General features: G+C 42.7%; 3 long non-coding RNA genes across 4 annotated transcripts; 2 read left to right on the top strand and 1 right to left on the bottom strand.

Annotated features, from left to right (window-relative positions):
* Positions 1-24,029: 24,029 nt before the first annotated feature.
* LOC130679408 (uncharacterized) lies at positions 24,030-24,934 on the bottom strand. Its single transcript, XR_008992357.1, has 3 exons — positions 24,844-24,934; positions 24,630-24,720; positions 24,030-24,126 (listed from the first exon to the last, which is right to left on the bottom strand). It is a non-coding gene; the product is annotated as an uncharacterized LOC130679408 (long non-coding RNA).
* A 22,259-nt stretch (positions 24,935-47,193) lies between these two features.
* On the top strand, positions 47,194-104,389 carry LOC118915542 (uncharacterized). 2 transcript variants are annotated; one of them, XR_008999512.1, is made up of 4 exons: positions 47,194-47,222; positions 51,797-51,881; positions 102,786-102,927; positions 104,010-104,389. It is a non-coding gene; the product is annotated as an uncharacterized LOC118915542 (long non-coding RNA). The 2 variants fall into 2 exon arrangements; XR_005026108.2 differs by lacking the exons at positions 47,194-47,222; positions 51,797-51,881 and adding an exon at positions 88,444-88,646.
* Positions 104,390-109,311: 4,922 nt separating this feature from the next.
* On the top strand, positions 109,312-110,915 carry LOC118915553 (uncharacterized). The gene is made up of 3 exons (XR_008991922.1): positions 109,312-110,159; positions 110,409-110,510; positions 110,780-110,915. It is a non-coding gene; the product is annotated as an uncharacterized LOC118915553 (long non-coding RNA).
* The last annotated feature ends 33,264 nt before the right edge of the window (positions 110,916-144,179 follow it).

Below are 144,179 nucleotides of genomic sequence, written 5' to 3'. Positions count from 1 at the left end.
CATGGAGGTTAAGTACTACTGAAGTACAGATATGAGTAGGCTAACAACTACAATATAATATGAGAAATGTTATGAGGAAAGCATGGGTGTGATGGGAGTAAATAGGACATGTTTTGGATATGCATTTGAGAGTGATGGTCATTGGGGGCTAGTTAGTCAATGAAGGATGGGCAGAGCTAGTCAGACTTTCAAGGGGAATAGGGAAGGACATTTCAAGAGATGGAATAGCATGTGCAAAGGTCCGATGGTGAGAGATAAGCAGGAGCAGGGGCTGGAAAGGGGCCAGATGATATTGACCTTAGGATTTTGGACTTTGAAGGGTTTTAGGCAAGATAAGATTTGCATTTTAGAAATATCAAACTGACTGTGCATAGAGAATAGATGGCATAGGACAAGAAAAATTGGAGCCTAACCATTTATTTCTATTTATTTATTCTACAATACTATATTGCCATATATATGTAGACTTATTTAAAAAAAAAATAAAAGTCACTCTGAGTATACTAAATATATTTGATTTATTTAAAATAATTTTATGTTGTGAGGATTTTCTCATATTATTATTAAAGAAAATCTAATATGTATTTGAATGTACCACAGTTTTTTAAACCAATCTCCCACTGATGGATTAATCTTATTTTTTATTTTTCACTGTTATAAATATTACTAGGGTTGATATGAGAAGGGTCTCCAAGAATCTTGCACAGTAAGTTTTATTTTCTGGTGGTTTTGATGAGTTGAGGGGCACGTAGGGGCGGGAGTATGTGGGAGAGGCGGTAGACTGAGCCCCAACTACCCCAACTACCCAGTTGGTGACATCATCTCTGGTGTTTTCTGAGACATTCCTGATTTGGAACGTTCCACCTCATTGGGGCCATATGTCCTGAGTTTTTGTTTGGAAAATATTATCACCCCTCTGTGCCATGAACTTCACACTTCAGCAACATTGACTTGCTCTTCACGTCCCACACCTGCTGGGCTGTTCTTACTTCCCTGCCTTTGCTTATATTGACCCCTCTGCCTGGAAGGCCCCTTCCCCCACTGTGCTTTATCTGTCTACCTCCTTTTCACTTCTCACTCTTAGACTCATCCAAGACATCTCCTCCGGCAATTTTTCCTAATCTGGCTCTAGGCTGGGATCCTCTCTGTGGCTCTGCAGTGCCCTGTGCTTACTTTTTCACTGAACTTAGCATTGTCTGGCTCTCCCCCTTTCAGCCATGAACTCCTCAAGAGCAAATGATCATAGATTGAAAAAAAAAAAACACCTCTATTACTTATACAATGACTGGAATACTTTGGGCATCGAGCAACATTTAAGTGAAAGGATAGATGAGTCAATAGCCCCAGTGGGAATGGTGAGCAGTTGGGTGGCCCTTGAGCCAGGGTTCTGCTGGACAAAGCTAGTCCATTTGGGCAAGGAAATGGAAATTGACAAGAGGGTTGAAGTAGTGGACCCTGGGGGCTGTGCTGGACAGAAAGGAAGTAAAGACAGGAAGGGCTGGTAGAGTGAATGCAGAGAATCAAGGACAGGGGAGCTCTGTGGATTTGAAGGACAGGTGTGGTGAGAGTAATTCCAGGGCTGGACTGATAAGCAGGCGTAACTGATCCTCACGAGATTAAGCAACCGGACATGATCCTGCTGCTGGCAAGTAAGGAGGTCCCAGTGAAAATACAGGCCCCCTGGGTACCACCTCCATGCTCTTTCTCCTGCATCATGCTACCTGCAGGGTGGAGGGGCTTCCCAAGACAGAGACACAACCATAAGACTTGACCGGCACCTGTCTTCAGTGGCACCCAGGTGTTTGGGTGTCTGGTGTCTACGAATATGTGCAGTGGTATTTCTCGTTTTAGGCCATTCCTGCTTGAAATAATCACTGAGCATTTAAAGCCAGTTTTTCCAATGCTTTTAACTCAGGTCAAGATCAGGGGTAACAGGGCTTGGAATGGGCCAGATCAAAGTCATGAGCAAATGGCAGATTGGTGCAAACATTAAAATCCACTCCTGTGAAAGGCTCTCTTTCTCTTTTTAATCTCATCTAACTAGGCAGGTTGGCTTGACTCGTGAAACAGACCCCAAATCTATCTGCTTTTCTCTGTTGCCACTGCCCCCACTTTTGTCCACACCACTGTCTCCTCTTCCCTGCAGCTACCGTAGCCTCCTAACTGGCCTTCTTGCTTGCATTTGGCCCCTTCCAGCGCATTCTGTGCATACAGCCAAAGTGATTGCCCTAAAAGTAAAGTCAGATCACACCCTCTCCTATCTTATACCCTTAAATGGTTTCTTGTGGCACCAGCTCTGAGACCACACCCCTTCCTCTCACTCCTATTGGAACACTTTCTGCTCCCCCATCACATCTGTGTGTTTCTGGAACAGACTGAGTTCTTCTCGACCCCGTGGTCTCTGCACTGGCCATTCCGCTGGCCTGGAATGTGCTTTCCCGTCTTTGCATGTCTTGCTTCTCCCCATCATTCAGAGTCCCCATGACCACACAATCTGTAGCCGGTTCCCCTCCCAGCCCCAGTAGCTTTCATGCAAGCCCTCTTTATGTTCCTCCCAGCATTAACCAGGAGAAGGTTCATGATTTACGTGTTTGCTGCCTTTCCTCACAAGAGTGTCAAATCCATGGGAGGCAGCTGATGTCTGCTTTGTTTGATTCTGTATCCTCAGCACTGAGAGCAGGCACACAGTAGGTGCTAGGTAAAGATTTGCTGATTGAATAAAGATTGATCGACTAATTAAGTAGAGCATGTCTAAATGAAAACTTAGTCAATGAGAAGAGGTGGATCAGATATTTGTGTTACGTGCAACAATATATTTTTAATATATTTGCTCTTAGCGGAAACCTACTTTCTCTTGCCACAAAATCAGACTTAAAGGAAACTTCATTAAAAAGTTTTGAAGGCTTGATTCAGGATGGGAAGGACTCGTTGCATGCCTCCAGTCAGGTTTTCATCAGGAATATGAGAGGGGAATTGAAGTGACATTTGGTGGTGACCTACCAGGGGGCAGGGTCTTGCTGGGGTCATGAAAATAATAATCAGTGGCACTTCCTGAGGGCTTTTATGGTCGTCCCATCTCTGGTACTCATGTGACATCCCTGTTGTCAGTTTGTCCTCACAAATGACCATACAAAGTTGGTGCTGTCATAGACCTCATTGTACAGAAGAGGCGCCAAGGTCCCAAAATGAGAACTTGCTTGAGAAATCACAGCTGGTAATGACTGGAGCTGAGGTTTCCAGCCTATTCTCCTTGGTCTCCAAAGCTCATCACCATACACTCTTACATACGACCTGCACAGCAACCAGTAATTGTGTGCTCACAGGGTGAGGCCTGGTACTAAGGCTTTAGGTAAAGGAATGTTCATTAACTAGGATCAGAAGGTGAAGTCTCTGCTTCTCACCTTGGGCCATGCAGCCTACTGGATAGCTTTGGCCATCCTCTACCTTTAGTTTCCGGTTTGTTCTCCTGGGAGCAGATGTCAATACAACTCTTGGAATAACTCATCTGCTGCCAGCAAATTGAAGGCCTGGGAAGGTTTTTGCTGACTCCTGGGGTGTGATGTTTGCTGTTGTTTCCAGAGTTGCAATGACATGTGCTCTTTGCAAGGATACCTCTAATGTATTTTGCAAGCCCACTAATTGTCTGATGTTCACAGTCATGTGTGGGGGTTGTTTTGTGGGTGCTAGTCAGACAAAACTGGGTTGGAATCCTGACTCTGTCATTTATTAGCTGTGAGACAATGCATTTCAAAGCCTGCCTTTTCATATCTTTGTGTGCAGAAAACAGAAGTTGCCTACCTCAAAGCTTGTGATTGATTGTGACTGTGCATGCCACATGGTGCCTGTGACTAGCCCTCAGTTAAGTGTTGGCCATTAGTGATATTTTCTTTAGCATTATTGCATTGGGTCTGAGGACTGTCGGGCCAGATTGTGGACAGGATGACAGGTTGGTTTTTGTGGTCTGACTGCCTTAGGTGAATAAAACCAAGGATAAAAATCAACAGTATTACTCTCTCATGGGTGTAGAATTTAAATGAAAACATCCGCGAGTGATAATAATGGCTAATGTTTATTGAACACTCAGTAGGTTCTAGGCATTGTTCTAAGGATTTAATGGACATTAGCTCAGTAAGTCCACACAGCCAACACTCTGACAAAGGTGCTGTTATGATCTCCATTTTAAAGATGAGTGACTGGAGGTATGTGTCTGGGATGTCACAGGGATTGATTAAATATTTATTTGATGCTGAGATCTTTCAGGTCAAGAAATGTTTTATTATCTCCAGGGCCCAGCCAGCTACCCTGTACTCAGTTGGTGCTCGGTACATTTTTTGTTGTTGAATAAATGAGATAGATCAGAGGTTGGCACACTTTTTCCATGGAGAGCCGCACTGTAAATATGTTGGGCTTTGTGTTCCATATGGTCTCTGTTGCACCTTCTCAAATCTTCCACTGTAGTGCAAAAGCAGCCACAGACAGTATAGAAATGGAGCGTGACTGTGTTCTGATGCAACTATTTCCAAAAACAAGTGGCAGGACAGATTTGGCTGTGGGCCATTGTTTGCCCAGCCCTCATGTAGATGCTGATGCTGACAAACAGTGCCAATGCATATGTGTGCTAGGTACTGTGCTAAGTACTTTTATGCATTATCTCCTGAGATACCAATGAGAAAAGTGAGCTCATCAGGTTTAAACAACCTGTCCAGGTCTGTGAGACTACAGAGCCCAGGTGAAGGAGATCTGTTAAGGATTTTGAACATTATCCAGAAGAGCATATAAGTTAATATGCAATCCTTCCTCCTCAAAGTCTGGTCCCTGGACCAGCAGCATCAGCACCACGTGGGAGCTTGTTAGGCATGCAGATGGCTGGGGGTCCTCCTCAGACCTGAATCACTGTTTACATTTTCACCAGACTCTCAGTTGGTTCTCACGTGCATCAACATTTGAAAAGCAAAACAAAGAAAAAACCAAACACTGTTCAAAGGCTTGAAATTTTTAGCTTTTGTGAATAATTTGGTTAATAATAATATAGCTAAGCTTTTCATCACCTTGTGGATGAAAAGCGACTGTCAGCATGTTGCCACATCAAGAGGGGCAGAAAAACCTATGAAGAAAGGTAAGCTTAGGTGTCAAATAGAAGCTTTATCGTAACAACTTTTCCAGTTTACTTGCAAAATGTAGCCAATGATTTAGTGATGTTCAACATAATGGCCTAGAATTACACAGTGTGAATGGGGCAGTTTCACCAAAGAGTTAGAACCTGCTCGTTCACGCAGAGGTTAAAACCCAGGTTGAAATGTCTCAGAAGCTCCATGTTGGAGCCACGTAGCATATTGACGTCCCATTTAGGTTCCGTCTTGTGACATGGTAGCTTCTGCAAAAACCCCTCTTTGCTGTGGCTTAATCTGATTGACAATCGGAGCAGCGCACAAAGAGCAGTTGAGGAATTACTCTGCTAACAAGCTCCTTCCCTTCAGTCTCTGCAAGAATGTTGACTGACAGGGTCACAATTAAAAGGGGATTGATTGATTGAGCCGGAATGCTCTGACCCCTCCTAATCTCAGCATCTCTCTGCTTCATGCAATCACCGTTTTCAAACAGGAGTCGGCCTACACAAACGAAACCCTGTTATCACCAGGGAGCCGAAGTTGCTCTTAAGTTTACCAAAGGTAGCTCAACCCTGGAAGCCCATAAAGAAAAACCACATAAAAGAAGCCATTTGCTGCAACCAGGGCCTGGATAAGGATCTGGAATTCAGCAGGCGAGGATGATCTAAACAACAAGTAAGGAGTGGTAATGAAAACTGCTAACCTTGGTCGGGGGTGGGTGGATGGGTTATGAAGAGGAAGTGGGCCAGGAGCCCTATGTTGGTCTTTTATATAATGCCGCTGTAAATTTCTGTGAGAAATCACAGGGTCATCAAATATCTGGAATGTTGATGGGGCTTGCCAGTGGGAATCAAGAGAGGAAAAGTCTGTGCACTTGAATTCAACGCTCCCTTGGGATTATTTCATTTTTTTAGAGCCAGATCTCAGCTGTGCGTACGCAAATGATGATTTATAATTGTTGGAATTTGAGGGGCACCCCACACATAGCACCTGCCATTTACACGAGAGTTATGACCTGATCAAGAAGTAAAGCAAAAGACTTGGCAGCTGGAGACCTGAAACACAGAGGCATCTTTGTAAGTGATAAAGGGGAAAATGTGGACTTATACGCGTGGACTGGTAGATTTCTTACTACTGAGTCCCCAGCCTAGAAAGACGTATCTCCCTCAGTCAGCAACTCTGGTCTGGCCCTCATGAAAAGTACTGGATGCAGGGGCAGAGCGGAACATGCCCTTTGTGGACAGCTCATCCCCAAGAGGAAGAGTTCAGGGACTGGCTGGGCTATGCATCCCCGATTTCTCTTTCCAAACTTAACCAGAATAAAAATATCACTCTTTCTTCTCTGGGGGTGTCAGTGAATGAGGGAACAGAAAGAAACCAGGAGTAAAGTGGGGCGTATCCCACATGGCAGGTGTTGTCATGAGTGAGGAAGAAACTCATGTGAAGTAGAGGTAGAGGATTCCACCTCCACACGAATGGTTTTGAAATTGATGATAAAAATATAAATAATAATAATAATGACAAAGTTATAATTTACTGGGTATTCACCCTGCACAAGCTCTGGGCAGAGCACTCTATCTCATCTAACGTTCACAACACCCCACTGAGATAATTTTACTGTTACCTCTCTGCAACAGAGGAGAAAACAAGGACAGAGAGGTTGTTTAAGCTGTCAAAGGACACACAGCTAGGAAGTTGGAGAACTGCAGTGCAAACCCAGCTTTGCCTGGCTCCAGAGCCTGACATGTGAACAGGCTCTGCTCTATGGGTTGAATGAATAAAGTAAAAGAATTTGAGGATAACAGGGTGAGAAGTTTGGCCAGTGTGGGACAATCTGTACAGACTCGTAATTCAAGTTTTTCCCACAGCTCAGGGGCTACCCTGGGGACTTTCACTGGGATGTTCTGTCCTACGAGGCCAGGCCAAGAGGTGCTCCACAGGTAGGTTCTGGAGCTGCCCCTGCTGTCCCGAGAGCGCAGGGTCAGGGTCGCTGGGGGAGGAGCCATAGGTGTCTGCTTGGTCACTTGGCCACCACATCCCCCTGGTCTTTGATTTCCGGTGGGTCTGTTCCAATTCACCGTCCAGACAGCTAGTGGCCTAAACATTACTGGCCAGAGGAGCCCTTGGACCCAGTTCCAGCCCCTAAGGGAGTGGAATAAACCCATCTCTGCTGGAGCTGGCAATCTGAGCCCGGATTAGGGAAGAGTGGGCCGACCGAGGCTGACATTCGACTGCCCCTCTCCTGGTGGGAATCTCAGTCTCCTGGGCATCTGGTCACATTTCCAGACGGCCCTATCACCACCGGGTATTAAGCCAAAAATAGAGCCCCTGAGACCTCATTTTCCCCACACTTGTTCTTCACACCTTGTGGTTTATTTTTAATCCTTGGAACAGCCATTGTTATCTTTAGCCAGAGGGGACCCCCTTCCCTCCTCCAGGTGTCTGTGTCCTGCTCCTCAGCTTTGCTGCCTTGGTCTCGTCCCTCACTCGCGCTCCTCAGGCCCTGTGTTGGCTTCTGTTATCTTAATCTCTTTCTTTGGAAACTCCTGTCACTGCTAGTTTTCCCATTTTCTCCCTCTGCTTCAGCCTTTTTCCCAGGTCCCCCTCTGACTTCTCAGCTTTCTTTTCAAAGAGGTCGTACTTCTTTTGCTCCATATTTGGTCCAATATGACCTGACGGGGGCTACAACAGCATATTGGGGAAAAGTATGTACTAGTTCCCCACAGATTTTATTTTTTGAATGGGGCATTTTTAATCAGTTTATGTAGTTTCTCTAGAAGGTTAAGAATTTCCCCTTAAAAACCAACCTCTGCAAATGACAATTTTTTCAGTGCTTTCTTCCCCATTGTAGTCAGGTCTCCACACACTCCTGTGCATAGAGACTTTCTGGCGAGGGCTTCCTGGAGAATGCCTGTCGAGCATGCACCGCTTCTCCTCAAGCCTCATGGACATTGATTTCACAGGCAGTGGAGAACACATTATTTTGTTTTCTTTAGGACTGTGTCTCAGAGAAGGAATATCAGAGTGAGGTGCTTCTGATGGTACCACAGGTGGGGATGAGACTAAGATAGTGTCAGGCCAAGGGTCCATTGCACTTGAACCCTCCAGGATAGGTCTCTGTGGAAATAAATGTTTACAGAACAAAACAAGGCAAAGCAACTCTGAATAATTTGCTGAAACTTTGCCTCCAAACCTCAGTAGAACCAGGCTCTGCCACATGGAGATTTCATGTTCTTAGGTAAGCTGCCCTGAGGAGTCTGGAGCAGGTGTCATTTATATCCCACCCAGATCCCTGTTACCAGCTGGTGCACCCACTCTAGCTGCTCTGAGTGTTGCCTGCTAAGAGTTCATAGCCACTCCTTTCTCTAGAGATTAGCCTTTGCCTGCAGGAGTCTCTTCGTGTGGGAGAATGTTTACTCCCCACCTGCCTACTGTAGGCTGCATCCAGTGAGTAACCAACAGGGATACAAAAGGCTGACCCCTGTTTCAGAGGGGGATCTACTCTGAGGTATAATTCATGCTCCAGAGTTCTGTGTGGCATTGGACTTAAGCTAGACCCTCGCTGAGACCACAGCTTGGCTTAGTTCCTCCCCTCCCTATCCTGCTTTCTTCACTTCCTCAATAAATCATGTGTACCCAAATCCTTGTCTCAGGCTCTGCCTCCAGGGAACCAGATAAAAAACAGACTACTGCACCAAATTGGCAAAAGCATCTACCCTATCCATGTCCACACCTGAATCTGGGTTTCACTGGTTCAGGGTGAAGGACAATCAAGCTGTAGATGGGGACCCCCAGTGCTGGAGCAAAACTGCTCTCAACTAGTCTAGTCTCCCTGTTGCTGTGATGGTAGAGGGAGTCACTGGCTCATGTACCAAAGGAAGTGTACCAAATGTGTTGGAGAGTATCAAAGAGACAGGAGGATGACCTTTTCTGAGGGGCATTGGGCTCCAGGTTCCTAGGAAGCACCAGCTGTTGAGAGATGGTGGAGAGGGTGTCTTAGGTCCCTGCAACTGTAGAAGCAAGGGAAACACAAAGGGCACTCCACTCTTGGTTCCTGACCTTTGAGGCGGGCCTAGTGCAAACTGTTTCATATCTCATAAACATTTCTCCTCTTTGGGAGTGGAGCTGGGCTGAGTGAGAAGGGATTCAGTGATCGGTGTATTGGGGATAGGCAGACAAGAGGTAAAGGGAACCAGTGTTGTCCTCCCAAAGGCCTACATTTATTTCCTACACCTATCTCTCCACTTTGTCTTACTTCTTGGACTCCAAATCCTATTTACCCTTCCTCACTGTGAAGCTTTGGCCTACCTTCTGCTTCTCTCAGTTTCTTTCTTATTTTCCTGGTGACTAAATTTTTAGCATCCATTCAACAAATATTTACTAAGTGCCTACTAGGTGTCAGGTACTTTTCTAGACATTGCGGAGTCCCTAGAAATAGCTACCCTATGTCATTGCCTGGGGGTTAGACCCCCGGTAAACAGGCAAACTACTAAGTAGTTAAGTGCTATGAAGAAAATGCGAGTATCACATACTCATGCTAATGTGTGTTTGGTTTTGCTGTGAGTCTTGGCTGCCCTGTGAAGCTACAGGTGCTTTGAGGGCAGAGATCTCAGGCAACAATTTGCTTCCTCCAGGAAGCCTAACATAGTGTCTCACTCACCATAAGAAGTTGATATAAAGTTGTTAGGTTCTGGACAATGATGACACTAGGGCTTTTCAACACTGGACCAGCCTTAGGTTTCAATCTTTTGTGCTTAAGTTTCCCCCACTGCATGATGTGTGTTGGAGCACCTGTGTTGGGAGCTCATGCTGCCTGCTGGTGTGGGACCTGCAACGGGCCTTGACACTCGCAGCCTTAGTTCCCTTCTGGGCTAGACAGGGGAGGTGAGAATGCCCGGTTCAGAGAGAATGGGACAATCTTCATACATTTCTCCCTCAAGGTAGGGGGTTGGGTGATGGGTCAAGCCCTCCTTTAGGGCCACAGGTGTGACCCGCCTTGGGAGGATGCCGAAGGATGCGGAACCTGGGGTTCCTCAGTCTGACTGGCTTCAAGACAGTCCTGGCCTTTGGTTTTGGGCTTGAAGGCCATCCTGAGTATAAGCTTTTAGGGGCCGGCAGAGGCCTAGGGCCGGAGAAGCTCCCTCTCCCAGCCTTCCCTCTGCCCCACACCCAGAGTTCCTCTTTCCTGTCCTCAAACTGATGCCCTCTAACGCTCTCGTCTCTCCCCTGCTGCGGCCTGAAATCCGGGTTCATCCTGGTTTTCCCCTTTCTCTTGTCGGAAGCTGAGCTGCCCGTCTTTGGTGTTTTGTTTTCTCCGATCCCATCATTTCATTTCCTTCATCCTTGTCCTGCTTCCAGCCCCAGACCCTTCTTTAACATTTCTGTGTGGCTGGTGCAACTTCTTCACGGGATCTCTGGCGCCTGTTTCTCCTCATTACAGTCCTGTCTGTCACTCTTCCAGATCCTTCTTCCTAAAACAAAAATAGTTCATACCCTCATGCTGGCATTTGGAGCTGTCCCCTGCACCGCCCTCTCCTTTTCTACCTTCCATCTCAGTGTGGCAGCCATCTCACCCGCTCACTGCTGCCTGAACATACCTGCACCTTCCTGCCCCTGGGCCTTCTGTCCTGCTGCTCCTGCTGATAAGGGCACCACATTTGCTCTGTCCTTCAATGCCTGGCACAGACATAGTTCCTGATGCTGTGACTGGCTGGGCCCTCACTGTCACCTCTGCACCTTTGTACCCCTTATCTTGTACCTTTCCAAGACACTTAGATCCTGCAGCTGCTCTAGGGATTCATCACTTCAGTAATGCTTCTGAGGAAGTTTCATTTTCTCAGATTCTGATGCGGGAGGTCTTCTCAGGCAGAGCTCATGTTTGTTGAGGACATGCTTTGGTATGTTCTCTTCAGCGACTGATGCTGAGGGGGCGACACCTGAAATGACACAAAGGGATGACTGTGGTTGTACCACGGGGTTTGTGGAGGGGCAACCAGAATGTGGTGGAATCCTACGGGCACAGTGTTTCCTCTTCCTGGGATTCTCCAAAGCTTTAGTAATGATGAAATTCTAGAGGCAAGAGGCATTTCCAAGAGGCTAGCTCACAGTCCATGGTATCCCATGTGACACAGGTGTGGGCAGTCAAAGAGGTGTGAATTGCTCACCTGGCAGCAATCTGCAGGGGTCACGGAGAGGCTTCGGTCCCCACGGAAGGCGCGGAGTCTGGTTTCTGGCTAGTTCAAACACCTCCCCCTTTTTTATTAGCAAGGTGATTGGTGGGGCTTAGACGGCATCTGGGATAAGTTTCTTATTCTGTCTGATATGTTCTTGGGAACAGAGCCCTGAAATCCTTCTTTTGGTGTCTCTAATTCAAAGTTGGCACCACCACTGGTGATTTAAACTGAGATACTCAGAAGGAGGTGGCGACCTCTTTGCAGGGGAGTGGGTGCCACTCCAGTTTGTTTCTCTTACTTGATGTGACATAATGTGATTTTTCTTTCATTTTTACCTTTGACCATCTCATGGACCACAGAAGGCAGAGTTTGATAAGCTTGTAGACAGATAAAGAAGCTGGGGTTCAGAGAGGGTGAGTGACTTCCAAAAGATCACATAGCTAGAAACTGGCAGTGCTGGGACTTGAACTCAGAGCTCCTGCTTCCAAGTCCAGTGCTGGGTCCGTCTCCCATGCCACATACCTCCACGCTCTCCACTAACTCAAGTCAGATTGAACTGGGAGAGTTCTGGAAAGATGGGGTGCAGAGCTTTCTATATTCACTCCTGATAGAAAGTCATGTATTTTGAGAGTATGAGCTGGTGCCAGGACTCTCTCCTTTTTCTGAAATTATCTTCATGAGGTATTTTGGTCATGCAGATAGCTGAGGAGTCACCAGAGTGGCTTCCAAAGCAATTCCATGATCCCAAAGCTTGGAACCATCGGAGGCCATCAATCACCCGGACCGCTAAACCAGACATGCTAGTTGCTCTGAAATTGGAATGATTCTTACATGGGTGTCCACCACCCGGAAGGCAACCATTGTTCTTGGTGGGGAGGAATCTACCATTTGTTGCCTTCACTGCTATCAGGCATTGATTCCTGTATCACATCCCACGTGGGATATATGAGATTTCCTCCTTGAGGAAAATGAGGAAACGAGGCTCAGATTGAGCTACTTGCCCCAGTTAGTAATGGAGAGATGTGGAACACCAACCCATGGTGTTTCTTAATCTTAACACTGCGTCTTCGCCACTATGCCTCCAAGTAGACATTAGCTGATTAAATGGGGTTGAACAGCAAGCAACACAGGAGCCAGTGCGACTAAGTGCCCAGTGGCTGGTGCAGAGAGGAATGCTGCAGGCATCGAGAGAAGAGTGGTCTTTCACTGAGAAGCTGCTGCTGTGGGTCTGGCAGGTGGTCTAACTGCATCAAGCAAGCAGCTGCTGATGGGGTGGCCTTTCTGGGCACCCCCAGAAGGATGAGACCTCATGGGAAAACTGAGTTATGATGAACCATACCAGAAATGGCCACTCCATCACCAGCCCCTTCTGAGGTCATATTTCAAAGACTGGCTCAGGGCCACTGGCTGGGGCGCACGACTGTGAGATCATGGCTGAGCAATCTGACTCTAAAAAATATAAGGACCAACTTGGGAGTGTTATCGCATTTCTGCTGCCCAGGCATGAAGTCAGCCGGACTGCACGTGACAGGGAGCGTTCCTCTTGTAATTAGCCTGCGTGTTTTTCTTTCATGTTCTGCCTAAATTCAGTGTGCTGTGAGCGCTCCTGCTCCCTTGGAGCTAGCCTGCAGCAGTAGCGGAGGTGAGTCACAGCCATAAAATTTGGAAAGCTTGTGGGGGGTGTGAGGTGGAGGGTGGTAGAGAAATATAAATTATTGTTATCATCTTTCAGGCGCACTTGAGTTTATTATTGTACTTTCACCAGCTGCATTGTGCCTTTGCTAACACTCAGCCAGAAGGGATGGTTTCAGTAGGGAAGGTTCTCTGCTGGGGCAGAGCCCTGGAAACCCCTTGATCTTCTGAGGGAGGATGGGGCAGGTTAAATTCCCTGTACTGCTGCTCACCAGCTGGAACCTGTGTGGATTTGTTCCGAGACACTTGGGTGTGAGCGGCGTCACGTTTTCTTTATTTGTCTAAAGCACATAAATCTGACCTGGTGCTCCACCTGCCAGGGCTGGCAGGAACCCATTCTTTGTTGTGTCTTCTTTGACAGGGGGTTGGTGAGGGGTTCTTTATCTCTTCGTTAGGCACTTAAGGAAACCTTGGGAATTAGGTGATTCAGCGAGATACAGGGACAAGTTTCTAGCATTGGGGCCCACTACGGAGAAATCCTGGTTCATGGTCTACAAGCACTATTTTGAAAGGAGCCTCCCATCTCTCTCCACCCCAAGCACGGTCGGGGATCTCAGCAGAGGCTCCCAAGGCATGCAGCCTTGTATTTTCTCTAGTGCCCCCCACCCCCACCAGGCATCCCCCCATCCAGTGCTGCAGGTCTCCATCCTCACGGACTTTCAAACCACTGTCTCTTTCCCAGTCTCAGAGAAGACATGGATTGTAACTTCTCCTGCCTCCCCACCCTTACAACTGTTCCCCTGTCGGACCCTGTGGTTATCTCCTCTCTTCAAGTCTTTCTTTAAAACAAAACAAATGAACAAACCTGAAAAGCAGGAAACCAAACCAATTCAAGCAAGCAAACAAATTATAGGCATATCTTGGAGATATTTTGGGTTCGTTTCCAGACTACTGCAATAAAGTGAATATGACAAGAAAGCGAGTCAAATGAAATTTTTGGTTTCCCAGTGCCTATAAAAGTTATGTTTATACTATGCTGTGGTCTATTAAATGTGTAATAGCAGTATGTCCAAACAATATACATACCTTAATTAAAAAACACTTTATTGCTAAAACATGCTAACCACCATCTGAGCTCTCAGGAAGTTGTGATCTTTAGGCTGGTGGAGGGTCTTGCTTTGATGTTGATGGCTGCTGACTGATCAGGGTGGTGGCTGCTGAAGGATGGGATGGATGTGAAAATTTCTTAAAATAAGAGTGAAATTTGCCTCATCGATTGACTCTTCCTTCCGTGAAGAATTTCTCTGTAGCATCTAATGCTGTTTGATAGCATTTTACCTCAGTGGAACTTCTTTCAAAATTGGAATCAACCCTCAAACTGTTGCTGTGATCTTTGATGTTACTATTGTAATTGTTATCAACTAAATTCATGTGATATTCTAAATCCTTTGTTGTCATTTCAATGACCTTCATAGCATCTTCACCAGGACAGACTCTATCTCAGGAAACCACTATCTTTGCTGGTGCATAAGAAGCAACTACTCATCTCTCCCAGTTTTATCATGAGAATGAAGCAACTCAGTCACATTTTCAGATTCCACTTGTAATTCTAGCTCTGTTTCTATCACATCTGCAGTTAACTTCCTCCACTCAAGTCTTGAACCCCTCAAAGTCTTCCATGAGGATTGGAATCAACTTCTTCACAACTTCTATTAATGTTGATATTTTGAACTTTTCCATGAATCACAAATGTTCTTAATGGCATCAAGAATGATGAGTCCTTTCCAGAAGGTTTTCAATTTTCTTTGCCCAGATCCATTAGAGGCATTACGACCTGTGGCAACCTTATGAAAATGTACTTCTTAAGTAATAAGACTTGAAAGTTGAAATGACTCCTTGATCCATGGGTTGCAGAACGAATGTTGTGTTAGCAGGTATGAAAACATTAATACATTAGAATCTCATTAATCTCATCAGAGCTCTTGGATGATCAGGTGCTCTGTCAATGAGCAGGGCCATTTTGAAAAGGATTTTCTGAGCAGTAGAAAAATTACTGAAAGTATTCAGTAAACCATGTTGTAAACATGGCGTCCTGTATCCATGCTTTGCTGTCCTGTTTATGGAGCACAGGAAAAGTAGGTTTAGCCTATTTCTTAGGGGCCCTAGGATTTTCAGAATGGCAGGTGAATGTCAGCTTCAGCTTAAAGTCACCAGTTGCATTAGCCCCTAAGGAGAGGCAGCCTGTCCTTTGAAACTAAGAAGCTAAGCATTGACTTCTCTAGCTATGATAGTTCTAGATGGCATCTACTTCCAGTGTAAAGCTGTTTTTATCTACATTGAAAATCTGTTGTTTAGTGCAACCACCTGCATGAATTCTTAGGTAGATCTTCTGGATAACTTCCTGCAGCTTCTCACTTGCTGCTCCACCTGCACTTGTCTGTTGTGGAGACAGCTTCCTTCTTTAACCCTCATGAACCCACCTCTGCTAGCTTCAAACTTTCCTTCTGCAGCTTCCTCACTTCTCTCAGCCTTCCCAGAATTGATGAGATTTAGTGCCTTGCTCTGGTTAGGCTTTGGCTTAAGGGAATGCTGTGGCTGGTTTGATCTATCTAGACCAATAAAACTTACTGCTCCATATCAGCAATAAGGCTGTTGCACTGTCTTATCATTTTTGTATTCACTGGAGTAGCACTTTGAATTTCCTTCAAGAACTTTTCCTTTGCATTCACAACGTGGTTAACTATTTGGTGCAAGAAGCCTAGCTTTTGGCTTGTCTTGGCTTTTGACATGTCTTCCTCACTGAGCTTAATCATTTCTAGCTTTTGATTTAAAGTGAGACATGTGCAGATCTTCCGTGAACACTTAAGAGGCCACTGTAGGGTTGTTAATAGGCCTAATTTCAATACTGATGTATCTCAGGGAATCAAGGGGCCTAAGGAGAGGGAGAGAGATGAGGGAACAGCCAGTAAGAGGAGTGGTCAGAATACACACAACATGTATCAAATAATTAAGTTTGCCACCTTATGTGGGGAGGTTCATGGAGCTCCAAAACAATTACAATAGTAACATCAAAGATCACTGATCACAGATCACCATAACAAATGTAATAATAATGAAAAAGTTTAATATATTATGAGAATTACTGAGATGTGCCACAGAGAGACTAAATGAGCAAATGATGTTGGAAGACTGGAGCCAGTAGACTTCAGGGCAGGGTTGCCATAAGTCTTCAATTTGTAGAAAACGCAGTATCTACAAAGTGCAATAAAACGAGGTATTTTTGTATGTTAGATTTTCTCCTTGGTCATTTGTTTGGAAAAGGAGAAAAATGGTCTTTGCATTCTTTGAGTCTACCAAGAACAAGATAGAGCTAGTTCTCCATGACTTTATCATTACTCCAGCTCTGTGACTTTGGGCGAATTGCCTAAATTCTCTGAGGCTCAGTTTCTCTTTTAAAGGCGGGGCATATGGCTCTGTATAGCAGGATATTGTGAAGATTAAGTGACATGACATATATCAGGCACTCAGTGTAGAGCCTGGCCTGGAGTCAGCAGTCAAAGCATGGCTATTGGTGGGAGACCATGCATTTTGTGAGGATGCCCATGGCCTCCCCATTCTTGAGGACAGGGCTGTTGTTTGTTTATCTTAGTATCTTTAGCAACTGGACCAGTACCTGGCACCCAGTAGATATCCAAAAATGTTTGGTTAACTGAATGGTTGTAAAAGAGAAGGATTGAGGAGGGGCTGAAAGAACCAAGCTTCCTTTTCCAACCCTAAATAATTGGCCTTCGTGTTGTATGTCCACAGTATATACTCAGATATATCTTGGGCATGTGAAATGTGTGACACAATGATGGTGAGACATAACCACACAAGGAGAATTGCCTGTTTGGTTTTCTTGCTCTGGTTATGAAAATTTAACTGTAATAGATAAGGAGACTATACTCATCTTGGGCATATGCCATTTTTAAGCAGGAGTGAGTTTCTCCCAGCTATCTTTGGCTTCAGTGGGGTTTACAAGTATCCTGGGTCATTGAAAAAAGTGGGAAAGACCACACTTATCACCCACTTTCTGCCCTACTCATAAAGAAAAGGTTCTCAAAATTGAACAGATATCAGAATTTTCTGGAAGACTCACTGAAATACAGATCACTTGGCTCCCCCCGAACAGAGTTTCTGATTCGGGAGGCCTGATAATTAGCACTTCTAACAAGTTTCCAGGTGAAGCTGATCCTGGGCACCACGCTTTGAGAACCACTTTAGATTAATAGTTCTTTTCCAGGGGTGGGAAGAAGGTTAGCAAAAGCCTTAAAAAAAACAAAAAAACAAAAACCCCGGCTGTACTGGGTTGAATAGTGACTGCCCCCAAATTCACATCCATGCAGAGTCTGTGAATGTGACCTTATCTGGAAATAGGGTCCTTGCAGATGTAGTCAAGTTAAGACGAGGTCCTGCTGAATTCAAGTCCTTATAAGAAGTGGGAAACTTGGACACACAGACACGGGAGAGGATGCCACATGAAGATGGAGACAGAGGTTGGAGTGATGCGTGATGCACCTACCAGCTTAGGACCAATGACTGCCGGCAGCCACCAGATGCTAGGGGACACCCGTGGGACAGATCCTCCCTCAGGAGCCCCCGGAGGGAACCAATCCTTCTGATACCTTGATTTTGGACTTATAACTGTGAGAGAATAAATCTATGTTTTTTTTAAGATATCTCGGTTGTGATAATTCGTTACAGCAGCCCTAAGGAACAAATATACCCTCTAAAACTAAAAAAGAAGAAAAACCACCCAAATCCTCCCCAAACATTGATTTTAGCTTTCTCCCTTCATCGAGAAACTTCAGTGAGTTTTGGATCACCTGAAGGATCAGAGCTCCAGGTAAGACTGTGCAGGCTGTTCTCACCTGGACAAAGGGGTCCGGCTCACTCCCAGGCACACTGCCCAAGGGGCCACATCCATTCATACTTCATACAAGGCAGCTCTCCCAGGGAGAAGGTGGAGATCAAAATTCCTAGGTTCCAATCCCAAGAGTCTAATTTTATAGTTTGGATATGTGTCTTGAAAATCACTGTTTTAACAAACTTCCCGGGTAATTAACTGATGGCCAAAGACTGCATTTAATGAAATAATAGGTTGAAGGGGTGGTGTACGTAAAATTTTAAAGTAGACAAACCACACCCTCTACTTTCTAAACCAGGACTTCTTAATTTTTCTGTGCCATTGATCCTTTAGCAGTTGTTGAAACCTATAGAATAGAATATGGATCCTAAATGCATGAAATTAAATCTATAAGATTATTGAAGAAACCAATTAAATCGAAATACAGCAGTAAGAACATTAAAAACTCAATGTTTTTTATATAGTACTATTCTTTATTAACATATTTTAAGAATTGGCATGGGTCTAATAACTAATGTAATTTCAAAGTAGCAATGACTCTAAGTCATATTCTGAAAAGCTGTGACAACTGAAAAGTGATTTAAAAAAATCTGGGGTTTCTATTCACACACAGTCACAGGAACCGCTTATACTCTTGTGGTTTGTGGTCCACATTTATAATTATATACATTCCAGTTAGAATTAGTAGAAATAAAGATGGAAGGTTCCCCCAAGTTCATGGTCCCCTGAATTCTGTCCACAGATGCTTTGAAGGCCCATGGCTTTAAATTAAGCACCTCTGGGGTCTAGTTCCTCATCTTTTCCCCTCCTGGTTGTGCCCCTTGTCACCCTGCAAGCCCACAGCAAACTCAGATTCCCCTCCTCTCAGTCTGCATGAAAACCTGCCTTTAGAGGCTGTGCAGTATCACAGGGTTTAGAGACCGAAGGTCCACAAGTTCAAGGTCCTCCCTCCCAATTTATTAGCTGTATGACTTTAATCCTCTGGGCCTTGGAGCCTACATTTATAAAACTCACTTTGTAAAGCGATGATGAGGATTAGAGTTGATGTATATAAGTGCTTGTAACATAGTAGGTGCCTAATACAGATCAAACATCATTTGTTACAGCTCTAAGTAACCAATGGAAACATTTTTTTAGTGTTTCCCCAGTTAAGAGTCATTTAAGTTTTAACAAAGATTCACAGCCCTTCAGCCCTCTGTTGGGGAATGAAGATTGGATGGAAAGAATGAGAATTCCTCATATCACTCCACATTGCAGCTGGATGATATCATTCATTCAATAGTTTTTCAAGGAAATTGCTGACCCCTGCACCTATTGTGTGCATGGTCAGAGTCAGAGAGGCATTGGGAAAAGCCAGCTAGAATCTGGGTGGAGTTTCAGAGTTCAGGCCTCTGGGAGCTGGGAGAAGGGGCAAATCTCAGGCCCATGGGCCAGCAGGCTGAGTTGGGGAGTGTCTTCATCAGCTCAGCTATGGAAAATACCGTAGATGGGGTGGCTGAAACAATAACCCTTTGTTTCTCACAGTTCTGGAGGCTGGGACTTCCAAGGTCAAGCTCCTGGCAAGATTAGGTATCTGGTGAGGACCTGCTATTACGTCCTCATATGGCTGAGAGAGAGGTCATCTCTCTCATGTCTCTTCTTACGAGGGTGCTAATCCCACTCATGAAGCTACACCCCCACGACCTAATCAGCAACCAAAGGCCCCACCTCCTAAGAACACCACATTGGGGGTTAGGCTTCAACATACGAGGTTTGGGGCAGACGCAAACAGGCAGTCCCACCAGGAAGAGCAGGGAGTGAATTAAATATGCTGAAACCCACCAGCAAATATCTCCTTCTCTTTGCCTCTTTCTGCCACCGGTACTGGGGAGAAACCCAACTTCTTAATGACTTCCCTTTTTTGGTTCAGGATTTATTACAAACACGCTTCCTTTGCTTCTCCTGTAATCATGTCATTGAGTGGCCCAGAGATAAATGTCAAAAATGCAGTCCTTAAGGCACCCTGGTGGTGGGGAGAGTGGGGGAGCAGAGAGGGGTTGGCAGGCTCAGCAGAGGACCCAGCAGTCATTGAGCCCTGGGAGGGGCGGGGTGAGCCATCCACGCTTGGGCTTGGCAGAGTCTACAGCCAAGTGGTGGGCACAGGAGTGCTTCCGGGTCTCGGGAAAGCAGCTCCTCAGCTGTTGGGCTGCTTTTCCCTGGCTCCTTAGTCAAGCCTGGGCTTTTCCATTTTGCATTTGTTTTTCCTTGTGGGCTTTTTCTCTCATTACAAGTAAGTGCTGTGAATTCAAGCCTCAGGAAACCCTGGTATTTTAGGAATGGAGTGCTAGTGGTATCTGGGACCTGCGACTGGAATCCAGTGCCCTGGACTCCTAGAGGCGAGAGGCTTGAGGTTTTGGGAGGTGGGTGGTGGGGGGGACAAGGAGGGGGAACGATGCCAATAGGACAACTGTTCAGGAATGGGGCTGGGTTTCTTGCCTCCCAAGCTGGGCTGCCAAGCACTGCACAACTCCACAGGGCTCTGCTCGCACGGGTACCGTGTGAAGGGGCCCTCCGGGGTGGAGCCGCCCAGCAGCTGCCCCCTTCTTTACACCCCCTGTCTCTGTCAGCCTTCCTATTTTTAAGTGGTTGGACTAAGTACCAATTTCCTTAAGAGCTAGGATTGGATCCAAGGAATATACTCCGGGGGGGCTTCATCAAGAATCCTGCTGTGGAAACAGATGTCGGGGAGCCAGAGAGTCAGAACGTTCGCTGTAAGGCTGGAAGAGAGACTGTGCTCCAAACAGAGCAGGTGCCACCCCCCTTAGGATTGGGGGGGGGACTGGGGCCACCCTGCTCTGTGCCTTGAGGATGTCTTTATTTACGTTCCCCTTTTCCTCAGCCCCCCCACCCCACTCTGTGCATTGCTCCTCCCAGCAGCACCCCAGCGTTAGGGTTACCACGTGCCGGTGCCAGGTCGTGAAGACGAATAATGACGGGAATTTGGAGTAAGGCTTAGGTAGGTGAACCTCACCCTCTCTGGTCTGTGCCTCTTGGCTTCCCCATAGAGACTGGAACGCCCTTGGGACAAGCACTGGATGGAACAAAATATAGCTCTGGTCACATTCAGACATGTCCCCCACAGCCCCTCCCTCTTTACACCGCCCCCACCTGCCGCTATCACAGCGTCCTGGAGAGCCGGGCTGGGGTACACGAGTGAGCCCTGCAAGCCTAAGCAAGCGCCCTGCTGCCTGCCAGCCAGGCTGAGATAGATCTGTAAAAGGAGCTCACTTGCTTATCCATCAGGTGGCAGAAATGGCGAAGCTGGAACAGAGCTGGTGAGATAAATGTGGCTCAGCCCAGTGTGTAGGAAGGACAGGAGAACATGCCTGGCCTGGGTCCTGCCCGTGAACCTGCATGGTGGCCCTGCCCACAGGCAGTCATGGTCCAGGGAATGTCTTGTCTCCAGAATCACAAGCTGGGAGCCGACCTTGACTCCTTTCTCTCTTTCAGTCCCATACCCAATAATTTAGAAAGTCCTACCAGTTCTACCTTTAGACTATATTTCAGGTCCATTTGCTTCTCTCCACACCCTCTGCCACCCTGCTGGTCTAGGCCGTTATAACATCACTGCCAGTACCACAACTATATCTTTCTAGGTCTCCCCACATCCCCTCTGCCTCACCCATCACCGGTGGTCCACATTGCTGCTAGGGAAATAGCTATCTGGTTAAGTAATTGCCCTATCAAAAATCTTCAGTGCCATCCCTTTGCCCTTGGAAAATCCTTTTTAAATGTTTCTGACTATTCTAAGAATCCCTGTTTACTCTTCTGATCTCACTTTTCACCTTGTCTATTTCAGACATAATGAACTGTTTTCCTTTTTCCCAAATGGGCCATGCTCTTTCTTGCTCTTTCTCATGCTGGACCCTCTGTTGGGAGCTTTTATCCCACCCCCTTTCCAACTAACTTCTAGGCAATTTTCATGGTCTTCTCTTAGCTGCAGCTTTCTCCAGGAAGTCCTCCTTGCTTTCTCTTGGTTGGTGTTTCTACAGTTACCTATCCCTTTCTGATTAAGTATTGTCATTGCCTGCACTTGGAATTCTGTCTGGCTACTAGAACAACTTCTGCCGTCAACAGGCACCTGCTTGAATTCTGCTAGGCTGCTTAGCATGGGGTTTCCCATTCCACACCATGTGGATTCACATCATTTCTGTATAGGTTTGCCTAAAGCAAAAGAAAAGGGACCCTGGATATCATAATGGATGATGTCCACAATAGCAATACTTTGTCTTAATACAGGGACAATCCATGAACTATTGGTTGTTTTATTGGCTCTTAACCAAGCCAAGGGTGAAATGAGATGTCAACTCTTCAAGTAATGACTCTATGGGGTAATGGGTTTGGGAATGCTTTTTAGGTTATGTCTGAAAACTCTTGAATAAAACATAATTTCACCTCCTTTCCTCTTTGTGATGGTGGAAACTCTGCAAAAGCCTTGATAAGCCAGGCTTTTAGCAGGAGCTATATTATCACATGATTCACTGTGGAGCCTCCAGGGAGAGTCTGACGTGATGTGCTGTTGATTAGGAGAGGATTTCCACACTCTAGATAGCAAGATGCTTCTCTTCTACAACCAACAATTTTTGAGCATCTATGCTGTGCCAGGCTCTGCTGGGTGCTGAGGAACAAGGTGACTCAGACCCATCCCTGCCCTTGAAAAATATCCTAAGCCCCTAAGTTCTAAAGAATGGTATAAACAAAATGGTGGGCATTGGGCAAAGGGAGCACAGACAGAAACACATCAAATAAAGAGAAATAGGCAAGAATGGGAGAGGGGCATTTACACTTGTAGAATGAAAGCACATAATTGCCTTGGAAAGGGTCCCTCAGGTGGTGGGAATGTCAAAGGCCAATGTGGCACTGGGAAGTTTTAGGTTACCCCCGTAATGTCCATCAGCACCCCACGTTCTTTGTACAATCAGCTCCTCCTCAGTAGTGTCGTGTAAGGTGTTGTGTAAACACATCCTCAAGTCCCCCTGCCTCCTGGCATCAGGTGTCTCCCAGCTCCACGTGAGGCATTCTGCAGCAATCACTTCCTCCTTACAGTTCCTTGCTAATTCACAAGTTGCTCAGAGTTGGTCTTAGTGGGGAACTGAGGCACGCTGGGCTTGTCAGAGACCTGGACATGTCAGAGACCTGGAGACAGACAGATGTAGATGCCTGGGCTCATGTGGACACTCATACACTTTTATAAGCAGGTGCACACATATTCCTGCATACCTTTAATGCCATATCATTGTCCAGTTTCTTACATCATCAGATAGGAGCGTCTGCGAGCGCTGCAGGGACTGAGCAGGCTTGTGGGTAAGACCCTTCCTTCTCCTAGATGCTTGGCAGGGTTTTGCAAAGCTGCCCTAACTAGGCCCTGGCCAAGGATAATGGGACAATGAGGATTTTAACGTTATTTATGGCAGCTTGTTTCATATCGTAAGTGACTTTGGTATGCTGTTTCTGAGGGGAGAGCTTATGTGCTAAGTAGATAGGAAGATTTATGGATGTGGAGAGGTGGATGGGTGTTTGGGGTGAGCAGGGCAGAGGAGCTGGAGAGAGGGGACAGGTGCTGATCTTGAGGCCATTGGCCATGGTATTGGGACATCTCTGACTAAATCAATGGAGATGGAAATCCTAAATTCTCACTATTAACAAATTTGTCTCAGAAATAAGAAAATGATATGAATAATAATTGCTGCCATTTTTGACAGCGGGGCGTCATCAGCATCTCCTCCTCCCTTTCTGATTCTGAACCAAGACACAGGCTTGAGCAGCTGGGACCAAATTGTTGCCTTAATGATTGAAGCAAGTTTTTTGAGCGAGAGCCCAAGTAGGCTGTTGACACTTCAACCCCAGACTGGACTTCAGAGCAACCAACCGAGGGCGGATCGGAGTCCGCAAAGCAGCACACACTCCACTGGGAAGCGGAGGACGGGGAAGGGAGGCCGAACCCCCTCCTGGGCAGCCTAGAACCACCCAGTCAAGAGACAGACAACGGGCTCTTGTTCATCAGCCAGTAACTCACTGTTTCCCCGGAGAGTACGGGGAGGTGGGCCAACAGGCCAGGCGTGGTCAGGGGAACTCCCCTCATCACAGTAAACACCTAAAGTGGGGAACACTTGTCTCCCAGAACATGACCTCATGCTTTTGCATAGCCCCAGGCCGGTGTGGGCTGCGGCTCTCCCCTCAGGGCTGCCCTTCTGGGACAACCACGGCTCCTCTTGAGGCTCTCCTCGGGCTGCTGGTGGGCAGGATAACGTTTGCCCCTCAGAAGCTTCTGCAGTGAAGCAAATTGTATGTTAATTAAACCACTTCCATGGGCATTCTGTTCAAGGCTAACAAGTGATTCTATTTCCTACTTCCTATCCCGAATAATATCTAGCTCTGTTGTCTAATACAGCTCCAAAGGGGTTCTTGTCCCGTGGAGAAACCAGAGTGTTGATGGGGGCCAGTTAGGACGGAGCCTCTAAGCTAGGGGAGGCTTGGTGCTGTGAGTGGCTTGCTGAAGGGGCACCAGCTGCCTTCACGGAGGAGTGGCCGCCTTAGATGTGGGGCCCATGGACTCCTCCAGGCAGCAATCAGGATGCGAATGAGGGCAAAGCCTGCTGCACCCACTCCTCCTCCCTTAACCCTCAAACCCACTCTCTCTTCCTCACCCTTCCTCAATTAATAACCCTACCAGGACTTCCCAAGAAAAACAACCACATCAGACATCACCCCGCCTCTCTGACAGTCCACCCCATCCCTGCAGACCCGTATCTCCTGGGCAGCCACTCCCACCTGTCACCCGGGTGAATAAAAGACTTCCTGTCATTGCACTGTCAGAGACGGTTGTTATCAACACTTTCTGGCAAGGGGTCTTGACAATCACCTTGGGAAGGAAAACAGCACCGTGGGTTAGTGGAAAGAATGTGGCTTTTGGAGTCAGGCAGACCTGCACTCTACTCCCAGCTCTACCATTCAATACCTGTGTGACCCTGGGCAACTCACTTACCCTCTTTGATTTTCAGTTTCCTTATGTGCAAAATAAACAATGTAGAAATGATAGTAGTGATCTCACACAAGTGTTTCGAGGTAAGCGATCCAATGCATGAAACAGGCCTGCAAGACACATGGTAGATAGGTTATAATATTTTGGAAAGCTCCCATTGTAGGCTAATTGAGGAGTTTTATGGGCCTCTTCCTCTGATAAATAGCAGAACTTATTTGAAGACTCTGAAATTACAGAAATCACTCAGCATTTGCTGTGCCTAAGGAAGTTCTTCTTAAACAGACTTCATTAAACTTTCTAATTAGTCTTTATTTTGCTCCAAATCTGTGCCCATTTTCTTCTCAGTGGTAGCCTCTCATTAAGGTAATTTTGTAAATGTCCTCTCAGAGTACCCTCTCGGCCATTCTCTTTTCAGACTGGTCCTGGTTTGTAGTGGGTTGTTTGTATATTGAGGTTGCCTATACGTGGCCATGGAATTTATAGTGTGTACAGAAATCCATAGGACATAGGAGCCTGGCTGGCTCATGTCTTTGTGGCATTTGTTATGAATCTACCCTGTAGGTGGCTCAACACTTCTTTGTTCCAGATTTTGGAAACTGCATGGAGCCCAAGCTGGACCAGTTGGCCTAGAAATCCAACTCTAAGGCCAAGTGTGTGAAAGGGAATGTCTCAGTATGTCATGTGGATGTTTCCCTAAGGGTATCACTCAGGATTATTGGATGAAAGCAACCAATTTTAACAGAAAATGCATATATTGAAAAGATATTGAGCAGCTTCCAAAACTGATGGAAGACTGGAGAACCATGTTTAGGAAATGTGTGTAATCCAGGGAGGTTGGGCCACAGATGAAATCCCTTGTCAGCATTGTCTCACTCTCGTGTCACTGCTGTCACCACTGGACCCTGAGTCTTCCAGTACTTCATCCTGATGCTACCGGATAAAAACCCTCAATTGTCTTTGTGTGGATGGATTTTTCGCCAGTATTCAAGGGCCAGAGTCAGAATGTGCCATTGACTGGTCCTAGGTCATGGGCCTGGGTGAGAAGTTCCTGTCGGCTGATCTTAGGTCACATTCCTGGCTCCAGGTACCAGAGAGCAAAGAGAGTCCTCTTTGGCTTTCCTTGTATGATCACATAGTAGGGAATTTTTCTAAAAGTAGGAAGGTGTTTCAAAGATCAATGTCTAGTAGGCTAGAAAACTAGGCAATTTTAATTTATTATCACAACTTTTGGTCCAATAGGCAAAAGGTGTAACTGAAATGCCCTGATTACCCCCAAAAGTTAAGTACAGCAGAAAAAGTACCAACTTGGACTCAACTTCTCTGACCCTCAGTGTCTTCTTTTATGAAATGAGAATTAAAATGACTGTCTTAATATACTTCTCCCAAGGTTTTTGCGAAGATCAAATATAATGATATAAATACACAGCAAACTGTTAAATGCTATATCAAGGGAACAGATAGTAGGAATATTTTTCCCTTTTTGCACAGGAAAGAAGTGGAAGGAAACATAGAAGGGGGAGAAATGGAAGCCGATTCCTTGAATTCTTAGAATGATGATTATTCCATTAGAGCACATTGAGATATCAAAGCTGGAAGGCCTTAATGAAAACCACAACTGACCTTCCCAACAAGCTTGTGACCTAATACACTGAGTGGTTTTCAAATTGTAGATGAGGAAACTGAAGCTGAAAGAAGTTAATTTTCCCAGAGGCACCCAGCTAATATATTCAGGACTTGAGATTCAACCCAGTTGTATCACCTTGGATTCTTAATTGGAGACAACAGAACCCAACATTACTTAGTTTAAATAAGGACTTAATTGTGTAAAAGACATAGAGTGGCTCTGGAGAACCAAGCATGGTACAGCATCCTAAATCACACCACTGAATTAGTTCAGCCGCTTACGTTGCTAACATCACCATTAAGTTGCTCATGCTGGGACCTTTTCCTCTGCTGCTTCTGGGAGCTGAACGGAGGTGCCACTACAGATCTAAACAGATTTTTCCTGGTGTCATATTCCTTGCATCAAATAGTTTACAGAGGTTTCTGATAGTCTGAGCCCAGGTTCCCTGCCTGCAATTTAGCTGCAAGGGAGTTCAAGAAAAGGAGTATATGGCTTCTATAGTGAGAAGAAACTTCTTCCTCCCATCAAAATGGGGAATTTCCCAGATGTAGGGAAGCATTCCAAGGAGCTGGGGGTGTAGAACCTTTGCTTGATCTTTGCTGGAGTCCCAATGCCTAGAAAAGTTCTTAGCACATAGTCGATGTTATGGACTGAATGTTTGAATCCTCCCCCAAACTCATATGTTGAAGCTCTAATCCCCAATGTGATGGCCTCTGGAGGTTGGACCTTTGGGAGGTAATTAGGTTTAGATGAGGTCATGAGGGTGAAGCACCCATGATGGGATCCCTGCTTCTGTAAGAAGAGATGCCAGGGCTCTCTCTCTCCACTAAGTGAGAATATAGCAAGAAGGCAGACATCTGCAGACCAGGACGTGGGCTCTTACTAGGAATCAGATCACCTGGCAGCTTGATCTTGGACATTCCAGCCCTCAGAACTGTGAGAAATTAATATCTGTTGTTTAAGCCACCCAGTTTATGGTATTTTGTTATAACAGCCTGAGCAGATTAAGGTAATTGTTGTGTAATAGATAATTTGTCAGCTGATTGGCCAAACCATTCTGTCTGATTTTATATATATATATACACTAAACTTCATGCCCTGAGACACCAGAGACAGGATCTAGTACACACCATGCAATTGCACATTAATGAAATTATGTAAGTCTCTATCCTGTTTAAAACTATCTCCTGTATGCACATTATTCATTTATTCCATCAAATGTGCTATTGTGGTTTATGACTATGAGCTCTGAGAGGAAGGGACCATATCTATTGTTTACCATTGTATCACCCTTTTTCATACAGTCAATGATCAAATAAATGATTAGTGAGTGACTTTAACAGGCTAGGTTGTCAGGACTTGGGATGGAAGGATCTGGTAGATAGGGAGAGAGGTGGTGTCAAGGATGGCTTCCAGGTTTTTGGCTTGAGCACCTGGTTAGTGCCATTTACTTAGATAAGGAGTGTGGGAGGATGATCAGACTCTGGGAGGCTCAGGAATTTAGTTTTGGACTTGCTGACTTTGTGTGCCTGTGAGATGTGAAAGTGGGGATGCTGAGTGGGCTCTGGATATATGGGTCTGGAACTTAGCAGTGATGTCTGGAATGGAGATATAAATCTGGGAGTTGTCAGCATTTAGCTAGTAACTGACATTACAGGCATAGACATGAAAAGATATGTTATATACAACACAGAAAACTATATAAGAATCCACAGATATTTAAACAGAAAATTATATGCATCTGTAATCATGCATACGATGGAATTAAGTTATTAGCAATATTCAGGAATGAAGAATGCATAATATTCTGAGATGTTGATTACAGATCAATGTTCAGTGGATACCAAAATGGCAGAAACTATACACTGGAGGTTGGAATAGTTTAATTCTGAGTTGGTCTGTCTGCAAGGGGAATAGTAAAACCCAGGTCAGTGGTATGTCCATGTCTCAGTGTGTCTAACACAGAATGTTAGATATCTCAAATGGATATTAGCCATGGTGTAGGCTTTCCTTCATGACAAGCCTAAGAACATTCTGCAGGAGGAGTACAGAAGAGGGTCAGTGAGAATGTCAAGCTGAGAAAGGGCTTGGGGATCTGCAGAAGAGCTCTTTAGGGACTGAGTCTTAGAAACAGGAACTTTGACCAAGGAGAACACCTCATATCCTTCCTCCTCTCTGTGAAAGGTATTTTCAAGGGACAGGGTGATCAAGAGATTAACATGGACCCTTCCCAGGATCCTGGGCTTGGAATGAAGAGGGTACATATGTTTTGAGGTCCTTGTACTCTATGTACAGTGATTATGGACCACCCACTCATCACCGTGATTAAGAGCAAGAGTTATGCAAAGAAGACACACTTATGGCCAACAGGCACATGAAAAGATGCTCCACATCTCTAATCATGAGGGAAATGCCAATCAAAACCACAATGAGATATCACCTCACACCAGTCAGAATGGCCACCATCCAAAAGACAAGTAATAACAAGTGTTGGCGGGGATGTGGAGAAAAGGGAACCCCTCCCACACTGTTGGGAATGTCAATTGGTCCAGCCACTGTGAAAAGTAGTTGGAGGTTCTTCAAACTAAAAATGGAAATACCATATGACCCAGCAATTCTACTTCTGGGAATTTACTCAAAGAAAACAAAATCACTGACCTGAAAAGATACATAAACTCCTGTGTTTATCACTGCATTATTTACAACAGCCTAGATATGGAAGCAACCAAAGTGTCCATCAATAGATGTATAGATAAGGAAGATGTGCACATATATAAAATGGAATATTATCTAGCCATAAAAAGAAAGAAATCTTGCAACTTGCAACAATATGGATGGATCATATTATAGTAGCTGGTATTATAATAATAATAGAGGGTATTACGCTAAGTGAAATAAGCCAGGCAGAGAAAGACAAATACCATATGACTTTACTTATATGTGGAATCTAAACAAAGCAGAACAAATGAACAAAATAGAAACAGACTCATAGACACAGAGCAGAGACAGGTGGTTGCCATGGGGAAGGGGTTTGGATGGGTGGGTGAAATAGGTGAAGGGATAAAGAGACACAAAATCTTAGTTACAATTTAAGTTAGTCACATGGATGAAAGTATTGCATAAAGAATATAGTCAATAATACTGTATGTTTTTTGTATGTTCTCTGTTGAGAAATAATAACTGTATTTATTGGGGTGGGCATTTAAAAATATAAAGAAAATTTAAAAACAAAGAGCAAGAGTTGTGGATTCTGATAGTGTTCAAACCCCACTTCTGCCACTAACTGCTGGGCAGCCTTTGGTAAATTACTGATTTTCTCGGAATCTGAGTCTCCTCACCTTTCTGAAAGGACGATGATACTATAAGACACAGGGTGCTTTGCATGTAGGGAATTTTTAAACTGCTCTTATTGTTGACAAATTTGAATCCCCACTCTGCTGTCTTGTTGAGTAGCCTCTTGTGAGTGTTAGATAGGGAGGTGATAGGCTCAAATTTTGCCATTTGAAAAGATACCCTTGGTACCATATGAGAGGTCAGAGTAGACACTAGGGGACCAGATAAGTGGCTACTGCACTAGTCCAAGCCCAGGGTGATGGTGGTTTGAATCAGGGTAGTAGTGAGATCATGGATGGTGTGATGGATTTCCAGGTTGTTGTAAACATTAGTATTCAGTAGGAACATAATAAATGATAGTTAATGTGGTAATTATGATTAAGAGTATGACTTTCATTCCCAAGAACACTAGTTGCAGAAATATATTTGGAGATATGGCAAAAACATATAAATTTTAGTTATTTATTGTTTATGTATTTCATAAACTCCTATATAGTTCTTATTATGTACCTGGCATTATACTAAGTACCTTACATACATTAGCTTATTTAATATTCCTAACACTTTTATAACCACCTTTTCATAGAAGAGGAAACCGAGGCTTATCTAGTAAGTGGTAAAGTTGGGTTTCAACCCCTTGTAGTTTGGATAACTATGAAACTTGAAAAAAAATGATTCTTAGAATTAGTTTGAGACTAACTCAGTTTTTATGGCTCCAGCAGTAACTGGCTTAGCATCTCTTGCTTGGAGGATTGAAAAAACCCCTCCACATAATTCAGCAGTCTCTCCTCTCCACCCTAAGGCTATTTAAGATATATCCGCTTTGATAATGATTATAATGAACATTTGAACTAGTGGGCATTTGGGTTGAAAGTCTCCTGGAAACCTTTTTGTAGTTTCTGGGGTCTATGCTTTCACCTCCAATAAAAAATTAACAATGAAACAAAATATATAAATTATAAGACTTAAAATATTGCTTGACTGTTGAACTGCCAAGGGCCCAATTAGTCAAAGCAAACCTTACAATAATACCAAATCAGGGAGGAAGTCTGATAAGAAAACACCGCTTAAGATGATATTTAATTGGCAGTGAGAAAAGAACTTGAGAACAATAGCTTTCTGGTGCCAATTCCCTTCACATTTCTCACTAAGTCAATGTCTTTTTCCCATCCGGAAAGCTCTACCCTCCTCTTGACCCACCCATTTGTATAACTGCCTTTGGGACTTAGCTGAAACGTTGGCTCCTGCCAAATGCCTTTTCCACTTAGTGTCAATTTGCTGGGATTTAATATATTGAATCATTAATTCCTCACTCACTCCGTGAGGTCCTTCTGGCTGCTTCATACTCAACTAGCTGCTGAGAACACAGTGGTGAGCTGGGCACCATTCCTGGCCTCTCAGAGTTCAGAACTTTCTGTAGTGATGGAACTCTTCTATGCTTGTGTCCTCCAATGTATTAGGCACTGGCTATTGAGTACTTGAAAAGCAGCAAGTGTAACTGAAGAACTGAATTCTACAATGTTATTTAATTTTGATCAGTTTTAATATAAGTAGCCACAAGTGATAGACAAGTCCAAAAGTCTTAGCTGACAATAAAGAAATTTGCAGCCATGTCTTCAGGGGCTATAGGCATCTATGAGGCTGAGAGAGGGGACCAAGGTGGGACTGGTCTGCTCTCCTGGGCAAAGTCAAGGATGTTTATGGGAGTGGTTATGTTAGCCTCTGGGTCAGCTACCTGGGTTCAAGGTCAAGTGTTTTCCACCTGTCTTCTCCACGATTACAGGCAAGTTACTGAAATTCTGTTTCACAAAAGAGGAACCTGAGGCTGAACTAGGGCAGAGGTGGATAGAGTTGGAAAGGTGAGATCTGGCCAGTCTGCCCAGTAGTCCCTCCCTAGCTCACATGGCGAGGCTCACACGCCATTGCTGTCTGGGGCTATTCTTGCCAAGAGTCACATTCCAATTATGCTTCTTGCACAATCCATTCCTTTTGCTCACTTGCTCCAACATAAAATCACTTTACTTTTTCATCTGCTTACAAAACATATTGATCCTCATTATTAAAAAAGTGTGGAAATCATGGAAAATTATAAAGAAGAAATCACAAATTTCAACCCCCAGAATTTTAGGAATTGGGTGGATATGCAAATATTCCTATATAGAGACACAAAAACTAACATAAGTGAGAACATACTGTACCTTATGCTCTGTAATTGCTGCTTCTCTCAACAATTTGCTGTAAACATCTTAATGCATTAATGTAGAACTTCACAAACACATTAATGACTGCATAATATCCTATTATACCATTGTGAGGGATACTTAGATTTTTAAAATAATTTCTCCCCATTCTAAAAACATTCTGTGATGATCACACATCTTATTGTGCTTGTGTATTATCTCCACAGGATAAGTTCCAAAATCGGGCATTTTGTATCAAAAAGTACATTTAAAATTTTGATAAGCGATGGGAATTACATTGAAGCTGTATAACACTTTTAGTATGAACATTTTAAAAATATTAAATCTTCTAATTCATGAACACACGAAGTCTTTCCATTTATTTGTATCTTTCATTTCTTTCATCAATGTTTTGCAGTTTTCCATGTACAAGACTTTTACCTCTTTAGTCAAGTTTATTTCTACATATTTTACTCATCCTGATACTGCTGTTTGGGATAGTTCATTGTTAGTGTATAGAAACACAACTGGATTTTGTATGTTGATCTTGTATCCTGCAACTTTACTGTATTTGTTTAGAAGTTCTAACAGTTTTTTTTTTTAATAGAGTCTTTAGGGTTTTCTACATATAAAATCATATAACCTACAGAGATACTTCTTCCTTTCTGACTTAGATGTGTTTTATTTATTTTTCTTGCCTAACTGCTCTGGCTAGGACTCCCAATGCTATGTTGAATAGAGGTGGCGAGAGTAGGAAATCTTTGTCTTGTTTTCAATCTTAGAGGAAAGATTTCAGTTTTTCACCATTGAGTATGTGATCTTTTCATATATGACCTTTGTAACGACAGTGTCTGGATAAGTTCCACACTGGGTATTTTGGGTTCATATTACTCAAAGACAATGTTTACTAAAGTATACTCCTTTCCATAGTGATGACACACATCAAGGATACAAGTCCTGCAGTGTCTACTTCCAGCTTCTTTTATGAGTCAGAAACAAACTTCTCTCTTGTTTAATTCCCTGTAATTTCTGGCATCTTTTACCTACAACAAAAGGTAATCCTTACTAATATATAGCTGAAGCCAGCACATATGCCTTAGCTTATCATTCCCATAATTCCTTTGCCCCTCTGTTTTTCTTTTTTAATCTTGCTTATATATCTCACCCAGACCCTGGATAAATCCACACCTTTAGTTACTTTGTGCCAAAATTCAAGTGACTGTGTGTAATGCTGGGAAAAGGTGGCAAACAAGGCAGCGTGACATCACTGTGAATTCAGGAAACAGCCATAAATGGATTTCCACACGGTCTCAGCAATCCAAACGCATCAGGGTATCCTTCCATTTTTTTCAGGGACTGATGCAAGCCACCCCTCTCCTTACACTTCTGACACCCCCTCATGTGCCCATTCTCCCTCACTTTCAGCAGATGACATCAGGATCTACTTGACTGTGAAAGGAGAGGCCATCACCAGGGAAAGCCCTCTCTTCCCTCCTCTGCTTTCCTCCTGTTATTCTAGAGGAAGCAACTGGAACTCCCGTAAGTTGCTGGTGAGAGTGTAAGAAGTGACCTGCACTTTGGAAACCTGTATGTCTGTTTCCGATATAAAATTAAATATGCATTTACCAATTACCCAGAAAATTCACCAAGAGAATTTAAAATATATATTAATAAGACTTGCATAAGCATATTCCATGGCAGCTTTATAACTGCTGACATAGGGAAGTAGACCATATGTCTGCGCATCAATAGAATAATTAAACAAACTAATATATTCATACAATGGAATAACAAGGAATGAACTACTAACAGACACAACAGCACAGGTGAATTATAATGGGTGAAAGAAGTGAAACACGTCGTGTGACACCATTTATGAGTTCTCACATGAGCAACACTAATCTGTGATGACAGTGGCTGCCTGTGGATAGAGGGTTGAGATTAGCTGGGTAGGGGATGCAGGGAACTTTCCAGGTTGATAGGGACTATGGCTCATGTAAGTATATGCTTTTTGTCAAGGTTCATCCAACTGTACTCTTAAGATCTGCGTGTTTCACTGTATATACACTATAACTAAAAATCAATATATTTATATATACACAGAATAGAGATAATAGTATAACAAACCTGAAATACCTATTAGCCTGAAAAATTATTAAAACATGGCAAATTTTGTTTCATCTTTACTCCTACCCACCTCTTGGATTATTTTGAAGCAAATATTTCAATATATATCTCTAAGAGTCGAAGGTTTTTTTTCTGTTACTGTCTGGCTATCTTTTCTATCTGTCTTCCTCTTTCTATGAACAACTCCCCACGACCAGAACCACCATCATTTCTTGCCTCCTTACTGGACTCTTGCCTTTCCAATACATTCTTCCTACACTAGCCTAAGGAATCTTCAGAAATTTAGTGTAATATGATGCCCACTCCTGGTCCCTCCTTAAAATTTGTTAATGACTTCATAGTGATCTAAAGGTAAATATCAAAATATTTAAAGAGATACCTTAGTTTCTATTGCAACACAACAAATCACCACAAACTTAGGGACTTAAAATAACACCCATTTATTATCTCCCAGTTTCTATGGGTCATAAGTCTAGCATATGCTGGCTGGGTTCTCTGCCTAGGGTTCTCACAAAGCTGAAATCAAGATGTTGGTGGAGTCTGTGGTCTTACCTAGAGCTCAGGATCCTTTTCCAAACTCATTCAGGTTGTTGGCAGAATTCATTTGCTTATGGCTGTAGGAGAGAGGTCCCCGTTTTCTTGCTGGCTGGTGCTCAAGGCTTACTCTCAGCTCCTAGAGGTTGCCCTCAGGACCTGGCTATACAGTGCCCTCCATAGGCAACTCATCACATGGCCAGTTCCCTTCTTCTGGGCTAGCAGGGGAGTGTGTGCTGCTGATCCTTGTCTCCTTTAGGGCTCACATGGTTAGGTCAGGAATCCCCAGGATAATCTCCCTTTTGACTAACACAAAGACAACTGATTAGTAATCTTAATTACACCTGCACATCCCTTTTGCTATTTAACATGACATAATTGCAGGAGTAAAATTCCATCATATCCACATGTCCTGCCTACCTGGGGCATTGGAATCGTCCATAACATCTTAAAATTCTGCACACCACGTGGACCTGTGACAGCCGTCTGGACTGGCCCTGACTTTCTTTCTGGTCTCATCTTGGGCCACTCTCTGCCTGTCTTTCTCTGTTCTAGCTTCCTGGCCCCTGGCTGCTTTCATATTCCTGAAAGTCCCCTGTTCTCGCTGGTGTCAGGACCTTGCATATGTTTTCTCTCTGCCTCTTTCTTCCCTCACACATCACTCCATCTTTGTCAGTTAAACCCTATCCTTCCTTTGGGTCTTAGATCTGAAAGGACTTTCTTATAGGACTGCCTTGACTAAGGCATGTCTGCCTGAAATATGTTCTTACTATACCTCAGCCCTCCTCATAGAACTCATTGGTTTGTGTTAAATATTCATACATGTGATTATTTAATCAATGTCCCTCTCCTCAACTGTACTGCAAGCACTTTTTAAGGGGAGGGGCTGTATGTACATTTGTTCACTGTTTTATCCCTAGCATGTAACAGTTCCTCTGGCGCATAGTAGGCTCAAGAAATGTATGTTGAAATGTGAGTCTGCCTCAGTTTACTTGTCTGTGGCATGAGGGGCTGGTTTAGTTCACAGTCATTCTCTAATATCATGTGATTCTAAGATCCAGTCCAACCATCTCAATTTATAGTCAGGAAAGTGGCTCAAAATATGAAATGATTTTCATACATTTGGTGGAACAGAGGAGCTACTGCACCAAGCTTTTCTACACTATGGCTTTGGCATATACTCTGGCAGCCACTCAGCCATTCATTGCTTCCTTTTCTTTTCCAAACTCCAGGATGTCTGAGTATGATCTTCCATTTGCAGTTTAATTGGCCTCTCAGCTGTGATGACCATCCAAGTGTGGGCATGACCTTTGGGTGGCTTTTGTTGGCCAACTCAATGTGACCCACTCAGTGAAGAAAGACAATCCCTTCTCCTTGTTGGCCGCTAGTTGGGTGATGCTGTGGGAAGAAGGCTTGGTGTCCTGGAAGCCTCTGGGGAGGACGGCTTTGTCACTGTCTGCACTGGTGATATCTTGGCCTCCTTGCTGGACAGCTGTTATTGCTTCTTGGCCTACCATGGACACAGAGCAGCAGACCACCAGAGCAGAGGTCTGTTTCCTATTTGCCTGTTGCCACACAGTCCATCTGCAACAGCTGCCTAAGGAACGTCAGATACCTGGAAGGAGTCTGGAGACAGACAGTAACGTTTCTCCTCTGGATTATTCTCCTTGGCTCTGAATTACTGATAGAGCATGGAAAGAAACAAAAGTTCTGGATGAGGCATGGTGTCATGTAACATATAGGAGTAGCCAGAAGTTCTCAATGGAGGGAAACAACCTTTAAGAAATTTAGGAAGCAAGACGATGGGGTGTGCCTCTCTTGGGGCCATTGTGTGTTCCAAGAAAAGGATGCAAACAGACTTTTTCTATGCAAGAGGGTACTGTGAGTCTGATTTCCAATAGCACTGAAATCTTTAAGGCTAGAAGCAGCTGCAAACTGATATTTTAATGCTGTCACCAGTTATTTTCTCTGCAAGGATAGAAGCAGAATTGATCTTTGGAGTAGGGCTGGTCTTTTATTTTGTGAAAAACATAAAAAATTGGAGTACATAAAAGTCAAGTGAAAGTCCTACTCTAGGTTAGAGAAGTTTGAGACAGAAGCTCAACACAATAGCAGGACTATTCTGCATGACAATGTAGAATAACATAACACAACTTGCAACTCTGAAAGTAGTACATGTCTGAGGGGAGTTGGGGGCTTGGATTTCAGGACACTGGTGATGGCGGGAGGTGGGCCGATCCTCAGCAAAGCAGAGAGCAGAGGGCCCCTCCAGTCAGAGGCGGGGTGCTGGCAGGAGGGAGCAGCTGTGGACTTCGGGAGCAATGATATCTGGTATCCATTATAAACTGTCTTCTTCTCTCATCCCATGGACATTAGTGAAATTTCCTTAATTGTCAGCAACAAAACCCAACACTGCCTAACTGAAGAAAAACATATGGGCATAATGGTGGGAAACTCATAGGATTGTTATAAATAATCAAGAATCAGAAGAGCAGAAACAAGCACATCCTCTGAAACAGAAGTGTGTGTTCCTTCTCACTTGGAAGGACTCTCCCTGTGACTCAGGGCCCTGATTTCCGGTCTGTGTCTCTCTGTTCAAGCTTCAAATTCTAGGCAGGCAGGAGCTGACTGCCTCGGCTTGGTGAGGTGTTTCTCTGCCTGGATTGGTTGGCCGTGCGGGAGACAGGCTGGGACACAGATTTGCTTGTCGGGGCAATTGTCACAAAACGGGCAACTCCCTGAACTTGGTGTCCCTACTGCAAATCATCAGATATTTTGTTTAAAAACTACCTTCCTCCAGAACGGTGTGAAAATGAGGGGTGAGCGAGTGCCTACTGACAAGGGCTCTCCACATCTTTAAAATTATATTATTTAACTACGCTCTAGGTTTGCTCTTACAGAATGAAATGGAATTTTAAAAAAGTATTTCTAAGTACATTCACTTCTATAGGACAAGCACGTGCTTTATGTTTTATGTTTAATGTTAAGACACACATTTTAAGATACCCATATTGAGACACACTTCAATAAAGTTTATATTATACCTACTCCAAGCAAAACAGTCTATGGTTCTGGGTGCATTTTATTTTAATTTTCAAAGACTACTATTTTTATATTAGTTCGGACTTTTTAGGATATAAGTGACAGAATCTAAGATTTGGCTTAAGCCACAATCAGAGTTTACTGGCTCACATAAGTGGGAAGTGGGTGGTTGGCTTCAGTCACAGCTGGACTCAGGAACTTAGAAAATATTATTGAGAATCTATTTTTCTCTTCAGTTTTTGCTCTGATTTCCTTTGTGTGTTGGCTTCAGCTTGCTAGACATATTGTCTAGCAATATGTGGGAAAAAACAGCTTTGTGTTTCATATATATATATATAAACACTCTTGGGGAAAAGTCTGGGTTAGGTCTTGTTCCTAACCCTTACCAGTCACTGTTGTAGGAGGGAAGACCACTATAGAGTCCAGCCTGGGCCACCTGCCCACTTCTGTGGCGGTGAAAGGTTGGGGGTGGGTACCATGAATCACAATATTCCCAGCCCATCAGAACCGCATAGAATGAAAGGAGTGCCATTCCGCAGTGGAAAGTGGGGTTCTGGGAAGTCAAAAACAGCAGGTTTCACTTCAGTTATATTTGTAACTCCTGAGTTATAGATTTGTGTTGTTATCTTAGAAATCATTTGTCTGCCACCTCAATTTTAAAAATCAGGAAACAGCCCAATAGCATTGAAGAGACTCTATTTAGTCATTCATTAACAATGCTGGGTTTGCAGATATGACTGTGGCCAGGCAAATTGCAGTCCCTACCTCCAAGAAACATTTTGTCCAGGAGGAAAAATATATAGAGAAGTACTGAGTCTATTATCATACAGCATGGTAGGTGTTACTGACAAAATAGAAATGGATGTGCTGTGGGAGCATGGAAATGGGCCACAAACCCAGTTTGAGGGACCATCTATGAGAAAGAGATATCAATACTAAGACCCACAGAATGGGTATCTTAGCTAAAATAATGCTAGCTGCTATAACAAACAATCCTCCACGTTGCAGCGACAACATACTGGAAGTTGATTTCTCATTCATGTAATTGCTAATGGGATTGGTGTGTGGGTGGCTTCCTCACAGTGATTCAGGGATCCAGGCTCCTTCCATCTTTCAGTTGCACTGTCTCCTAGGACGCTAATGTCCTTTACTTCCAGTTGTCAGATGAAGAAATAGGGAGGAGACAATATCCCTGCTTCTTAACTTCTTAACCACTCGGGCCCAGAAGGGACAGACTTATATATTATATATGCTCACAGTCCACTGGTGAGATCTAGTCACATGGCCTCACCTGGGTGCAGGGGTCTTGGAAATATCATTGTTGACTTAGTAGTTACAGCCTAGCAATACCTTCACACTGTGGAGGGTGAACATGAAACTTTGGTATCCCTGGCTCAGTGAGTTAGCCAAGCAGTGACAGAGGAAAGTCTTCATGTTCTGGATAATAGACGGCACATTTAAAAAGGCCCAGAGGTAAGGAAAAGCAGGGTCCAAAAGGAGTAGGGCTGCCAGATTTATAGCCAGATTTAGCAAACAAAAATGGAGACCTTCCAGTCACAGCTGAATGTCCAATAAACAATGAATACTACTTTAGGATAAGTATATCCCAAATATGCTGAGGCACATATTTATACTAAAAATTATTGCATCTCTGAAATTTACTCAACCCAGGATCATGTATTTTATCTGGCAATCTCATTTGAGGAAGGAGCAGATAATTCAGAATGACTGGAGTGTGAGGTTTGGGTGGCTCGGCATTGAGGATTATGAAGCTGGAGAAGAAAGCCTAGGCCAGGTTTGTGAAGGTCCTTGTAAGCCATGTTACAAATTTATCCCAATAGAGGAGGGGAGTTACTAACGGGTTTTAAATGAGGGAGAGGGTGTAACAAATGCTGAGATCTGCATTTTAGGAAATTCTAGTGATGGTGAAGAAGATGGATTACAGTAGCTGCGACACACGGGGGGGGACCAGAGGCAAGGAGGGAAGGGCAAAATCAGGACCAAACCGAGGTTTTCAAGTGTGAGTCCATGAGTTCATGATGCAGCACAGTTCCAGTTCAGAAGAGTGGAAATGGCACGGGTCAGGAGAACTGGGGTCCAATTCTGAACAGCTGGGTAGTCACTGCACCTTTCTAGGTCTCACTGTCCCATCTCTACATGCCTCTGGAGGTCTAGGATTCCACCTGCCCTGCAGGACCAGTCCCCTCCATCTCTGCATTCCAGTCCTTTCCACAACCCCAAATGCGCAAAGTCTGAGTCCCTGTGTGTTAGCTGCCTCAGGGCAGCAGGGCCCTCAGAGCAGCTCTGCTCGAGTCCAGCACCTCACAGTCAAAAGTCAAACCCTGCCTGGCGCTGGCACTTACAGAACTGTCAGACCCTTCACCATGGTTTTCTTCCATCAACAGTTTGGTGCTATCAGCCCTGGCTGCCATTGGCAAATCCATCACGTTAAGCCGCAAGAAGTCACACCTGTCAGGCCCAAGCTGTTTATCTCAATAATTTCCCCGCATAAAGCACAAACAGGGGACTATTTATTTTCCATCCTGACATACATAAGGCCGTTAAAAGTCTGGGTGTGCTGGCAGTTTACATGAAGCTAACCTTAATTGCATACTAGAGCACCATAAAAGGAAGATCAGGCCTCATTATCCAGAGACCGATTTTACATTTTTCTCCTCTGACCAAAACTGTTTAAAAATGTGGGGTACTATCTCCTCCTAGCCAGCCATAAATTTCAGTGCTGTCAAAATGCCCTTGATGGATTCCAACTTTTCTCATGCTTGAAAATGTTCAGCAAACAAATGCTATGTCTTCCTTGGTTTCCCTCCCGAATGAATGAAAATCTTTCATATGTTACAACACCACCTCAGTTATCCAGAAGACAGGCTCCAGATCAAGTTTTTTTCCCATGATTCAGGGTGAATTTTCCTCATGGAAAAATGCCCTGGCCCTCTTATTATTTAGCAGGCACCCATGCCATGACAGGTACCTGGTAATGAGTGCGTTCCCTCAGTATCCACAACAGCAGATCAGACGTCTGCCACCTCCGTATCCCTCCCCTGCCTACAGGCAGGACAGAGTCTAAGCCCCAGGGACTCTCTGTAACTGCTCTTCTGCTCCAATACCCTTTCACTGGTCTGTGCCTGCCCAGCCATCAGGGAAGTTCTCGCAGCTCTCCCACAGCGAGTACCACCGGTGCTATGCCAGTCTGCTTCCAGCCGCCCCACAAGAGAGCTGGGCTATTTTTGCAGAGTTGGGAAGAGGAACCTCCTTCCCAGCTCGATGCGTCCCTTTGCAGCTGGGCCCTCAGCGCAGGTCTCTTGTCCCCGTTAGCTGCTACCTCTCAATCTTCTCCCTGTCAGGTGACCGCCAGGTGAATGGACCTGGGGTGGGAAGCATGTCTTCCGGCCTCTCCACAGGCCTGCCTGTCTCGATTCCCTTCTTCTCTTCTAACCAGCTTCTCTTCCTGTCCTTAGGTATCTATGTAAAACTAAAGATAGAAACTTTACATCTTTACAGATGAAAGCTAAGGCTTTTATCTACCTGCAAGGAACGTGAGCAGCAGCTCACTTCTATGCAGCGTGCACCCGTCGCTGCCCTGGAAGTTTCTCATGGAGCAGCTCATTTAGTTTGGCTGCAGCAGCAGAGGGCAGGTTCTCTTTTTATCTCTGTTTATAGATAAGGGAACCTGAGGTACAAAGATGGAAGCCACCTCTGGGATGTGGTATCGTAGTGCTTGCGCTGATGAGTACCATGCTGCCCTGCGTCTCGTACTGGGAAGGTGGTGTACGCAGAGTGTTAGCTATACTAATAAATCTCAGCCAGTTGGTCATACCAAAATGCTTCCAGAGAGGGGATACTGTCCCCATGTTATCCATGCAATAACTGAAGCACAGGAAGGTTAAAACCGCAAAGGCAGCCGGCCTGAAACAAGGCCTCCAGGACTCAGGCAGGCGTGTTTTCCTTTAAAAGCTAAGCTTTTTGTGTTGCACCCACCACCACCTCCCTTGCCGAAGCAGGTTCCTCTGTGTTCCTCTTGCAACAACTATAGGGTATGTCATTCAGCCGATTCCTTCACTGAGAAGCTCAGATGTGTGCATTTCTAGGACGGAGGGAGGGACACTAGATTGGAGCAGAAAGGCCAGCTCATGGGCCTTGCTTTTGTGCCTTATCCCTGTGCCTTCAGCATTCAGTTCTCATTTGTCAGAGACATCAAGTTCATTGCCTGAGAGAGAAAGAGAGAGAAAGAGAGAGAGAGAGAGAGATTTGTACCTTATTAAAGAAAGGAGATTATGGAGTATGACTTTGAGCTTAAATCTTGACTTGGCCCTTATGAGAAGACCTACTATGATCCTTATAGGTCGCTGAGTGGGTCCAAACCTCAGTTTCTCCATTTGTGAAAGAGGGTGATAAACTGGTGGTAAAACCTCAGAAAGAAAGAAAATAGCCCAGGTCATGCTCTCAGCTCCCAGTGCATAGCACTGAGTCAGCACTGGACAAAAGGCAGCTGTTTTTATCACCTCCATGCCTGGGAGCCACTGCCTGTTAGGCTTTGCATAGAGACACTCACGAGACACGTGAGGACACAGCTCTGTCCTGTCAACCCCTCTCCCTCCCAAGAGAACCAAGAAAACCCACAGAGATCATATTTTATGCATTGTGGAGTTGCATGGGCGGGGGTCAGCATTTGCGCTGGTTTATAGGCTATGGGTCAAATGTAGGCAGAGGCGGGCGTGGATGGAGAGTGTATTAGCAGGGCACCAGACGGTGTGGCCAGCAGAAAATCACGTGACCTGGACAAGCGGCTTCCCTTTGCAGAGCTGCAACTCCTTGTCTCTGAGATGGGGCTGTACAAGAAAAACTTCTGGAGTCTCTTTCAGTTGTAACCCACTCTGATTCTTTGTTGTACCTTTAGCTAAATAGAGCCTTGGAGCCCCTGGGAGGTGTTTTGGTTAAATCTCTACCGTGAATTGTTATTTTGTAGGGGATTTGCCTTTTCCCCTTCAGGTCATGGATTGCCATAATCAAGGCTTGCCGACTGGTGAGTTGCAGTAAAGTGAGTGAGGTTTTGCTCTGTGTGTGTTGGGACAGGACTTAATCTGGGGAGGCGTACTCAGCACAGCTAGGGATTTTCTCATTTTTTAAAGCGCTGGGCTCTTTAACCCTCTTTGTTATTCCCATTCACATCTTCAAGCAGTTAAGGAGGCCCCAACAGCCCGAGGGCCCCTGAGCTTTACAAGCTTGCCCTGGGCCTGCGGTTCTCCAGAGAGGAGCTGCCAGGGGGCCTGGGAGCTCCTACTGATGAGGTGTGCTCCGGCACATGCGGAGCCTCAGGCTGCGACGTGGGCACCTCCTGGCCGTCTCCCTCGGCTCTGACCTGGCTGGTCACACCCCAGGGGAGCCCAGGAAAGTTGTGATGTCTGACCTGGAAAGGACCTAGATTGGAGGAGTGAGTGTTTCAGGATCCCTGGGTATACTCCTTTCTCATTTTCCCTTCTTGTTTTCTGCCTTTCCATCTCTCTGTGTGTCTTTCTGCCTTCCCCACCCCTTTTTATAGACAAATTGTTTGGTTTCACATCCATAAATAGGAAACATCTGTGGAGAAGCAGTGGCATGGTGCTTCTCCCTCTCAAAAGGGTCTGGACTATGAGGTATCTTTCCTGTATGTTCTATTTTATTTTTCTTGTTTTTATATCTACAAGTGTAAGGAATGCAGGTATTGCAGTCAGAGACATTGGCTCTGAGTTCTGAGAGTTGTGTGCTGTGTTACCCTAGGTGAGTTACTTAACCTCTCTGAATCTCAGTTTCCTCAGCTCAACTGTTACAGCATCTACACTCACACAGTAGCGATTGCCTTATAACTTGCCCTCCTCCAACCTACTCTCCTAGGGCTTATGGATGGAGCTTTATAAAACAAAGCAAATCTTGTCATAGTGTCTTTGTTCAATACCTATCTGTGGTTTGTCAAAGCATTTAAAATAGATTCCAAGCTCCTTGTCTAGGTCATACCCTGTACCATGCTGCCTTCATTTACTAGAACCCTTGGCATTATTACTGCCCCAGGGCCCTTGGATATGCAGCTCCTTCTGTTCACAATTGCCTCTCTCTACTTTTCACATAGCTGGTCCTTCTGACCCCCAAGTCTCAGTTTAAATGTTACCTCCTCAAATAGACCTTCCTTGACTCCCTCCCCAATGTAATTTGGGGCTTCTGGTCATCTTTTTTAAAGAATTATTAATTATTTGTTTATTTTTACTTTTAGAAATTGTGGTAACAGATTCATAACCTAAAATTTACTGTCTTAACCATTTTTAAGCATGCAGTTCAATAGCATTAAGTACATTCACATTCTCGTGCAACCATCATTCCCATCCATCTCTAGAAAACTTTTTCATCTTCTAAAATGAAAACTCTACCCACTGAGCAATAACTCACCATCCCTTTCTCCCTCTGACTCCCATAAGCACCATTCTACTTTCTAAGAGTCTGACTACTCTATTCCTCATACAAGTTGAATCATACATGTTGGGCCTGCTGTGTCTGGCTTACTTCACGTGGCATAATGTCCTCAAGGTTCATCCAGATTGCAGCATGTGTCAGAATTTCCTTCCTTCTTAAGGCTGAATAGTATTTCATTGCATGTACATGTCACTCTGCTTTATCCACTTGCTCATGGATGGACATAGGTTGCTTCCAACTTTTGGCTATTGTGAATAATGCTGCTATGAACATGAGTATGCAGTTACTTTTATAGCATCTGGTACTTTTCCTTCAGATCTTGTGGGCTTATTCATTTACTTTCCTAACCCTCTAGTAACCTGAAGTGATGTGAAATCAGGAAGTGTCACCTGTTTGTTTACTATGATATAGCAGCTGCTTTCACAGAATCAGGCAAGCAGTGATATGCCTTGGGCTCCAGAGCTAGCCAGCCTGTTCGTGTTCAAATCCTGCCCCTACCACTTAGTAGCTGTGTGACTGTAAGCAAGTGACTAAACTTCACTGTGTCTCAGTTTCCTCACCTATAAAATGGGGATAAGGAGGGTATTTGCCTTCTAGGGTTATTAGAAGGAATACGTGCAAAGGGCTTAGAATCAGCCTACAGTAAATATTCAATAAATGTGCACCATTGTTATCATAGTGTATGCTCAAGTATTTATTGAGTCAGTTTGTTGAATGAATGAGATGACACTGGATACGAATCTGTTTCCCTCCTCATCTCTACCTTTCATATGCATCCTCATCTTCCCGCTCTTCGCAGTAGGTGCAGATGATGGAAAGCAATTTTTCTGCATATCTAGATGCTCACTAGTACACCATTAGTGGGGCTTTTCTCTGAAACTGTGGTTCTCCACCTTACTGCACATTAGAATGACCTGGGGATCTTTAAAAACATCCTGATACCTGTACTGCACCCAGACCAGTTAAATCAGAAATTCTGGAAGTAAGATCCAGGCTTTAGTATTTTTAAAGCTCCCTTGGTCACTGCAATGTATGGTCAAGGCTTAGAATTATTAATCTAAACCTGGGCAAATTTGGGAACTCCCTTTGGAGGGCTGCAGGAGAGGGCTCAGCTGCTCAGAACCTAAGCATCCTTGGATTTGGGGGAAGTTTCTATAATCTTAAAGAGAACACCTGGCAGTCACAGAAGAACCACACGTGGCTGAGGGTCATATGAAAACATGTACAACATTACTACAAAATCACAGGCTGGATAAGAAGACTGGGGTGACTATTCGTTTACTTCCCATCAAATTAGTACAGATTTTTAAAAAGAAACAGGAAAACCTAAGATTTAAGGTTATGGGCAACTGGGCCCTTTCATACATTGCTGGTAGATGTATAGTTGGGACAATCTGGAAGATACTTTGTCCTTAAACATCAAAAATTTTATACCCAAAAGTTACCTATTCAGGAAGTTATCCTAAGAAAATAAGATGATGATGATATTTATCTGCAAGAGTGATCATTGCTTCATTCTGTGCAATGGAAACAAACATCAATATCTATGAGATGGTGATTGGTTTAGTAGATTATGCACCTTATAGAATGGCTAATAGTTTAGGGTGGTCAGTGGACTTTGAATTCAGAACATCTGGATTTGCTCTCTGGTTTCGCTGTTCACTATTTGGGGTCCCCTGAACATGTGACTGGGCCCCACTGTACTCAATGTCTTTATCTTGTTAAAAGAGAATAATATTAGTACATCCTTTATAGTGTTGTGAATTAGATTATGTAATCTGTATGGTGTGCATAGAACAAAGTCTGACATAGAAAGCACTTGATTTCACTATATGTGAGCTGTTGTATTCATCATTAAGCCAATCACAAGAAATGACTAAATGGCATGGCAAACATTTATGATATATTTACTAGATTTCTCAAATGCACATTGTAACAAATTTGATCTCTCTGTAACTGGGCGGTATCAGGCAATTGACAGCCTTTTATAATTTCTGTAGGCCTGGCTGTAGCCAAAATGTAGCTGTCATTGCCTGTGTATGAGCAAATGTCAAAATACCAGCATCAGAACTGGAAGACTTGGTGTCAGTGGTTGGCTTGGAAGAAAATCGTGGAGATAATACTGGAGCACTCTTGAACCCCTACATGCAAATAGGTGCATGTGATAAATCAGAAAAAGAGAATAATAGAAACTGGGGGTGATGGGGTTAATGGAAACCTCTAAACCCAATCATTTATTATTTAGCTAGAATTTGTTAATATTAGCGATATTCCCATGTCAAAATCAGATCTACTGGGTCTAGGGAAACAAAATGATTAGCTTAAACTGAAAAAAATTGCATGACTTTTTTCTGATTTTGTAATTTATGTATATTCACTATAAATAAAAATAAGGTATTAAGAGGGCCTGTAACCCCACCAATCTAATACTGGCTGACATTTTAATGTCCATTTTTCAGACATTTCTTAATACAAATATTTATAAACTTGTAAAAAAATGCAAGCATAGTATGACTACAATTTTATAAATTGCTGGTTTCTTCCACTTTGTTTATCATATTTCATGCATTGTTAGTGCCAAATTTCTTGTCTGCTTAAAGAATGGATATTCTCCAACAATGTCATTTTTAATAGCTCAGTAAGGTTTGATTTTTATGATACTCCATGATTTAACTCATCTTGAACTGTTGAATATTCCAATTACAAATTACTATCAATTACTACTTGTCCATTCAGGCTGTTATAACAGAATACCACAGACTGGGTAGCTTATAAACAATAGAAATTTACTTCTTACAGTTCTGGAGGCGGGAAGCCCAAGATCCAGGGGCCAGCATGATTCGGCTCTGGTGAGACCTTCCTCCAGGGTGTGGATTGCCAACATCTGCTTGTGTCCTCAGTTGGTGGCAGCGTTAAGGAAGCTCTTTCAGACCTCTTTGGGCATTAATCCCACTTATGAGGGTTCGGCCCTCATGACCTAACCACCTCCCAAAGGCCCCACCTACAAATACCATTCCTGGGGATTACATTTCAACATACGAGTTTTGGGAGGACACAGACCTTTCGTCTATAGCAGTGCTCTGGTAGGTGAAACTTTGGGTATGCTCACTTACATCCTTAGTATAAATTCTTAGTATACAGTGGAATTATTGGGATAAAGAATATATGCATTTATAAGGTTTTGTTTCCCTTTTTGCTTTCAAAGATTTTTTAAAAAGCATCTAGGTGTGCTAATAGTAACCAGTAGTGATATTCTATAATGTAAGTAGATTGTTTATAAAAAAAAAAGGGTGGCAAAGAAGGGGATACAGTTAAAGGCAGGCTCAATCCAATCCTTAGTTAATCATGCTATGTATTAGCTAGTTACTGTGTTTTAGGCACTATTGGTATACCTGTGTGTGTGTGTGTGTGTGCATGCTTGCGAGTTTGTGAGTATGTTTTGCTGGTGTGCCCATGTAAGCAAACAAAGCTAGCAGTCCCTGCTTCTAAGTCAATTCCTTTCCTGGTCTTGACCCTCCACTTGGCCCTGGTTTGGAGAACCCTAGCCCATACCCTGGCTTCTGACATCTATTTTCGCTCTCCCACCTTGGAATCTGCATTTCCAGTAACGGCCAATGGAATTAGCAACCGAGTTAAGAGCCCTGAAGTCTGAGCGGAGATGAGGCTTGCTCTCTGCCAGTGCTGGCTCTCATGGGACATGCCCGGCTTCTTTCTCAACCCCCACTAGGAGGAATTCAGGCTACCAAGGAGTAACTGGAAGATCACAGATCTGGGGCGGGGTGGGGGTAGGGGCACCTTTGCCCATATGCAACACAAAGCAGGCTTTTTCTTCTCATTAGGAGGCTTCCAAAATGCTTTTATTCCTTCTCTCTCCCTCCATATCTTTGTTCTTTCTCCTCTTCTTCCTCTACTTCCCCTTCACACCGAAGCATTTTCCAAACAGGAAAATGGAGAATTATACAAAGGAGGAAAAGGTAAAACTTAATGCCAAAAAAGCAGAGATAAAATATAATAGGCAGCAAATCTCCAAAGCTCTTATAACATCTGTTTTCTGGGCAATGGAAGGATCCTGGTTGAAGCTTAAACCTAAACACGACCTTCAGGAGCTGCTGGGGAGTCAGAAACTGGAATAATGAGATACACACAAAGCTCTGGAAGAAAAGTTGGAATGTAAGTGGCAGGTCCAGCCGTAATTACTCATGAAAAGCCAGGTACTATGGCAAGTTATTTATTTGATTTTTAATGATGAAAGGCCTCTCTACATTAGTTGATTTGGAGCCCAGAGATAAAGCTGGCTTTCTTGTAAGATGACTGTGAAAACATGCAAGGAAAACCACTTTATTCTAACCTGGAGGCTGATTGGAAGCGCCTTTATCAAAATGTTATTCTTTTCCAAAAGGCATTCATCATTTTCAACAAGGCTCCGTCCTGGTGTCATAAAATGAAGTCTTGCCTCGGGCAGGTGAAAATAGCAGCATTCAGGAAAAAAATAATTCTTCTGACTGCATCCAGGGAGCTGTCAGTATGATTAATGAGCCCCGACTGTCCCAGGAGGGTGATAAGGACCAATGCATTCTCACCTACTGTTTGTACTTACTCACCGACAGGCCTGGGCTCAGGTCCCCTGCATGTCATACTCATTCCACAAAAGTGGCCACCCTGTCTAAGAGAAATTAATGGGAAGGTTTTAGTTTAAAACTCGGAAAGGCAGGAATCTAGACTGGCTCTGTGACTAATTTGCTCTGCATCCTTGAGCAAATTTGTTAGTGTAGATTGGAGCTCAGTTATCTCATACTTAGCATGGCTCCTTGAGCCCCTCATTACTGGGCCACTGTCTTCTTCTCCAGCTTCATCCTTAGCACACCAGACCCGAGCTTTCTAAAGCTTCTTTCAACTCTTTCCGTTTTCCCTCCCTCCTGTTGCCTCTAGCCATTACCCAAGCCTGCCCTTGGTCTACTCCAGAATATACTTGCCTATTCTCCTTACTTGGCTAGTTCTGCACATCCTCCAAGCCTGAACTTAACTATGGCCCTCTCTGCAAAGCTTCCCTGGACCCTCCCCTGGTGAGTCAGGCTGTTCTGACAACCCCTCGTTGGTACCCTGCATTCCTCTCAAGTGCTGCTTTCCCCTCATATTGTGATAGCTTAATCATGCTGCCCCAGCTGGCCTTTGGACTTCTTGAAATCAGGAAAAATGTCCGTATTTCTCATCACTGTATGTGCAGCACCTACGTAGAGGGCCTGGCACATGGGAGAGGCTCAAAAAAAATAATAAGGGAATAAAGATATGAGATGAAATAAGTGGAATCATTATATGAATGGCACAAATGTTTGGAGTGTAAACACTATCTTAATATCCTAAGATTTGCTTTATTATCACCCACCCCCAACTCCATTCATAAACATGGAAGTTGCTGGACATTTGATACCCATTCGTTGATAGATAGGAAATGACAAAGGTCACCATGAATTAACGATGTCTTTTAATTAATTTGTATTTTATGAATCATAACAGCAACATATATTTGAAAATACTCATACATACAAGTAGTGGAATACTCCCCGAGAAACTAAAATTTCTGTTTTAAAAATTATTTTTCATTGTGAAAGGTGTCATAATATTAGTTTTGGAATCATTGAAGGTGGTGTCTCCTACCCATCTCCCTTTTTCCCTTCCCCACAATTCTTCCTGCTGTGTCGGGATGGGACTTTGAAAATCACTTGGAACATTTCTCTGGGAAAAGTAAATCACTTTTGAGTCACCAAGAATTTTTATTAGTAGTAATAGCACTAGTATCATGATTATTATTACTCACTTAGAAGGGAAATGATGATAGATAGATGATAGCTAGCTAGCTCAACAATTTGGGGAAAAGGGTATAATCAGATTCTTTGTGTTTTGAAGACTTAAAAGAAAACCTGTTTGACCGTAGTGGGAAAAGAGCAGTTCTGGGTCCAACAGCTGGCAGATCTCATACGCCATCCTAACTCATTTCTTCTAGAAGGGTTTAGACTTCAAATAAACCTGAAAAGCTGAGGCTCAGAGTTCTTTCTTGTAAACCTAAGCATTTCAGAGCAGGAGCAGCCTGCCCCACGGAATCCCAGTGCCTGCCGTGAGCTTCCATAGCTGCCAGGTGGAGGCCTACAGGGCTTTTTTCAATAGCAATATAATGGCAGAAGACTCATCAGTCCTTTGTTCTCTCTGCCCACTTGGTGGGAAATTAGATGGACACTCTTGTAGACTGCAAAGGTCCCTGGGATTTCTGGAAAATGTAAAAGAGAGAATCACTGAAAGGAGGAGAAGAGCTTTTCTGCTCATAGGTCTGTAGGGTTTGTTCATGAAATCTTGGAATGAGTTTTACAGGTGTGGAAACACCACCACCAAAGGCAAAGAGGTGAAAAAATGTAGGGTTGATGGGGGAACAGGAGTAGCTCAGCTTAATTTAATTCATAAAGAAGGAATGACACGTGAAATAGCATGTAATAGTGCAGTGATTTTGGAGCCAGACTTGAGTTTATTTTTTGGTTTTTTTTGGTTAGGCACATACTGATCTTCTGTTTTCTCCCCCAATATTTTATTAAGGAAAATTTCAAACATACTGAAAAGTTGAAATAATTTTACAGAGAATACATACCACTAGATTTTATAATTGACAGCTTACTACACTTGTTTCTACCATTGATGTATCTATCTACCAATCCATTTTTTGAAATACATTTCATAGTAAATTGCAGACTTCAGTACAGTACAATCTCCCCTAAATCCTTTGGATGCATGCCATTAATGAGTTTAATACTTGTGATTCTTTTAAGAATTTTCCTTTTGAGTTAAAAATTCCATACAGTGAAATGCATAAATCTTAGGTGTACCATTCAGTGAGTTTTGATGAATGTATTATCTAGTGCCCTACCAAGATATAAAACATTACCATCACCCTAGGAAATTCCCTCATGACTTCCCAGTCATTTCCTGCTCTCACACCCTTTAAGAGGCAACCATTTGTCTGATGTTTTCCCACCATAGATCAGTTTTGCCTGTTCTAGAATTTTTATAAATGATTTGCATACTTTGTATTCTTTTGTGTAAGATTTCTTTACTCAATACAATGTTTTTGAGATTGACCCATATTATAGTTTGCACTGGTACTTCATTCCATTTTATTACTGAGTAGTATCCTTTTGTATGCATATACCACAGTTCATATATTCATGCTGTTGATGGACATGTCAACTATTTCTAGCTTTTTACTATTATGAATGAGGCTGCTATGAACATTCCTGTACAAGTGTTTTAGCAGAAATAGGTTCTTGCTTCTCTTGGGTAGATACTTTGGAGTAGAATTGCTGGGGCTATTCTATACGTTAGGTGGTGTTGGGAGATAACACACTCTCTCACGTTCCTGTCTATCTGATGAGCATAGTAACTGACCACATTCATTCAGACTATTTTGCTGAAGATATTTGTATTGTGAACAGTCTTGAAAGATATGGTGCCTCTCTCCAGAGCAAAGAGTAACTTTGTTTACTGTCTAGTATAATAAATGTCTTTCTCTAGGGTAAAGGTCATGCAGGTTTATTGTCCCTTATAAAAGATTTGGGTTCTCTAAGGTCCTCCCGAAAGTGTTCCTCTGCTATAATCCAAACCTCTATGTGTGTAGATGTCACTTGGTCCTCTTCGCATCACCCTATGGGAATTGGAGCTTGGAGAACGGGCACTGGCTGACACTGACTACTACTACAGCTGTGAGTAATAAATATCCTTTGTCTCTTAACCAAGTCTCGTGACCCCTGCCAGCATCCAACAAACTGGGGAAGGCTCAGTTATTAGACTGAAGTTCAGTGAAATCTCAGACACTTCACAGTTTTTGCAGGTGTTATGTTTAGTCTTTAAGAAGCTGGCAGATCTTTTTTTTTAAAAAGGTGCATACCATTTCCTCTAACTTTATCCTTTTCAAGCTTGAGTTAGGTATGAATTTAGAATGAGGTCATTGATTTTTTACAAAACAGAACAAAACACCTGCAGGGATTATTATATGATTATATGATTGTATTTATTCTATGAATCAGCTTGGGGATATCGCAGCACTACTGGGGCTTTTCATTCCCTAAAAATGCACACTGTAGCTCCCATTTAATTTCTTTCAGTTGTGTTCTGTAGTTTTTAGGGTAGGGGACCTGTATGTCCTTTGTTGAATTTACACTGAAGTATTTTATGGTTTTTAATACTCCTGGCCATTGTAATTGTTTTTATTTTAAATTTCCTTTTATAATTGTTTGCTGCTAGTATATAAATATACATTTGTTTTTATATAAAAATCTCATATCCTGTGACTTTACTCCCTTCATTTATTTGTTTTAAGAGTTATTTTGTAGATTTCTGACAATTTTCTGCATGTACAATATCACCATCTGCAAATAGACAGTCTTACTTCTTGCCTTCTGAACTTGGTGCACTTAATTTTTTTCTTGCATTTCACAATGGCCAGGACCTCCAGTATAATGGTTCAATATAAAGGGTGAGAGATACATTCTTGTCTTTTCTGAATATTAGAGGACAAGGGTTAATACTTTGCCACTTAGTGATTTAAGTATGATTTAAGCCATCAGTCTCTTATAAATGCCCTTTAAGAGACTGAGGAAAGTCCCTTCTATCCCTAATTTCCTGAGAATTTTTATCAAGATGTTAAAGTTTGTCAAATGCTTTGCCTGTATCTATTAAAAATCATACAATCTTTTCCTTTATACTCTTAGTATGTTTAATTGCCTTGATTACTTTTTGAATATTAAAATCTTGCATTATTAGGATAATTTCCACTTGAACATGATGTGTTATCCCTTTTCTATACCTATGCTGGTTCTGTTTGATAATATGATGATGTTTTGTTAAGGATTTTGCATCTATGTTCATGAGGAATGTTGGTTATAATTTTCTTTTTGGTAATATGTTTGTCAAGTTTTGCATTAGTGTGATGCTGGCTTTATGAGATAACTTGAGAATTATGATTCTTCTTCAATTTTATGAAAAAGTATGTATAAGATTAATGGCTTTTTTTGTTTTCTTAAATGTTAGGTGTAATACATCATTGAAACCATGGACCTAGCATTCTGTGTGTTGGAAGTTCTCTGATAGGAATTTAATTTCTTCAATAGGTCTATGACTCTGCAAATGTTTTGTTTCTTCTTGTATCAGTTTTGTTCGGTTGTATTTTTAAAGAAGTTTTTTGATTTCATTTAAGTTGTTATATTTGTTGAAATAATGTTGCTCATAAAATTCCATTATTATCATTTTTTTATCTGTAAGATCCATAATGTATTTATCTCTACTGCATTTCTCATATTAGGACTTGGTGTTGTCTTTCTTTTTTTCCCCAATCTGTCTTGCTAGAAATTTATCAGTTTTTTTAACATTGTCAAAAACTCAACTTTTAGCTTTGTAAATTTTCTCTGTTATTTGGGTGTTTTTTCATGGATTTCTTTTATCCTTATTATTTCTTTTCTTCTAAGTTCAACCTATTCTTTGTTTATTCTTTTATTTTTTAGTTTCTTAAGTTGGAACATTAGGTTATTAATTTTTAGACCTTTTTTTATGGACCAAATTGTGTCTCCCCTTAATTCACAGGTTGAAGTCCTAACCCCCAGTACCTTAGAATGTGACTATTTGGAGGTAGGGTCTTTAAGGAGGAAATTTAGGTTTAATGAGTTGATTAGGGCTGCCCTAATTCATTAGGACTAGTGCCCTTATAAGAAGAGGAAGTTAGGACACGGTGGATACAGAGCACAGACCATGTGAAAACACAGAGATAAAATGGTCACCTATAAACCAAGGAGACCCCCAACCCTGCTGACCCCTTAATCTTGGATTTCTGTCTTCCAGAATCAGGAAAAAGTAAATTTATTTTGTTTAAACCAGTCTGTGGACTTGGTTACAGTAATCCAACAAACTAAAACACTTAAAAAATATAATATAAAACATGTTTATTTTTCTAAGAAATATAAATATAAGCATTTTTTATAATGTATTTGAAATCTATAAATCTTTTTCTGAGACCCAGCTCTCAAATTTTGGTATGTTGTTTTTCATTTGATTCCAAATATTTTCTCATTTCCCATGCCACATGATTTGTTTTTTAACTCATGGTTTATTTGAAAGTGTGTTGGTTAATTTCTAAGTGTTTGGGATTTTTCTCTATAGCTTACTGTTTTTGATTTCCAGTTTTATTTCACTGTGGTCAGAAAACATACCCTGCATTATTTCAGTCTTTTTACATTTATTGATACTTGTTCTATGGCCTCATGTATGAGCTATCTTGTTGAACATACCATGTGCAGTTGAAAAGCATATGCATTCTACTGTTGCTGGTATTGTGTTCCATAAATGCCAATAATGTTAAGTCAGTTAATAATGCTGCTTGCATCTTCTATGCTTTACATATTTTTTGTCCAGTTGTATCAATTTATGAAAAGCGTGTGTTAAAATCTCCAACTGTGGAATTGTGTATCTCTTTATTTTTATCAAGTTTTGCCTTCATGTAGTTTGAAACTCTGTTATGAGATGTGTATAAACACTGACGATTTTCATGTCATCCTAAAAAACTGGGCATGTCAGCATTATAAAATATTCCTTTTCGACTCTATAATGTTTTGTGTTTTGAAAACAATGTCATCTGACATTAATATTGCCATTCCAACCTCTTTATGCTTGCTGTTATGCATGGTGAATATTTTCCTGTCCATTTATTTTCAGTCTATGTCTTCATATTTAAGTTGATCTTTCATAGACGACATATGGTTGGGCCTTGCATTTAAAATTTGTTGTAGAAATTTCTGTCCTTTAATTGGAGTATTTAGTTCACTAATATTTAAATTAATTTTTGATTTGATGGAATTTGGTACTCTAATATTACTAGTTGTTTTCTGTTTGTGCCTTTTTATTTTTTTCCCCTCTCTTCCTCCTTTTCCTGCTTTCTTTTGGCTTAATTGAATGCCTTCAGAGTAACATTTTATGTATTGCTTTTTATCTGTATCTGAGTTTTTTTAAAAGTGATTTTTGTAGGGATTACAGTTATACATCCTTAACTTTTAACAGTATAATTAGAATTAATATTGTGGCATTTCACACCACTCTCCTATCCTTTGTGCAGTAGTTGTCTTGTATTATGTCTACATTTGTTAGGAACCCATTTTTTATTTTATAAAAAAAGATCATTTTTGTTTTAAACAATTGTATGTCCTAAACAAATTAAAAGGACAAGAACAATCCTTTGCATTTACTCACATATTTACTATTTCTGATATTACTCATTCCTCTCTGAAGATCAACATTTCCATTTGGTGTCATTTCCCTTCAGTTTGAATTTCTTTATTGTTTTGTTTTGTTTTGTTGTACAAGTCTCCTGGCAATGAATTTTCTTAGTTTTCTTCCATCTGAAAATGTCTTTATTTAGCCTTCATTATTAAGTATATATTTGGTGGATATAGAAATCTGGTTGACAGTAGTAGTTTTTTGTTAATACTTCAAAGATTTTATTACACTGTCTTCTGGCCATTGATGAATAGCTCGTGCTCAGTTGAATTACAGTTCCCTCTAGGTAATGTGCCATTTTTCTTTGTCTGCTTCCAAGATTTTCTCTTTATAGTTGGTTCATCAGTTTATGATGTTTGTAAGCATGCATGCATTTCTTTGTATTTATCCTGCTTGATGTTCACTGAGATTTCTAAATCTGTCATTCATGTCTTTCACAAAATTGAAAAATTTTCAGTCATTATCTCTTTAGAAATATTTTCCTTACGTTCCTCCTCTTCTTTTTGAATTTCCCTGTATTCATGTTAGACCTTTTGGTATTTTCTCATAGAGCCATATGTTTCTCTCTCTCATTTCTAGAAAACTCTTCTTCTCTTTGTTCTTCATATTGAGATTATTTCCATTGATCTATTTTTATATTCATATCCTACTGCTAATCATATCCAGAAAGTTTTTTTATTTCAAATTCTTTATTTTTCAGTTTTACATTTTCTATTTCTTTATGTTAAGCATCAGTTTTTTATTGAGGTTTAGTATCTTCTTACCTGTTATGGTGTATTTTTCTTCATATCCTTAAGTGTGGTTTAATAGCTGCTTTAAAAACCTTATTTCATAATCCCAGTATCTGGGTCACCTCAAGGTGGTGTTCCTCGATCTGCTTTTCTCTTAACAATGTATCACATTTTCCTGTTTCTTTGTAGGTTGACCAGTTTTGGGCTGTATTCTGGACTCTGTGAATACTGTGTGGTAGAGAATTTGGATCTGGTTGTATTCTGCCAAAAAGTAGATTTTGTTGCCATTTTCCTAGTGGACACTTAGCTTGGCTGGATGCCAACTACAAACACTGCTTCCGCTGTCATGGGTGGCAGCTCTAATTTCAGTTAAATCTTTTATTCTTTGCTGGTGTGCTTGGACTATACCTCATTTATTGATAATTCACGGCCCAGCCAGAGATTTGGATATGAGTCATACATCAAATGTAAGGCTCACTCTTTCCAGCTTTCTCCCTCCTGGGATTGTCTTGTCACACTTTTCAGTGGCTGGAATGTCCCCAAACTCTGTTCTTTGTTTTTTTTAAGCCAGTAATACTGGGCTTTCTATTGGAGTTTTAGCCTGTCCTCAGTGTGGGCTTCCCTCTTCTCTGGTATCTTTTTGCTTTTACTTACTCCGTATTGCCTTCAAATATTAAAAAATAAAAATTTTTTCAGAGATTTTCATTGTATTTTGTGAGAGGGTTGCTCCTAGAGGAGCTACTTGGCTATATTGTAGACTAGAATTGAATTTGATTCTCAGATCTGCCACTTACTAACATCTTGACTTCAGACAAATTTAATCTCTGGGTCCCTCAGTATCTTTAGCTTTAAAATGGGGATAATAATAATAATCATAATAAATCATATAAAGTTAATCTGAGGATTAAATGATCTAATGTAAAGTGCATAGCAAAATGCCCAGCACATTCGGTAAATACGTAGGAGATGGTAATTGTCATTAATAATTATTTGTAAAGGTGCATAAAGCAGTGGAAGACAGAAATATGGGTTGAATATAGGGCTAAGAAATTTGAATTTCATCAGAAAGGCCTGATAACTTATGGAGTGATGAGTTTTCCTACTTGGTTTAGACCTACATAATCAATTCCTTGAGAGCTAAGAACCCTCTTCACCTTTAAATGTGATCTTGCTCTTGGTGAGGTTTGGATGGAGGTGATATTTTCTGGATATCATTCTGTGCATCTCCTCCTGTGACACAGGCAATGCTGCCTTTAAGATTAGTCTCTGCTGCAGGTGCAGCCATTTTGCTCTGTCCTCAAAGATGCCTCTGTATTGGCATACCTATTATTGCCTTAGAGACCCAGGGCTGCATAGTTGACAGATTTAGTGTGTGTCGCAGAGCACAGGGCTTCCAAAGCGTGTTCTAGACCCACGGCCTGGAGGCCTAGTTGGAGCTTTCTGTTTTAAACTTAATGCTACCTGAGGAGACTCAATATCCATGTTTATGAGAACTGGGAAATCAAGGAAGGTTGTCCACATCCAGTGGGTCACCAAATTGTGACAATTCTATGTTCCAAAAATCCCTTAAACCTTGCTCTTTCTCTCCTTCTGGGCTCTGATATTACTCCAGCTCTCTTAGCTCCCCTCGGATCATTTTCAAGAGCCTTTATTCTCCCTTCCTCTAACATTTAATTCCTCCATTCTCTCATCGCTCAATATCACTATTATAAAGATCTCCCTTGCCCCAAGCACATGAAATATTTCATACTAAATAGACAAAACTCCTAAACATTGCACTCAAGAGCCTTCATGGTCTGGTCACTTAATTGTCCATTTGTTAATCCGTCAGGTGGAGTCCCTTCCCATGTGATGTTTCCTTGTGTAATTTGTTCACTGTACCTAATAAAAAATAAAAATGTATATAATAGTAATAATTTCCTCAATATCCAAGTGTTAGTTATTACAAAATACACTTTCAATTTAATAATAGTTTTGCAGGAAGAGGAGGAACCCTACTACACTAAAAAAATGAGCATTTGAATTGTCAGACACATCTCAATGCCAGAAACATTAAAATGTGAAAAAGTTGCAGGTGGGAGAATTGATTACACATCCTAATAGGTACTGTTGATTGTCAGCAAAGGGCAGTACTGATTCAGCCAAAGAGTCTTTTCTTGATTCATTCTGCCTCCAAGGAGCTTTCAACCATGTAGTCTTTCCCTTCCTTGCATGACTTTCTAGATTGCTCTTTTGTGCTAAAATCAAACTTCACAGAATATATTTGATCCGAGCTTGTTGGGCCTGTAAAGAGAACAGTGGTTTGCCTATTAGTTGTGTGTAACATTTGCTATCCTTTAAGGAAAAACTGCTGTTGAAAATAGGACAAAAAAAACCACCCCAAAATATTTGTTCTGTATTTCTGGCAGCTAAGGATTAATGATTTCTGTTTCTTGGGAAGGGTATAGAAGGCGAACATGGGACCATTGCTCATTTTGTCTAAGGGCGTCATTTCTTTTTTTCAAGATATTACCAGTGCGCTTATTACATCAAGGTACATTAAATACTTGGGTCCCAAGCTAGGGTTTCACTCAGTCTTTTTTTCTTTTGATCACTTTTGGCCTGTAAATATTTGACCCAGAGTTTGAGTTGAGATTAACCAGTCACAGATCTTGATTTGATAAGGGAAAAGGAATTAAAGTGGACAAAAAAAAGTGATGCTAATTGGTATTTCTAAGTAATTTTCCCTTTGCACTTGGCCAAGGAAAATTTCATGAGGGGGAGTGGTGTTTGCTTTCTCCTTACAGTCTTCTGTGTGTGCCCATGGGACCCTCCACCGGTGCTCACCCTTGTTAGCCTCTCCTTTCTCGGGATATAAGTGAGTTGGGCTTCGTTGTGAGTGTCTACACACATTTAATGAGACTTCTGTTGTCTGTGCTCAGAGGATTCCAGACCTTCCATTACATTTAATTTGGAATTCATCTGTCATGGGCTGTTCTCCAGGCTTAATGACTGAAAAGTCCTTTCCAAAGGGGAAAGAATTCAGGAATAGAATTTAATAAACTTTAGTATGAAAGCTAATTCTTCATAAAACCCTGAACAATTTTCCCCAAAGTCCAGACACCAAAACCATCATGTTCCTCAGGATTTCATCTCTGCCCTTCTCTCTTGGGGGCCTGTGGACTTTAAGCAATGAATCTGCATTTGTAAATAAGGAATAACTTCATGACAGTTTAATGGGGTTGGAGAAAATAATTGCTTTTTTTTTTTTGAAAGTGGTTCTCCCTATCGTGTTCTGCTGTGGTGAGCAGTGATGGTGGGTTTGCTAGAGATAAGATCCTTAAAGTGAGACTAAAATAAACACAAAGATAATCTTATTCCATTTCTAGGCTTAGACTGTCTACCAAAGAGAAGCATGTTCATTGTAAACATGAACGGATTCCTAGCCAGGCAGTTTGATGGGGTGGGAGCTGGGCAGGAGGGCACAGAAGAGGCAGCGGCCGGGAGCCCTTGTTGATGTGGGCCCTGCTGTCCTCTGTTGCCTCCTCACTGGCCACCCATCCCCACACGATACCTCCCTTTGTTTCATTCTCATCCAAATTCAGATTCATTCTCAAGGCTATCATTTAAAATTTCCCCTTGAACTTGAATATCCTTTCTCCATTCTGTGCTTTGCTAACCCTACCCACCCTTCAAGGATCATCTCTTAGGGAAGTCTTCCGATTGCCCTTTCTTTTCTCCTAGCACTTTGCTCAGTGTGCCTGTGAGCTTGCTGACTGTGGACTGCACTGTTTATGGGCTCACATAAGAGCCTTTCACCATAGACTCTGAGCCAGTTGAGGTCAGGCCTCAAGTACTCATGCATTTGTTCCTTTGCTCATGCAGTCACTGAATCACATCCGTGGTGCTAGAGATACAAGGAGGAGCTCAGCAGGCACCCCTCAGTGTCAGTCTAGTGAGGGAGACAGAAAACTCAGGAGCCAACTAAGCAGATGCCATGAAGAAAGCAAACAGGGAGCTGAGATTAAGAAATGGGGAGGGGAGGGTTACTGTACTATAAGCAGGACGTTTCCCAGAGGATGCGGCGTCTAAGCCCGAAGAAGGAGGAGCTACTTTAGAATAGAGCACACTGACTGTTCAAATATGAACTGAGTAAATGCACCCAAATGAGAGGACCTCATGACTGACTGTTTGAATGAAAATACCACTGAGAATAACGTCAGTGAGTAGTTCCCCGTTCTTCAGGCAGTGCTGGGAAGGCCTGTCGGGTACTAGCTCTGACCTACTGGCCACAGCGGCTTGGAGCACAGTTTGGAGGAGGACTGTGGTTGTCTTGGGATTAGGTGGTAAAGAGTGCTACGACCAATGAGCAAAGCTGCCATGGGTGCACAGGTAATAGTGGTGATTTGAGCACTAGACCCTTTACATGCCTGTTGAGTGGACTGCCTGGCGGCAGGCACCACTTCTCATTTCTTCTTCAAACCTTTCCTTTTTGTTCTCAGATTCTTCTCCCAAAATTATCTCACTCATCTCTTCTCCATTCAATGAGCTTATGACATCTTCATGCTTACTTTTTTGCTTTATGAATGTGTATTTTTTATTAGAATGTAGTTGATATATGATACTGTGTTAGTTTTACCCCCTTTACCCCCTTGGCCTATTTTAAGATTTTTCCAACTGCAGGTATATATGTATATATGTGTATCCCCAAATATATTACACATGTGTGAGTGTACATAGATGAAAATATATGCATATGTATATGTATATATTATCATATGCACACTGAATATTCATACATGCACTCATGTATTCTCAATCAAGTCAATCTCACTTTAGGTAAATATGAACATTCAATAGCACTACCTCCGTCTGATACTCAAATTACTCACCCTAGTCTTAGCTATAGTAAATATTTTACCTTTTATGTGTACAACTGCTTTAAGCTGCCTGGTGAGCCCTTAGGAAATAGGATTTAGATTTAAAAGATTGAATCTAAATCTTAGCTCTTCCAGTTATTAGGAATAACTTCCCCAAACTTTAAATGTAAAAAATAGATTTAATAATAATAATAGGTTTCACATACTTCTCAGAAAAATATCAGAAGATCAGCTGAGACAATGCATAAAAGTACATTTAGAAAACTTGTGCAGATGTTTAGAATGTGGTATTTCATGAGTAGGTTTCAATTAACTATTTCAGTTTTGGTACCATTGTACCTGATACCCTCATGTGAAAAATCTTAGCCATGGGGCTCATTTGATTTATCTAGAAAACTGTTATGTTTAAATTAGTGTTTATTAAGTACATTCTGATACAAATAAAAAGGGCTCCATACAAGTTTTCCTCTTAGTAACTGAAGAGATAAATTTTAACATGACTTTAAAACTTTTTCTTCTGCTGGTTTTCATAGTAAAGTTCCATTAGACTAGAATTTCTCTCATGCTAGATTCCTTTTATAGCATCAAATATTTTTGCGCAGAGAAGAGCTGGCTCGTGTCATTTTAAGGTTACTGTTAATTCAATGCAAATTAAATATTTTAAAGTCAGGGCTTATTTCCAGAAGTAGGCTAAGGGAGAGAATGGCTCAAACTTCCTGATGGGAAATGTCAGCTATAGAGAAGGCACATCGACTAATATGAGAAACACAATGTGAGGTCGGCCTGCCTTGAGTGTAGCAAGAAACACAAACAGGGAAGCAAAGAGAAATGTTTCAAAATTCTGACTCTTACAATCTGATACTGTATGACATCAGAAAGGTCCACCTCTCTGAGCCTCATACCACCACAGCCAGGCTCTTTTTCTAGGTAGTAAGGATGCAAAAGTGAAATTAACAGACAAGATCCCAGTCCTGATGGAACTTTCATTCTGGAAAGAAGCTCAGAAAACTGAACAGGATAAAAACAATGAAAATTGCATCTAGATACATCATAGTCAAACAATAGAAAAGCAAAGATAAAGAAGAAATGCTAAAATCAGAAAAGAAAGTGACATTACATAGGTGAGAAAATGTTTCTTCTGACGGCTGACTTCCCATCAGCAACCGTGGAGGCCAGAAGACAGTGCAAGGACATTTTTAAAGTGCTAAAAGAAAGGACATCTGTCAGCCTAGAATTCTACATCCACAAATAAAACCTTCAATATTGTAGTCTGTATTAAGACATTTTCAGATAAAGATAAGCTAAGCAAATTCATTGCCACCAGACCAGCATTACAAAAAATGCCAAATGAAATTCTTCGAACTGAAAGGAAAGGTTTCCCAAAAAGGAAAAGGATGCACAGACCTTTAGGAATGGAGGAAAAACACCTTTAGGAATGGAGGAGAAACAGTAACATCTGAAATTCACTGCAGACTTATAAAGTAGTCATTATCACAAAAAATTTACACATGAGAAAAACACGGCAGAGAGAGGGATAAAGACTTGACTGTAAGTCAGACGTGTAGAGATAGTAGAGCTTGGATTTGAAAGGTCATCATTTCTTTAGTCCTTTGAGAACACCAACTTGCATCCCAAGAGTGGTTTTTAGAAGAGGAAGTATAAGATTTAGGAGAGAAGGCACACCTTGTCCTCTCATCTTCTCTGAGAAACATACCACAAAGTAAAGTCAAGAGCAATGGAGAATATGGCCCTAGGGAAGAGAGTAGGATGCTAATGCAGGAGAACTGGAGGGGCTATTGTGGGCAGTGACATTGCTTCCCTTCAGGTTTCTAAGACTTCTTTAGCTTGGACTTTAGCTTGGACTGGGCAACGACTAAGGGTGGGGCACTGGACTGAGAGTTGGGAAGATGGAGATGAAAGAAGCATGGGCTTTGTCATTAATGAGCACATGGCGTGAACCTAGATTCACTTGGACAAACCTGCTAAAAAAGGCAGGTGGGTTGGTGGAGCTTGCTCTAACAACACTCCGGAGAACCTGCCTGCTTCGACCCAGCACTCTCTCAGCTCACTTGTCTCCTGCTTTCAGGTGACATGGTCCATCTGCCCTTGCCAGTTCTCCGCGCTACTGTGTACTGGGCTGGACTCTGCTAATCCTCTATGCTGAAATATTACTATTCCCTCAGCCTGGATCACTAACATTAAGACTAAACCTTAACTTAGACTTAACCCAGTTTCTATCCTTTTCCTTAACCTTTACTCTACTCTAGCTGTAACACTAACACTGACTAGTTCTCTCAATTTGAAGCCTTTTTGTTCTTCAAGGGCTAAATCCTGTCTCACTTCCTCCAGGCAGCCTTCCTTGACTTCTCCAGCCCCAGAGCACCTGGAACTCCCAAAGTGTGTGTAGAAAATTCCCTACACCTGTGTCTTTTCTCTCTCTCCTTTTTCTTCTTCTTTTCCTTCTCCTTCCTTTTCACCCTCTTCCTTCTTCTCCTCCCTCCTCAGGATAGTTTGCATGTATTGATGACCTACTATGTGCCAGGCACCACACTAAATGCTTTCATACATTATTTAATCCTCATACCAAGTCCATGACAGCATCTCCATCTCACAGATGAGGAAGCCAAGGTTCACTGAGATTCAACCCTCACCAAAGCATCCCAGGTACCTCCAGAGCCTATTAGGCAATCCTCTTATAACATTTTACTGCGTCTCAGATCCTTTCATGAATCTGGTGTGAGTTAAAGAGTCATTTGCAAGAAAAAGTGGACACATGCACTTACATCTGAAACTGCATTTACTTTTTTTCTCCTTATCTCTACTGTCACACTTTAAAGGACCTACTGGTTATTATCTTTGTCATCTCTTGTGTCTGCTCAGAACAATAACTGCAATAAATATGCTGATTGGCTGAACTAAGGAAGTTTGGTGTTCCTAGGGCAGGTTCAATTAAAAACAAATTAAGTAGCTAATCTACAGTTTGAGGTTATTTGCAAAAGTGAAAAAAACTTGATCAAGCCCAGCTATTGTGGTCAAAACTCTGATCAAGAATGTAGGGACTAATGGAGCCTCGTACCCCATGCTCATGCTGCACACACACACAGACTCCTTTTAGGTCTGGTGCAAAAACGGAAGCAAACTCCTAAGTGTACTCAACACCTGAGGGGAGAAATGTGAACTGCCCTTTCATGCAATAGATGAGGCCAGGACTGCTGAAACTGACATGAGAGTTTTGCAAACACGAAGAAGTTTATTAGCCCGGGCAGAAAGTCAAAATCACTATATTTTCCTGCAGCTTTGTTTTGTGCCTCATTCTTGCAGTCTTGGGCTCCAGGACACATGGCCTCTGCAGCGGGTAAGAGTCATTCATTTAGTTTTGCATGAGGGAGACAATGGCTCTTGGTTATTTTTGCATTGAGCAGGTTTCAAAGCTATCATGACCTCATTGTCCCCAGAATGTGGCCATTGCCTTCCACTTGCCCCCTCCCCATCCAAAAATGTATATGCACAAATGGCTGAGGAACCCTGGCATCTTGCAAATTATCCATTCGGACTGTCAAGCATCTTTTGTTTGGAAGGAAAAGAGATGTGACAAATATAAGCACTGGAGAATGGGACCTTCTGCAGAGGATGGATGCCATGTCAAACCTGATAAAACCTGATGGTGCATTCCTTAGCTGTTAGTCAGCTGGCTGCTCACTCTCTCCAGCTTGCCTCGGCCCTCTCTTTTTCTGCTATGATATTTTCTTTCATTCTGACCCGTTAGGCATGCTCTGGAAGCAAGGTTCTGATTAGTATGAAACTACCTACCTTATGTTTTTATTTTCATCTGTGTTTCTAGTTTGGTGCCAGGCCACAGGATACAGATACAGATCAAATTAGATGAGGGCCTCTTGTTTTCTAGGACATGAGACAAAGAGGATTCCTTTCTGTCACCCAGAGTGGAAGGACATCTGGTTCAAATGTTGATGCAGGCCATGCCTTCAATTATGGAGGTCCTGGTTGCATGAAATTTCCTGAGGCAGAGGTGCAAGTTGGAAGGCCCGGGGAATAGTCAAAGGAACGGAATAGCCCCTGGCAAGTTTTGGAAACCAAATCAGCATCTTACTCCAACCCCAACCCTAAGACATGACAGAAATTAGCAACATGCATGCTGACAGTTGCCCCGAAGTTAGAGATGGTGGGTTGTTGATGGTGCCTCCAGACTGGCCATCCAAATAGGAGATTTCAAAGCAGGTACTGAAAGATATCAGCTGTTATGAAGCCTTCTCTGACCATGTTAGGACATCTCATTTCTTCTCTAATTGTACAGCTCTTGCTTCAGATAAGCCATAGCCTCGAGTGACAGTTAAGAACAGGTGTTGGCATCAGACAGATTTAGGCTTGAGTTCCACCTCCATCTTTTCATTCTCGGTTGAGATCGCATTTGGTCACAAACAACAGAAAAGTTGAGCAGTGACGGCTTAGAGTAAAGGAGTCATTCATCTTACACCACCAGAAGCCCAGCGGGAGGCAGGCCAGGGCCATGAGAGTGGCTCTGGGATTCTGTTATAGACCAGCTCCTTCCAGCTTCCAGCCCTGCATCCTTAGAGGGTTGTTGTGGTCCAAAAATATAACCCCAAAGATCTCCATGGAATGTGGTTTATTTTCAGGAAAGGATACAACGATGGTGAGATAAACAAGCAAAATCTCTCAGTGTATCTCACAGCTCCCAGGAGAGATGCTGTTCTCGGTTTCAGCTGGAAGCTTCCCTCCGTGTGTTCCAAAGCAGAGGCTCCATGGGGAGGAGACCCCAAATCCTCTCCTGGGGCTGGTCAACTAGCAAGCCCATATGAATCAATATAAATCGTATCTTTTGTCTTACTGTTATGCTCACTTATTTAAGATTGACTCATCTCTAAGCCAACTTGCTGGTCTTTATTTTACAACATTTTTCCTAGTGCACAGCCATGAGCCTAAGCCGAATGGTAACAGACGAGGGCCAGAATGAGGGCAGCAGTTGAGAAGAAACAGTGAGTGAGACACCACCACCTTCTCCAGACGGAGAGAGGTCAGATGTGGAGGGAACCAAGTTGGCTCTGGGGCCTTCCTTGGAGGTGCTGTGAGGACAGTGGAGCCATGCCTAGGAACGAAGGATTCAACAGGAGGAATCTGTTCAGGATGGAAAATGAGAAGTTCAGTTTGGGACACAGAGGTTCTGGGGTTTGGCAGTTGCATATCCAGGGGGTGACACCAAAACCACCCTGGAAATCTAGGCCTGGAACTCAAGAGGGGTTGGTAGAGTTAAAATGCAGTAGCTTTTAAATGACATTAATAAAAGAAGATAGATTTTTAGAGAGTTTGTGCCTGAAATGGTGGGGTGCTTTCCCATTTAGTTGTGGGCATCCGCCCTGTGCCTGAATCCACAAGTTGAATAAAATGAACTCTGCAATTATCTGGTGAATATGATCTTTGTGGAGAGCCTGTTGAGGGGAAAGCACAAACCTCTGATTCCCTATAACTCCAGGGAAAGTGGGGAAGTGTAGTTATTTCTGAGTCCATGGGAATAAATAATTCCTTGGGTTATGTAATTTTTAAAGGCTTTTTCACACATCAGCTCATTTGTTGTTCACAAGAACTTTTGGAAATAAACAAGGGAATGAGATTCTTTTCCACGCTGATGAGCGAGGGAGGAGAGAGTAGACAAGTCCTGTGATCTGTCCAGGTCCTCGCATGGCTGAGCCCAGATGGAGGCCAGAACCTGGCCCAGCCAGCCCCATGCTATGTCCACCCTAACTGCGGGGAGTGGCTGCCTTACAGCCCCTCCCTTGTGTTAAAGTTCCCTCCTGCCAGAATATGACTGCTTAAAAGCATTTTACGATCACGCCTCCACTCTTTGATGACTTCGTTGTGAATTAAAGAAATGATTCTTAAACTTGTGTTCACCTGGGAACTTATTCAGAGTTTTGAGACTCACCCCATAAGATTCAATTTCAGTATATGTATTATCAGGAGGAATTTCACAGTTTACCACCTACAACCTGGAGACTAAGGAAGCCAGTGGGATAGTTCCAGTCTGAGTCCAAAGGCCTTGGTGTTAAGTCCCAGTCTGAGGGTGGGAGAAAATTGATGTTCCACCTCAGAGAGATGTTCTAGTTAGCAAAGAAAGAGAATTCTTCCTTCCTTCATCTTTTTGTTCTACTTAGGCCCTCAGTGGATCAAGGTGCCTGGCCACATTGCAGAGGGCCATCTGCCTTATTCAGTCCACTGACTCAAATGCTAAATTCTTCTGGGAACACCCTCACAGACACACTCAGAAATAATGTTTAACCAGATACCTGAGCATCCCATGGCTGAGTCAAATTAATGTATAAAATTAACTCTCACAGTCTGTTTGCCAGCACCCAGGAATTGTGTTTTAGCAAACCTTGCAGGTGAGTTGGATGTGGATGATACACCCATCACCGTCTGAGAGTCACTAAAGTAAGGGGGCTTGGCAGGGGAAGGATGGCTAATCCCCTTTCTCTTTCCTTTCCTGTCCCTTCCCCCTTTCTCCTCTAGAGGATGAGTTGCTTATCCGATTGGCCAGATTCTGGGACACAGACCAGGCTGTGTTTACTAATGGACGTGATTATTGCATTTTAAAATGTCGAGTAGCATTTTGTGCCATCTTTTCTGCCTCTTGCTGCTGCTTTGATGTGACATCACTAGGCTGAGCCATGACCTCTTGGTGTCTGCTACTTTATCATGCCTTTTATTTTCTTTGCATGCTTTTCTAAACATTGCCATGAAAACTCTGGTCCCCTGGATACTATGGCCTAGCCGGAAGGTGAAAATATACAGGAGTTGCATTTGGGCGGTAGGGGTCTTTGTAGGCAATTAGACTAGCTAGCAAGTTCCCTTCAGTCTTACCAGAGCACCACACTGGATGTATCGGACATTGGTTCCAATGAAAATGAGGTCTAACCTTGCATATACTGGGTCTTGTTTCCATGTGTATAACATTTGCAGGATTAATAGCTAGCATTTATCAAGTGCATATATGTTTATGTGCCAAGTAGTGAGTCTTTTGTCTAAAGCAACTACTATCCCATTTTTTTTCCAGGTGAAAAAATTGTCTGATGTTTTCTCACTGGTGAGTGAACAAGATTTTTACCTAGGCTGCCTGGCTCTAATTACACATACCTCATCCATCCCACTCTACTCTTTCCTGCTATACAGTATCATCTTAGGAACTGTCTAGGGGAGGAGATGGGTGCTGATAAAGGCAGAATGTTGGAATTCTTGGGTCCCCTGGAACATATACCCTATTAGAACTCTGCCTGGAATAGCCCAGAACCCTTCCTAGAACTCTGAATAGAGGCCAACTCAAAAGCAAAAAGACACAGGACTGCAAAGCCATTACCTGTTTATTTGGAACCTAAACTCTATTTTGAGCTGCATTAACTAGACAGATCTTTTTCAATAGCTTGCTGACTTTCTTCTGAATGAACTCTTAACTCTGGCCCCTGGCCCCTCTTAGCTGCTGTTATAATTTCTGTAGCCTTAGTGGTTCTGGGATCTACTGATGATGGAACTTTTTAGCAGATCCACTTTCTCGGAGACAGCTGATGAAAACAGGGCTGATACTCCCTGTCTTAGAACAAACTATTAATCAGAAAGAAAGGCCACAACCATAAATCGACACGAACTGGGTACTGTCATCCCTGACTGACTGCACTGCCCAAAGTGTTCTTAGCTTTATAACATTGGTTGACACTGGCCTTAGCCCAGAGGTTTCCAGTTTTTCTTTATGGAGGTGAATAGACGAAACTCAGCACTTTCTCAGTCTCTCCGGTAAGTGCACTGACATCATTTGGAAATTAGAATCCACATATCAGGCCAAATTCTACCCTGGGTTCGACATCCGTTCCTCCCCCCTCCATGAAATCAACCCCCAAGAGTGTGGTTAAGTGAGGGTAGAACTTGGCCGGAAGCTTGTTATTTTTGCAATTTTAATTACACATACCTCATTCATTTGCCCAAATTAGGAGAGAAGGTTCATGGAGGGAACCTTTGCTTATTGGCTTGTTTCAATGTCTGGTTCTTCTACTACCTAACTTGAAATTTCAAGAAAGTCATCAAGAATTGACATTGTGTATTTTATGCCTGGAAAGAGCTTGAATTGTGGCTATGTAGTACGAACCTCATGATTTTATAGACAGAAAAAAAAAACAAACCAGAAACAAAAATGACCCTCCTAGCTCCCCACCCCAACAATTTAGAGAAGAGAAGTGTTCAAGTTCATATGAAAGGTATGATGAGTGAGCCAGGCAAGAAAAAAATCCAGAAATCAATCTCCCTTGTTTAGTGTGTGTCTTGCCAATGGGCTTCAGCCCCAGACAAGTTCACTCTGGATTCAATGTGACCAAAGAAATGACAGTAGAATGTTCTTGGGGTGAAAGGGTTTATTACCCACCTTTTTTCCTGGCAATAGGTTGAGCACTAGAATTATATCTGCATCCAGTAGCCTGCAGGTCTGTAACCCTCCTTTGTCTCTGCTTCAGCCCAGAGCACTGGGCAGGGCCCTTTATACAGTGACTCAGTCAATAACAGCTAATTGCCTATGGGTGTGGAAGCAGGCGCCTAGCAGCAGGCCAGTTACATCATCAAGTAGTTTGGGTTCAGGTGAGGATCCTGGCCGTAGGAACCTTCACTTTATCTACACTCCACCCCTCCAGGATTCTCCCCTCACAATCTTCACGCTTTCAATCTTCCACAATGGTCCCTGTGCAAGAAAACTGGAGCATTGTAACCACAACAGCAACAGAGGATAACAACAACATAGAGGTAATAACAAAAGTTAAGATAGAGGATTTTGATACAGCTTACAAAAATTATAATAATCCTCAAGCCAGAGGACGTTATTTCAGTTATTCTCAAAGTCAGTTCTACTCAGAAGAGTTCATGACTCACACTTAGTAGTGGTATGGATAGGGAGCTCCATGCACCCAGTGAGTAGCAGTTTTTTTGCCAGTGTGTGTGCCCAATGCACAAAGAACTTAGGGGAATAAGACACATTTTCATGACACCAACACAGGCAAATCTTATCCATCAGGTGGGATGCATGCAAAAGAGTGGTCCTGTGATAGGACTGTAGCAAGAAGGGATCCCACCCAGGTCTAGTATACCATAACTTTACTCCTCTCCCCTGGGGGTGACTGAGGGGTCTATATTATAGTGCTACTGGAGGTGCATGCACTGACCATAATGAAAAAAGAAAACTCCCCAGTAAGATACTCCTACCTTCTGGATGTTCAGGATATACTACTGTGATCTTTGGGGGCCACTCTGCTATTACTCCAAGCATACACAGGAGGCCAGCTTCCAGGCTTTGTCCCCAAGGTGTCAGAAGAGCCAGCCATCATTGGTCCATGTATCAAAAGGTCTGAGGCCACGTCCACTCAATGGAGTCTCTAGGGTTTAGTGCAGTTGGTGCTAGCAGCAAGATATTATTTTAGTGGTTGAAACTTGGCTTCAATGATTCTTCCCTGGTTTGTACTTGCAATTTTATAGGGGAGGCAGCAATATGTGTTAGTATGTCTACAGGGCTCAGGGCTCCCTTTTGAGGTTCAAACACCATAGCACTGTCCATAAGTGGACTGACCATCACCACAGACTATTGGTATCTGACTTCAGTCCAGATTTGAACAAGCCATTGTACCTCTCCATCATGCCTTCTGCAGTAGGATTGTATGGCATGTGAAACTTCCATTTGATTCTCAACTGTTGCACCCATTCTTGTAGGGCATGTCCAGTAAAATGGGTGCCCTGATCACTCTCAATTACCTGTTGGTCAGCCATAGGGTGCAAAGAGACCCTCCAGGCCTCTTTGGTTATCTGTTGTTCTGCACAATGTGTAGGAAAAGCAACCAAAAGTCCAGTAGCTGTGTCCACATAAGTCATGACATATTGGTACCCTTCTGACACAGGCAGAGGCCCAATATAGTCTATTTGCCACCTGATGAGAGATATTGGTCCCTTAGCTATAGTCCCATGTTGCTGTTGAACTTGGTGTAAGTCTCTTTTAGAACATATGACGCACTCCTGTAAGGCTCTGCTGGCTTCTTCAAAGGTCAAAGGCAAGCCCCACTGACAGGCTACAGCCCACACTGTCTTTTGCCCTGCATGCAACAAAAGCTGATGTGACCATTGGGCTATATCAGAGGCAGACTTTCCTTCTAACCAATGTATCTGGGCCAACTTATCTGCTTCATCATTTTCTGGGGATGCCAGTGCCAAATGACCTGTCACATGATATACTGTTACTGTTTTAGTCCAACCACAGGCCCATAAGTCTTGCCACAATTTTTCAGCAAGGTGTGATACACAGTAGCCAATTGTTTTTCTATCAAAGTGTATTGTACCTCTGCCCCTTTCCAGAGTTGTGACCAGAACCCAATAGGTTGGTGAGTTTGTTCAAGCCATTGCCAGAGACCCCAGCCTTAACTATCTTCAGTCACAGGAACATCCAGCTCACAGGGCCTTGATGGGTCTGTCACACTCAAGGCCTGCACAGCCTTGACTGCCTGTTTTGCTGTAGTAAAAGCAGATGCACATGTCTCAATGCAGTCCCACCTGATGCCTTTTCATATCAACCGGTATAAGGGCTTCAGAATTTGTGCCAAGTGCGGGATAAACCCTCTCCAGTAGGCTAGAAAATCCAAGAACTCCTGTAACAATGCCACAGTTATAGGTATAGGAAAGGCCTGGACTTTACCTATGACTTCTGGTATAACTTTAGTCTTACCCAATAGACAACCCCCAAGAATTTGACAGACAAACCAGGTCCCTGAACCTTGGTGCTGTTCCCAGCCCATCCTTTCTCCTATAGATGCTGCAGCAGTCTAGGTGCTGCACCTTCTAGGTCTGAAAGAGAATCGGACATGAGCATGACATCATCAATATAATGGTACAGCCTCACCATTGGCAGTTTCTCCCATGTAGCCAAGTCGTGGGCTATAAGTCCATGACAGATGGTGAGGCTGTGGAGATATCCCTGTGGAAGGAGAGTGAAAGTCCATTGTCATCCTTCCCATGTGAAGGCAAACTGTTCCTGACTTTCCTGCTCAATGTCAATGGAAAAGAAGGCATTAGCAAGATCTACCACCTAATGGTATGTTCCTAGTTCATGGCTGAGGGTATCCATCAGGTCTGCAATAGAGGAGACAGCAGCATGCATAGGGGGTATGACTTTATTCAATTCTCTGTAATCTATAGTCATATGCCAGTAGCCATCTGACTTTTTTTACTGGCCACACTGGGGAATTGAAAAGACTATGGGTGGGCTTTATAATACCCACCTTTTCCAGTTTCTGAGGGTTTCTCCAATTTCTTTATGCCTTCCAGGGAGTTTGTATTATTTGGTATTAGTCACTCGCTGAGGCACAGGCAAAGCTATGGGTGGGTGCTTAGCTTGTCCCCTCAGAACAGCCTTCACCACATGTGTTCTCAGTCTGAACTCATCTGCAGTAGTCTGCACCCATAGACCCTGCAGGATATCAATCCCCCAAATATACTCGGGGATGGGAGAGGTATATACAGTATACTCCTTTGGGAGTAGATGCTCTGTTCCCAAAGCTTTTTGGGCTTGTTTCACTCTGATAGCCTTACTCCCTGTATCCATCTATAATAGTGGGGGTCCTGGGAAACTGCTCAGGGTTACCATAAATCAGTGAACATTCAGCCCCTGTGTCCACCAGAGCCAGGACATGTTGTATGTTCACTGGGGACCAATGGATAGCTATTTCAACATGTGGCCTCTGGTCCCACTCTGGTCCCTCAGGACAGGTACCTCGACCTTCCCCTCAACCAAACCGTGTTCCCTAATCATCTTCCTGTGTGGGTTCAAGTGAGGTTGGCTCACTCTCCAGAAGGAAGTCTTGCAAACACACAGGTCAGACTTGTGGTCTGTCTCTGGTCCCGTCTCTTTGTTCTTAATGGCTGGAACTGCTGCTCTGGTTTCAGTTGTTGCCATAGCTCTAGTAAGATCCTATTTGACTTCCCATCTAATTTCGTTATATCTGCTCCTGCCTGTATTAAATCAACCCACATATGGGTCCTCATAACCTTCATGGGACCCTTTAAATTCTTTTTGTGAGTAGCAGACCTTATTTCTTTCTGTGCTTTCATTGCTTCAGTCTCCCCTAAGTCTGCTACTGTATAGGTTACTTTGCTTATGGGCTGCCCTAAGTGAGGGGCAAGACTGGCCACTAGAGACCCAAAGAGGGATGTGGGAGCTGTTTGAAGCACATTTCTCATCCCTGCAGTAAAAGGCTCTGCATCTGGGCCATGATTCTCTGGACTATAGATGGCAGTTTTTATGCCTAGCTCTCATAACCATTGTTGGAGCTCAGCATATGTCTGCCATTTAGCAGGGGAGGATGGTAGATCACCCTGACTGAGCCACACAGCACCAAGTGCAGCCATAAGCCAATTGAGGAGGGAGTGATTTCCTGGGGTCTGATGTACATTTTGTAATTGCTGCTTCAATGCAGGATGAACTGTGAGGGAAACCAGCTTTCCCATCTCTGATCCAGACAGAACAGTTCCATCCACCCCTAGATCCTACAGATGCAGGTGCCAAGCTGATATTGACTCTGAAGGCTTCTGCCTAAACTGGGAGCCCAAATCCACCTGCTCAACCTGAGTATAGGGGCAGAGAATAGAGTGCTCCACGACCTGGGGAGGGGGCTGCACCTCTCCTGAGGGAACCCTCAGTTGCACTGTCTTTATTTTCTTCACAACCAGTGGGCATGCTTTCAATAGAGGGGTTAGTGCCCCCGACACCACCCCTTCATCTTTTACCAGCTCTTCCATTTCCAGGGCTGATGGCACCTGTCTCTCCACTCCCCCAGTGCCTCTTCTGCTACATTCTTTACCTTTTCTACAGTGCCTCGCAGCAATGCCAGCTCAGTCTTCAGCAGCTCTCTTACCTTCACCTCAATGCCTCACAGCTGGTGTTCTTGTGCTGCCTCTTCCTGTGCTTCCCTCAGGAGTACATCCTTTTCCTATATGGCCTTTCCTCCTTCAGAGCACCTGGCAGCACTGCTATCTCATTCTGTAAGGAATCTTTTTACCTTCTCCTCTGGACCTTGCACTGCCTTTTGCGTTTTTTTCAGGGGTCCATCCTTTCCCTTCATGTCCTTTACCTCTTCCACAGTACCTTGTAGTGATACCATTTCAGTCACCAAAAAATTTTTTACCTCCTCAATAGCACCTCGCAGCTGGCATTCTTGTGCTGCTTCCTCTTGTATCAGTGCCATTTCATTTTTCAGGGAATCCACAGCAGTTTGCAGCTCGTGTTCTCATGCTGCCATTTCTTATGTCTCTTTCAGGAGCATGTTCTTCTCATCTGTAGACTTTTTTAATACTGTGAGAAGCAGCAAACCCACAGTCCCCACTGCCTCACGGGCACTCTGTTTCTGAAAGGGCCTACTTACTATACCAAGAGCCACCCCTACTGTCTCAGGTATCACCTCCACCTGCCTCTGGTCCTGGGGTGGGGCCCAGCCCTCTAGGAGGCAAGCCACCTCAGACCACATACCCATTAGGGGACAATCGACTCTCTCCCCATTCATAGGGGCAGCCTGCTGAAGCACCCCTCCCATAAGGGCAGCCTGTTTTTTTCCTTGGTCAACAATGAAACCTGCTGACATTGCCAATTGTCATGCCAATGGGTTTCAGCCCTGGGCAAGTTTACTATGGATTCAGTGAGACTGAGGAATGATAATGGAACATCCTTGGGGTAAAAGGGTTTATTACCCAGCTTGTTTTCCTGGTGATAGGTCAAGCACTAGAATTACATCTGCATCCAACAATCTGCAGGTCTATTATCCTCCTTCATCTCTGCCTCCACCCAGAGTACTGGGCAGGGTGACTCAGCCTATAACAGCTAATTGCTTACAGGTGTGGAAGCAGTGGCCTAGCAGCAGGCCAGTTACATCATCAAGTAGTTTAGGTTCAGGTGAGGATCCTGGCCGTAGGAACCTTCACTTTATCCACAGCGTGCTTTCCACACATCCCACTAGAAAGGGGAATTTATCACAGAAATTTGTTCTTGCTGTATTCAGTAGTGGAAAGGACCTAGGTTTTAGAGCCAGGGAGAAGGAGGAATGAATCCAAGTTCAACTACTTCCTAGACATGTGTGCCTAGTTTTTGAACTTCTCTGGGTCTTAGTTTTCCTGTTTTTCAAACGGGGAAGACTAATACATGCTTCCTAAGGATGTTGGGACAGTTAAGTGATATTATATTCCCTAGACAAGCAGGGCAGAGCAACTGTTGGTCCCCTTCTCTTTAGGACTCTTGGGTTGAAAATAATAGAAACTCAAACTTACAGCCTGAGCATCAAAGGGAATTTGTTAGACCACCTGTATAATTTGGAGTAGATTTTGGTTCCAGAGAGGCTGGTTCTACAAACCTAAATGTTATTGTTAGAAGTTATGGCTTTGTTCTGCATCAGTGACATTCTCAGGCCAACTGCCTCTTGGTGTGACAAGGTGACTGTCAGTAGCTCCAGTTCAGAAAAGAATGTTTCTTTCTTAACATTTCCACAGAAGTTCCCAGAATTAAGTTACATTGCCCTAGCTCTAATAAAAACATAAAAAGCAGAATAAATCAGGTACAGAACAAATAACTGTGCTGTGAAGCTGGGTAATCGATCAGAAAGTCAGGTTGAGGTCATCTGCCCACCCCTGGAGCTTGGAGGCGGGGTGGTAGGAAAGGCTGGGGTGGCCCTCCAGGAGCCCAGAGCTTATGAGTGGGGCACGGTTCATTCTCCACAAAACAATCTGAAAGCTTTTGACAGCATAAAGGTGGATGGACACTAAGGAAGCTAAAGCAAGGTTCATTTTGCTTTTCCTTTCTCTTTTCCCAGGTTTGTGAACACTCAGAGGCTTGTACATTGCACATTCTATCAGTGCAGGGAGAAAGTAGGTGGTCGTGAAATTAGTACCTCTCATTTGGGTAATTCGACTTCTATGGCTAAGAAGAATGAATTGGTCAGAGGAAGCATTCTTTTCCACTCAGTTAAGCTTTATCTTTCCTTATTAAATAAAAACAGCCCTTTATATTAAAATAGACAAATAATGCTTGCAAATAAGGATACAAAATATGACCTGTCAGAGGACATGGTGCTCCGGTTGGGATTTCACCTGCCCAGGTACACTAGGCTTTGGTCTAAACACAGCAGGGTAGGTGCTGGGAAATGGTGTTGCCTGAGGGTGAACCTAGTTAAGAAGAACCAAATGCTCTGCATATTCAAAGTGGCTTCTTCTATCTTCTCCCTGCTGGAAGCATGAATATTTTCTCCAATATTTATTGGGAGGGCCTGGCAGAATCCCTGGAGATAAAACTCATCAGAGTGTGAGGACCTTGCTCTGACTGGGTTCCCCTGGAGTTTTTCTCTCCCAGGGATGTCCACACTGAGCCTCCATCAATGTGTCAGTTAGGGTTCAGCTGTTTCCCATGGATGTTTCTGCTCCAGCAAATGGTTATTCTCCATCTCCACCCATTTGTCTCCCCAATTTCAGGGGCAGTAGTTTGCCTGGGAGTTCCTGTCTCTGAAAGGTCTAAGAAGAGTTGTTGATTTGTCAGGATGTTCAGATTTTTATTTATTGTTAGGACAGACTACAGACTTCTAAGCTCTTTGCATGTCAGACCAGAAACCAGATGTCTGCACTGGCTTTTAAATCCTTACCCCATATTTGACCCAAAACTTCCATTTCCAAAATATTGGCCACAACCAGTCACATGACCTGGCTGATGACACGAGGTCCTCCAAGCCTCTGTCCAGGAGAGAGAGAAGAGGAAATGCTTGGTGAACAACAGTGATGTCTACCACAGAGGTCAACATACATTTTTATGACTGATACAACTTGGACTGGCTCTGCCTAGATACAGAGAAACAGCAGGAGCTCAATACCCCCCCTGAATTAGGTGCTTATCCTCACAGTCACTGGCAGAGCTGGATAACCACAGCTCTCTTTCCCCAGGTTTCCAGGGGACCACAACTCTCTTTCCACAGGCAGAAAAGAGAATCCCCAGAACAGCATGCCCTTCCTTCAGCCTCATCGTTAGACAGCTCTCTCGTCTTCCCTTGGTGAGAAGTGAGGGGAGAGGATGATGGGTAAGGGCAGGGGTGTTATTACTCTGTTGGGAGTCCTTGATTTCTCCCCAAGAATCATGGTTTCTTAGAAACTTACAGAAACTCCACATTGCACTGATGGTGCTTGTGTCCATGGCTGAGTGCCTTTGAACTAAAGTACCCTCTAGAACATGGCAGATCCCTCAGCAATGATTCGATTACTCAGAAGACTCTATTTTGAGGAAAAATTTACTGCCAGTATAACTGTCAAGAGTAACCTTCAAACAGTACATTCTGAGTTTCCTGAGGGGAAGATGATGGCCGACGGGGGTTGCTTGGGAAGATGTCAGAAGGCGGCGGAACCAACCTAACTGAAAAGTCTGCTGTGAATCAGGCAACTGTAACAGGTGTTTTGGCCTATGGTTTAGTCCAATAGTTCAACAGTCATTAATTAAATGCTTACTACTGTCCAGTTTTTTATTTCAACCCTCAAGGCAGGCTTAAGAATTAGGTAGCTGGCTCTAGTGTATTGGTTAAAACCATGGGCCAGACGCCCGGGATTTCAGTACTGGCTCTGTCCCTTGTGTATTATCTTGGGCAAATTACTTGCCTTTATGCGACTCAGTGTCCACTGCTGTAATAGGAAGATGCTAATACCTTCCCCCTCATAGGATTCTTTGGAGGATGAAATGAATTAATATGTGGCAAACACAAAGTGCTCCATCAACATAGGCTAGCACTGCCGTGATTAGCCATGTTACAGGTCAGGAAACTAAAGTTTGCAAGATTGTGTCTAGGGTCACACAGCCAGGAATTTGCTGATGTGAGATGGAAGGTTAGTGATGAAGGGATTTCTGACTTGGATGAGCAGACATGGTGGGGAGGACACTAAAATGCTGGGCAGGGACAAGTTGGTGGAGAACGGCCTGCCTGGGAGCTTAGGTATTCTAAGTACGTGTGCTGAGGATGGATTTTCCCAAAATGACTTTTCCCCTATTTTTTCCCCTGCAGAAGCATCCCTACTGCTTGCTTCTTACTGATAATCATACAGGACGTAATCTCCTGGGAAGATAAATGGGGATTGGGATCCCCAAGCATAAACGATGACTCACAGCCTATTTTGGTTCAGGTTCTAAGGGTATCCCGTTGAAATTCCAAGGCTGGTTGGTAGAAGGAGCTTTCTTTTTTGCTTTCCTTACCCAGCTAGGTTTTGTAAACAGAGTTTCCCAGACAGGAAGAGGAAACCAGGTTCCAGTACAAACAAGTCATTTGAGGAGAGACAGGAAGGAAGTTGTGTGGGTGTTTGGGGCTACTTGCTTTGGTTTTCTTCGCTTATGTGTGGCCAAGAAATTTAATCAACACTTTGGAATAAAGCTGAGAAGGACCTGTGGGCTCCTAGAACCCCACCATGGATGCCTCTTGGGGGTGAGGAGCATCCCATTGTGCCTTAAGCCTCCCATATTTGCTATTCATGTCCACTGAGGGGTTTTGAGCCCTTCTTGGTGTCTGGGTTTTGTGTGATGTTTAATTTCTTTAAAGTCTTCCATGACTGTTGTCTCAAGGATTCCTGATATGGGCAGGACAGGAGCGATCCCCATTTTGTGGATGGGAAATCAGTTTCTGAGAGAATACATTCCCTGCCTGAGGTCATCCCACTGGCCAGTGGTAGTGCTGAGGTTGAACTTAGAGCCTAATATGAAGCCCGTTGAACTGGAGGGCATGTGTCTGTGGAGCCAGTGTAGCTCTGAGGAGTGAGACCAGGCTGAGGCATGACGTGGAGCTGTTGCCTGCACCTAGCCTTCCTGCTGCCTAGCCCCATGCCAGCCTGTGTCAGCAGGTCTCAGATATTTGTTAAAATTCATTAAAAGGTAACCACCAGAGGTCAGGATTGGCTCGGGACCTGGGGAGGGCTGAAGCTTTATGTAGCAGGCACAGGAGGCCGGGGGAGAGTCCAGGAGACTGACACGGAGGCACAGTAAGTTCCTGATAACAGACAGCCCAAGAAATACGCTTTTGAACTAAGCAGTGCAATAGCAATAAAACATGTTGCTTTTCCTTGTTTCAGTCAGAAAAAAAGGGCCTGGGACCAGGAAGTAGCACAAGATGCCCGTCTGATTCCATGTTACCCTAACATGTTGCCAAACTGCACCCCTTCAGCATCCCTTCTGCATCATTCACGCCTGCCCATCGTCCCTCCCCTTTGGCCTGATGTCCCAGTTGCTCCAGATACGCAGTCATCCCCTCTCCATTAGGGTGAGGCTCCTTGGACCCAGTTTAGGAAAGACAAATGGGCCCCCTTTACCCCTGCCAGGAGACAGTGGAGGGAGGCAAGAGGGCTTGGCAGTCAGGCTGCCTCTAGTTCTCCCTTCCTAAGGTCAGCCGCACTCACCCCAGGCTCTACAGTGCTCCCCACTGCTTTGCCTCCATCCTGGCCCAAACCACAGGCCCAGGTGTGCCATCCGGATGAGTCCTGTTTGGCTCCTCAGAGAACATGCAGGGAAAAGTCTGCTCTTGGGGTGCTGAGAGGGTGGGGTCCCAGGCAGCATCGCAGGGCTGTCAGAGCGGGTGTTTGTTCCTTCCCCTTCCCTACCTCTGTTCATTCCCACAGTTATGCCAGCTTCTCAGCCACCTCGTGCAGCTGCCAGACTGCTGCTCAGGGACACCGTCGACTTTTCCACAAGAGCAAACGGTTTATGTTTCTGGGAAGACGCTTTGCAGTCTTGAACAGTTAGCCTGGCTTGGGAAGAGCCAACCCTAGTGAATGTGTCTGCCACGCTGAATAAATACCAGTGAGTCATAGCAGTAATAATGGTAGTAATTGCCCAGTGAGCTCTAATTGAGCATCCACTGCATACCAGCCACTGTTTTAATTGTATTACATGCGTGATTCGCTTAGTCTTCACAGCAATATGAGGTAGGTATGATAATAACATTTTAAGATGAGAAAGCAGACTGAGATTACATAATTTGCCCATGGACAAAGTGCGTAATGGCAAGTACATGACAGAACCTGAATTCTGTCACAGGCCTTTCTGAGTCCCCAGTCTGGCCTTGTAACCACCGTGTCACACGGCTTCTCTCAGATGCTGAGCTGAGAGTAATTTCATTCATGCAGGTATTATACGGTGGCCTTTGTGCATGGGCCTTCTCCTCTGGATGGAATTCAGGGAGGCTGGTTTGAGGGGGCAGCCACGCTCCTCTTCCTCCCTGCCACAGGCCATGCCTGCCAAGTCTATGAGCCTTGATCAGCATGCTCTGGGGACCTCAGACCTCACCTCCTGCCAGTGTTCTAGCCCCTCACTCCTGTTCTGGTCTTGCTGACCTCATCTCTCTTTCTCAGACACACCAAGCATTTCCCTGTCGCAGGGACTTTGTGCTTCCTCTTCTCTCATTCTAGAATGTTCTTCACCTTGATGATTGCTGGGTTCACTCCCTCAGTTCCTTCAAGTCTGCTCAATTCTCACCTTAGCTGAGAGGCTGTCTCTAACTATTGCATATAAAAAAGCATCCCCTTCTTCACCCACCACCCTGGGACTCCATTCCTTCCCACTGTTTCATTCCAAATGGCTCCCACCACCACCCGGCATCGTGTACAAGCAGGTGCGTGGCCCCTGCTGTTCCCTGCTGTTCTCCACATTGAGAACAGTGCATGGTCCATGACATGCTCAGTCATAACCGTTGAATGAATATATTGGAGAATGAGATGGTCCAGGCACACTACTTCAGATTATAAAGCCAATCTCACATTGTAACTTCAGGTAAATGTTGATGTATCAAGGGAGAAGCTGATAAAAACCCAGTAGGTTGTATTAAATCTGATAGCTGAAAATAGCCACAATTTTTTTTAAAATGAGAAAAAATGTTTTTGTTATGCTCATATACAGATTACGTGCTTGTAATTATTGCATGGAAAGTTAGAATTTTGGATCTGATCCAAACTAGAAAGAGTTATTTGTTATTATCTGGGTCATTGTGTGTATTTAGAACTCCATATAGAAATTATACATGTCTTCTCCATGAAGTCTTCTAACTTTCCTTATAAGAATTAATACCTATGTCCTTGGAAATTCAAGAATGCTTTGCCTCTCTAATAAATAAGGCAGCCAAGCTACAGTGATTCAAATAAATACTGGATTCAAAGTCTAGCAAATACAAGTTCAATTCCTTCTTTTGACATTATATAGCTAGATGACTGGAGAATCGACATACCACTCTCAACTTTTGTTTCCACAAGAGTGCAATATTGTAGTCAATATTTCATTCATTCAACAAATATTTCTTAAGTATTTACTATGGGTGAGGTGCTTTCTAGATGTTTCTGGTAGATCCTAGAATACAACATACAAAAGATCTCTGGGCTCATGGAGTTAATATTCAAGCAACAATCTATACGAAAAGGAGTTGAATACCATCAAATGCTAAGTTAGTATTAAATATTCTAGAAGATGCTGCTGATAGCCCTCCTGCCATCTAGCCTCCCTTTTCCCTGAGTTACAGAGCCTCAATTATGTTTTGATGTCTACCTCCTTCACATGTTTCTGGGAACACTGACCACATCCATGGCCTGAGCAATAAGGCCTTACCATGGTGGTCTCAGACCCACTTTGCCAATGGTTGGGGTAGGGATGGTAATGTGACCCAAGTCTGGACAATGAGATGGGAGGAGGTGGTTTATGGGAAGGAATCCTTTCTTTTTCAAAGAAGACAACAGAAGAGAGAGTCTTGTTTTTGCCTCTGGAAATTGTCATGTCTAGATGTTATATCTGGAACTGACACAGAGGAATTAAATAACTTCATAAACTGAGAAGGAAGGTAACACGAAGATGCAGAGCAGAGAAATGGAAAGGATCTGGCTTCTTGATGATATTGTGAGCCACAAACTCATTAACTCTAAAACCTATTCCACCATTGGATTTGCTGCTATATTTCCAAATTATTGAAGCCAGTATGAATTAGCATTTTCTGTTACTTGCCTTCAAAGACATGTTAATTGATATGGGTTATTATGATACCATTTCCCCTGCTGATCTCTCAGATCACTGGGAATGGGTGTGTTTTATGTTTATGTTTATGTTTGTATTTGTACTCTTTAGCACACACAGCACCATGCTTGACATTGACTGGGTAAAGAGAACATATTTCAATGAAAATGTATCTATCACCATATATTTATAACTTTGTATATACATGATTTTTGAGATTTTTTGCAGGTTTCAGGTTCAGTGCTTTATTCAGTTATGTAAAAGAAAAATAAATACCAACTTATTTCCAAATGCTTAGATATGACACATCCAAAATTTCTAAAAGAACCCTAACTTTAAAATCCATGTACTTTAAATCCAGGTTCTCAGATCCAGTAGGTCTGAGGTGGGTTTACTTAAAGCAATGGCCTATAGGTTAAATCAACACAAATCCCTTTTGTAAAACCCTGTGAGTATGACTGAGGTTGCAACTCACTGAATAGCAAGGACAGTCCAAGCCTTGATGTCTGCTGTGTTCATGCCAGTGAGGTAAAGTCAGGGTGCAGTCTACCCTGCCCTGTGATTTTGTCTGATGAGGTCATGGGAACCAGAGAAGCTTTGCTCCAGGTTCAAAGCTAACAGCCTGAGGTCTGGTGATGTAGTGTTTGCATGTCATGGGCCAATGACTCTGCTTTCACAGATGGAGAAGCTAAGGTAAAAACAGCAGGGAGACAACTGGTCTACCTCAGAGGGACACAGGATTTATGGGGAGAGTTCTCACTGCTCCCAAGGGTGTACCTGCCCCTCCACAGAGCTGGCCCTTCAATTCAATTCTATTTAGTGTTCAACACCTATTCCATGTAAGGTACTGTAAGGGATGCAAAGATGAGAAAGATGCAATCTTCCCTCAAGGGACTAATCGTCTAGTAGGAGAATATGACAAATAAATAATTCATTCATTCCTATATTCATGCATTCATTCATTCATTCATTCCTTTGCTCATTCAACTAGCTTCTGGAAACTTGAAATAAGGTAGTAAATAATGCATATGGAGCTTGTATTCCAACAGAGAAGGTATATGTTAAAGTGTTAACTGCCTAACCAATGAATTAACTACATTTGTGATTATATGTCACAAAGGAAAAAAGTATATACTATGAGAGCATTAACAGGGTATCTGATCCAAATTGGGGGTACTATTATATCCATTTTACAGATAAAACTGCATGAGGAATTAGTTAACTTGCTCAAGATCATCATTTATGTATGATAGAGCCAGTTTGTCCCTTTTCAGAGTTCTTAGCCACTCTACTCTGCAGGGAAATATCATGAGCTCTAGGTTTGCCATGGAGCAGGCACTGGATAAATAAGCCTGGACCCTACAGAATGCACTGGGGCAGAGGTTGCAATGCAAACAAGAATGCAATGAATGCCAGCAGAGAGGTACACTGTGCTGTCGAGACTGCATCTAACTGAATGAAAGAAGCATAAATGACTTCTGGGGCCAGGGGTGGGGGAGAGGGGGTTCCATTTCCTGCAGAACCTAAAAGAACTATGGAAGAGTTTCTGCAGGGAGAGATAGATCAAGGGTAAGGGCATTCAGGCAAGAGAGGGGTGTGAAAAAGGAGTTCATAGAGACAGAGTTGTTATTTGAGAGGACTTGGCCAGATCTTTCTCTTGCCTGCCTGCCTCTCCCTGGCATCTTCAACACCACAAGGTGCGCTTGCAGGCCTCTGTGAGTGAATTGCAGCTAGCTGTTGAATATTCATTAGGGTCTCATTTCTACAACCCTGAGCAGCAAAAAACAAATCCAGCAACTATTCCCACACAGAAACAGTGTGTCTCCACTGGCCTCCTAGACCATTCCTATGCCTATTCCTAGTTTGAGGAATGAGATTTTGGAAAGGAGTCTAGTTGAAGAAATGGGTGCCTAACACTGATTTAAATGCAAGGACAGAATTAAATTTATTATACCCTGGAAGTCAGGAAAAATCCTCAGCCCACTGTGATCTCTGACTAACACTCCTAGACCTGCAGAGGTGGAGGGGACCCAGAGATCCTCCAGCCCAAAGGTTCCATTTTATTGCTTATGCATTGAAACTCCAGGTGGAGAGTGGCCACCCCAAGGTCATACAGCCCTTTACTCAGGAATTTTATTCTCTCCCCCAGCCTCTTTTTTCCTTCTTTCAACCCAACAGCTCCAGTAAATTGCTCTACCTTCAGGCAGGCACAGCCATTCATTACTCACTGTGCGGCTTTATAATGTGCATCTATTCTCCCTACCCGGCCCCCAACTTTGCTTTTTGTATGTTTGTTTTGCTGTGTTCTGTTTTGTTTTTGATGACTAACTGATCATTGCCAGGGACCAAGGGACTGTGCTAATTGATTTACATGCATCATCTCTTGTAATGCTACAGCCATTCTGTAAGTCGTATGTATTCATATGCCTTTTTCACAAATGCAAAAATGGAGACACTGGGAGATTAAAGTTCTCTTCTCCAGCTCACATAGCTGGGTTTTAGGTGAGCCAGGCCTTCACCCCATGTCTACCTGACTCGACTGTACACCTGTCTAGTCAGCTACAATGCCTCTCACCCACAGCTTCTCCTTCCTGGAAGCCTGATTACTTTTAGCCTAAAAGCACTGATGGGCTAGTCTGTATTCTCCTGGAGACCTGAATGTGCCTACACACAAGTAACAGGTTCCTCTTTCATTATTGTATTTCTTATCACTTCTTGCCTTTTGGTTAAGGTCAAGTGTGAAAGTGTATTTCCTCTATATGCCATCCATTTCAACAACAGCTGGTATTTTCAGGCAAGACTGAAATGGAAATTCATGCTGTATTGTAATGGCTTCTTTTCTTCTTTCACCCAGGCAAATAGGGTGACTTTTCATATTAATTTTTGTTAATTCTTTATCTAAAAATGTTATTTAATCCTCAGAATATTGGAGGAGAGGGAAAGCATGGCTTATCTTGACCATCTTAATTTTGGATAGCCACTTAATTTCCATAGTCCATATATACCTCCAGAAAGATAGAACCAAAAAGGATACAATGCCACATCTCATTGTTGTCTATGTCTTTCTGATAGAGTATCAGCAATGGCTCTTGTTCTGGATTCATTCAGCCTGGCCTGGGCCCAGAGGACATTATCTCCATCCCCAGAATGCCCTTGGATGGGGCTACATATCAAGTTACCATACATTACCCAGGAACCCCGACACTCTCGCCACTTACTGTGAATTTACAGTTCTTTGTCCTCTTCCCAACTTCTAGCATTTCTTTTGATGTGAAAAGGCAATTTTAAAATGTACCATATCTAATATAACACATGGACATATTCACCACACACATTTTTTTAATTAAAAGAATTGGTACACTGCCTTCTGCTGACAGTTAACACCAATGCTTTAATGCCATTTTCTATTATTGATTTATGAGGTGCGTACTCAAAGCAAATTAGGGAATAAATCATCAATGACATTGATTTGCTTACCAGCTCCGCAATAAGTGTGTGTAATTAATTGTGGGCGTGCTACCTGTCTCTGCTGGTTGGGACCTTCCCGCAGTTCTTGGTCCTCTCTTGTCTGCCGCGGGGCTTGTTGGAGAAGGACTGGTGGCATACCTGAGGGTGTAGTGTGGTGAGAGCCTAAGCCGTAAATAAACTGATACTCTGGGGCGAGCGGGAATGTTTGCACACCCTTCAGGAGAGGGGATGAGGAGATTGGTAGAGGAAAGAGTTTCTGCTTGGGTGAGGCAGCTCATTATTTCCAAGGATTTTCATGGGCCTCAGTAACATCTCTGGAACTGGTTATTACTCAGTCAGGATGGCCATAGAATCAAAGGGTTTTTACTTTCATCATCATGCTGGGAAAGGGCCTTGGTTTGCAGGTGCCAGGTAAGAGGATTAGGTGGCCCATGCTTTTGTTTGATTGGTCAGATAGTCTGCTCTTAAAAGAGCAAGTCTCTCCTTTGAATGCAGGAGGGATGCTCAGTACCCTCCAGGCAGTGCGGTGTGGTGGGTTGGTATACTTCCGCTAGAGCCAGTTGGGTTCAAATCCCAGCAATGTCACTCACTCTCACACTTGAGTGGGAATTTTGGCAAGTTATTCAACTTCTTGGTCTTACTTTCCTTATCTACAGAGGAGGAAATAATAGCAGCAACCTCTTACAGTTGCTTTAAGGATTAAATGATAGTTTGTGTGAACTGTTTAGAGCTTGGCATGTAGTTAGCATTACATGGTCATCATTAGTATTTATTATGCTGGAATCCACGGATGGGCTTTTGTGTGTCTGTAAATGTGAAGATCTGTGAAAACTTCGTGTGCATGTAAATGTTTCTGGAGAATGGGTCTGTGGTATTCATCAGAGTCTCAAAGGGGTCCTGGCCTCCTAAGAGTTGAAGGCTCTCTGCTTGAGCAGATACCCTTACTTTTTTGGAACACCCCTTAGCTCTCCTCCTCAGCAATAATAATACTACTAACAGTGATAATAGGAGCAGCTGATTTTTACAGAGCATCTACTATGTGACAGATCTCAAGTTAAGTTATAATTTGTGTCTGCGCCTCAGTTTCCCATCTTGTAGGGCAGTTGTGAAAATGAAATGAGATAATGTGTGTGGAAGAAGCAATACTCTGTCAGTATAGAGGATATAATCAATACATGTTCTTTATTTTCCTGCTTTTGCATAACTTCTTGCAATCCTCAATGGATAAGAAGCAGGAGGAGAATAAGCCTTTGTTGTTTTGAGACATTAAGTTCTCAGGATTATTTGTTACTGCAACATAACATAGCCCATTCTGACAGATACATGGCTATATCCCTCGGTGCCCCAAGATAATCAGGCACATAATTAAATGCTACATAATTCCATGTTGACCAACTGAATGAGGGAAATGAGAGGAGAAGGGAGAGAAGAGGAGGGGAGGAAAAATGTTGGAGAAAGTTAGGATGAGGCTAACTTAAATGAGTCATAATGGGTCATCTCTAGAGATGGCCTAAAATAATAAAAATTCTTCTGTCTAGAAAAATAAAGACTTTCAAAAGCCTCCAAAAAACTGAGCTATAACAACAAAGGACAGACACCGTTTGGGTTTGTAATGCAATCCAGGAGTTTTGGAGCATCCTGTTCTTTTTTAAGTGGCCATGAGGTTAATCTCTGAGTGTGGTATTTCCAATTCTCCTTGGTGCTATAGTCTGCTGAGCAGGATAGACTCTAGGGATGCTTTTCAAGAAGATACTTTTGCAAGTAGGCCCTTGATGCAGTATTGCATTCCTGGTCTTTAATAAAAAAGGCCATCTCCCCCGCTAGCTGTGTATCAACCACATCCTGGTTCTCATTGGAATGTGGCTTACACCTCTGTTATCGCGTCTGGCCCCAAAGGCTCTCCGTTGTGATGTGCACTGGGTCTCAGCAAACTCCTGGCTGCATGGTCGCATAGAATAAAGAAAGACCAATTAAAAACAGATGCCTTGCACAACCACCAGGACCTCTCTCTATTTCTCATCTCCCAAAGCCACACCAAGACTCTGGCTGGTGACATAGTAGAGCAAAAGACTGCTGAATTGTTGGCATTCTTTTGTTTTTAGGGGAATAAACTAGTTTCAGTTAAAATAAGAACCAGATTGCCCCAAAAATGTCTAAGTCTTGGGACTCGTCTGTTAAAAACAACTTCTAGAGTTTGAATGGGAGCTTTTCCCAAGGACGGCTTTGGTGAAGGAGGAGAGACTGCCAGATACTGCATCATTAACTAAATACCACAGAAAATGGCTCTATGTTTTATTGCTTTGTGTGTTCAACTATGGAGAACAAGAAATTGGAAAGCCCAGCACAGTCAAAGGATGGAGAGCAAAATGCCCCAGCTGTTCTGTTCAGGGAAGGATCATTCATAAACAGAGACACAGGAAACACATGTTTGGATCTGACTCAGCCACTGGTTGGAAGCCATCATGCTGGCAGAACTCTTGGCTACCAAGCCCCTCTGCCTACCTTCTCTCCTCAGATGGGTCTGAGGCCGGGTCTCAATCCTGTCCTGGACAAAGTCATGTGACACGAGCCTGTCCAATTGCCTTGGTCCCGCTGGTGACCATTGGGGAGTGATGCTCAGCCCAGCTCAGTACCAGGGCAGCCGCCGTTGCTCCTACGTTTATGTTTCAAAAGAGAGAAAGAAAGAAAGAAAGTGGCAAAAATGTAACCCCCACTGTCTCCTGTTAGAATCCAATTAGAGCTTCCATTCAGGGCTGGAAAAAAATCATCTGATGACATCTGCTTGACCTCCTGGGAAATGGAAGAGGGGTGGGACTTGCCAACAAGATAACTTCCTCCATCCTCCACTTCCTGCAGCCTCCTGCTCCAGCGGCGCCCATGGCTGCCTTCCAGCTGGGCCTGGATGCTGTGCTGTCGTGGACCCCGCCCTGCACGTTCATGTCTGCATCTGGAGGCCCCGCGCCTGCTGGCTGTCGGCCTACTACAGCAAGGCAGACTTTCTCAGCCCAGCGAAGGCATTGGCTCTGGAAACAAGAAGTTAGGGAGGTCTCAAGAAGCCAGTGGGTAAGGAATTCCCAGGTCTTTGTGGAGCTCCCGGTGAAAAATGTGAGCCAACACTCATTTTTCTGAAATAATTCTTCCTTCAGGAATGCTGGACTCTGTTACTCCTTTTGAGAAAAGCATGGACCAATATAAGGAAAGTTCATTTCATTCAATTTTGCTTGTAGATCAGTTGCCACTATTCAACAGTTTTGAGCTACAAAACTGGCATTTTTATCTGGTCCCACCTCCTGTATTATTTTAAAGCTGTGCTGGGCACTGGGGATAAAAAGAAAAATCCTTCAGGGAGCATAAGATCCAATAAGGGAGATGGGCATTCAAGTGGATGATTATAGAACATTGTGGACAGTATGACTGTAGAAGGTGTGGCTAATACTGCTTGACCAGACTGGAGAGGATTACTAGATTCGGTTCTTAGTTACCACATGCACATGAGCTTCTTTAAGACTCATGACTCTCTCTCTACTAGCTCTTAGAGTGAGGAGAAGGAAGCATGTAACATTTTTTTTTAATTCAGCTTTTTACACTGGTGCATTACTCTCAGCTAAACTCTAGACTTGATTCAGTTCCACAGTGTTTCCACTGCTGTCCTTATTCTATGCACATTGTGCTTAAGTATAATAGTGTTAAAGTGCATTTGCAATTTTTTGTTACTTTTCCCATGGAAAGTGGGGTCTATGTCTCCTTCAAACTGGACGGGTTTTGGGGACTGTTTTGGACAGTAGAGTACAGTGGACCTTCCAGGACTTTGTCCAAGTCAAAGTCTAGTGATTCATGTTGAAGGCTCCCGTATCCATGCAAGCAGTTTAACTGCCTTGAGGTGCCATGTTGGGAGGAAGCCCAAACTAGACAGAGCAGAGAACACATGGAGAGAACCCCGCCATGCTCCAGCCTCCCAACCCCATCTGCTCCAACCCCACACTGTTCTAGCTTTAACCACTGTCAGACTGCAGCCAAGTGAGAGACCCTGCATCAGAACTTGCTAGCCACATATTTCCTGAATTCCTTGCTCACAGCCACTGTGACAATGATTGTTGCTGTTTTAAGTTAATATGTATTAGGGAGTTTTATAATGTAGCAGTAGATAAATGGAATAAGATGGCTCTACCAGCAGGTCTTAGATAAGATATGAGGCTCATTCACATGTAATCACCTCCTGGATATACCACTCTTTCATTTTTCACACATTCACTGAACACCTACTATGTGCCAGGAACCATACTAGGTGCTGTGGGAACTATGTGACCAAGATAGTTTCTGACCTTGAAGGGTTCCTAATCAGAGAAAAACTGTAGACACTGAAACAAATGGCCACAGTGTGGTTGGTATGTGGAGGCAACGTGTCATGAGATGAGAGAAAAGTGACAAATCTCCTGGAAGATGCATTGGATACCCTTTGCTTGAACCAGGAATTAAAGGATGATCAGTTTTTCGCTGGAGAAGGAGATGAGAGTGCACGGTATGTTTCCAGAACTCACAATAGCTCTGTGTAGCTAGAGACCCAGGGTCTTTTGCATGAGTGTATGTTTGGGGTCTGGATCACATCAGGCATAGAATAGGAAGGGAGAGAAGTGAGAGAAACTCAACAGGGAGACTGAAGTCAAGTTTCCAGAGCGGAATCTGGGGTGGGAAGTGGAACGTCATATCTTTTAGCTCAGATCTGATTGTCCTTCTAGAAACTTCTCAAGAAGATGATGTTTAAATGTTAGTCACTGGTTCCCTCAGGAATTTGGATTCAAAATACACATCCATTATATGTAGCTTGACCTTCTGGAAGAATAAACTTTGGAAATGACTGGAGATTAGGGTTCAGAACTTCTAAGTCACTCTGTCAAAGTCCTGGTCAAGGTTTTATGAGGTTTTTATTTCCGTGGTTTGTCTTTTCCATGGAACCAAATGTATGGTGGGAGGCGGGGAGCTGCGGAAGAATCGTGAAATGAAAACATGAGTTTTCAAAGTAAACAGAGCTTAGGCAAAAGGAAATTGAATAAATTCAATGAAGGCAACAACTGAAGACTGACGTGGAAAAAAGGGGTGAAGGAAAATGAACTCAAGGAAGGAGGGGAGAAAGACTTAAGTTAGAGTCAAGAGGAAACAGCATTCCAGGGGGTGGAGAGAGCCTGCCGCCTGGGAGATCTGACTACGCCTTGTGCCCATGCAGCCCCTTCTTTTCTTTAATCTTGTTTGAGTTTATTTCTGTCCCTTTGAAACAGAAGGGTCTTGGCTAATTCTCCAGGCTTATATGTGCTTCCTCATTTGATTTCCCCCAAAATGTAGATTCTCAAGAAGATGAAATAATTTGCCCAAAGACACATAACTAGTAAACAGCAGGGCTGGGTTTGAACCAGATCCTCTGACTCCAAAGCTGGAGTTCTTTTCAGAAACTGAGGCAACACTTCATACCCACTGTCCCTATTTGACCCATCTCTCTGACAGCCTACCCTCTTTTTCTGCTCACCTCCTTGGCTAGCTAAAGATGGCTGGTGCCCTGGAAGCTGCTATGGGCTCTTGCAAACTCTGAGTTCTGGGAAGGATTATCACCATAGCAGATTATGTCACCCGTTCTCATCTCTCGTTTTATTTCCTCCACTTAGAAATAGAGAGAGAAGATAGACCTCCCGGTTGCCATTCAAGACAAGGCAAGTGTGTTAGTCTGCTTCGCGGCCATAGCAAAATATCATAGGCTGGATGGCTTAAACAACAGACGTTTGTTTTCTCACCGTTCTGGAGATCAGCATGCCAGTATGGTTGGGACCTATGAAGGCCTTCGTCCTGGCTTGCAGACTGCCACCCTTTTGCTATGCCCTGGCATGGCCTTTTCTTGGTGTCATCTCTCTCCATCTTATTATAAGGCCACCAGTACATCCTGTCTGATCAGGGATCTGCCTTATGACCTCATGGAGCCTAAACTCCTCAAAGGCTCAGCTGCAAATACAGTCATATTGGGGGTTAGGGCTTCAACATATGGATTCTGGGAGATAGAATTCTGATTGCAGCAGCAAAGAAAATATATCGCTATAATTTAATGGATTAGAGAGCTGAGGCTCAAAAACATCACTCAACCAGGAAGTAGCCAGGGTGGAATTTGAGCAAGGTCTCTCATCCCAAAAATCTATGCTCTCTGTTCCTGGAAATTTTGATGCATTCTTATCATTACTTATAATAAACTATAATTAACAAATACCTACATTGTGTTTACCATGTGCCAGGCACTGTTCCAGTCCCTAGTTTTTGACTAATCTGATCTTTGTGACAGTCCTATGTTATACTTTGAAAGCACTGAATGCAAATGCAAAAGTAGTTAGAAATGAGTCTGCAGAGCAAGTGACCTTTCATTTTGGCATCTTCCCTTACTCTCTCCTTTAGCACCTTCTTGCACCCTGCTTGTGCTTTGAGAGGGGTTGTTGGTACTTGTTTGAGTAAAGAGTGGGTGTCTGGGGGAGTCTGGATCCTCAGATAAAGATCTCTGACTTCTGGGTTCAGTGAATTCTATGCACACCTACATTGCTTGGAGTTCCTGGATGGGGGCCTTTTCCATTTGGGTCTCATTTCTCTGCCTCCCTTCCTGCCTCCTTCTGGCTAACACTGATTTGTCTCTTTGACAGCCGGACACCTGCTGCCAAGAGAAATGATTCCCATGTGCACAGGGTGTTACTGAAGGGAAAAGGGTGGAGGGAGGAGGGAAGGGTTTCCTGCCAGCCTCTCAGAGGGCAAGGGAGAGGAGCAGGAGGCTGCCTTGGGTCTGGAGGGCAGAGATGTCCGTGGGGACAGGATCTACCCAGGGAAGGAGTGGGATGCTGGGACAGCTAGGAAATAACAGGGATGGGCGAAGCCAGGAGGCAGAGGGGAGTAGGAGGCAGCCTCCAACCGGAAAGGGAGGGACAGAGTGGCTGGAGGCTGAGGAAGCACAGGGAGGGGACGTGCTCCTGATGGAGGCAGGGGTGGGTGGTGGTATTTCACTGCTTACACAGCATTTTGACCTACATTGTTATGCCAGGCAGGCTTCCTGAGGCTACATTCTGCTGAAAAGTCAGGTGAGCCTTGAATCATAAATGGGTAATAACGCTTCTTGGGTACCCACTATGCCAGGTAAGGTCCCAGGTGCTTTTATATCTGTGAATTGAGGCAATCCTCAAAAACCAGTTGCAAGAGGTAGGTAGTCATAGCTGCTTTTTTGTGAAGAAGGAAATAGGCTCTAGCTAATTCCTGCATTTCAGAAATGCATATTAGCTGGTACTAGTTTCCAGGTACCATCCAAAGACTGGAGGGGAAATCAGCGCAGCACTTGCCCTGGGTCAGGATTGTTCCAAGAGCTTTGCACACATGATTTCCCTACATTTTCACAACCAGGAGACAAGCACACTAATACTATCATTTCCTTTTTAAGATGAAGAAATTGAGTCACAGAGAGGCAACGTGGCAGTGGGGTGAATTGTGAGGGGGATCTGCTCTCTCGTTCTGTAATTCAAGACTTCATCTACTGTGCTCTACAGCAGTGACTTAAAGAAATGTGGCTTTGTTCTTAATTTCAAGTGACTGACTCTAAATCCTATGTACTTTCCACTAACCCTAAGCTGCCTTCAGGCTTAAATGAAGGGACAATGATATGTCCTAAATGGGGGTAGTCATGCAAACCATGCTGTGCGAAGCTGAGCAAGTGGCCTTCTTCCCGAACCGCCAGGGCGCAGTCAGACCCTAGGACTCCACACCAGGATCCGAAAAAACAAACAATTATTTCAAGGAAAATGTCATGATCTCTGGTTCCTTGCAAATTAACCAGGTCTCAGGCACTTGGGCAACATCCAACTCCAGAGTAATCTCTGCACGCAGGGAGGTAGGGTATTCAAGTGGTTTAAACGTCACATTCAGATGACAGACCTCTTTCAAATCTCGGTTCTGCCACTTGCTGACTCGGGACCTTCGGCTCCTCAGTTCACCTTCTTGAGCCTTCATTTTCAACTGTAAAATGGTTGAAGCAGTACTGATTTGTTAGGGCTGTTTCAGCATTGAGTCAGGTCGTGCCCGTGAGGGGCTGCAGCCTGTACTTGGTGCATGGTTACATGTGACGTAAGTGTTAACCTTGGGGTAAGAGATTAAGTCCTGGCCCAAACTCTTGGGCTTAAGTTGGCCTCTGATACTGACTGTGTGACTTCAGCAAGTTAGTGAAAGTCCCTGGGTCTTGGCTCCTGTTTGTAAAATGGAGATAGCCGCTCCTTTCAAAATGGACTGCTCGGAGGGGAGATGAGCTGATGCAGGCTCAGGCTCCACAACCCTTATGATTCAATAGCTATTATGATTCCTAGAGATTAGGAAGATAGGATCCCTGGGTTTCTCTCACTCTGACCCTCTCTCGTCCATTGCACCTTCCTATTCAGACCTACACCTTAAGCAGTAGCCATCACTCAGCAAACCTACTTATGAAATTGGGAAGATTTCACGAGAGTAGGGTTTTATGAAGCCTTTATCCCTGTATGGAGCACTCCTGTGCTAAGTGCTATGGAGTATGCAGAAATGTCTAAGACAAGATCCCTTTGCATTCAGGCAGCTCTAGGTTTCAAATATGGGGTAGGCTGCTTTACTTTCCCAGATTGCCATTTCCTCCTCTGTAAAATGGGGAGAATCATTTTTATCTTGCATGTACAACTGGATGGTCAAATAAGAGGGCCCAAGACTTTGCCTTGGAACTGATGATTATTATTCTTGCCCATAGGGGTTCAATGATTTTTAAGAAGAGGTAATAATTAATGAAAAAGATCTCATGTTGTTTTGATAAGAAATATACAATATCATCTTTGTCTTGAATAACTGATTTTTTAGTTGAGGAAGGAAGGGAATGACTAAAGGAAGGAAGGGAGAACAGGAGGAAGAGAGGGAGGGTGGGAAGAAGGGATGTATTTTTGCTCCATTCTGTTTATCCTGTCCTTTCTCTGCTCCCCATCCCCACCCATCCCTCAAATCTCCCTCATGTGTTGAAGGGGAGAAGGGAGAAAGACTGACCAACGAAGATGAAAATCTTGGTTCCCGGTTTGACCTTCTATAAAACCACTTTGGTGGGGGCATTAAGATACCCTGTTGCAGCCTGAGTAGAAGTCCTCTATTGCTATGACTGTTTGTACACCTAATCTCCTATTTTCTTTAAGGCGAGAACACCAGAGAGAGTTGCTAGCATGGTTTCTCAGAGCCAGTCTGCACTGACTCCACAATGATGTGCCTTTCTGTCACTGGGACTGCCTTTCGTCTTGTCTTGTGACAAACATGGATCAGTGGAACCAAATAGAGAGCCAAGAAATAAAGTCTCACACATATATAGTCAATTAATTTTTGACAAAGGTAGCAAGAAGACACAATTAGGAAAGGATTGCCTCTTCAATAGATGGTGCTAGGAAAACTGGATAGCCACATGCAAAAGAATGAAATTGGGCCCTTATCTTACAGCATATACAAAAGTCAACTCAAGGTAGATTAAAAACTTAAGTGTAAGACCTAAAACCATGAAACTTCTAGAAGAAAGCAGATGGGAAAAGGTCCTTGACATTGGTCTTGGTAATGATTTTTTGGGTTTGACATCTAAAGCAGAGGCAGCAAAAGCAAACTAAATTACATCAAACTAAAACATTGCTGCACAGCAAAGGAAACTGTCAATAAAACAAAAAGGCAACCTGAAGAATAGGAGAAAATATTTGCAAATCATGTATCTGATAAGAGGTTAATGTCTATATATATAAAAACATAAACAGCTCAGTAGTAAAAAAAAATCCAAATAGCCTAATTAAGAAATGGCCAAAGGACCTGAACAGAACAGATATATTTCCAAGGGAGTCATACAAATGGCTACAGGTATATGAAAAGATGCTCAAAATACTAATCATCAGAGAAATGCAAATCAAAACCACAATGAGATACATACTATCATACAACATAATGGCTATTATTAAAAGTAAAAAAAAAAGATAGCAAGTTTAGCAAGGATGTGGACAAAAGAAAACCCTTATACACTGTTGGTGGGACTAAAAATTGGTACAGTCATTATGGAAAACAGTATAAGCATGGAAGTTCCTCAGAAAATTAAAAATAGAATTACCATATGATCTAGCAATCCTACTTCTGGGTATATTTCCAAAGGCAATGAAATCACTATCTGGAAGAGGTATCTACATTCCCATGTTCATAGCAGCATTATTCACAATGGCCAAGATGTGGAAACAGACTAAGTGTCCATTGACAGATGAATGGATAAAGAAAGTATAGTGTGTTATTCAATGCAAGGGAATATTATTCAGCCTTAAAAAAGAGGGAAATCCTGCATTTGCAACAACATGAATGAACCCAATGAATATTATGCAAGTGAAATAAGCCATACACAGAAAGATAAATACTGCATGATCTCACTTATATATGGAATCTAAGAAATATAGAAAAGAAAAAAAAGTCAAACTCATAAAAATAGAGAGTAAGAAGGTGAGAGTTACCAAAGGCGGTTTGGGGGAAATACTGTCAAAAAGTACAAGCTTTCAGTTATGAAATGAATATATTCTGGAGACTTAATGCACAGCATGGTAACTATAGTTAATAATAATGTATTGTATACTTGAAATTTGCTTAGAGAGTAGTTCTTAACACACACACATACACACATGGTAACTATGTGAACTGATGGGTATGTTTTCAAAGAAATTTCCAAGTAATTGCTCCTTAACAACTCCTGCTGGTCCTCAGTAGTTTCTTTCTTGCTGATATTATAATTAGGAATTCAGTAAGTTTATACAGAAAATTATTTCTTGAAAGTTCATAGAGGAAAACTAATATTACCACATTGTTGATAAATGCAAAAGTAATCAAGAATGGGGGTAAAAAGGAATATTTTTGTGAGAAATAGAAATCAACTGACTTTTAAGTAATCACACAAAATGTAAGTAGACTACATTGGTAGATAAATTAATAAATTAAAACACAAAAATTGTCAGACTGCTTACAAAAATTCAGACAGTTTGAAAGTAAAAAATGTAAACCATCTGAACACCAACCTTGTAACTCTCGGGGGAAAATCCTGGGGCAAAATACCTTTGAAACTGAAATCATTCAAAGGGAGAAATAAAGTGGGAGAAACCATTTATTTCTTATAAGCAGTCCACTTCTGCTCCCCCATGTCTCTTGCGTCCAGGCTGCAGAAGAAAAGGCCCCCACCCAACCTCTCCAGTCCAGACTTGCTTGCCCTTGTAATTACCTATTGATATGGAGATGGACTACTTCTCTCCACCCTTTGGAAACACCTATTGTATGGAGATGCACTAAAGCCAGGCAAGAGATTCTGGAAATACTGCAATTTTACCCACAAACCTAAAGTAGACTTTAAGGCAAAAAACATTACTAGAAATAAAAGGGACATTTTGTAATAATAAAAGCTTCCCTTTATCTGAAATTTATAATTCTAATTTTAATTTAATAACAGAGTATCAAAACTAAAGCAAAAATTATCAGAACTGTGAGAAATAGATTAATACACAATCATAGTCAGAGATTTTAATATATCTCTTATAATAATTGATAGAAGACCAAAGAAAAAGTCAGTAAGATATAGATTTGAATATTAACAACCATCATATATAGACTACTGTACCTCAAAGCCAAAGAACATACTTTCTTTTCAAATGCACATAGAATGATTACTATTTACTGCACTATAAAGCATGACTCAACAAATTTGAAAGAATTAAAATTACCCAGAGAATGCTTTCTGAGCATAGCAGAATTAAGCTAGAAATTTAAAGATACCCAGAAACGTGGCCCTGGGTACTTTTCTAAATAATCCATAGTCAAAGTTTTTAAAAATGAGTTTGAGAATAGAAAAATGTTTTAAATTGAATGATAATGTATGAGATACCCACCTTTCCCTCCTTTGTTCATCAGATGTTTCTCCTACTAACTTTGAAAATCTTAGACAGGAAAAGACTGGGCCAGTTATATCCAGAAAACAGATTTGCATGAAGACATTCTCCTATTAATGTGGGGGAGGGAACAGAGAAGACTAGTGGAACTCTGGAGTAGAGCCTCAGGGGATGTGGGGCCTTGGGAAGTAAAGCTCTGAGAACATTTCCACCATGAAAAGCACCCCCTAAACTTCTCTCTAAGAAAACAAAACATGGGATGTTGATAAAGTGGAGAAGACAGGAAAGTTAGAGACTTAAATACAGATACTATAAAACAAGAAAAACCAAAAATCAATGGTTGAATATCTGTCAAAAAGGGTGCAAAAGACCAACAAATTAAATCCAAAGAAAGTAGAAGGAAGGAAATAATAAAGATAAGGGAAGAAATTAATGAAATAGAAAATAAACATTCAAAAGAAAATAATCAGCAAAACCATAATTTGTTTCCTTGCTGATAGAATTGATAACCCCTAAAAGAAAATAATTAAAAGAAAAAGAAAAACAAATAACCAGTTTAAACAAGGGAACAGACATTAAAAAGATAGTTATAGGTTATTATAAACATTTTTTATTAATTAATTTGTCGACTGAGATAAAATGGACAAATTCCTAGAAAAAACAAGAAGGTAAAAAGATTTAAAGAATTCTATAGCTATTAAAAACAGTAAATTCATAATTTACATCTTCCTATGAAGAAAAGTCCAGGTCCAGAGATTTTCACCGATGAGTTCTTCCAAACACTTCAGGAAGAAATAACATTAATCTTAGATAAACGTTCTCAGAGAATCATAGCAGAAGGGATACTTCTCAGCTTTTATTAGGCCTGCAAACTTTGATAGTTGACAAGGATATTACTGAGAGGATTCAATCTTTTTCATGAATATACATAATGATATCTTAAACAAAATATGCACAAGCAAGATATATTTGAAAAGGTATATGTCATGACGTCAGGTTTTCTTCCCCATCAAAGCACAATTGATTTAACTTTAGAAAATCACCAACATAATTCAGTACATTAATAGAAAAGAAGAGAAATCAGGTAGATAATCATATTGATAGATGTAGAAAAATATTTGATAAAATTAAAAAATCCATATAAGACTTAAAACAATCATGGTAAAATTAGAAATAGAACTTCCTTAATTTGATAAATATCAATACAGACTTATAGTAAGCTTTATATGTAATGATAAACTTTTAAAAATTTTCTTCCTAGGTTTGGGATTGAGGAAGAAATGCTGGAGATAACCATTGTATATCACTATTATATTACCACTATTCCGCATTATATTGGTAGACCTAGCATTTGCAATAAGGCAAGAAAAAGGAATAAATAATTAAGAAATGGAAAGGAAGAAATTACTGTTATTCATGCATGATATGATTGTGTACGTAGAAAATACAAAATAATATATAAATAATAAGTTACAATTCGTAATTTAAACAAACTACAAAACATTAAGAGAAATTAAATAATAAGATCTAAATAAAGAGATAAATATACCAGATGATTTCTCCCCAAATTGCTCTATAGATTCAGTACAATCTTAATCAAGGTCTAGTAGCATATTTTGGATATTACCAAGTTAATTTTTAAAATTGATACATAAATGTAAAAGCCTCCCAGTAACAAAGGCAATCTTGAGGAGGAAGAACAAGTTTGAATCTTATATACTACTGGATATTAAGAGTTACATAGCTATAGTAATTAAAACATCATGGTATTATTGGCACAAGAATGGTCAAAACAGTGGAGCAAAATAAAATTCAGATAGAAACCCAAGCACATATGAATACTTGATTTATGACAAGGGGAATAGTAAAGCAGTGGAAAGAGGAAGATCTTTTCAATAAAATGTTCTGATCAAGTGGCAAAATTATATTATGGTGTCACACCATACTCAAATAATTAATTCCAGGTGGACTGTGCATCTTAATGTGATAGAAAATGCATTTTAAAAAGTTTCTCTGTGATAACATAGAGAACATATTCATGATCTTGGGATAAACAAAGAATTCTGAAACAGGATATAAAATCATAAATGTAATGGAATTGGCTGATAAACTGGAATATATTAAAATTAAGAACTTATGTTCCTCTAAGGGCACCATTCAGGGAGGGTAAATACAAACCACAGAGTGGGAGCTGTTTTAAATATGTATAACTAACAAAGGATTAGTATTCAAATTTACAAATCCTTTTTTTTAAAGACAACAAGTCAAATTAAAAATGGGTAAAAGAATTAAGCATTTGACATGTAAATGATCAATAGGCATATGAAGAAATTCTCATGATCAGCAGGGGACAGCAAATTAAAATCACAATCCAATACCGTCACAAATCTACTAGAATGACAATTTTAAATGATGAAGATGCAAAGCCATTAGAAGTTAGGAGTTGTAAACTAGTATAACCACTAGGTAAAACTCAACAGTTGTATATATACCCTTAGCAATTCTACTTCCAGGTATGTACCCAAGATAAACGCTTACATCCGTTTACTAAAAATACCTGCAGAAGAGATGATGCCATATGAAGTACACAGCAGCACTGGTGAAGAATCATGCTCAAAATATTTAATCTGAATCTATTCAAGCTTTTAAATCTAACTTCCATTTTATAATAATGCAAGGTAATGAGAAGCCATGATCCCATCAACAAACCCTCAGATAAATCCAGAATATCAGATATGGTAAAAAAAACGGCCTGAATTCTTTAAAAAGTTTCTATCAAGGATGAAAAAAGCACAGCAAAACAAAGGAGAGGCAAAAAATAAAACACCAAATGCAATGGATGAACCAGGACTTGATGTTGGTTGAAAAAAAAAACAACCTTTATGTGACAATTTTGTGAAGCTAGGGAAATTTGAAGGCTGGATATCAGATGTTAGTATGAAGTCATCAGTATTTCTCACAGTGCGAAATGATATAGCACCATGTTCTCATCCTCAAGAGGTTCATGCTGTGTATTTAGGGGGAAGTATTATATTGTCTGCAATTTAATTTTAAATATTTGGCAAAAATAAATATAGAGAGATAATAGATAAATGGATGTAGATATAGATCTATATATATTATGAAAAATAAGGCAAATATGACAATAAATTAACAAGTTTTAAATCTAGGCAGTGGATATTTTGGTGTTTATTATGCCATGCTTTCAACTTGTCTATACACTTAAAATTTCAATGACAAATTCCTGAAATATATTTTTTAAATGGAATTTTGCTCCTAGGCTTCTTTAGAAGAACAATTATGTTCTGCTCTACCGTAAGAAAATAGAAACTAGAAATCCTAAAATATATGTAATGGGTGTAGTTGATGTTAAAGATAATGTTGGAACTCCAATCAGAGAACTTCAAGGCAAAGAAAATGCCTTGGCTCTACATCAAAAATCTGGTTCATGAATGTGCATTGATGTGTTTTAGGTTAAAATAAAATGCTTAACGTATGTATGCATCCCTTTTTAATGATTCCCAGATTTAGCCATGTCTTTTCCAATGAGCCAACTAACTCTTAGTGCCAAGTAATGCCAGGTAAGAGGTTATTCTCTGGAATACTTCATGTATGGAAAGAATGTAGCACCCAGCTAATAGCTGTTTCAGTGATGGTGATTGGAATAACCATTTGTGAGTGCTGTTGGGCCTTCCAAGAGAAAATACGATGCGTGAACACTGTTCTGGTGTTCTGGGGGCCATATGCAACACAATATTTCAAAAGCTGGGCTCCCTGCCATCTTGTTGCATGCGCTGCATGCAACAGACCAATCAACCACATATCACTTTATGATTCCTACAAAGATGGTGGAGATGTAGGGCTGATTCTGCCCTTCCTGATATACCTTTTAGGCTGCAAGTTGCCCTTTTCCTCTCCTCTTTTCCCTGTTGCCACTACCTTTAGGGTCATTATTACTTGATTTTACTGTTGGGACTTGCTGAGGCCAGAAAAAGGTGGGACCATGGTCCCCTCACTGCCTGAGAAGTCCTGGCCAGCGAGCTGGCTTTATAGGCAGCAGTGGTTCTGACTCTTGGCTGCACTTGAGAATGACCTGAGGTTCGGCCCCTACCCTAGAAAAATTAAATCAGAATCGCTGGATTTGAGATCCAGTTATTGGTATTTTTCAAAAGCTCCCCAAGTGATTTTGTTATATAATAAAATTGAGAACCATTGGCAAACAGTAATATGGATAGCTCTAAAAATCTCAGTGTTGAGTGCAAAAGGTAGAAAACGATTTATGGCACAATACCATTCAAGGATATTAAAATTTAACATACACACAAAATAAAGCTATGGTTTTCAAAGATACATAAAAATCTAAGTATATATATGAAATCCCAGGAAGGAGGAGAAAGGAGGGAGGGTAGTAGAAGTCAGAAAGGGGAACAAACAGGAAAACAAAATAAATCAAGAGAGGGGCCTTGCCCTGACCTTAAAGCCATATGCTGAGGAATGTGGCCCTTAAAACCCAATCACAATAATTCATATGGAAAGAACACTTACATGCACAAGACGCAGTGTCTTTGCTTCACATGTCTTATCTCTGTTACTCCTCATAACAATTATAAGGTAGATATTATTTAGGATCATTTTAAAGATGAGAAAACAGGCTTAGAGTTTCAGAATATGAACTAAGTTCATACAACTGGTCTGTAGCAGAGTTGGGCGTACGCCGCGTGTGCCTAGCCAGAGTTAAGCCCTCATTGTTCCACTCATGGCCTCCCTTGGGTCTTGGGCATCTGCTGGAAGGAACGCTTCCTTCTTACCTCTCCCCACTTCATCCCACCCTTTGCCAAGAATGGCCGTATGAGTGACCGTTCAATGTCCCACGCCCAGGACAGAGGAAGGAGGCCTACACGCCGTCTTCCTGACCTGGGAACATCCACTTCCAGCCTTCATTTCCTCATGAGGATCAGCAATTTTGTTGGATTCAGGGAACAGAGGAAGCCTCATGTGATGGGACAGAGAAAAAAAGGACGGTGGGAGATAAGATGGAGGTGAGCTCAGAGCTCATGAACCGTATTTGACTTATTTTAACTTAATATATTTAATAACACCAGGTATTCCCTTTCCCTAATGCAGCCCCAGCTTGTGGAAGACTTTTGTGTAACTTCATATCCACTGTTCACAACACCTATCTCTGAGGACCGGATCTTCCCACCAATCTCAGGACTCTAAGAAATTCATTGTCATAATAATGTCTTTTTTGAGGCAGGCACAAATATCAGTACCCACTTTCCTGAGAGAAAACTGAAGCACACAAGACGAACTTGCACAGGATTTCCCAGCTAGAAACTGCAGAGGCAGGAGAAACGCGAAGTGCACTCGGCAGTCATCTGGGCTGGCGCCCTCTAGAGGTGAGTTCAGTCTCTGGCGCCCTTCTCTCCTCCCAGCTGGATGGCCGGGTTCCTAGGCAGAGCTCTTCATCCCCGAAGCCAGCCCCCAACCAGTGCGTTCTGTACCGGTGAGATGCACTGCGGGTAGAACAGAGAGGTTTGGTCCTTTTATGTGGAGGGTGGTGGGGGGCATGTGCAGCTGCGTCTGTGGGAAAAAATCTAAAGGGACTGGAAACCCTGAACAGGTACAGAGTGGGGGTCTGGAAATCTGAAATGCTAACACTTCGGTTGTTCTGGTGGTGGACTTCCCTGAACCTCACTTTGAGAAACACTGTGTTACTATGAACTCTTCAGCTTTAATTAATCAGACTGCTGGCCTGGGGGTCAGCTTAGTCTATGCTGACCACTTCTCCAGTGAGGCAGAGAGAGTCACACAGCGGCTTCTCCGGTCACTTGGCCTCCACACAGCCTCAGCTCGTGGCTGAGAGCGAGCATTCAAGGCCCAGACTCAGAACCCAAACCCAGCCTCAAGTCTGAGACTTCCCAGGCTTCGCCTGGACACATTTGGGGCATGGCAAAGGCCTTGTGTTATCTCAATACCTCCCGTGGTAGTTCTCAGCTTTGAGCCCACCCAAGAAGTAAAGGTGGGAAGACAAAAGTGCTGTTTGAATTGTGTGACACTGTGTTTAAACATATTCTTTTATCCTTCCAAAGTCCCGAATGGTATTGCCACAGAATGTCACAGGAAGGTGTTCTAGTGAATCAGCAAGGGAAACCCCCTCGGGAAATGGGGAAGAGGGCGTGTTAGTGAATAGATGGTTCTTTTTAGTGTGACTGAGTGTCCTTAGTCTAGAAGGATCCCCTGAACTTCCAGCTGTGTGTGTGCCTGCTCATGCTCAGTGTGTGTGTGTGTGTGTGTGTGTGTGTGTGTGTGTATGTGTGTGTGTTGCACACATAGAGGAGGTGGGGAGTGGTGAGGAATCAAAGTGGATGAAGTACCAAAGGGAGAGAAATTTAAACTAATGAACCATCAGCAGTCATCTTGGTGATTTGAGACAGTTTTCTGCACTGTCACTGAGATGCTCCCATCCCTTCCTGTCAAGGAAAAAACTACCAGTTCCCACTGAGAGGCCTTGAGAAGGAGAGAGTGCATGGAAAAATGTGCCAGAAGAAACTGTAAACAGAGGAAGGCTCGTCGGTGCCTGCGCATCTCCTCGGGCCTCCTTTTGCTGGGACTGGCCCGCCGCTCCCTGCCCTGAGCTCCTGCAGGCTGACCACGGGACACCGGCCCGCAGCCGCCCCGCGAGGCTCCTGCCTGGGAAAGCAGCTCCAGTTACACATTAGTCACAAAAATAACAAGGATCAAAGGGAGCAAAAGGCATGGAACGGCTTCATTTTCCCAATTTAATTGCAGGACTGGACGATCCATTTAAATCTGTAAGGAGCCTGATCCTAACATGTTTTAGAAGAGTTGAATAAAGTATGGGATATTATTTTTATTTTCCCTTTCACCAGCTTTTCCTCCCTACCTTCAAGGCAAGCTTTTAATGTGTTCTTGGGCCCTTTTTAGTCCCTTGCCATAGGCCCATGATAAGAAACATAAATGAGAAGCCCCATCTGCCCCTTTTCACCTGGGAAATGCTGGTCAAGAGACTGAAGACCCATTTAGAGCCTGCAGGTAAGACCACCTGGACGGTCCTGGGCCTCCGAAGGGAAGGACAGCGGGGAAGTGAGGGGACCTCTCCCTCAGGGCAAGACAGCGGTCTCATTGTGAAGGTATTTGGTTATCTGAATAGAGGAGTGCTCGGCTGCTGGATGAGATGACAGTGCTCCAAATGCTTTCACGATTACATGGTGTTTTACCCGGCAGGGAGGGTATGGATTAAAGCCATGTTCCAGGTACGTGTGATGGTTTCCCCCTCACCCCCATTCCACGCATGTGCATCCCAAATGAATCCTCCTGCCCCAAAGCAAGGCCTTGAACTTTGAAAGGCTGGCTGAACAAAACAAACCGGCTGGTTCTTATTCTTAGGAAGTGACAAGGTATAATGAAGTTGCTGCTCTGTGAGGATCAGGCCACCAGGTTATTTGGGGAGCAATGATGAGATAATCCTTGGTGGGCCATTCGTTGTGAGTCAAGGATTCAGTTGGGGCCACATAGTGGGCAGAAATGTCTAATGCTTAGATTGGTAGCACAGAGGCAGGTGGGGCCTGAAAGTCAGGGGTACAGTTTTGGGAAAAGTTCTGCCATGAATTTGCCATGAGAAGTGGCTGGGGGACCCCTCTGGGGTTCATGTCATTCCTCTGTCCTAGGGGACTTCTTTCTCTTTGCCTCTTCAGCTCTGTGAGTCCAAAGCCTCTGAGTCCAGGCCTCCTAGAGACTCAAATATCAGTGTGCAGCATTTTTAGGAGGCTTCTGCTCTTTACATGTACATTGCTTTGGAATTTGCTTGGAGTTTTACTTATTCTCCATGAAACTTAACTTTAATGCAAGATGAATCTATTTTTTCTACCTCCCAGGAATTAACCCACAATGTACTTTATAGGCAAGAAGTAGATGGAGCAGATAAGCACGGAAGAGTTTGACTTTTCTTTCTCTTTCTTGGACCTCTTTGCCTGTTCATGTGAAAGCCCAACTCTCCTTTCTTCCTTGACATTCCTATTTAGAGGCTACATAGGACAAAGATCTTTCAGCAAGGCTTAATTTGGTTTCCCCTCATTTAAAATTTGAGCGAGCTCTCCTTGTGAAATCAACTTTTAAAAAAATTTAATGTGGCTAAAATGAAAAGCAATAAGGACATAATCTGAACAACAGAGCAAAATTACATCGATATCTTCTCTTAAAAGGAACAGGTTTCTCTTCAAATTATATATGTACAGATGCCATATAGGAGCAGAATCAATGAAAACTGATTTCATGTTGTGGTTGAAATATAAATATTCCAAACAGGTAAAAAGCCACAAAGAGTAACCTATGCCTTATATTTTATGTGATGTACTAGGCAACATAAACAATCACATCTAAAGACCTATGATTATGCTGCCCTTTAGGGACCCTGCCTACTTCTCCAGCTCATATCCCAACAAGCTCATTTTGTTCTCTCTACTCCAGCCACTACAGCCTTCTTTCAGTTTCTTGTATTTTCCGGACTGCCTTTTGCCACAGGGCCTTTGCACACATTGTTTCTTCTGCTTGGTCTTCCCTCATCTCTTCATCCAAGTAACAGCTATTCATAGAGCATAGCTCAGCTCAAATCTTTGCCTGACTTCCCTGGCTAGGTCAAACTTCATTCTCAACACCATGAATCTTCCTTCAGAATGCTTAGCACAGTTTGAATTGTATGGATATTGCTGTGTTTGCTTGATTAACATCTGTTTCTGCAATTGACTGCAAGCTTCATGAGGAAAGGGGTTGTATCTGGTTCTGTTCACCATTGTGTCCCAAGTATTGAGCTGAATGACTATCAAATGGCAGGCACTTATAGTATTTGTTGAATGATGGATGTTTGATAGATTTATTCAACAGCACTAAAGGTACCATTCACCAGGGATGTGAATGTCTATTAGATATTGCCCCATTTTTTTAGGATCTCACCCTATAGTGGGGAAAACAGACTTGAAAGCTTTGAATTTCAAGGGTGCAATTGAGGGATGGCCACAGAGCTTGGGTTCCACAGGAGAGAACAAATAAACCTGCTCAAAGGAGTCTACAAAGACTTCATAAGATCTGTGTCTTGAAAGATAAATATGAATTTTTCAAATAGGGAAACATCCCAAATAGAAAGAATGCATATGCACATGCCTTAAGTTGTGCAATAGCTGGTTGGCAGGTATAGAGTTAGGGAGTGGTGTTGGGTTGGAGGATGGGGCACAGATGAGGAATAGTAGGTGGCAGGCTGAGGTGAAAGGTCTTGCTCAGGACACTGAACTTGCTGAGAAACATTGAAGTCATTGAAAGTACAGATAAAATAAATTTAAGGATGATTGCATGCTGGGATAGTCACTCAGACTGGTGTGAGAATGAATGGGAGGGAAAGAGAGAGGAATTAGGGAGAACCATGAAGAAGTAACTTCAACAGCTCAGATTAGAAAAAGCAGGGTGTGTACAAAGCAGTGATTGCAGAGATGTGGGAGTAAAATTTGAGAGGTTTCAGAGGGAGATGCAACAAGACTCGATGATCAGTTGGCTGTGGGTTTAAGAGAGAGGAGGGGGAAGTTTCAGACAGTTCAAATTAAGTCAACTGGTGTCTTGCCAAGGGGTTTCAGCCCCAGGCAAGTTCACTATGGATTCAGTGAGACTGAGGAATGACAATGGAAGGTTCTTGGGGTAGAAGGGTTTATTACCGGGCTTTGTTCTCCCAGCCATAGGTGGAGCACTAGAATTACATCTGCATCTAACAGTCTGCAGGTCTGTAACCCTCCTTCATCTGGGCCTCTGCCCAGAGCACTGTGCAGAGCTCTTTATATAGTGACTCAGTCAATAATAGCTCATTGCCTACAGATATGGAAGCAGTAGCCTAGCAGTAGGCGGGTTACATCATCAAGTAGTTTAGTTTCAGGTGAGGATCCTGGCCACAGGAATTTCAATTTTCCCCCCAACTGGTAAAATGGCAGCATGGTTCATCTGCATAAAAATTACAGGTTTGGGGATGAGGGAAGAGATAAATGGCCCAGTTAGAGCCAGGCTGAGTTTTAGGTGCCTGTGGAGCAGAAAGGTAGGAATGTTCAAGAGAGGGTTGGACAATCCCAGGGGTGGACACAAGTGGGCTCCTAGGACTACCTATTTCTTGACTTTGTTTCTGACATTGGTGGTGACCTATAAAAATACATTGGTTCTGGGTGTCTTTAAAAGGACAGTAGGCAGCCATCTGCCACATGCCGGGAGCTAGGTACATCATCAGAGGGCAATGTGCCACTCAAACAAGAGCTTAATTGAGGGGGGTCATCAGATGCTGTCTAAATAATTGAAAAGGCACCTCCAGTATTCAAATGGAGCTTTCATTTGGAGTTAACTAAATACTGGCTCCAGGCATGTGGCAGATGCTGCCTGTTGTCTTTTTAAAGACACACAGTAGTGTGTTTTATTAAAGATACACAGTTTTAGACACTTGGAGGCCTAGAAAACCCCTGTAGATTACTGACCCAGACTAGAAAGTTGCACTGGTGTTTAAATTTGGTGGAAAGTAAGTCTTGATTCCAAGCATGGTCCTCAAACAGGCCTTCCTACTATAAATCAGGCAGTGTATATGATGCTTCATCACATGTGCCCTTTTCTTTTTAAGCTACCTTGTGTTTGTGATGGTTGGCTTTGGAAAACATCAGACTTGAGGGTAGAAAGAGTGACACTACAGGTGTTCATTCCCCAATGCCTCCTCCATCGTTTGCATGTAACTCAAGGTGGTTTATTTCCAGGAAGCAGGGGGACACAGCAAAAATAAATTCATGAGCAAGGCTAATTGCATTTAGTGGCAAAGTTAGCACCAAACTGCTTTTAAACAGAAATGCAGTCACTCAGGTCACACAACTGAATTCAGCAGCAAGACTGCAGGGAGTTCTCTGAAGCCACTCACAGCTGTTACCGTTCATTCTAACCCCTCCCGGAAAATTCCAAGCAGAGGACATATTCCCTGGATGCTGCCTGACTTGTACGGTCCTGATGTTCATCCCTGGAGGAAAAATGTTGATTGTATTCAACGCAAGGCTGTCACCAGCTGTTTTAAGTTAAGTCTTCCTTTTTAAGGGACTATCGGTTGTTGCTCATGGCTTTTGAACTTAGAAATATCTGTTTGGCCCATTAAAAATGAGCCTCCTTCATCTTTGTTTGTTGCTTTGCCTCTCTTATTTTTGCTTTCTTATATAGGGAGATAACCTGCAGCAAAATTGGGAAGTAGAGGAAGTGTGCCCTCCCCACTCTTTCTTTCTCTTTGTACTTAATTTTTTTTTTTTCTCTTTTAATGGGCCAGATCCTTGGCTACTAATGGCCAGGCCACTAGTAAAGTTGAAGAACTTTAGTAAAGTTACTTCTCCTTTTGAGGCCATAGCTGTGCCATTGATAAAATGGAGAGTTGACCCTGCTGATCTAGCACCAGTTAATATGTCATTAATCTCTCTGCAGAACCCCTTGCCCTGGAACGGGGATAGCTAATGCATGGATCTCAGGGCATCTACTTTTCCTTCCTATGCCCAAGGCAGACAGCACTAATCAACCGTGCCTCTCTTTCTGACTGAGACCAGACTCAGCCTCACGGCTCCTTCCAAAATATGAACTAAGCAGCCACTGGAACTGAGTTGTAGAATGGAGTTGTACTCAGGCAAACAGCATTTGCCATCCCGACACTATCTAATCTACCCCTCTCTCCCATCAAAGCATAACTGTTTGTAGTTAGTCATTGTGTCTAAGTATTTCTCCTCTATCTTTAAGATGGCGAGGTGGGAGTCACTGATATCCAGTCCTTCTTTGAGCTTGGACAGTCTGTGTACCTATCGTTGTTAAGCTGACCTAACATATTCTTTTTGGAATAGACATATTAATATGAAAGTTGATGCACAATGCTATGCCTTCCACATATGCCTCCCTCTTTGCCAGTTCTTCCAGTTCTGAGACCCTCTCTGTGCACTTTCATGCCTTAGTCCAGGTGGACCATTCTGGACTAGTAGAGTCAGGAATTGGTTACTCAGAGGGAAAAATCAGGTCAGTAAACATGAGCCTTTGTCTGAATGAGGTTTATTTCTATGTAACGTTACTACAGGTAATGAGCTAATGAGAAAGTTGTACTGGGGAAAAGGTTTAGAAGAAAGCAGGATGGGGGACATCACATATTATAAGAATAAAAAAAAGCCCTGAAGTTCAATTTGCAATATAAGCAAAGGAGCACTTATAAAGAGTTATTTCAAAACCATTGCCAGATCTAAGTAAGAAAGCAAGACAAAAAGAAAAGAAATGCAATGGGCCCCAGAAATCTATTCTTGTCACAGTGTGCCTTTAGACATGGGCTATGTCAGGTCACAACATAGTTTATGGTCCAAACCAAGACATGTTTGAGAGTGAAAGGGGCACTATTAATCATGGCAGTGGGACAACAGGTGTAAGCTAGGACCTAGGATCGCTGCAGTCATATCTCTACTCATTGCAGAAACTTCTGAATATGTGTCGATCAGAATGGAGTGAGTGAGTAAAATACACGTGACAAGAGAAGGAAGTCTATGAGCACTCCTTTCCTTCCCATTGAGGGGCATAAAGCATAACAGCAAAGGTCAGGTAAAGACACGAGGAAGAATATTAAAAATATGTAGTTTTCCTACCGGTGTATTGTTCATAATGTATTTTTTTTTACAAAGTAGAGATGAATTGGAAGAAAAAAATTCATTTTTTTTCTAGAAGAAAATGAAACTCTTAAAGAATAAGAAACCTCGGTTGTATTGTTTTGGAGCCAGCTGTGTAGATTTAATAATCCAAAGTTTGTACCTGGCTCAACAGAGAAATCACATTTCTGTGCTTTTAGGATGCTGCCGAATGTCACAGGATCACCAGACTGTCTGCATCAATTCAGATTTCCTAGAGCAAGAGATTAACACCATATGACTTAATCTCATAATATTTCTGAGTATGTTACAATTTTGTATATATAGAAACAGAGTTCAGATGGCTTGCCAAAAGTTACATTGTTAAAGACAGACAGGGATTCAAACTCACCAGGTCTGACTTTTCCCACATTGCCTGGAATAAAGCATCAAACAAAAACAGCAAAACATGCAACTTGTTTGTTAGTTCATTGAATATTTTTGACCACCTAGTTTGGGCTAGAAAGTGTTCTGTATGCTAGGGGTATAGAGATAAAAGCAAATAAGTGCCCTTATGATGTTTATATTCCAGTGCGGAGGGCAGGAAGGGAATTCCTGACAGAGGGAGAAGCACATGCAAAGCTTGTGAAGAGAAGCTTTCTCACCCGAGTTAAAGGAACCCCAAGGATGCAATCTGGATGTAAAGAGGTGAGGAAGAGAGAACCAGAGGACAGAGTGTGTGGGGTCCTGTAGCCCCCATGTGAGCACTTTGGATTCCAAATAAGATGGAAAATCAGAGAGATGGTGTGAGCTTATTTACCGCTGTGTGAAGCCTGAACTGTAGAGGGCAAAAGAGGAAATAGAAAGACCAGAGAAGAGGCCAGCAGAATGTTCCAGGCTAGAGAAGATGGTGGCTTAGACAAGGGCAGCAGGAGCCGAAATGGGGAAAGTGGACAGAGTGAGGATATGTTCTGACGTCTTGAGTGACAGGGTCTGGGGATGGATTAGACGCTGATCTTGGGAGCAAGAGAGGCAACTGGGGTGGAACCTCAAGGGCAAAGATGGGAGCAGGGAGAGATGAGCCTGGGAGAGGGGGCAGGACTTCATTTCTCTTCAAAGGGAAGGATTTGGGCTGTTCACTGCAACCTCAGGTTAAGCAGAGGAGAAAAGTCACCCCGCTTCTCTTTACGGAAGGCCCCTCAGGGACAGTGCTTGGAGTGGATTAGGGCAAGGGGAGGGGAGAAACGGGGAAGGCAGTTGGAAAGCTAATGGCTGACTTTAGGTAAGTGGTTAGGAAGGCTTAGACCAAAACAATGACAGAGGGGATAACGAGGAGAGGATACGTTTGGGAAATATTTAGAGCGGAGGGGATTAATTAAAAAGCAGGGAGTTAATCAGATCTTAAAGGAGGAGGAGAATATTAACATAGTTCCTCTTTTCTGGGGACAGTGTGTGGGCTCACTGCTCCTCCACCTCTGGGCTCTTTCTCCCTCCCTTCTGTATTTGCACAACTTGTCTTTCAGGACCAGCTCAGCCATCTCTTCTGGAGTCCATCCTTTGCCCACCAAGGACGGGTCGCCTCTGCGGTCCCTCCAGCACCAGCGTGCTACTGGGCCCCTGGTGTTTACTTCTGTTGACACTGTTTTGTGATATTCTACTGCCTACTTCCACTGCCGGTCTGTGATATCTTGGGGAAGTGGGTCCTGCATTTTTAAATCCTCATCACTTAGCATTGCATTTAGGTGCTAAATAAGTATGTGTTTAATACTTGAATAATAACCAAGTCTAAGGATTGAAGCAATTTTACGAAAACAGCATTGAAATAGTTGATCTATACTCTTCGCTGGTGGCAACTTTGGCAGGGCAGTACTAACCTGGAGGCACATATGAGCTCTGATATGGGGGTGTCTGAAAGCAGCTCTCCTCCTGCTTTAGTGGTTGTACAGAAGAATAGGGTGCATTTTAAAGTGACTTTTTTATTGATGCATCTCTGACAGCAGCAGCAATCCTATTCATTAACTTTAACTGGCCACTTGCTTTGCACCAGATCCTAAGGCAGAGACTGCCAGCTGCCTGCTAACATCCAAGTTCTCTTTCCTTACAAATAGAACCCTTATTTCTTTGTGGTAATAATGGGCAAGTCTATGTTTCACAGTCTCTGCGGGTTTGGGTGTGGCCACATGACCCAGCTCTAGCCAATGGCCTGGAACAAAGATGTTGGCTTCTTAAAAGATGGGCAACATGAGGAAAGCCCTTTTCCCCATTCCTGACACTCACAGTGGAGCCATCTTGGACCGTGAGAGTGCCTTGAAGGATGCAATCTCTCTCTGAGATGACAGAACCAACAGATAGCAGCTCCTCACTCCCTGGGACTTCACAAGACCAACATATCAGCTGTAGTCAGCTATCTCCTGAAATCTCTTCATGTGGAAATGAATCCTTGTGCATTAAGATGTTCTTATTTCGGACTTTTTGTTATAGGCAGCTAAACCTATTCCTAATGAGTGTAGAAGTTTTACACACAGTATTTCAATTAACTTTCACAACATCCCTGTGAGTTAGGTATTATTGTCCCCTTTCCAGGTGAGGAAATTGAGGAGGCGGAGCTAGGTTTGCACCCAAGGACTGTCTGAGGGCAGATCCTGTTCTTATGAGGGTGATCATCTGTTTTGAATGAATTCGTGCTTTGTCGCCAATGTGGAAGTTGTGGATTTCATACTTTTCTAAACATTTCTTTATATCACCTTGCCTTCTACTTTTTTTTTAAGCCTTTTTCATCTGATCAAAATTTATGGTTGAACAAGAAACCAGTAAGACCTTGTCCCTAAAGATTTCAATCCAGAGAAGGAGGCTTAAGGATATGTGGCTCCACAGGAGGGGATGTTCTATTGCTCCCCTGGTAGCTGGCCAGTAGGAGTTTTGTTTTAGAAAAAAGCAGATACTGCCTTTGCTTTGTTTCATTCTCATGATGCTGAGACCAAAGCAAGCCTGATGATGTTTCCATTTCCTGATAAATAAGAAGACTGAGGCCCCCATTCAGCTCTGCGCAGAGCCATTCGGAGCCTACTGACCCCACGTTCCATTCTGTGCTCAGGATTCATTGCTTGAGGTCACTCTGTCCTGCCTGTGGAGTTTGGGGGACCAATGTAATAAATAACACCCTGGAAGAATTTTAGAATCCCGGGGGAAACCTCTCTAATATCATTCAATATATTTCTTTCAATTCAATTCTAATTTTTGAACTTCTATAAATTTTTGTACCAAGAATTCTAAAGAACTCAACAGCAACAATAATAATAAAACCAGAAAAGAAGCTACAGGTGTCTGTTCATCTTCTTTTTGGGGATGTAAAAAAGGTCATCATGCAAACATACTTAAAAAAAAAAAAGTAATAAAAAAAGCATACTTTTTTGGGGGATGATAAACAGATTTATCTGTCACATCTTATATGTTGATAAAAAGATAATTCAGTTTCTGGGATTGCTTTGTAAATATTAAGCTCAACTGTGTCCCTGCTTTTCATCTAAGGAGATTCATTCCAGCTCTTAAGAGGATCATGTCATTTTGCACATCAGTGAATAAGCCTCACAACTCCCATTTCAACCCACAGCAAACGCCCTTGAGGTTAGAGCTCCATGGTTAAACACAAAAGGTCCCAATGCCCTAAGATTCCACAGATGCCTGTTGAATTACCAGGTTGCCCACAGACTGCAAATACTTAACAAAAAGGGTTTCTCCTCCCTGACACCCACCCCCAATCTCACCCCCACCACAACTAAAAGAGAAAAAAAAACATCCCAAACTTCAAACAGTGCACCTGGCTGTAATCTTTTCTACTTGAACTAATTGCTATTTGCAGTGGTAGGAGGTTGGGGGGCAGGGGAGTGGGGGAGACTCCTCTGGCTAATAATGAAGTATCAAACCACAAAATGATTTCAGACGGTTGGTTGTTCCATTCCAGGGCAGCCAACATCTTACATTAATTTCCAGTTGCAAGAAATAGAGTTCTCATACAAAGAAATACATTCCTAACAAAGTATAGGAATTAATTTTCAAAACGCCCTTAATGCAAAAGTAGGCAGAGTTTCAAGTTGTTTCAGAGTTTCAAAGTGACTTTTGCAGATGTCTGAAAGTTACTCGACTTACGGACTTTTTAAAGACATCGGTGTTCTTAAGAGAGGAAAACCCCAGTGTTTAAAATTGACCACAGTTTTAAGGATGCTGTCATGTTTATGATTATTTAATGACTGTCTCAACAATTAGATCGTACATGTTATGTGGACAGGGACTCTTGTCTATTTTTGGACACCATAATATTCTCAGTATTCAGCACAGTGCCTGGCACAGGGCAGGTGTTCCATAAATCATTGTTCATCAAGTGAATGACTGAAACCCCAAGGTTATAGGCAATTCTTTAAATGTTTGCAACAATGTCCTGTCACCAAATGATTAAAAGGAAAGAGATGGGAGAATTTATAAAGGTCTATAAATTTTGTTGCTTGTAGACTGCCTTACCTGAGTGGAAATATTTTCACATACAGCAATAATGATGATTATCTACAGCAGTATTATTATGAGCAGGAGTAGAAATAGCAGTGGGTGGTGGTAGTGGCCTTGAATGATTGCTATATGCCAGGTGTTGGTCTTAGCTCTTTGAATAAAGCATATTTTACTTCTGCAGCTTCTCTGTGGGATAGTTTTTATTGCTATCTTCACTTCACAGATGAGAAAACGGAGGCACGGATGCATTAAATAACTTCCCCAAAGTTGTAGCTTTCCAATAGCAAGGAAGTGGCAGAGCCAGGACTAAACTGTAACCCTCTTTTCTTCTCTTTTTCCTTTTCTTTCCATTTCTTTCTCTTGTCTCTCTCCTCTTGTTTTCTTTTCCTTTTCCGTTCCATTCTGTTCTGTTCTTTCTTCTTTCCTTAGAACAACATAACGGTGGTAGATACCCTGGTAGACATTATAGTCGGACTCTCCAAACACCCATTCCTAGGCCCCTTCTCCTGATCTTCCTCTCTGAAGAGACTAGAAAGCTAACACTTCATCTCCCAGCATCCCTTGCACCAGGGCTGGTCATGTGACACAATTTGGAGCAAAGGGTTAGAAGTGGAAGCCAGCAAAAGAGACAAGTTGGTGCTTGGGAAGCTCTTGATTTCTTTTTTTAAAAAGTGACAGGTGGAGCTGGCATTTTCCCCCATTTCCCATCTGTCTTCAGCCATTATTGAATATGACATTTGTCTGGAGGTGCAGCAGCCATGCTGTAATCTTGAGGCCAAGAGAATCAGAGGGCAATGAGCCCCAGCATTGTAGACCCACTGAACTGACCTCCATCACCACCTATCTGTGGACTTCCTGTTATGTCAGGAAAACAGCCTCAATTTGTTTTGCAGTGATTTAAACTTTCCACCATTGCAGGTGAAATCATTCTAGAACAATGCCAATCTGAAGCCTCTAAAGTCAAGGCTAAGGATCTAGGAAGCTGCTTCAGCTGCACCCCAAGGAAACTGAGTTTTGGTGATGAAACAAAATAACCTCCTCACTTGTACTGAGGTTGAATCTTGCAGAGTGGGGAAAAAAAAATCCCTAGTCGAACAGAGTGCACCAGATTGTGAAATAAATATCTATAGTTGCACTGTCTCTTCCAAGTAATCACCGACCGTGAGTGTTGCTAATAAAAAAGCATAAATCAGTGTTTCTCAAACTGTAATCAGATTAAAAGAAAAAACAGACATAGAAGCAACCTAAAAGTTCACTGTAGAGAAAATGAAATCCTATGGCCAGGATTCTCAGCTGACCCTGGTCAGCTGGCCCACTGCACACGTGTGGGCAATATGTTTATTATTGACTCTATATAAAGAGCTCTGCCCAGTGTCCTGGGCTGCACAGCTGCAGGAGAGCAGAGGCTGGAGTGGTGGCAGCGCCTGGGACAGAGACTGAGATGACTGTGCGGGCAGAGAGGCCCAGAGGCAGAGACTGGCTTGCTGCATGCAGACTCGCTCTGAGTGAATGGGATTCTAGCGTTTGACCTGCCACGGTGGGAATAAAGTTGGGCATAAACTTTTTCACCCCAAGAACATTCCATTGTCATTTTTTGGTATCATCAAATCAAAAGTGAGCTTGCCCGAGGCTGAAACCCATTGGGAAGACATCCACAAACGGATGTTCATACACTTTAAAGGACCCTGCTTCATTGCTCAAAAAGTCCATCTAGATTTTGTGGCCTGAAATAGAGAATTCACAGGGCAACTGTTTTCTGTCAGTTAAGGTAAGAAAAATGTACATATTCCTTCCTAACTAGCCATTCTTTTTGCTGTTTTACTCAACCATCAAGAATGATCCGGAAGAGTTCTTAAAACCTGCCTAAATAGTTAGCTCAGAATAAGGAGTTTCTCGTATCCCATATTTATGTCCTTACTGGTAACTCTCTACTGATATGTGTCAGCCCTTCCATCAGTTTGCAATGGCCTACTCCATTTGGATAGAAAATTCTTGGTCTTTGGTAGAGAAAGATTGTGTTCATTCACTGGGACTCTGACATGAATTAACCTGGCAACTTGTTTCTCCAAATCTTTTAATTCAGTTCACTCATTCATTCAACATGATGGTTGGCATTTCATGATTGTGTTTCTTGAAGTGTTGGCCTACCAGCAGTTAGAAGTGATTTGATAGTTTCCAAGGAAAAAATGACCTAGATTTATGCATATTTTTTCACAAGTTTAAAATGTGAAAATAATTGTGGTTTTCAACAGGGATTCCATTATATGTTTAAAGGTTATTTTTGCTAATGTTCACTTAACTTAACTAGTGGTGTTTTTTTTTTTGCCTTATTTGTGTGTTACTTTTGACATTTGCTGAATTCTCATTTTTCCATCTTTATTATGTGGGTTTATGTCTACAGTTCTTATAAATAGATCAATGGCTCAAAAGTGATTTGCCGAGTATAATGTTGGTGATGAAAATAGGTGTGTAGTTACTACAGCTCAAAATAATGTTATAAACAAGAAATAGGACTCAGTATGCATGTGAATATGTATGTGTTGGGACAAGGGGCTATGTGTGCTAACGTGGTATGTTTTGGACAGCCTCTCCCTCAAATGTATGCACAGTGGAATCAAAATGAATATCTGAAGGTGTATTTTACTATAAGGAAATTATACCTACAGAAACCTGACTTCCAAACTGAATGAACTAATAATGCATGGATGTGTGAATATCTGAAAGTTGGATTGTATGACTAACACCAGGGTATTATCTATTCTAAAATTTTGTAGAGTAGGAACATAAAGTCAACAACATTTTCACTTAATTTTAAACAAAGCCAAGTGGTACAACTGTTAAACACTTGAGTTTCTCCAGGACAAGGACAACATAATGCTTTCCAATACAAAATTGGCGAATTAGATAGGACAGTGAAGACACAGACCAAAGCTCTTAACGTCTCCTTCAAATTCATACTCCTTGGAGCAAAACAGCTCAGTCACATTGTGGCCAAGACCATTACAAGACTGGCCTTGAGTTAATAAAAGATACTGTCCCCTGGAAGAAATCGGGACAAGGCTTGGCTGGATTCCTTCATCCAATGACATTTTTGGACCTACTATTCATGCTAAGATACAAGAAAAGAGGTCCCTATTGCTTTATTTTGGATGAATCTATTGATATGCAGCGAATGAATTAGCTCTTAGCCTTTATGCAGGACACATATGTGGGGAAAACGCAGGACAACATCTCGTTCCATTTAATTGCTTAAAGCCCCTGCAATGGGAGAAGACATTTTCCGTGCAGTTAGCAGTTATTTTATGATTCATGTGCAGGCTGCAAAAGGTGGTTAGAATCAGTAGTGATGGCATTACTATGTGAATAAAAAAGCCCACACCCAGTGCTGGCCCACACACTGCTGGATTTAAAGAGAACTAGTAGGAACAACTCCACGAAACAGTATTGACTTTGTGCTGGAGGAAGACAATGGCACTATTACCCTCCAAAATTGTGCAACAAGGTGACCCTGACACTCTGCTACCTGCTCCTGAGTCAGGGTTGAAAGAAATGGTAATCACTGCAAGTCCAAGCAAAGCCCATCTAATGAGTGTATGTCCTTTTTAGCTTTTTGTTATTAACTGAGCAGCACGTATGACATTCTGCTTTTTGGCACTACAGTATGCTGGCCTTTGAGGAGGAATGTGCTCTTGTAAGTTTTTTCTCAAATGAAAGATGAGAAGGAAAGAAACATTTTTCCATGACACTAAAATACCCTTTTAAAAATATTTCAAGTGGCTTGCTCAAGTGGACTATCTCAACAATGTATACTCCATATCAGTTTTAAAATGGCATGACTTTTAATGTCAAGGATTAGATAAGATATTAGGATTTCTCAAGAAAACCAAACTAGTACAGGCACTTCCATCACTGGGAATTTGGTTCATTCCCAGTGCTTGATGATTTTCTTCATGTGTGGAAGATAATCATCGATGACATATTACTGGTCATATTTTTAAACCACATCCAGATGCTCCAACATATCATGCAAAAATATTTTCGAGAGCAGACAGCAACAAAATGGGTGCTTTAGGAATTCACTGACTGATAAATATCTCCCAAGTTGAAAAAGGCCATTTCCAGCATTTAGATAAGATACCCTTATCAACTAGATATGCCAAATTTTTAGATGCTTGCTGCCAGGCCCAACCACCTTCCTCTCTGCTCAAACATGTAAACTAGTATGTCAATAAAGACACATATGTTCTTTTCTTTCTTATTCTTTTTCTTAACAACAGGCTGACATTTTACCATACATTTTACTTCAATCCTTGCTTTTTATTACTCAAAAGTATATCATGGGTAACTCTCCAAGTCAATAGGTACAAAAACTTATTTAGCATATTCTAATTTTGTAAGTAAAATCATGAAAAGAAACCAACTGAATCTGAAACTTAGATGAACAATTGCAATGAATCCCTCAGGCACAGGACAAAACCCTATTATTAATTTTGAAATTTTGTGTAATCACTGATCATTTAAAAATGGAGACATTTCATTTGGGGGTATGTATAATCGACATACAGTAAACTGCAAATATTTAAAGTGTAAAATTTGATATGTCTTGACACATGAATATATCTATGAACACCACCCCATAGTCAGGATCATGAGTGTGTATCTACATGGATGCACTGGGTCATCTCTCCCACCAGCCCCACCTGGCCCCAGGCCACAGGTAAGGATCAAGTCCGCTCCAGGTGGCTCATTCTGGGACCAGCAGCCACATAAGGTATTCTCATTTCCTCTGATGGCCGAAGCCCAAGAGGCCGCACCAAGTCGTGCAGGCTCGTTTAGAACTCCTTGTTTCATGGCCGCTAACATTCCAGTGGCCAAAACAAGTCACGTGGCACAGCCTAAGATCAAGGTGGTGGGGAAATGTACTCTAGCCCCTCTAGGGGGTGTCCTGCATAATCACATGGCAAAGGATGTAGAGGCATAATTTTTTTTTTTGGAAGGGTAGTTCTGTAGTCTACAAGAATGAGATTTAGGGAACTCCGTGTGCCAAGAACAGAGACTTGGAGAAAAGCAAACTAACCAGTTAACTTGCTAGGGGAGGCGTGATCCTTTGAGAGGAAGTGGAGGATGGGAAGTATAGCTCATTGCAATAAATCAGCAGCTGAAAGTATGGAACTGGCGTTCCAAAGCTGGGAATTCATGCCCCGTAGCTGAAGACATCAGTGTTTTGACATGAGAGGAAGAAGGGTATTGGATGAGAAAGCTGATGCTGGGACTTGCAGCTATGCCACATTTAGGGACTAAGTGCAGGATAAGGAAAGTAAGACAATCGGGAAGTTGGAGGCGGTTCAAAAGTGTAAAAGGAGGCTTCCAAAGATTCTGTCAAAGCTTTAGTGGTTCTAACCACAGGTGTTCTGTGATTTATTCCTTCTACTCACAACCTTTTACTTTCCTTCTCAGCCAGATAAGGGAACTGAACTATTTGCTGAAGTCTCTGATCCAATTTTTTTTTAATCACTAGATTTCTATTATAACCAACAAGTATTCTAAAGGGGCAGAACTGAGTTAATTTCAGTTTTCTTTTAAGCCTTTATGACATACACAAGGGGAGGTTATTCACTATTCCACAAAACCTTCTATATACAAATATATACATAATGTCTAAATTTAATGTACATTTTACATGAAGGGTCTTAAGCATCATATAGAAATATATCATATGGTCAGGCTTCTGGACTAATGCACGCTCCCTTGTTCTCTGATTCATCACTTCATGAGCGCAGGGAGGACCCTGACCACAGCTGTACAGAAACTTCCATAATAAAACCATAATGGGCACTGCACAAATTGTCTTTTATAGATTTGGCATTTCATTGGAATTGGAAATGTTGGACGAATTTCCTTGAGGCTTGGCTTGAGGAACTTCTAGTCTCTCTTTGCCCAGTCCTGAACCTGGAATATGGCTTTAGCTATAAATAAACTCTGAACTCGGTGCTCTATGCGGTGGAAGTGTTTTTGTTGTGTGTATAGTAGATGCAATAGAAAGTTAAACTCAAAAGATAATTATTCATGGAAAGAGCTGCTTTTCCTTCTTGGACATATATTGAGAAAAGAAAGGGATCATTCATTTAGAAGTTTCAGACACGGTAGGTCAGGTATCAGCTTATGGCTTCTAATTTCCCTTGTTTAACTGATCACATGGTTTCTATCTCCAGATTGGATCAAAACTGCTAGCCATGTTATTTAAGGATCTTAACAACCCAAACCCGGCTTCCCCTGCATTCATTTCTCATCCTTCCTCTCTTCAGATTTGACTCTCATCTCTGGTTTGTATCAGCCTTTCCCTTTTCCCTATTTTTCTCTTCCTACTCCTCTTGTCATTAAATCTCACCCATCCTTCCCATGTCAGAAAGGAATCATTTCTTCTGGAAAGTCTCTCTGAACCAGCCGACACTGGGCTGAGTGTCCTTCCCAAGTGCTCTCCTAACTTTCAGTACTGATCACTGTGTATTGTAGTTACCAGTTTCCTTGTTTTTCTCCCCATGAAATAAGATCCTGGAGGTGTGGGGCTCACATCATTCCCCCTGCAAGCTTAGCTCCCAGCGGAGTCCAGGCACATGCACCCCACTGGCACCTCATACCTGTTTATTGAATGAATGCCTGGATGACAAGGTACCTAGCTTTAGAGAGATCATGATCTACCAGAGATTAGTGCACAGAACACTAGATAAACTTAGAAGTTTCATTTTGGAGTTCCGAGATCAGAGAAAGCTTGATGGAGAAAGCAATATCCAAGCTGGTCTTTGAAAGATTTCATGAGGCAGAGAAGAGGAATTAAGGGTGAAGGGAAGATGGTAAACAGGGGAGAGACCTCATGTATGTCTTGGCTGTGCAAAAAAAAACCTGTTTTCTGGTCAGGTGCATGATGTGCATGAATCCAACAATGGAGAGCAAGTACCGGCAAGAGACTTGGGCCCAGATCCTGAAAAGCCTCAGGATATATGAGGAAAAGCAGTTCTGGAAATGCGCCCAGCAGCATCAGCGCCACCAGGGAACTTGTAAGAACTGCAAATTCTCCGCCTCCACCCCAGGCTTCCTGGCTTAGATGCTCTGGGGGCAGAGTCCAGCAACACTGTTTTCACAAGCCCTGCTGGCGATGCTGGTATATGCCAGAGTCTGAGAACTGCTCTAAGATGGCTGGACTTCTCCTCTGATCCAAGCCACTGTTGCTTGCTCATGTTGACTATGGAACCTCCTGAGGGACGCGGTACTTTGAGGTTCATTTGCCCAGATAAATGAAATGTGGTTCCTTCTGCTGGCTTTTGGATCATATGTCAGACATCGTCAGAGAAGCCTGAACTCAAAAATCAGCCCCAGTCCACAGTTTCTGCGTTAGCACATCATGTCTTGTCTCCAGCTCCCAGGTTTATCAATGGACCACTCTCGTCCCCTCCTTACAGAGGTTGTTTGTGGGGGTCCTCTGCTGGACGTTTCCAAGAGGAGAAGAGACCAGACTTTTAAGAATTGTTGTGTTCCTCTGACTGGGGGTGGAAGCATGGACTATTGCTCTTCTTAGATCTGTTCCCTTAGTAATTTGTGTATTGATGCCCACACTGTCATCTAGAAAAGCAAGGTCATCTGTCCACAGAATGCATGCTGAGGTCAACTCTCTCCCTGACCCATTCCCATGACGACCTAATATTTGGGAATAGCAAGAAGGCAATGTATTAAATCTCTTTTTTTTTTGAGCTGTCCATTTTCAATGAAGATGCTCCTGGTTTGTTTGGCTTCTGATTTTGTTTTACATTTGATTTCCTAATAATCTAAATCGATTCCTCTCTCTCATACTTTATCCACTTCTTTTCACTCTCTCCCATCCCAAACTAGGTATGTCCTCCCAGTTATAAATGCTCCTAAGAACTGGCATTTTACTTTTGAAATGCACCTCATTCTTACGATTATTCAACATGTCTTTGCATTGCGAATTCCACGAAATTGAACACCACTTCTGATTGTTCATTGCTACATATCCATGTTTTACAGCAAAGTCTGGATCATGGTAAGTGCTCAGTAACTATTTTTTAAATTTATGGCTGAAGGAGTGATATGGATTTATGATGCAGGTAATAAGAATTTACTTTTCAGTAGCCCAGGGCTTACAGTCAATACACAGTAGTCACTAAGTAAGTGATTATTGAAATCTTTGCACATACTATCTCCCTCTACCTGAACTACCCTCCTTCTACTTTTGTACCTACTAAAATCCTAGTTCTTGAAGAATCAAGTCATCGTCACCATGTAAGATGCCACAGGTTGTACATGTCATAACCGCAGGGGGTGCCATTGACATAGACAGTGATGTGAAGGCAACGCCTGAAGCCTGGTGAATGTAAAGGCTCCGCCCAGTCCAAAAGTTTCCTCATCAGGGAAACTTTTCTGGTTGTAAACTGTAATCGCCATGAGGGCAGTGATTTTTGTCTCATCCAGTACGTAGAACAGTCCCTGGCTCATAGCAAGCAGTGACTCAATATTTGTTGAATGCATGAAAGAACTCCTCAATCATAAAAAAAAATCATTTGTTCTCTGTGTTTTACATTTTGTCCTTGATTGTGATGTGGTAACTTTGTTGTGTGGAATGATGTTCTTAATGTCCCAACTCATGATTAGGACCCAGCATCCAGTGATTCTGAACCTTGTTCTGTTTTACACAAGAACGTGAGAGTTTTGGAGAGCCTGTAATTATAAGATTGAAGACCTTATGTCACATCTATACACAGGTGGATCAACTCTCCATAGAAATTTTGGGAAGTGGTACACACCCATGTTTTAATGTGGTCTGGAAGTTTTACTTCAGGGTGTGGTACAAGCAGTTAGGCCACAAACTATGATTTCTGAGAAGTACTGTTCTGAGAGTGAAGGCTTTGGAAACTTGGATAGGAAACATGCATAAGCCCTAATGGAGGGCAGTTATATTTGGAGGCTGCCAGCCCAGCCCCAAACATTAGGTATGACTGCCAGGCATCGCTGGCTTGAATTGTATGAAAGGGTGGTATCCATGTTCTGAAGAGTTGCAGGAAGGGAGGGGCTGTGTCATAAGCCCAGGTACCAGACCTTGTATTTATGGCAAAGCCATCTGGAATTTGTGAGTCCATGTTCTGTATAGTTTGGGGTCTCAGACAGATTGTACAAGATCATTTGTTCTCTTGTGTATGCTTCAAAGCCTAAGGATATTCGTACTTTACTGGACACACCTCACGTGACAGGACATGTATGCAAAGTGGTGGTGTGTTGGGCTGAAAATGTGGTCAAGCAGTCATCCAGTATAGAACTTAGGGTAGGTGTCAGCAAACTATGGCCCCTGGGTCAAATTTGGCCTGTATCCTGTTTTAATAAAGTTTTATTGGAACACAGCAATGCTCATTGTTTATATATTGTCTATGGCTGCTTTCACTTTACAAGTTGAATAGTTGAGATAAGAGAAATGTAGCCCACAAAGCTGGCACTATTTATTCTCCAACCCTTTGCAGGAAAAGTTTGCCAACCTCTGACTTGGGAGATGAAGCCCTACTCTGCCAGGAGGAAGTATCATATTGTAATTGCCTGTTATTTTAACTCTTTCCCTCAGTAGTTTTCAGTTTCATGATAGCAGGAAGGTATCTGTCTCACTCACTGTTGTATCCCCAGGAACAGGTCAATACTGAATACTCACTAAATATTAAACAGATTGATTAATTAAAGACTAAATGGGTGGATAAAGAAAAGGGGAAATGAAATATACCCTGAGGGGCACAGAAATCAGCAGTCTTGAAATTCACATTAATTTATTTGAGACGTAAGCATTAATTTTTGTTACTGAATTTTTTTAAGACAAAGTACACAAGAAGAAGTTGCATGTCAGGCAAGTGACTATGGATTCATATGTCCCTGATAGCTTCTATTTTAATTTCAGAAATGCTTGCATAGAAAACTCTTACTTTTAATATGCAATACAAAGCATATTTAGGAAGCCCCCAGCATCTTTTCAGGGGCATTTTAACATCATTGCATTTATCTATTGTATTTATTTCCTGGGGTTGCCATAGCAAAATACCACAGACTAGGTGGCTTCACCGAGAGAAATTTATTTTATTTTCTCACAGTCTTAGAGGCTGGAAGTCCGAGATCAAGATACCGGCAGGTTTTATCCCTTTGGAGGCTTCTGTCCTTGTTGAGGCCACCTTTTTGCTGTGCCCTCTTCCTTCTGGGGACATCCCGGTGTCTCTTTTTGTGTGCAATGTCCTCTGGTTATAAGGACACCAGTCACACTGGATTATGAGGGCCCATCCTTATGACCACATTTTACTTTGATTACTCTTTAAAGACTCTGTCTCCAAATACAGTCAAATTCTGAGGTTAGGGCTCCATCACATGAATTTGGCAGGGGAGGCACAACTCGGTCTGTAACACCAACTCATTTCTGTGTACTTTCTTCTTCACTGCCAGCTGTAAGTTCTTGTGTAAAACCACGTGGGGGTTGATGGTCATGCCACTGACCCCCAAGGCTGCTGGGACCCATCCTGCTGGGTAGGCAGTATTCCCATCTTCCTCACCTTCGCTAGCAGAGGAGTATAATTCCTTCTTTGGTCCAGAGCTTATTGATGATTGTTTCCCCCAGTTCAAGCCTCCAGCTAGGTTTTTAAGGTCAAGTTTTGCCCAGCATAGATAAATCATTTAAATACTTTCAATGCCCTACATATGTTTAAAAATGGAGGGGGGTGCCGGGGGGAGGGGCACTGCTTGACCCAAATAGTCAACCATAGGGGACTGATTCAGCCCATTATAATGGAGCCATTATGTGGAATATCATGTAGACCCAAAAGATGGTTTGCTGAAAAATATTTAGTGACCTTGAAGCCTTTGTACAATATTGCCAAAGGGAAAGAAAGCAAGTTACAAAACAAAACTCATTTAATAAATATTTATCGAGCACTTGCTGTAGGCCAAGCACTGTTCTAGGTGGTGGAGATCCAGTGGTGAACAAAACAAAACATCTGCCTTCTTGGAGCTTAAGTGCAGTGAGGAACACCCATAATAAACAACTCTATAATATGGTATCAGGTAATGTAGCACATTGAAAGAAAATAAAGCAGAGCAAGGGAATGGACGAATGACAAAGGGAAGCAATTACTTCAGTTTGTGTGGTCAGGAAGTGCTCATGGAAGAAGGGACATCTGATCAATGAATTTAACAAGGTGAGGCAGCTGGTCCTTGGAGTATCCAGTGGAAGAACATTCCATGAAGAGAGAACAGCAGGTGCAAAGGCCCTGAGGTGCAAGCATGCCTGGAGTGTTGGGAGAATCTCAAGGTGACCAGAGTGGCTGGAATGGAAAGAGACAAAGACATTAATACCAGGAATAGCATAATTTCCACTCTGTAGAAATAAAAGGCAAATGCAGAGAAGAAAGGTTAGAAGGAGATATATTAGGATTATGACATTCTGGGTGATTTTTATTCTCTTCCCTTTGATATCTGTAGCATTCTAGATTTTCAACTATATGTGTGCATCATTTTAGAAAGAAAAAAACACAAATGTGTTGGCATAAAACTTTCCAAGAAGCTTATTACCTTTGTCTTGGAAGCTCTCTCTGAGCCCCCAGTGAAGGGTATTTACACAAGTACTCAGGCTGTGCCTCCTTCCAGGAACAGAGGAGAGCCCCTTGCTGGAAAAGCAGGGCAAGGAGTTTTTGTAGATGCTCTTGGACAACCAGAGTAACCCCTGATTTATAGTTAGAGGTAAAGGTGTTAATATCTCCTCTCAATGGCATCTCTACTATCGATAAGTGTTGGATGAGTCTAATGTAAACCTAATTGGCAGCAGAGATCACAGTAGATGTCTCACCTAATAAAAAGCCTTTGTGTCCATGGGCCGCCCCTTTTTGGTCTTCGCTGGCTTTGGTACTGTGCATGATCCCTTTTGGCAATTGTCATTAATCAAATATGCTCATCGATTGTTGCTTGCTGGGTACCAAGTCTACAGAATCAACCTGGGCTAACTGAGCATGTTCAGACCAGCTTTTCCTGAACTCTGACCTAGGCCTTGTCTTCTATCACCTCATTTAATACACACACAGGTTAGACTTTTACCCATCCATTTACCCTGTGAGACCTTTATGGATTTACACTGGATCCCCCATCCCCCAGATGTAGGTTAGTGAGGACAGGGTTACTGGTTCTCTCTCTCTCTCCTTAACAAAGAGGGGCTATGTGTGGATTGAAGGGAACTGGCCTCAGAGTCATCTTGTGTTTGAAATGAGAGCAAGGACTTCCTGTTTAGGGGGGAAAGGAAGAAAGTGCTTTGGAGCACAGATAACCCCTTTCTCTCCTCCTGATTGTACAGCCAACCAGGTAAAGTCAAGATGATGGTTATCAGCTTGCAAAGCCAAGGCATTTTATGTTCCCAATTTCTGGTGAATGAAGTATACTGAAGAACAGAATATACTACTATTAAGAGAATAAGCCCTTTAGGGAGGCCTAAACAACCAGCTAACAGAATTAAGCAGCATTATATTAAGATTAAATGCCACGATGCAACATTCAGAACATAAGTAGAACATTTCCTGGAGAACTAAAACCTTGAAAGATTTATATTCCATAATCCTAATTCCAAAAGTCAGAAGTATTTGATTAAAAAAAGGAGAAAGTTCCATGGTCAAATGAACTTGGGCTTCACTAGGTTAGACATACTGAGCCAGGCTGCTTTTCTACAGGACTCACCAGAGCCCTCAGGGTAGAATATAATTAACGTTAAGTATGTTATTTTGACTCAACCGTTCTCACAAAAGAGTTGTATCAGGCATAATACAGGTCACGCTTTATACAAAAACTGACATGCATATCTTTGTCTAAACTAATTTTTGGTAATTAATGTTTCACAAACTTCTCATATAAGAAGAAAAGTTGACTTTTTCAGGCTCTCCATCAAGCTTCACCCGTTATAAATATACTTTTCTGAATCAATTCATGGTTTTCTGAATTTATGAGTGGATGGATAGATGGATGAACTGGGATGGGATGGAACTGAAGGGAATGAAATTGAAAAGTATAGCAGCACAATGTTCTCGAAGAATCTTGTTGTTTCCCTTCCAGCTCTATTTTTATTATTGTGTGATTCTCGTCCATTTCCTGGTATTATTACACTTACTGTTGTCAGAGGAAGCCAATTCATTTTAATATTAGCCTGAGCAAAACAGAATTAGGAAGAGAATCTGCTACCAAAAAGGAAGCATGTGTGTGTGGCTTTGCATTCCAAAGCCCAGCACTCAGATTAACGAAGAAAAATGCAGGGTGTTCTCCACACAGTCTCAAAACATCCTGCCAGACCAGTAAAAAAGTCAGTCCCTTCAGGGAAAAACAGCCTAATAACCAGATGATTTACCAAGCTTTTTGCTATTTATTCCTATTTTCATTTTGGAAGAGGAAAGAGAAGAGGTGATAGAGAAGGAGAGCGAAATGAAGGGGGTCAGAAAGGGCACAGCTCAGAAGCCTGAAAATGCCACCAGACCTCAGGCTGAAGGGCGATGCTGGCCTTCTTTGCTTAGATCTTTCGGCACATCCAGGACCACTGTGGACATTTTTCTCCTGTGAACGAAGAGCCTCTGAGAACTTGAAAGTCCACCCTATCCATGTGCTAAGGCTGCTTTTTCTCCCCACCTCCTTCTCTCTTCCTCTCTTACTAACAAAAGTATTTCGTCTTAATTGTGTGTAATGTACACTAAGCTTGGAAGGATTGCTATTGCCTGGGTGTCCCCAGGAGGTGCAGGAAGGTAGAGAGCAGAGAAGGAGGGACAGGGAACCAGCAGGGGAGGAACCCGGTTCTGTGCCAGACCATGTTAAGTCTTCTCCCACTATTTTAGTTAATACTGTTAGAATCATCCCCACACTACAGATGAAGAAATCAAAGCTTACAAATGCTAAGGAACTTACCCAACATTGTATGGCTAGAAAGTGTTGTAGGTAGGATTTAAATACAGGCAGCTTTCCTGGCTTGAAAAGACAGTACTTTTAGCCATAATCCAGATGTTCTTCACTGGGCTTCTCCAAGCCTCACGGTTCTCATTTATGAAATAGAGATTATCCCTGTTTTTGCTCTTGTTCTCTTTGTAGTTTATTCTCCACATAGTGGCCAGAAAGATTGTATCAGTTAGAACTAGACTCAGCTGCTAGAAAGAAAGACAAAATAAATGTCTGGAGGCAGCCTGTATGGGGACCAGCTCACCACTATCCCATCCAGAAGAGTAGTCCTTGTCCTCATGATCCAATGTGGCAGCTAGCACTCCAACCATCACATTTATATTCCAGACAGAGGATGAAGGACAGAGCAAAGAAGAAAAGGGTCAACAAGTGTAAACTTCCTATCTTCTAGGCATGATTTTTTTTGAAACACCACACCATACTTCTGCTTAGTGTCCACTGACAAAACTTAATCATGTGGCTATGCCTACCTGCAGGAGAATCTGGAAAATACAGTCTTTATTCTGGGATGCCATGTACCCAGCTAAATATTTGGGTTTTCCATTATTATGCAAGAAGGGGTAATGGATACTGGGGGATGGTGTGCAGTCTCTGCCAGAGTCACCCTTTTGCAATGTAAGTCAGATCATGTTATTCTGCTTCAAATTATGGAAAGGCTTCCCAGTCACCGAGGCTAGAAGCCCAAGCCTCCGCAGTGTCTGACAGGGCCTTATATGTCTTGTTTCTCTTATCTCTCTGACCTCATTTCCAACCATGCTCTGCCTTGCTGATGTTGCTTCAGCCTCACTGGCCTCCTTGCTGGTTTCCTAACAGGCTGAGCACATTCCTGCCTTAATGTTCCCTCTGGGCCCTTGGAAGCCTCTTTCCCCAGGCATCTGCTCGTCTCAGCCCCTCAGTTCCTTAGGTCTCTGCTCAGATATCACTGTCATCGGAGACCACCCTATAGAAAACAGTGCACCCCTCCCCTAAGGCTCTCCATTCCCCCACCTTGCTTTATTTTTGTGTTCTGCTTTTATCCCCACTGTATCCCATCTGATATATTCTGTATCTGTTCACATTTGCCTATTGTCTTTTTCTCCTATTAGAACAAAAGCTCACTGAGATCAGGGACTCCATCTATTTTATTCAATGCTCTCTATCTTTAGGACCCAGAATAGTGCCAGGCATTCCCCACAGCCACCCAATAAACATAAGTTGAATTAATGAATGTTGATGAATAAATCCTGATGTGACCTGTCTTCCAAAATTCAGGAAAGGATGAATGGAAGTATCCAATCTAAAAGGGCTCTGAAAATAGAGAGAGTCAAATATGAATTAGTATTATGCTGTTCTTTGATGTCCTCCCAATTGTAAAAGCATTCTGGTGACTGTGCAGAATAATGCAGATGCTGTTAGCCATTATTAATTTGAAGTAAGTAAGGCACAGTAGGATAGAATTTCCAGTCATTTCTTCCCAAAGCACCAGAACTATTTATTCTAAATCCATTTCTTCCCTGCCTTTAGCTTTGAATGGACATGGCTTTGCTCATATAGTTCCCTAATATATCACTTTGATGGTTTATTTCACCTTAAGTAGCATGGAATTGAAGTCTGAGACTGTATCAGGCTGATTTCAGGTCTCCTTTTCTTCCCTTCCTGCCATCACAGTGGGGGAGAGTTGTCAAGCTGTGCTTGGCTAAGTTAAACGAGGAGACCAGATGGTCAGAAAGAAAGGAATTTCGGTTCAGGTTTAGGAGAAAAGCTGGGAGCAAAACTCCTGCATAGCTTTTCACCAAGAGATCACAGTACTCGGCACTGGGGGTGTGTTACTGAGTGGTGGGGGCTCGCCCGCATATGTTTGTAGGAGAGCTCCTTTTCATGTGAATCTCCTAGGACTTGCAGCCAAAACTTCAAAAATCATCTTTTCAGTGCTGGGGTTTTGGTTAGATGTGGCTTTTAGTTTCTAGAGACAGAGAAATTGATTTATGTTAAACACAACCAAAAGAAAAAACCAAACAGGAGGTAAAGAAGCTGCTTTGAGCCTTTGATTTCAGCAGGCAGTTTTAGGAGGAGAAGCAAACAATGCTGGCCTGGGGTGGAAAAGAGGAGAGGGAACAAGGGGATGATAGGAAAGGGAATTTTTAAGAAGATCTCTATTCCTCCAAACAGAAAAGGCAGGCGGTGCTGAAGTCCATTCCAACTGAATAGAGCAGTGGCCTCCTGGACCGGCCAGCACTCAAGTGGGGTCAGCAGGCAAGAGATAAAAAGCCAGGCAGTAGAAGGTGGCAGGGATCCAGGCAGGAAGCAGGCCGAGTGTGAACAAGTGTCTTCGTGGTAGGGGCAGATAGAAAAAGAGACGCTGGAGAAATACCACTGAGAAAGGAAAGGCCTGACTCTTTAATGTCCTTCAATAAAGGATTTCATCGCCACTGGCGCTCAGCAGGCCTTACTTGCCATGCAACTTAGTGCTGGAATTGAAATGGCAGGCTCTGCTCCATGGCCTCATAGCTAAAATATTCCCCTACAGGTGGAGCGTGACACTGTCCTGGAAGAATCAGAATGACAGCTTCACCAGTGCTGGGGGAACATCTCTGGTTTTCCTTGGGACCATCTCTGGCACAGTGGGGTGACCTAATAACCATGTGGCATGTCTATGGCCAAGGTATAAATCACTTTCTTAATTGAGCACAACCTTATGGCATAAACATGGATTGAATTGTGGCCACCTTTTAAAAGATGAGGGCACTGAGGGTTGGTGAGGTTGAATGGCTTGCCTGTGGTCACTCAGCTAGCGAATTGTAAAGCTGGGACTCAATTGTGATTCTCTGCCTCCTAATACGTTGCCTCTGCACCACGTTATTTACGTGAGCTGGTGACCGTGCTGACTGCACGTGCACACTGCTAGACTCAGGAGAGAGCCAAGAGGGGGAACCAGATGTGACCCTTCTCCTCGGGGTTCCTCTTGTCTAAAATGGGAGACAGGACAAAGGCAGATAAATGAATCTATGTACAAATGCTCCCACAAGCGTACATTTAATGAGGTGTTCAGACATGAATATATCTTAAGGGCATTGTTGGAAGCTTCTGGAAGTAAATCTCTAGGGATCTGAAGACACTCAGAAAACTGACTCATTGGCTTGGCTGTGAGGTTCTTGCAGATATTAGGAACCATGTAAGTGGGGACCCAGATTGGGGCCAAAAGATGCATTGACTGGAGGGAAGGGATTTGGGATTGAGATTTGAGCGGTGGTTGGGCAACAAAGAAATTAAACAGCCTTAGAAAACTTCCCTGGGGTGAATTCTCTGCCTGGATAATGGGACTTGTCAGACTCCTTGTAACTGGGATCTAGATAGAGCTGTCTGGAAAAATTTGTCCCAATCATCATTTGGCTTAACTTTCCAGTGTGGCCTATGTCAGACTCTGAATGGCAGGGGCTCTGGAAAAACAAATACCATCTGGGTCCAGATAATCCCCCAAAACCAAGGGTGCTGAGTTGGGAAAGAGGAAACCGAAACGTAACACTGAGAATAAGGGTTTGTTCTTGGACCACCCTATCTTCTGCTCAAATTACCTGTACAGGCAGTGTCCGTGGGCATTTTCATAATGGAGTGATCTCATTATCATGTAAGAAAGTCCTGATTTCTCGGTGGGAAACCATCTCTCTCTCCCAATGCTTATAGCCTTAAGGGTCTGACACAATCAAGATCCCCACTTGCCTCTGCCTAGGGTAGCCTGAAACTCAAGCAGGGCCAATCCCTTCTCCCTGGATCTGCATCTTGAGCGCAGCGGCTCACAAGATGGGAGCTGACTGGTTCAATCAGGTAGACTGATTCTCTGAAGACGCTGCCCATTTGTATCCACTCCCTTAATGCACCATTCCTACTTCTCCAGCTGAACCATTGTTCTCTGAACTGTTTCTTATTTTTCCTCCAAACTCCTCTTTTGCTTTGGACCAAATTTGTTTCTGTTGTCTGCAATCAAAGAACTTAAAGGATAAGCAAGTATATAAAGGATATCTGCCTCTGTTCATCCTCCCACCCACTTGCCTCAAAAGCCCCCTCAGAGGATGAGATCTCTTCACATGAGTCAGGGTTCTCAAAAATGGAATGTGCAACCCCAAGGGATGAAGCAATCACTGATATACAGTATGATGCAGGCTTCTATTTCAGAATAAGTACTAATAATTAATTGTCTGCTGACTGCAAGTATGACACTAGTTATAGGACTCATTTAAGTCTCAGCAGTACACACACATGCCATGTGCTCAAGACTATTTACAACTGGACACATAATTTCTATTTCTACTTCCTTGTGTTAAAAGCCAGAGCAGCAAAATGTGCTCCCAATGTCACTATTACAACATTAACATCCTGAAAACATAGTAAATGATCAATATGGCAATGGAATGCCTGGAAGCCTATAGAGTCCTTTGCTAAAAAGTTGGCTTTTTATTTCTATCATGAGGAACCCAAGTTCTTTGCCAGTGATTGGTAGAATATGCCACAAAAAGGTTGGTAACATTTCACTACAGAATTATAAGATGGCCAGTAATGAAGGAGAATTTCACAGCTTTGGAATTGCTTGAAAGTCTACTGCAAACTAGAATAAGGTAGAGTCTGGGTATCATCTTCAGGTGCTGGACGGGCTGCCATGGGGGTGGATGGAGAAAGTCTTCAGGTGCAGGTGGCCCCGAGTTCACTGTCCATTTACGTGTTTCCTTTGGGTATAATTCCAGGACACCTGGCTTTGAAGTCCACAGCTTAACTACTGAATCATGTCTTTGCCTGGCACATGCTGGCCACAGTGGCATGTTTTAATATACCAAAACTGCCAGTGGGAAGGTAAGAGATAAATAGTAATGGGAAACTTTGGTGAAAATAATGTTTAAGAGAATTGATTTTTTTTTAGTGGAAGACTTGAGGGATTCCATTTCTGTTTAGCTGCCTTGTCAGTCCCAGCTGAATGCTGATCTATCCTGTACTTCCACAGCCAACACCTGTGATCCTGCACTGCAAACTTGGGAGCCTATTCTCCTTGTTTGGAGAGACAACTGTTTTCATGGAAATAACTTTTGTATCTCTATCTAGATTGTAGGTTGTATCAGTCAGGGTTCAATCAGGGATGCACAGTAACAATATTATGGGAAAATGGGGTTTATCATGGGAATTAGACCTTTCACAGGTGTGAGAGAGACTGGGAAACTGAAGGTATGAAAAGAGGAATAAACAAATCAAAGAAAGAGCCACTGACCAGGAAGCACAGGTGTGAGTGGACATGCTGACACTTGCGAGGAGCTGTGAGAAGCCGCGTACCTGCAGCCTTTGCAGTGGACAGCAAAGGCGGAGTTCTAGGAGTCTATGGGAAGTTGATCCTTTTGTGCTACTGAATCTCTGAGTCCACAGCTGAGAATGGGTCAGTAGGTCAGCGATCAAGAATATAAGCTGAACTCAGAGCAAAGAAGAACAGACAAGCTAGGACCCGCTGAGGATCTCTGCATCCCTCCAGCACCATATCTGAATACTCAAGGCATAGCTGCTGAGAGTAGTGGCCTCTGATTTATTTCCACCTTCAAAATATTGAACAAGTTCCTCTTGGCCAACTCTAACCTAGAACCGTGCAGATTTGAGAAAGGAAGAGAAGGGAGTTTTAAGAAAGTTTCTAGTTCAACCAAGTTGACAACGGAATGATTCAGAACAATGTAACGCTTACCAACTTAAATACATCTCTTTTTATTTCTGTATTTAATTTCCAAACAAAGACAATCTGTGATCGTGCTTTCTTCTAACATAATGCAATTACCCATCATGCAAGTGAAAACAGGCTACCTTTCTCCACAATAGTAACACTTACTCATCTCTGGGTTACATTCGCTTTCTCTACTAACTGTATCATACTCTCCCTTTAATATCTTATAACTTAAATATCAAAATATAAAGCTTACCACTTTTATCACATCTTATATTACATAGTAAATGAATAGGATAAGAGGAAAAAGAAAGAAAAAGAATACTTATGACCACATACACATATATACATATAGATACAAACATATCACAGAAAAGAAGAAATGCTCATAGCTATTATAGTTGTCATTTCTGCAACTGGTCATATTATCATAGCTGGTATTTATAATTTCTTCCTTCCATTATGCTTTCTATATTGCTCTGTTCTCAGGAAGCCCCACAGCTGGTCATAGTCCCTTGTTTAATGGAAAGATCTAAACTCTAATTTTACTAGTAGTCTTGTCTTCACTGAATTGTAGTTTTCCACTAATTTTTATCACAGGGCATGGTATTACTAAAAGATGTCCCAAAGTTTGCCTGAATTCCAGACATTCTTCCCTGCCCTCAGTGTGTATTAGTGACTCAATTTCCCCTTGATAGGGTCAATCAACCTGGCCAGTACGGTTACCCCCCTTTGCGTGCTGGTTCCCTAGCATGAGGACCTCAAAGGGGCCAGGTAGCGGTCTTAGTTTATGGTTTGTAGAGCTAGTGATACTGCCTGGGGCACAGTCCCCTGTCAGGAGAAGCTGAAACCTGCTCAGTTTTAGCAAAACGACAGAAGTTTTCTTGGGCTCTTCTTTTCAGCAACTTTTAAATTCTGTCTGAGACATGAACTTGGAATTCAAGGCATATTAGGTCTTTCCCAGAAACAGTTCCACTTGGAAACTAAAGAAAGAAAAAGATAAAGAAGGATGAGGAGGAGGTGGAGTAGAAAAAGGAAGAGGGGGAAAGAAAGATGTATCTTTCCCAGGGTAGGTAGTTTTTTCCAGAGAGGATTATATCACAATTGTTTCTTGACTTTGACCCTTGAGCCATCCCCATATGTGTTGCTTGTGAATCTAAAGTGCTATTTTCTGGTTTGACATATTATGAAAAATAAATATGAGAAATCTGTGTTTAAGAGCCTTGAGATCATGTGATTCTTGGGACTTGGAGCTGTGTTAATTCAGAAATGTGAAATAATCCTGGAAACAAGACCAGAAAAACTACTTTCTAATCTTGTATGGGGATTTTTAAATTTCAATCATTTTTATGAGACTAAAAATAACAAAAATCAGAGTTTGATGAAATATTTAACACTTAGTTCAAGGCAGAAAGTGGTAGGGTGGAGAAACACTTGCACTGGCTGGGTTTTAACCTATAAATCAAGAGAAATCAACAAAGAATTTAATCCAAACACGCGCTGCACATAGTTTCCACTGGCCTTGTGCTACCAAGGTGGGAATTATGTTTGGGTTCACTAAAGAGAAAGTGAAAAATTGGTGACATCTCCCCTTTGAGGTCTTTTTGCTTTCCTGATAGCTACTGCAAAGGCCCTGGCATTCTGTGGTGAAAGCTTCAGAGGTATGATGGGAAATGTCATATGGGGTTTGAACAATGTGAAATCAAAACTCTGTCCATGTTCTCAGGACCCTTGTAATGCACCTTTCTCTCTTGCTACTGACAGGATCAGACCTCCCGGGTGTTCTGCGGTAGAGTGACCTGAATGATGGGAAAAATCACTAAAATGGCAGGCAGGCCTTAGAGTCATACCAAACCAAGGAAAATTAGGGTATCTTTGCCTCTCATCACCACCATCATCTCTTTCATTTATTTATTAACTCATTCAACAAATACTTACTGAACACCATAGCAGATGCTGGTGGTGCCTGCCCATATCCTTTGGACCTTACCACTTTGATGCACTCCAGCCAAATTCTTCTGCCAATACCTGTATCTACCTGAGGGACTTCTCCAAAACCACTTGGCCTGCACTCACTGACAGATGAAGTGATAAAGAATGAATGCTCCCTGGAAGGAGTGCCCCACCAATGATGGATGGGAGATTTACTATATACCTCAGCAGCCTCACTCTTGGGGTGGGATAGCACTAAGGCACCTTTCCTGCACCATTTCCCAGTGTTCCCCCATGGGATTAGGTTCAGTGTGCACAACTTAGCTGGTCTGATAACACAGCCTTGTGCAGGCTGCCTTCCCTTCCCTCTGTGCCTCCTCAGCTCCTAGCAGTGTTTCTGCACCTCCCTCCCAAATGACCCACCTCCACTCCAATCCTTGTCTAGAGCCCACTTCTGGGGAACCCAAGCACCTGCTATGTTCCTTGCTCTGTGGCAGAGATTCATTGATTGAAGAGCATCAGATTATAAGATTTCAGACACTAGTCCAGGCACGTGGGAAGACATTTGATAGAAAGTTGAGAGTCTATTCTAACAACGGACTTAATAGAATTAGTGTGAGGATTAACCTTGTTAAGCACTTGAAGTGGTACCTGGCATACAGTAGAAATTATAGAAGTAATTGTTATTATATTTATTATTCTGCTGAGCTAATTAGGCATGGGTGTGTAGGTGTTCCTTGGTAACATATAAATTCCCATACGAAGACAGTACCCTGGGCCCGTAGCAGCCATCAACATTTTAGTAGGAATAGATTTGTGAAAGAAGCTTCAGTTAGTTTTCTAAACCTTGAGGGAATAAGACAAAAAACAAAGAGCATTTTAAAGGTGATAGAGGAAGGAGGGAGACCCCACCAAGAGGGTGGCAGAAGGGGGAGCGGTGGGGTAGCCCAGTGGCGCCCTCTGCTGGGCAAGGACCAGCCTGGGGCTCTGGGCTTCCTGGGTGGGAAGGGGCATTCCAGGGCAAGCGAGTGCAGGCTTCTCTGAGTTCAAAGCTTTCATTAGAAAAAAGGCAGTTCCAATATTGGAACCTAGGCTCTGCTCATCCATTTATTCATATGTCATTTGGATACATTTGTTCAACACATAAGTATTTAAATTGGCATTTCAAAGGTTGTCAGAGGATTCCCAGTGGGAGAACACATTGGTAAATCAATTGGTGTGCAATAAAACATCTCAGGTGCTCTGGTAGAAAGTATGTGTGGATCAGAATGGAGGGAAGTTCTTCTTCTGCCTGGTCAGGAGGAGGGGCGCCTGACCTGAATTTTGACAGGCAGCTGCCCCGGGCAAGCCCATGTTCCCTTTGCCTCACTCCATTGCCTCTTTAGTGCTGGGGTGTGGACGAGTCACTTCATTTCCCAAACCCTGTTTAGTTCTTTACCTGTAGTGAGGGGGGATCCTGACCCCAAAGCCCCAGGGTCGCTCTGAGCATTGCAGAAGAGCTGGTATGAGGAAGTGCTCAGCAGCAGACCTACAAATGCCAACTGCCTTCCGTCTTCCCTGAAGCCTGAAAGGAACAAGATGCAAATAGGCAAACCATTCCTCAGCATAAGAACCAACCAACAGGCTTGTTTACAAGCAGTTCTTCAAGCAGAACATGCTGCCTTGGGCCTGAGGGAGCCCTGACATGGGCTACGTGGGGACATCAGCAGGAAGGCACTGAGAGAGAGCTCTTGAGTCAAATGGCCCATATCCAAAGCTTGGCCTCATTCCATCTTGAGTATATGATCTTAGGCAAGCCCCTGGACTCTATGAGTTTCTGTTACTTCATCCATGCAACAGGAGTGATAATATTAGCAGTTCTCACCTCCTAGTGTTGTTCTAAACATGAAATGAGATGATTTAAGTTCCAGGTGCATTGTAAGTGCTCAACAAATGCAGTTATTATTTGGAAGGGATTCCTTATAGAGGGAAAAATCATCTGCCTCTGTTCTAACTTTTATCTCTCGATGACCATAATTCAACAGTCTGTAGGAGGCAGGGTTTTGGGCCTAAGTGGTCAGCGGTTTAGATGCATGGAGCTTTGTGTTCTTTGTATTTTGACTCAGTGGCTGAAGACACTGACCATGTCCTGCCTATGTGCCCTTGGCCTTCTCCTTCACATGCTGAAGGTTATTTACCGAGCATGCCTGTGACTCTTGGTCCAAGAGGATGGAGCTTGTTTTGCTTTCCTGACAGGCCAACTGTGCCTACAACCCCAAACAGGGAAGATTTGATGATGTATACACACCCCAGCTTCCTTGCCTCTCGTTGGGTTGTGATTCTGCGGCATTTCTACAATGAAGTCAATAGTCACCCAGAGGACTGAGTTCCTTGCTCTCAGTGGTAACCAGCTGAACAACATATTCTTTCTTAGCTTCTTTCTCTTCTCTATCTCACTCCTTCATTTCCCTAAGAGTATGCTCTCAGATCATGTCCCTAAGTAAATTAATTGCACTGAAATTCTTTCTGAACATGTTTCTGTAGGAACGTAAACTGAGACACTCATTGACAGGCACCTTTAAACAAGTTCAACACAGGCCAAATGAAGTGCAAGGTCATACCTGTGTGCAATCAATGACCGTCTAGACAGCCAGCTCAGGTCTAAGCAAATTTTTGCTTGCCTGAAATATTTGGGTTGGCTTGCCCAGGCAGCCCTGGACTCTGTCCAAAATTCTTCCAGCCCCCGCTTTCCTTTAGTCTGGGAGATTTAACCTCCGAAGCTGGCAGGCCTCAGATGGGAACAGCATATGATTCTGTGAAGGGCAAAAGTGGGCCGTTCCTATGAGCAAACACAGGCTTTTCTTTTCATCTGAAGCTGGAACACCAAGGCCCTCCCACCTCTTCTGAGCCCAGAGATGAGAGTTAAGATGTTATTTCTCTGAAATCAACGCCATTATCAAAGGTGAGATGTTAACAAAACACTGGAGGTATGCATGGAAATGGGGCAAATTGTCCCCTCTTGGAAGCACTAAGAGCCGCCCCACCCTTGGTCTCTAATTCACATCTGGATTCCTGAGTTGCTCCCATGACTCTTTTCAGCAGAACTGAAGTGATTCACACATTTATAAGGTGTCCAGGCTCTCATGAGAAAGCTGCCAGCTCAGCAGAGTGACAGCACCACCAAATGGATCCCAAATTCAGAGATGAGGACCCCGTCCCAAGTTCAACAGCAGGAGCCCTCTCTCTCCTCTTTAGACTCCCTAGAGAAGAGGGGAGGGGATAGGAACTAAGAACTGAATATTGCAGATCCTGAAATGAGAGGCATGGGTTGCAAAAGAAGTCAGAAGCCAGTTAGACAAACAAAGGTTAGGCATTGCACATGGGCCAAGCATTGAACTAAGTAAGCACATTAGACACATAATTGTATATAGTCTCCCCCTCTCTTTTGTATATTATGTCTAGTTTGGTGATGGGGAAATTAAGTTTTGGACAGACTAGCTTTCTGCCCAAGATCATCACCTGGCTGCCAAGTAAGGAAGATGAGACTAGACCCAGGTGTATTTGGCCCCAATTTGTGCCCTTACCCATTATACACAGAAAGTCTGACTCATTAGAACAACCATAAATTGTGATTCTTCTGAAATTCCTCCTTACTATGACTGGTAATAAATATTTGTGGTGTACCCACTATAGTTGACCCTTGGACACTATAGGTTTCAACTGTGCAGGTCCATTTATACATGGATTTTTAAAAAATAAATATATTGGAAGGTTATTTTGGAGATTTATAACAACTTAAAAAACATTTCATTTCTTCCAGCTCACTTTGTTGTAAGAATATAGTACATAATGCATGTAACACACCAAATATACGATAATTGATTGTTTCTATTATCAGTAAGGCTTCTGGTCAACAGTAAGTTATTAGCAGTTAAGTTTCTGGGAAAGTCAAAGTTATGGAAGGATTTTTTGCTGCACAGAGGAGTTGGTACCCCTAACCTCTGTGTTGTTCAAGGGTAAACTGTATGTGCTAAGTACTGTTATGGAAGATACAAGGATAAATACAACTCCTTGAAATCACTTTGACTTTTTCCCTTTTCACCCTATAAGTACCACATTGAATTATTCAACAAGGGTCTTTCACAAAGTCTAGAATTTGCCCCTCCTCTAGACTTCCCCAGTCACTAGGAAACAGACCTTCATCGTGCCCCCCTAGTGGGACCACAGCCTCAGTTTACTGGGGTAACATTTTGACGCATGGCTGACCTTTCTGCCTTCCATTTACTGAGGTAACCTTTTGAAAATGACCTTCACCATGTCACCTAGAGGCAAAAGCTGACATTCATTCCTATCGAGAGGCCAGGACTGGGAAATGGGAGACCCAGAATTCTCGGCCTCAGTCTGCCATTGATGCTGAGGGACCCTGGGCAAGTTAATCCTCTCTTTTTTGGGTCCTCAAGTCCTATTCTGTAAAATGGAAGAGTTAGGGGTGTGGCACTTCTTGCAAGCGCTTCATGGGCCTCTTAGGATTTACTCGTTCATAATTCATGCTTTTAGTTTCTGCTGTGTGCCAGGCATTGTTCTAAGCACCAGGGATAAAGTGGCAAACAAGACCAAAGTTCCTGCTCTGACCGAGCTGGCTTTCTAATAATGGAAACAAATAAGGCTGATATTCACTGCTCTGGACCCCTTGATTTCCTCAAGCCAGAGCTTGTGCACACACACACACACACACACACACACACACACACACAGCATCCAGAGGAATATAGAGAAAAAACCTTAAGGTAGATATCTCTGTATTATGTGTCAACACCTCTTTATATGAGTCCATGACTTCTCCCCTGACTATTCAAAAGCACTCAAATTGTTTCCTGGGGCACTGAGAATGTTACAGCAGAAATTAAAATTAAAAGAAACTATCAGTGTTCAGTGTAACTTTAGGATGTCAAAGCTCGCATCAGAAACAGTTTATAAAGCCAAAGTCTTTGTGAAGCCACGTTTTATCAAAATAACAAAAGATCCTTAATAATCAGGACATTGGGAGCAGAATGGAGACTTTGTTCAAGGGCGAGAATAGCAGAGGCTGGGGGAAGTCCCCTGGAGCACTCACGCCACCATCCCTAGGGGACTGGCCGAGAGATCCCGGGACAGAAGAAGGACATTGGGTAACAAAATAAGGAGGTCTGAATAAAATATGAATTTTAGTTAGTAATGACTTATGAACAGTGGTTCCTTGCTTGTGACAAATGTACCATCCTGATGTAAGATGTTAAAAAATAGGAGGAACTGTGTGTGGATATATGGGAACTCTCTGCACTAGCTTTACAATTTTTCTATAGACTTAAAACTATTCTAAAAGTAAGGTTTATTAAAAGAAAAAAATATTTGACAGTGCCTGAGCTAATGATCACCATGATATCGTCCGCTTTAATAAACTATATTTTATTGTTTTAGTTTAGTTTTGCCTGTTCTATCCAGGGAGCCCGGAGGCCCAGCCTTGTCCTTGGCCCACGGCAGAAAGCCCCCCGGGGGGGGAAAAGGATTGCAGGCTGATGGCCGGGGCTCTAGAAATGAAAAGGCTACCAGAGCTGACTTTCAGGAGGCAGCGACTCTTGGCCGTGAGGGACACAATCCCTACTGTTTATGACCTGAGTGACCTTGGGCCGAGTTATTCAAACTGGCTGGGCCTCTCAGTTTTCTCATCGGCAAAATAGAGATTAAAAATAAGAGTACGTAACTCACAAGATTGGTATCAGGATTCAGTGAATTAGTATTTGTATGGTACTTACAACAGTATTTGGGACGTGGTAAGCACTTTTACATCTATGTTAGATGAATAAAAGGCTATCATCTGAAATCAGCAGCTGCCTGGAAGCAGTAGGACCTGTAGTCAGCATTTGCTGCTTTATGAACTGTTTTTCCACTGGGAAACAACAGACTAAACAACAACAAATACCCATGATTTTCCTGATCATTTATATGATACAATTGAACAAATTTTGTTGTTTGGCATCATACTAGTCACTTCACATAAATCTGATATACTGTGGGTAAAGTGGCAATATTTCCAGAATTTCTCACCTGGCCTGAGTGCATCTCCATATCAATAGAAGGGGTGGAGAGAAGTAGCCATTTTCATATCAATAGGTAATTACAAGGGTGGTGAGTGAGGGTATATTTGGACTGAGGAAGTTGAGTGGGGTTCCTTCTTCTGCAGCCCAGTCATGAGAGACGTGGGCTAGCAAAAGTGGATGACTGCTTGTAGCCAATGCATAGATTTCTTGCATTTCATTTCTCCCCTTGACTGATTTCGGTTTCAAACGTATTTTGCCCTGGGATTTCCCCCCTGGAATTACATGTACTTACTCATTAATAGCCTACAGTTTCTGACACTCTTTTCTTTTCTCTTTTTAACAAGCAAGAATGTCTTTGCAGCCCCAACTGAACCTACCTGGTGTTCCCGCCGACCCTAGACTGTTCTAAAATGCTCACCTTTCTCTGGTCTGAGCAGACCCTGGAGATGAGCAATGAGTCTACTAAAGGGAAATACATATTCAGGCTCATTATGCTGAAAATCAGCAGAGGCACTTTTAAAGAAAGCTCATTTCCAGGCTCCTTGTCCTTTCCTCTTCTCTTTGAGTCCCTTTGCTTATTTCATCCCAGGAATGAAGCGTCACACCTGGGGCAGGTGCCCGGGTCACCCTCTGATGATGTGTGGGGCTCAGGAAGTTGGAGGTGAAGAGGAGGGCAGGACTGGCTCTGGCGTCTCCTCACCAGACTGCATGCTGGCTGTGCTCATTTTCCCACCTATGAGCCTCAGCAGCAGCTCTTCCAGCCTCATATCCCAGTTTATTTTCCTCAGCCGAAGGGTGGGTCTTAATGTCTGGAAGGCAATTTGGGTGTTCATGGTGGCTAAAGCTATCCAGAGGAAAAATAAAAAGTCACCATCAAATTGCAAGGCTAGACAGTTGGGTGTCTCATATCCTGGCTCCAAATGCACATGCCAGAGAGGAGCTCAGAAAGGATTTCAACAATGATGGCATTGTTGGAACAAGTGACGGTTGCCCATGGTGACTTAGAGGCCAGCACCTATTCAGACGTGTGGGATCTGGTATTTTCAAACATCAGTCTCAGAATGCATTATCCTTCCTGATACATCCAGTATGGCTGAGGTGGGAGTTGAGAGGAGGATCCCCCTTAGCAGCATCTCAGTTCATTTCCTACCACACTGTTGCTTCTCTTCCTAGTTCTGCCTTAATGAATAGTCCCAAATCCTAAGGAATCCTATCCTGCCTGAGGGAAAACCACTGCTAGTTTCAGTGAATGCCATAGGCTGAATTAATGGCAAAGTCCACTTGATTCTACCTCCTAATCGCTATCATGGCTGCTCTGAGCTCCCTCGATCTCAGCAGCCGCTGGCTCAGGTCTCCATGTATTTCTCCAATGCTAATGCAATCCCCTCCTTACTGGTCTCTCCGTGTTTAGTCTCTATCCGCAGCCCAATCTGTTGGTCATACTGCATCCAAAGTGAGAGTTTAAAGATACATCAGAAATAATACTGACATTTAAAAAATATCATTAATCTTCCCTGATGCTTTTCAAGGTGTAGATAGGTATTGATATGGACAGGGTGGGATTTTGCTTCTGTGTGCGTGCGTGCGTGTGTGTGTGTGTGTGTGTGTGGTGAGGTGATGCAATGGATGTGTTAGGATAGTGCTGAACTGTTCTGCATGAGAAAGCAGAAGAGTAGCTGAGATAGAGGAGAGGGGGAGCATGATTCCTGAATAATCATGCCACATTATTATTATTATTTTGAAAAGGGCTGACTAAAGACCTAGTGTCAGAGGAAATTAAGGGCTTTGCAGGGAGAGGCTCCAGAGAGAGATGGGGACCCTGCTGGCAACCA

Source organism: Manis pentadactyla, chromosome 10, assembly GCF_030020395.1.
Source record: "Manis pentadactyla isolate mManPen7 chromosome 10, mManPen7.hap1, whole genome shotgun sequence".
NCBI lineage: Eukaryota > Metazoa > Chordata > Mammalia > Pholidota > Manidae > Manis > Manis pentadactyla.
Note: the sequence above shows the minus strand (reverse complement) of the source record. Positions and strands in the feature narration are given on the sequence as shown.